This window comes from Micromys minutus (genome assembly GCF_963924665.1).
Source record: "Micromys minutus genome assembly, chromosome: 1".
NCBI lineage: Eukaryota > Metazoa > Chordata > Mammalia > Rodentia > Muridae > Micromys > Micromys minutus.
Window position 1 is genome coordinate 18,274,958 of NC_137969.1, and position 144,179 is coordinate 18,419,136.

At 40.2% G+C, this 144,179-nt stretch overlaps 1 protein-coding gene and 1 pseudogene across 8 annotated transcripts; one reads left to right on the forward strand and one right to left on the reverse strand.

Annotated features, from left to right (window-relative positions):
• Positions 1 to 34,744: 34,744 nt before the first annotated feature.
• On the reverse strand, positions 34,745 to 85,951 carry CPEB2 (cytoplasmic polyadenylation element binding protein 2). Of its 7 annotated transcripts, XM_080932830.1 has the most exons (13): positions 84,098 to 85,951; positions 81,606 to 81,896; positions 80,797 to 80,886; positions 74,079 to 74,169; positions 60,600 to 60,650; positions 54,098 to 54,121; positions 46,098 to 46,268; positions 45,057 to 45,146; positions 42,942 to 43,060; positions 42,686 to 42,800; positions 40,260 to 40,441; positions 38,637 to 38,754; positions 34,745 to 37,007 (listed from the first exon to the last, which is right to left on the reverse strand). In XM_080932830.1, the coding sequence occupies exons 1-13, from the start codon at positions 85,733 to 85,735 to the stop codon at positions 36,973 to 36,975; spliced, it is 3,015 nt and encodes a 1,004-aa protein (XP_080788956.1). In that variant the 5' UTR covers positions 85,736 to 85,951; the 3' UTR covers positions 34,745 to 36,972. The 7 variants fall into 7 exon arrangements, with proteins under 7 accessions (XP_080788956.1, XP_080788953.1, XP_080788952.1 ...); XM_080932827.1 differs by having other exon boundaries at positions 34,745 to 38,754; positions 81,615 to 81,896; XM_080932826.1 differs by having other exon boundaries at positions 34,745 to 38,754.
• A 7,435-nt stretch (positions 85,952 to 93,386) lies between these two features.
• LOC308439680 (large ribosomal subunit protein eL28-like) lies at positions 93,387 to 98,329 on the forward strand (annotated as a pseudogene). Its single transcript has 2 exons — positions 93,387 to 93,599; positions 97,886 to 98,329. The product of its transcript is annotated as a large ribosomal subunit protein eL28-like (transcript).
• The last annotated feature ends 45,850 nt before the right edge of the window (positions 98,330 to 144,179 follow it).

Below are 144,179 nucleotides of genomic sequence, written 5' to 3' on the forward strand. Positions count from 1 at the left end.
GTGTAAGTGCTGGCTTCTTCATGTGGGGAGCCCAAATTATGAGCACATAACCTAGTTTAACAGCTGCTCACGGGTACATAAGAAGCATCTCTAAGGAAGGAGCAGCACAAGCTCCATGACCAGAGTTAACGCAATGAATCTAGACTTTAAACATCCAGGGACTGAGCCCGCACACCACACATTAACATGACGCTTAAGGTAGCCTAAGTGCCTTGAACTGGGTGTTTAGAAGCATATTGTGAAATGAGTTCTCATGTGCTCTAGGGGCTACACTTTATAGGAAGCTTGCCCAAGTGTCCTGATTAACCTGTGCTAGGAGTGAAGGCAATTTGGAAATCATGAAGGAAACCCTGGCGTCAGGGTTATTCTGTAAAGTCTCTTTTAGGAATTCCTAAAGTATTCCTTAACTACTTTTTCTTATTCAATTTTAGCTCCCACTCAAAGCAACACACACTTTAAGGTTTTAAAGATTGAATTTTAACACAGCTGAGACCCCTAAAGAATAATTCAGTCAGATTGGGTTATTTTAGAACTTCCAATACAAATTTCCTGATATTTGAGGTATGTGTTCAACTTTTTCTTAAAATATACTTTGATTTGGAAGACCTCCCTTTTTTTGGTTTGTTTGATTCTTTTCCCCAATTCAGGTTCAAACTGGTTCTGTCACATTAGACTGAATGTAATGCACATATAATTTACATGTAATGCACATATGTGCTTATTATGTACTAGGCAAGGAGGGCTGACATGTAAGACACCGTATCATGACAATAATCCCAACACAGTCAGTTTCTTGGCCAATGGTGTATTTTTGATGTGACAACGATCTGACTTGGCCACTTAAATTTGTGATAAGGAGAATGAAGTGGTAGTTAAATATTAATATCAACCCAACTTTACAACATTTGGATGAGTTTTTCTAGGAACACATGCATGTGTAGACTCCAAGATGAGCTATTTAGGACTTGCCAATCTTTGCAGCTCTTTATCTGCATCAAAAGGAGTTTCAGTTCTGTGCAATAGTAACAAAATTCAAGAGCAGCAACACACCAAAGCCTAAAGAATGATGTCACCTTTGTTTGTGCCCTCAAGTTAATCAGAACTACCTCATTGTGTTTTCAATTATCGTTACTTATATTTCGGTAAATATTAATAGGATGGCTAACCTTTTAGCCTGTGCTTTGCCAGCTCCTACATGGGGCCATCTGTCGCTATGGGAATCTCTAACTCAGCACTCTATGACACCTCTAAGAACTCTGAAGTGGTTCACTCCAGCACCCCTGTTGTTTCTGTTCTGGGTGCTCCTTTCCCTCCACTGCCTGGCACAAACTTGACTCCAAAACCCGATAGCTTATCAAGCAGGTTTATATATTAAATTCTTAATCCACAAACCTTCTACACAATAAGCTTATGACCAATGGACAAAGATACAGACTGCCCTTCTATATGAGATAAAAAGACTATAGAAACCCTTAGAAATAAAAATAACAACCTCATCAAGCTAGAGATGTATGGGGAGAAACATACACATCTGCCTCCATCTCTGTTCCTCCTGGAATCCCTCCTTCTCTCTCTCCTCTTCTGTTTTCCTAGCCTTTCCCCCACCTACTTCTCCACAGTCCAACCATGTGTCACCTAAACCTCAACTCTCAACCTAAATGGCGCAGCTTCAGTGAGTTAATACTTGCATACCAATTATACTTTTAAACATGGTTTGCATATTCTTTCACGACATAAAATTTCACTTGTGAATAATACCTCATGGCCGAACAAAGCAAGCATGATCAGGAAACAGGACAATGGACCTAATACCAATTTTAAAGGTAAAATTGAAACTGTCCCCAGTGTAGTCTGTGTGTCCCATAGAAGTACTTCCTCAGTGCCTGCAAACTGATCATGACTTTTGCATGTCCTTATCTCTGGTAAATCAGGTGCAAAGCTCTCAGTCCCCTGGGATCGTCTAGGTTCCATTTGTTTCAGGAACTGTCTCACATGGAAAGATACAACCCTACAAGTCAATATTCCAGTTGTGCTCAAAGCTCAACATAATTGAGAGCATAAGGAACGGCGACACAATAAGCCCTTGGTACTAGAACTATTGGGTTCTAAGCCCAAGTGGGCAGCTCAACTCTTTGAGGAGTTGTGTCCTCACAAGACGGTGGTGAGACAACGCTGGTCTTATACAAAGACAACTGACCAGACCTTACCTCCTGCCACCTTCAACCCTGCCCTCCCCAAACTTTGGGCACTGCCTGGTAATTGACCAGGGACAAAATAACAAAGGCCAGTCTATTTCTCTCTGCCCTAGAGATGCCATCAGGGGAAACAGTGCATGTTTTCTTCAAAATCCAAAATAGTCAGCTTTCAGCCAGAAGGACGAACTCGCTAAACTGATGAGGGGAGGGGGTAGTTGAGATGGGTGGTTGGCAGGGAGAGAGGGTGTCTATAGATTTTCTGACTTTGGCTGGAGCTTGGGTTCCTGAAGCCAGTAGGAGTGGGGCTTCAGCGGGAGAGGGAAGGGAACGTTGCCAGAGCTGGCTGCCTTACATCAGGCACATTCTTAGCAAGAAAAGCAAAAACCCAAGAGGTTCCAGGAAGAGGGGGGGATGGTTTTTGTCTGTCTATGTATTTGTAAAATGTGAAAGGTAATCACGTGCTTTATTGGATTTTGAGCCAGAATGCTGATGTTCTGCAAGAAAGGAGCTGGCAAGCAAACCCGAACTCTCTGACCCCAGCCATCAGGAGTGTCTACTTGGCTTTAACAATCAAATTTCTTCTTCACATTTCAGTTGTAAACATGACATCTGTCTTGTTGTCATACCAGGGTTAGGCTGAGCCTCACTGACCCCAGGATCATTTTTTGCTGTCTGGTCTGCAAAGAGTGGCCATTTTAGATAGCATTTTTTTTAATGAATTATTTGCTGGATTTAGCTTTCTAATCCCCCATGGATGCAAAATAAGTGTAGGATCTTGATCTTGCATTCCAAATATCTTAAAATGTATTCTTAAACAACTTTCCCAAACTTAATTTTACTGTAATTTTTAGTAGCTTATTCAGATACGGTTTGATTTGTTGCCCTTTCTCATGCTTCCTGCTGTCGAAAGCCAGGTCTCACATCCCGCTAGCCAGTTCTCTCCCAATGGGCATCTTTCTCTTCACCTACCTTCCTTTTCACGTCCAAGATCCATCTGCACAAAAGATTTGCTTTCACTAGATCCTCACTGCAGCGCTGCAAAGGCTTCATAAGCAACATTTACTAGGAAATCTTTCTCTGGACTTGCCTTTCAACCGACTGTAGAACTCTGTGAGCCTCAGGGTGATCAGCCATTAAACACAGTAACACTGGAAAGTTTACTGGGTTCTGTGGAATGCACTTGAGAAAGTCTTATGCAATTGCCTTCATGCCTATTGCATAAGTAGGTCAAATGGCCCTTTCTTCTTCTTATTCCTTTCATTTACTTAGCAGTGCCCCAAATGTACTCATTTCTCTATTACGCCCTTGAAACTTTAGAAAGCCTATGAAAACTTCAAGTTACATCATACACACATACAAACCATCTTATTCTACCTGACTCTGGAAGGATCTGGAAAACTACCTCGAACAATACTATGAAAGTTACGTTTTATTTTTGAATTTCTTTGCAGATCATACTATCGAGTGCTGACATAGATCTTTACAGTTTCCAAACTATCAACCTTATTTGGTGACCACATCACCTAGGATGTTAGGGAGAAAAGATTCATATAGTGGATGAGGAGGGACCACGAGGCTGATGTCATGGTCACTGTAGAAACGATGCAAGTCATGAGGGCCCAGGTTCATAAGAAAAATAGGTTGATAACAGTTGATAAAGATACCCTGTAGGCTAGATAAATAATTCATAAGAAGTTATAAGAGACTAATATTTTCACACAAACCCCTTCAATATTTTTTGGAGGGAGGAGAAAGAACATGCTAATTTTGAGAGAGGTACTACGTACATTTGCAGAGAGAGAGAGAGATGTGCTGTCTTCTATAAATTGGAAGCACAGAGACTGAATTGCAATCTAAGAGGTGATTTAGGGTGCCAGTGAGGTCAGCTGTCCCCCATTCCCTTGCTACTGTCCAACATTTCTCCAAGGCAATCTCCCAATACAAACAGAAAGACAGTGCCAGCTTCCTGATGAAGGTCCCAATGATAACCACTGACAACAGCATAGAACTGAGCAGGGCTTCATCAACAAAGCTTTTGCCACTCTGCCTTAAAGCAGCACTAGAGCCTTTTGGAGAAATATCCAAGTACCTGTGAGCATTCGGTGGTGGCAGAGACCACTGTCCTCTTATTCTAGCTTTACAGTGCCTTGGGACTCTTAGGTAACTCAGATTAAGTACTTAGCAACTGTCAGCCCCCTAGTTAGATCTTTAAACCCATGAATCAGTTCATTAAGTTCCAGAAGCAGCTATGTAACGAGGCTCTTGTTCCTGTAGAACTGCAACTCTAGAAAGTAAACTCTCTCTTCTCTAAGTTACCTTGGGTGTGGTGTTTTATCACAACACCAACAAAAAAAAAAAAAATGTAAACCGATATATTTTTACCAAGTGTTTTAAGATGTTTTGGGGAGAGAGAGTAATATGATGAATCAATAGATAAGCTGTTTGAGTTCCATGCCAAGACACTTGAGAATGCTTATAAATCGGAGGAGGAGGATAGTTCATTGATTGCGTTGAGAAACAAAAGAGCTTCAAGTTTCCACTTGAGAAAGGTGTAGAAAAATCTGCCAGACAGAAAGATAGGCAGTTGCCTTTTCTTTAATGGCCAGGTTAATTTATCTTTAAACCCTCTGTATTGGTTAATTTTTATTAATGCAATCTAGAATCAACTGGAAATAGAAAACCCTAAATTAAAAGATTACCTGCATCAGATGAGTTTATGGCCATGTGAGAGTTTGTCTTGACTGGCAGCTGATATGAGAGGGTCCAGCCCATTGTGGGTGGCACCGTTTCTAGCAAGTATAAGAACTTTAACTGGAATGTGCCAACGAGTGAGCCAGGAAGCAGTATTCTTTCATGATTCCTGCTGCAGTTCCTGCTTGCACTCTTGCCTTTATTTCCCTTAGTGAGGAGCTGTGACCTGGAAATGTAAGATGAAATAAACCTTTTCCTCCGCACGCTGCCTTCAGCCATGGTGTATATCACAGCAGAGAGAAAACTAGGACACCCTCCCAATTTCCTCTTTGCTAATCTTCACAAAGTGGTTGGTGTGAGTGGATTTATTGTCAAAACTGGTTAATGGACCAAGCTTCCTAAGCAGCGAGCCAGCCACTGCAGATGCCACAGCTGCAGAGACTATGCTGACATCTGGTTCATATTCACCTAATCACAGGGTGGTGATGGGTTCCCCAAACATGGCTCCAAAGGCGAAACATGAAAGAAACTAGGACTAAATGGCTGTATCACACAAACTGGGTTCTGAGTGTTGAAAATGATACAGCCAAATTAAAATATCAAAGACAACCTGGAAGCCTTTATTTTTTTCAATTAAAAGAGTCAAAGCCTATCTTTACAAAATAATTTTATATCAGTATAAAAGAAAAGCATGTAACCTCATGGAGGCACATAGAGAGTATAGGCTGGTGATTTTCAAAAGAAAAATATGTGCCCTTGATTTATAAGCATGTTAATATCAGTAATGAAAAACATAGATTACTATGAAGCAATAATGAAATACCTCTGTTTGTTAACTATATTGGGAGAAAAGGGGAAAACAAAGCTTTCTACTCCTTACCAAGTGATGGATAAATGAGCGATCCCACACACTGCTTTGCAACAACATTTTGGAACAATGTCCATATATGTTTGTTGAATAAGAAATATCTAGGCAAGTGTTACTTCTATGGGTACAGAAACATCCAGTCTGGTTTATTCACAAAAGGAAAGAATTGGAAACACCCCCAAATTCAAAGTCCACAGGTTGGTTACAGGAACTATGTTGTAAAATTCTGAGTGGCCACTAAATTTTATGGATCTGAATAGGTATGTATAGAAATGCAAGGGCAAGTTCAGTGAAGGGCCCAGGGAGGTACAACCATGACAGGAAACGAGTCACATGTTATGAGTCTCATTTTAGCAATATACAGATTCATAATGTCTATATAGAAAAAAATTCCCCAGAGAGCATCAGCCAGATGTTTGACAGAGTTAATTTTGGATGGTTGGTTTTCAGGTGCTTCCTAGCTGTTTTCGATACTATAACAGAGGACCACAGACTGGGAACTTTATGGAGTACAGAAATTTATTATTCATAGTTCTGGAGGTAGAAAAGCTCAAGGCTGAAAGTTTGTAAGGAGGTCCGCTTCCTGCCTCTGAAAGGCTGGCTCTCCACAAACCTTATTCACACACTTGAATCTTGGAGAGGAGACTCTCAAACCAGGGCCAGGTGGTTTGATTTTGTTTTGTTTTTACAGTACAACTTCAAATCATAGCCTTTGCAAATATACTTTGACTTTTGGTTTTGTTTTGAGGTGTTTGTCTCAAATTATTTTTGTTCTTTCGGTTTTGAGTTTCATTATTGATTTGGTGTTTGAACTTTCGGAGGAGGGGAGAGAATTAGGTTGTGTGGAGAAGGTGGTGAGGAAGACCTAGGATGTGTTCAGGGTAGGAACTGGCATTATCCAAATATATTGTATGAAAAACAATTTTTTAACGGAAATAATAAAATTAATGATCATACTATGAGTCCTTTTTTAAAAAGTTACGAAGGGAGGAGATGGTGCAATCTGTGGTTTTGTCACACAGACCTGAGGATTTCAGTTTAGATCCCAGTGCCCATGTAATAATACAGCTTCTGACAGCACATATCTGTGATGCCTGGGAGGTAGAGATAGGAGGCCATGGGGGCTTGCTGAGCAACACTGCAATTGAATCAGGGACCTCCACACTGAGAGACACTGTCTCAAAAGATAAAGTGGAGAGCAAGTGAGGAAAACACCCAGTGCTGACCTCTGTCTTCCTCTCCACCACTCCTGTGCACAAACATACTCACATCAGTGGATGCACATAACATTCCAGGTAGATACGTTGAAACAAGCAAACATTTTAACAGAGTAGATTCTGACGCAAAGGAACACTGATGAATTCTGGGCCAGAGCTGCAAGGTTAAGCTAAGGAAAGCTTGTAACAATGTGCTGCTGAATCACAGGGAAACCTCTGCAGAGGAACTCAGTGCTCAGCTCCTCAAGTGCATCGTGAGTCATTCTTTTCTGTTGCCCTTCCTCTAGCCACCCAAGTGTTCTTTTACTGTTGTCTGGCAGCGCTAGACTGGAGTGTCTAGCGCTTCCATCTAACTCTGACTCTAGTGGTCTGGACTTCAGGATTCTTGGGCTGCATCAAAAATTCCCCATCCCCTGGCTCCAGCCTTGGAGGTTTTGTGAACTCCAGTCCTTTGCAACTACGCATACGCTGCTCTATTCAGCAGCAAAAGGATCTTCCATCTAGTCTTTGCCCAGTGGTTGTCTTGGAGATTAAATTAGCCACCGACACTCTCTAGGCAGGCGGACTAAAACAATCTTCCTGAACTCTGGTTTCATTTGCATTCTTGTGTGTCGGATCTCTGCTGGGTGGATACTGTGATTCCCTATTCCTTTGTGGCATAGGGAATGACATGTGGCCTTCTCACACTGGCATTCTGTCCTTTAAGCTGTGGTATGACACTGTGACTTTGCTATTGCACGAGCCCAAACTCAGATAAAATTTTAATCTTCATTGCTCATGAAAATAATCAGTTCAAAGAATGCTTTCCGATTCAGCATTTGGATGAAGCCCAACACTTTGATTAGAACTCCAGGTTCTTCTGCATCTGTCACTGCTTTCTAATTCTGCTAACTTCCTCTACTGCTGCAACTCTGCTTCGAAGATATGGTCACCAAGGAAGACTATGAATTGAATGGGAAAGGAGAATGAGAAAAAACCTGGCTCCAAGTAAGTAGACAGGAGCCTTGTGACTGAGCAATTGTCTATTGTTCAATGCAGCCCTGGTGTGGGGAGATGTGCAAACTGAACTTGACTGGGCTCCTTCACCTCCAACACATAAAAGAAAGAAAGAAAGAAAGAAAGAAAGAAAGAAAGAAAGGAAAGAAAGAAAGAAAGAAAGAAAAAGAAAGAAAAGAAAAGAAAAGAAAAGAAAAGAAAAATAGAAAGCTACTTTTAATGTTTCTAATGGTCAAGTTTATGTACCACAAGGGATTTTTAAAATTCCATTTAGAGAATGTCTTAGCCTATGTAAAACTTTTTCAGGAAATCCCCCCTCCAATCAGAAAGGTATGACGTCATGAAAACTGTTTGTCAGCCAGGCAAATATTTAACAAGAGCTGGCATTAAGGAGATACCTTGGCCCAGGCTGCCCTCGAACTCGTGATCCTCCTGCCTCCGCTTCCTTCTGCAAATCCTACTGGCGTACACCACCACAACGAGGAAATGGAGTACTACTCAGTTATTAAAGCAATGACTTCATGAAATTCTTGGGCAAATGGATGGAACCAGAAAATGTCATCCTGAGTGAGGTAACCCAGTCACAAAAAACACTCATTGTATGTGCGCATTGATAAAGCGGATACTAGACCTAAAGCTCGGAATACTCAACAAACAATTCACAGACCTTATGAAGCTCAAAAAGAAGGAAGGCCAGAATGTGGATGCTTCAGTCCTTCTTAGAAGAGAGAACAAAATACTCACAGGAGGAAATACAGGGACAAATGGTAGAGCAGGGAGATCATCCAGAAACTGCCTCACCAAGCAACCATGCCATATGCAGCCATCAAACCCAGTAATTATTGCTGATGCCAAGTAGTGCTTACTGGCAGGAGCCTGATATGGATGCCTCCTCAGAGGTTCTGCTAGAGCCATACTGATACAGATGAGGATTCTTGCAGCTAACCATCAGACTGAGCATGGGGACCCCAATGGAGGAGCTAGAGAAAGGACTGAAAGAGCAGAAGGGGTTTGTATCCCCATGGGAAGAACAACAATATCAACCAACAAAACCCCAGAGCTTCCAGAGACTAAAACACCAATGAGCACACATGGAGAGACCCATGGCTCCAGCAGCATATGTCGCAGAGGATAACATTGTCTGGCATTAATGGGAGGAGAGGTCTTTGATCCAGTGAAGGCTCCTTTTCCCAGTGTAGGGGAATGCCAAGGCGCTGAGGTGGGAGTAGGTGGTTGGAGTGGGAGCATCTTCATGGAAGCTAGGGGAAGGGGATGGGAATGGGAGGGGGTAATGTGGATAACATCTGAATTGTAAACACAGAGACTATCCAATAAAAATGATTTAAAAATGGAGATCCCTTTGAGTAGATGTGAGAGCAGTCTGGGGGCCTTTATTTCTCTGCAGATCTGGATGATACTAGTAAAAATGAAGAAAGAGAAGTAGATCTACTGCAGGTGCATTTTAGAAGTAAAAGTTACAGGAGTTGATGATATATGTGATACAGTGAATGAAAATTTAAAAAGAAAAAATATAGACTTTTTTGTTTTTGATTTGGTTTTTATACTTGGCTATTGTGTGTAAGTAAGATGGCATATTTGCTAGAAGGTAAGGGATTATAATGTATCAGTAACTGCTGTGAGTTGATTTATAGCATGTGAGGTTAAGAAAAGGAGTATTTTGTTTTCTCACATCATATTTGAGATGGTTGACGGATCAGTGAAGACAGTAATTACGCCCTTGCTTATAGTAGAATACAAGGCCTTTGTTAGAACTAGGAGTCCTTCAGTTACCAATGTTGAAGTGGAATTCAGATCATGTGATTTCATGAGCACAGATAAGGGAGCACACACAGCACTGACAACAACCAGGACGAAGCTACGCCCTGCATGGTTTCCTGAGTCTCCATGTTCATGTAAAATATGGACAAGTGGACAGCTCATAATGACATGCAAATTCCTACTTAATCATCAGGATTGAAGAAGGCAAGTGATAAAAAAATGCACTAACAATTTAGATGCAAAGAAGGGTTTGTGATATCTGATGAAATTGTAGACCACAGAATCCCTTCCAATGGGAGCTGGTACCAATACACAAGTAAGCTTATGTGTAAGTTTGTGTGTACATGCATACAAGTTTGTAAGTATACATGAATGTGTCCTTGTGTTTGTGAGTATTTATTATTCCTGAGGGGCCTGTGTATGTACATGCATATGCACACACACATATGATGTAACAATGTGTGCATAGGTATATTCATGTTTGTTTAGATGTGGTTAATCTTCACAGTCAACTTGCCTGGATTTAAAACTATCTATAGCAGTGGGTGGTTTTCAGCCATCTAATACTGTGGCCCTTTAAAACAGTTCCTCATGATGTATGATAATCTCTAATTATAAAATTATTTCATTGCTATTTTATAACTGCAGCTTTGCTACTGTCATGAATAATAATGTTAATATCCGTGTGTTCCAGTGTTTTTAGGTGACCCATGTGAAAGGGTCATTCAACCCCAAATAAGTTGCAACCCATAGGTTGAGAACTTCTAATCTTTATGATGGGTTGATATACCTCTGAGTGTGTTAAACAAAGGAAAAAAACCTAACCTTAATATGAGTGGCAACATCTTATGATCTGGGGATCCAGAGATAATAAAAGTAGGACAGAAAGGACTAAAAGAAACTCACCACTTACATCTTCTCTGCATCCTAGCTGCCACAACCCAGCCTATTCTGTTCAGACATGCTTCCCCTACTGTCTTAGTAAGGGTTTCCATTGCTGTAAGCAGACCATGACTATGACAAGTCTTAGAAAGGACAACATTTAATTGGGGCTGGTCTACACTTTCAGAGGTTCAGTGGATTATCATGGTGAGAAGCATGGCTGTGTGCAGGCAGGCATAGTGCAGGAGGAACTGAGAGTTCTGAAGGCAAACAGAAGTCTGACCTCAGATAATCAAATAATCCTATTAAAAATGGGGTACAGAGCTAAACAAAAACTTCTCAATTGAGGAATATGAATGGCTGAGAAACATCTAAAGAAATGCTCTACATCCCTAGTCATAAGGAAATGCAAATCAAAACAACCCTGAGATTCTACCTCACACCAGTCAGAATGGCTAAAATCAAAAACTCAGATGACAGCAGATGCTGGCAAGGATGCAGAGAAAGAGAAACACTCCTCCACTGTTGGTGGGGTTGTAAGCTGGTACAATCACTCTGGAAACCAGTCTGGTGGTTCCTCAGAAAATTGTACATAGTCCTACCTGAAGACCCAGTTATTCCACTTCTGGTCATATACCCAGAGATGCTCCAAGATACAATAAGGACACATGCACCGCAATGTTCATAGCAGCCCTATTTATAATAGCCAGAAGCTGGAAAGAACCCAGATGTCCTTCAGTAGATAAATGGATACAAAAATTGTGGTACATTTACACAATGGAGTACTACTCAGCTATCAGAAACAATGACTTTATAAAATTCCTGGGAAAATGGATGCATCTATAGAATATCATCCTGAGTGAGGTAACCCAGTCACAAAAGAACAGACATAATATGCAGTCACTGATAATTGGATACTAGCCGCAGAAAGCTCTGAATACCCCAGAAACAACTCACAGGCCATATGAAGCTCAAAATAACAAAACAAAACAAACAAAAAAACCCCAAAAAACAAAAACAAAGGCAAAAAGTGAATGCCTCAGTCCTTCTTAGAAAAAAAAAAATAAGTGTATAGCACCTTCTCAGAGTGTAGTACACCTAGACCTTAAATCATTAATAATTTAAGAGCTAAGAATATAGCCTTGTGGCAAATTTTGGTATTCAAAAATTATTATGTTTAATCCATACACACCAAGAAAATTTTGACTGTTTCCAGGTTACATTCTGTTCTACATGTACTTTATGCTTATGGTAACTAGTAGAATTTCAATGCATATTATTAAACCTCTAAAAGAATCAAGCACTGACAAAAATATATTCATATATTTTATGCCAAAATGCTTTTAAAGATTTATACATCTCTCTCTCCTTTTTAAATAAAGTTGTAAGGAAAAAAAAAAGAAGTCTGGCGTCTAGACAGCTAGGAGGAAGGTCTCAAGGCCCACCCCCACAGTGACAGCTTCCTCCAACAAGGCCATGTCTTCTAATAATACAATTCCCTGGGCCAAACATGTACAAACCACCACAGCTACTATGAGAGACAAAATTCTCTGAAACCCTGATTCAAGACCAAACCTTGCTCCATTAAGTTGTTTCTCTCAGGTATTTTGTCACAGGAACGAGAAAAGTCACAGGAATGAGAAAGGTCACAGGAATGAGAAAGGTCACAGGAATGAGAAAGGTCACAGGAATGAGAAAGTTCACAGGAATGAGAAAGATCACAGGAATGAGAAAGGTCACGAAAACAGAAAACCAGCTTCCGAGGAGGGAGGCTACTTCTGTATCAGAACTACAACTATTGGTTCATAAGACTTTCACTTTGCATTTTTAAAGGAATTTGAATAAATTTCGAGACATGAACTATAGAAAACCCATAATACTGAAGGTTAAAAATTTAATGGGTGATTCTGATGGACTCTTAGAAGACCAAAATATTTTTTCTTTCATTCATTCATTAATTCATTCAAATATATAACAAAAACATGTAATAAGACAAAGCAAAAAGTATGACATTGGAGTTGGATGAGATAAACTAACAGAAGGAAGAAAGCATGAGAGGAGGCAGGGCAGTCAGAGACTCACCCATTTATACTCAGATTTTAACCTGCTGTGTCATTTCCTGTGTTTATATGAGCTTTGCTCTTGTTGTCTAAGAGGGCCTCATTTTCTTCCTGTCCTCCATCGCCTCTGGCTCTTAGAGTCAGTCTGCGTCCCCTTCCATGAGGAGGAAATTGATGGAGACGTCTGTTGACTTAATAAATAATAAATCCCAGCAGCACTGTTTATTCTACCGACCCCAGTGGTTTGTGTAACCCAAAGGCTGACACCCACACAGCCTTTAATTGTAATATGCCTTATACAGCTCAATAGCTGGGCCACGGTCTAATCTCCGTGAGGTTAATCCAGAGTTATTACTAAGTCAGTGTTCTATCTTGGCTGCTCTGAACACGGAGGGATGCCCAATTGGGCTGTGCTCTGGGCTGTGCTCTTCTGGCTCTTTCATATGGTGGCCTTTCCTCCCTGTCTGTCACTAGTCTTAGGCATTATGTCTCTTCTCTTCTGCCATCAGGATCTTCCTCTCCTCCCAGTCGCAAGCCAGGGAATCCCAAAGTCTCACCTCAGTCTGTCCTGTCCAGCCACTGCAACCAGCAGCTTCACTTACCAATCAGAACCAAATAGGGGCAGGTTCTCAGAAGCTATGTGTAGAGTCTTGTGTCAGCAGTTTTGAGGATCCAAGTTAACATTAGAATACAAGCAGCTTTAGACCAAATTCACCGCATTTACCCCTTCTTGTCTGATTAAAAAGGCTCTTTTCTCTCAGATATAAATTCATCATAACTATAACAATTATGTAAATTATATAAGGTATTATATACATGTATAATGATTAGCCTCTCATATATGTAAATTTAGATAATGTAAGCATCAAGTCACTATCTCCACGTTCACCCAGGTGTGCAAGTGTGGCAGAAAACCAGGACATTGATAAACGTAGAGATGATAAAGGCTGTTGGATCAAGGACTCTATTGGGGCCTGAATAAGAGATTAGTCTTGGTACATTCTGCAAAGATCTTGCTACCATCTTCTCCACATCCTGAAATGTTGTGGAAGGCTGAATGTAACAGGGAGAGACTGATTACATTGATGAAGGACATTTCAAGCCAGCATAGCATGCAGGCTATGCCATGGGCATTTCTACGTAAGTTTAGCAAGATTGACAATACAACTCACAGGCAAGAAGCAAGGCAGAAGAATGTGAGAAACAAGGCTGACAAGGGAAGGAACAGATTGTAGGCAGCAGTCAAAGAGAGTGTGGCATTCAGAGAGCTTAGCACCATCAAAGCCAAACATTTGGCGCTGGAACAGTGAGAAGCAAGGTTGTAAATCATCAAAGCCCACCCCCAGTAACTACTCCATCCACAAGGCTGCATTCCCTAATGGGTTCGTAATCTTCCTAATCAACCCCACCAACTGGAAAAGAAGTATTCAAATGCTCAAGCCTACGGAGGAAAACTTTTCTTTCAAACCACCACACTGACCAAACCCTACCTAGCACAGGTACCAGAGAGTAAAGCTCTGCACTCACTTTAAAGGTTTTTTTTCTTAAAGGCAAGAATACAGCCAGAGTGCTCTGCTTGCACCAAGCCACCAATGGAAGTATTTTTCTGGATGCAGCCACAAAGAAAATGAGAAGCCTTTGCAGACATGGTCTAGAAAACCCATCTATCACTTAGGTTGGTGGCACACTTGGGCATTATACATACGGTTGTGGTTTTACAGCCATACAGAGTACAAGAGTTATGAGGTCATAGAAATGTCCACCAAGATTTTAAAGGGCTGCCTTAGTTGGAAGGAAAATGAAGCATGAGAAGATTCCCTGCAAGAAGCCTCAGAGAGGATGATAAGTCATGAAGCTACAAGGGTAAATCCTAAGCTATAATAGAGACACCAGGATATTAGAGCTGCCGGCAACATAGTCTATGTACTAAAAGACACGAGCCGTAATTGGAGTCAGTCCAAAAGAGACACCATGTAGTCACCAAAGCAAAGGCTGCTCACATTAGTCACAGCTCAGAATCTCCCCCTTTGCAACCTTTAGAGGTAGGGAGGGAAGTGACAAAGCCACACAATGTCACAAGTATAAAAGCTGAAATAGGATTTAAGTTGATTTTATTGAACACACATCAAATGTCTAAGAAAAGTCTTTCAGGGTAACAGCTCAATCACCAAATACTATGATCAGTAGCTCTATGGATTTTGGAGAACTGGTTTTCCAGAACACATTGAAAATAAATGGAACCCTCGAATGAGGTGGACAAATGGCTTTGGGGCTGACAGTTTCTTTGACCCCCTAAATGCCTGAGCTGCCCTTCAACATGAGAGCCTGTGGTTGCTAACCGGGCCCAGCTGTTCAGCAAAGTCAGCAAACTCTGAGTCAAGGTCATCTCCATCCCCATCTCCCAGGTAACATTTCAGGCTCTGCCACGGTAGGCACATTCCAGAGGCTAGGGAACAGAGTGATGGTGTCGAGCTGGCACAGAAAGTAGCTGTTCTCAGAAAGCAGCCCAAAAGACATGCATAAAGGCCACATTTTCCCCTGTCTAATATTTGCAGTTCCAGGATCTCCCTGTCTGCAAACATCAGGGCTGAGCCAACAGCCAAAGACTCGGTCTGAACTGAATGCTAGCTGCTTCCTACTGCGCTGACTTGCTGTGTTTAGACTTCAGGGGTCTTGCCTTTCAAGACTGTTCCCATCCTTCTTGTCCCCTGACTCTCCACCCTGTACATAACCCCAAAAATATCTCCAAGAAGATGCTTGGGGGAGTGTTAATATTTATTGAGCACTCAGAACCTTTTACATAATCCCACTGGGAATATGATAGATTTCATCTGTGTCTCATGCAGTCTCCAGAAAAGGAGGCTAGGACCACAGTGTCCGGCAAGGATCATTAAGTTCAGAATAGCTAAGTCACATGACTGGAGTAGCACTGCAGTTGGACCTTGCATCCAGATGTTCTCAGATCCTACTCTCAAACTTCCCAAAAAAAGATAAAGCAAAAAACAACCACTAGTAAGTATTTTCTCATGGCCAGAACTTGAGGCGAAACCTCATATCCTTAATGCCTGCCTGGGACCCAACTGTGTCACATTACCTCTGTGCAGGACATTTGTTGGGGCAGGTTGGGGCAGGTTGGGGCAGGTTGGGGCAGGTTTGGGCAAGTTGGGGCAAGTTGGGGCAGGTTGGGGCAGAATGATGACTTTCCACTTTACTCATTCCTGAATGCTAACTTTTTTCCTGAGGTCTTAAGGACCACAGAAGGACAAAATACTAAAATCAGAATTAAGAGACATGTAACCTTTATCATTTCTACCAAAGCCAACCATACTACATCCATTATTCTGCTTATGAAAATAAAATGATGAATTAAAGTGAAAGACTTTGTTTTCTTTTCATTTAATTCTAAATGGCCAGTTACTTTCTATTGGTCTGATAGAACAACATAGCCCAAAGTGACTCACTGAAGAAAGAGTGTATCTAGTTTGTATCCCCAGAGATAAAATCTGTAGCATTATACAGTCAGCATGTGCACCATGTAGGAGGAAGAGCAGGAGACACAGAGCAGGTCATTGTCCATGGACTCAACCACTGTCCAGAGCTGTGGAAGCTGGACAGGTCCACTGAGCACTAAATTCTCACCATCAGAGAAAATAGAATGAAATGAATGAGAAAACAGAATAAAACATATCTAACTTCATCAAAGGTAAATTGTAAATTAAAAAAGGTGTTTTATTATTATTTTTGCCTCATATCTTAACAGTGAAGCCAAATGAACCTCTCCAAAATAATACTGGCGAAGAGTTCTAGTATATACACAGAAACTAAATTAGCACATTTGACTTGCATATGCCTTTATAAGTGACATATTCTCCACAGATATTAACTCTGAGCTTTTCTGGTGTGTAACTGGTGTTCCATGTCCAAGGACTCAGCTAACATGTTTCTGATTTGAGTGAATTAACAATCATCAAGTTTGCTGCGAAGGCAGCTGCCACCTCCACCCTCCTACACTGCAGTCATTAGTGATTGCTTAGTATCCACTGTGAGCAGGTACTGTGCCAGGCATGGAGCGCATGTCTTTTAGACGGTGTGATGATTAATTTTAGGTGTCAACTTGACTGTGCTTCATAGGTACCCAGAGGGCCAATAAAAGACTTCTGAGTGTGTCTGTGAAGTGTTTCCCTGAGGTTAGTGCTTGAGTCAGGAGACTGAGCAAATGTGAGATGTTCACACCAAAGTGGGCAGATCTTAACCATCTCAGCGCCCAGACAGTGGGGAGAAAGATGCAATTCAGATTCTCATTGTGAATTTCTTTTGCATTGTCTCTTGCTCTTATACACAAGAGTTCCAGGCCTATGGGCTTCCAGGCGTGGACTGGACAGTAGTGCCTAGTTTCTGAGGGTCTCCAGATTGCAGGCAATCTATGTGATACCTCTTGGGTTCCATAATTATAATATCCATTTTCTATAAGTAATGCTTCAGATGCCCATATTCACAGCGTTCACTGCTCTGGGAAATTGTGGCTCGTGTAGGAGAGCCAAACTCAAACTGATTTCAAATACACAAAATTCTCTACAAGCAGCCACAGCAGGTTTGGGGGAAGGAGAGGGAGGGTGTGTATATTGGGATGAGAGGAGTCCGTTTTTCATTGGATAGCAATAGGTGCTTTACAGGCAAATACATCTTATAATCAAGAAGAATGAATGACAGGTAACTGAGAACCAAGTCGCAAACAATAGGAAAGGAGGATCCTGGGGAGGGGGAAGAGGCAGGAGGGGACTTCAGCGATGGAAGATGGACTTTCCTGTACACAAAAACTTGAGGGGACATTTAGATTGTTGGGCTGATACTCTATTCTTCATTCAGAATTTTAAAATGGAAAGGAATATATTCAGATTACATTTTTTCATGTTACCAGATACAGCTGGGCATTATGCCCTAGCAGCATAGTCTTACTGGCAAGATTTATGAGCTGGAACCACAGACGGGGGGAGGGAGGGGGGGGAAGAATCAAGGCATTTTCTAGTTATCTGCTATTTTGAATAGGTGGTGAAATACTTGCTAAGATAAGGAGAAATATTAAAGATGGAGTATCTTTGTGTTTCTGTGTATTGTATGTGTGTTTAGGTATGTGTATATGTGATAAATGTATTTGCATGTATGTATATATATATGTGAGCATATGTAATATTTGCACATGTGTATAAGTGCACATATGTATATGTACACATGTGTGGGCATATGTGTACATGTGTCTGTGCATGCGTGTATGTGTATGTGAGCATGTACATATGTGAATGTGTGTACATATGTGCACATACATTGTATTGGACCAGAGAAAAATTTTTAAGTAAAATACATTTTTAGAATGACAAGGTCAAAAACATTGCTCCTCCCCTCACAGCCCAACAATGACATGGGAACATTCCTTATCCTTCTTGTTTTTTCTCTTGGTACTTAAGTTTTCACTGAAGAAGGGTATACAGTTATGTACAACATAACTCATTGTGTTCTTATGATTTAGAGAAGCAGAAATTACTTTTTACTGACCCTACTGTGTGGCTTTCATAATATGAACATTGATCTTTTCAATTCTTTCATCTGTAAGATAAAGATAAGACAGATGTATGAATCCAGACCCTACTGCGGGTATTCAAAAGATGCCTTCATCTTAAACCCTGGAACAAGCCAGGTACAGAAACTGATCATCATCATCATCATCATCATCATCATAATTTCTATAGCTATAGGATTTATAAAACATTTTCTCTAGAACAACTTTTAGAAGTGTAATTGCTACTCTCAAGTACTGTGTAACTACCAAAAAAGAATTTAAAAAGAAAATAATTTTCCAAAATGATTTTCTGAACATTTTTTTGAAATTCCCTGAGTTTTTGGTATAGCTCAAAAACATTTAGTGAGTTTTTTTTTAAGGACAATAACACATTTATGTACTAAAAACCATCCCAATCCCAAACCACAAGTTGGTGAAGCAGGCCTGAGGCCTTTGCAGCGGTTGTCCTTCTATGTCCCCACATCACAGTGATGCTTTTAATCACACTTCAGCTACTTGAAGGGCAGACATCCAACCACAGAACAGGTTGCTACTGTCCCAGCCACTGGGCAGGATACAAATGAAACTTTCAGACTGGAACAGTAACTAACTCATACATAAACTCTAGCAAAGCCCTAAAGTGAGCAGTGGAGCCCGCACCACAGACCCAAGTGGCTTCTGGGAAGTCCTCGCTAGGGAAGGACACGGGAAAAGGGATGTGAGACAAAGAACCAGGAAAGTGCTAGCAATGGTTTAGGAACCAATATAACACTAATCTGTCCTCATCCAGGTGAATCAGCTAACCTGGGAGCCAACTCAGCTGCAAAATCCCTCCCTCAGTTTCGCTCTCCCCCAGGTCCACTCCTCCAGTTCTCTTCAGAAAAGAGCTGGCCTCCCTGGGATAGTAACTGAGCATAGCATAAGGATTTATGATAAGACTAAACACAAACCCGCATACCAGGGATGGGCAAAGCAAATCAGTAGGAAGAGACCCAGAGCAGGTTAAAGAAGCTGAGACACAGCCAACTCCTGTAGTTAGGAGTCCCATAAAAACACTAATCTAACGACGGTAGCATATTGCAAAGAACCTAGTGCAGACCCACACAGGCTCTATGACTGCTCCATCAGTCTAAACTGTCTGCAAAGTATGCTGGGGCAATGGAAATGAAGAACTTCTGGAAATGGCCAACCATTGATTGATCTAATTTGAGGCCCACACCACAAAAGGGAGCCTATACCCAGCATTGCTTGGAAAATCAAGAACCAGACAATCTAGAGACCTAGAATAGAAAACAATAATAAAATGGTTTTAAATGGTATTATGGTATACTCTGATCTCTGCCTAGTCCAATCATCATCAGAGAGGAAATGTTTTTAAAGGAGCCAACAGTAAATATTTAATGTGGACCTTTACTATATGGCTTTACTTTGCCATATAGCACAAGAACTCCTGATATTCCATAAACGAATATGCATGCCTGGTTCCAGTAAAATGTAACTCACAAAATCAGGTGGCAAATGGGAGGACTTGGGTTCCCCAGGCCTCAGATTCCCAGTCCCTGATCAACTAACATTTTTAGCTACAAAGCATTTTAGATGTTGGGCATCAAGTCACATCTGTGGATTGTTTACAGACTTTAGGAGCAGCACGCCCTGTTTGTTCTATTTTTCTTACTCCAAGCATCATCACCTTGGCATGAATAGTGAGATAAACCCATAAACACAAGAGGTTACATGAGGAGATGGAAGATGGTTTCAAGTGAGATTTGGTAAGGATGGTGGAATTGTCAGTTACAGATAAGAACTCCAGATTGTGGCTCAGCAGGAGAACCTTAATGTGCCTTGAGTAAAAGAGGCCCTGTGTTCCATTCCCTGCACCCAAAATAGAGAAACAAACAAACAAACAAACAGAAAATGTGAATTAGAGACTGCTCTTAACGTTTCAAAAATGAACAAATGCAAAGAATTAATGGTGTTAACATGAGAATAAATAAGATCAAATTTTATTAATAATAGAAATGCTGATACACACAAGGTCGTGTGTGGTTAGCAGACACAGTCCATACTAAAATAGCTAACATTATTTCATAAACAGAACACCCGAAGCAACTGCATGGAATCTGAGGACAATGCCAAGCTCCTTCCATTGCTTAATTATTTACATGTGTGTACACATGTGCCAAAGTTCAATGCTGCACTTCCTGAGTCTCTTTACTATGTTGTTGATGTTTATTTTGCTTGATTTGGTTTTTGTTGTTTGTTTGTTTGTTTGTTTGAGATAGGGCCTTTCTAGGAGCTGAGCCTGGAGGTCAATGATTCTGCTGGGATCTGGAGTGAGGTTCTCTTGCTCTCATAGCAGAGCCTTCACTGACTGAACTGTCTCCACAGCACCAAAGAATTTTCAACTAAAGAAGTTTGTTTGATTGTGACTTCCCTATAACTTAAAGCTCAAGTAGAAGTTACCCTGCCCCTATGCAGGAGCTAAATATTAATATTAACCATGAGGAAACTGTGGATGTCTTTTATTTTCCCCTATCAGGTATCAGTATCATCAGCTGTATAGCGATCAGAAACTGAACCACGACTGTTTGTGGGTGCTAAGTGATGTAAACCCAAGCAAGGTTGCTGGACACCAGAGAACAGCCTGGTTTTGTCTGTATTCCAAGACACAGACCCCATGTGATTTTCTGCATGTCCTTTGAGCCACATATCAATGAGTTACCACATGATCAGAAGGCTGAGATTCTAAGCCAGTCTGAACTGGGAGTGACTGGAGAGTAAGGTTAAGTTTTTAATGATTCAATCAATTATATGTATTCAATGAAGCCATGATGGAAATGCTAGACACTGAAGTTTGAAGCTTGCTGCACTTTTCCAGCTAACAAACATGTCAAGGCTTGGGGAGAGGTCGCATCCTGACTCCATGGGGTCAAGGTACCCAACAACTCTCCTAGAAATCACCTTCGGAGCTTCTTTTTTGGGTCTTCCTGAGATGGATCATAACAGCGAACAAGCTCTGAAATAAATATAACATCTTCCTGAGTTCTAGAATTCATTCTAGAAATTATTGGACTAGAAAGGTTGCAGACAATTTTTTTAAAATTTTAATCAGTTTATCTGAAGTGGTTGAAATAACCTCATTTTAACTGGTGTCTAAGCGAAGAATAATGGTGTTAAGTGAGGTTGTGGCCTTCAACTTGAAGGTCTACCTTAATACTGGCGATAAATACTAGAATTGATTAGTTGTTTTCAGGCTACATATAAAACAACTTCCTCTGCATAAATAATAAGGTCTATTTGTCTTTTAAACAGGTTTACAGTGCAATGCTCGTCTTTAGTTAATTGTTCACACTCTCTGACACTTTTTTAAATTATAATTTTTACCAGAGTGGACAGTAAAACCTGTAACAACATTAATAGTATCACATAGTCAGTCCCAAATGTATTTTGCTGTAATACATATTTTAAAATAATACTTAGATCAATAATAGACTGGCAACCTCACTTCAATTTAAAGGTTGCATGTAAAAGTAGGCTGTTTGTCTATTGGAAAGTTCTAGAACACAGCCTAAACTTACTAAACCATAGAACCTACCTTTCTTTTTGTTGTTACTATTATTGCTGCTGCTGATGCTGTGTTGTTTGGGGTGCCAGGCCACCTCACCCCCAGGAGTAATTGAGAGAAAACAAAATGTGGAAAGTATTGAGCCAGAGCCAATCTTTGGAGAGACCTGTCCATTTCATCACATACAATTAGCACCACCTCAAAAAAAATTTAATGAATAAACAGGTTACCATGTGACCATCAAAGAAATTCTGCAGACCAGGTCCCTGGGCTCTGAAATGTAAAGAGCAAATGTAGGAGTGAGCAGTAGAAAATTACACAAATGGGTTGGAGTTTATGGAGACCCTTGCAGGCGTCACCCGTAAGTAAAGTCTAGGCAGCAAGGGATGCCTAGGCACACACCCAGGGAGCAGGCCCAGTGACACGGGGTTTTTAAAGGACACAAAAATGAAGGAGGCAGAAGCTGAGTCTCCACAGGACAGGGAAGTGAACGGAACGAAAAGACTCCATTTGCTCCACCACTGCCTTGTCCCTGAACATGGTGGGAACTTGGTAAGTATGCAGCAGAATGGGACTGACAATCTCAACGTGTGCACGGCTGAGCACCAATCACCCCCTGACAAAACACGAGCCAGACAACTTTCTGCACTTCTCGGAACCCCTGTTACAGAACTCCCCGAGTGGAAAGGGAGAGCCTCAAAGCACGAGAGACTTAAGGCTGTGACTGTCAGGCTGAGGGTTCCAGACAGCAGAATTCCTGTACACACACATGGGTGTTGGGTGAGAGCATTGCATGTTGTGTTTCTGTGTGTGTGTGTGTGTGTGTGTGTGTGTGTGTTAGGAAGAGGGAATGTTAAAAAAAATAGAAAAGAAATAGATTACAGATAACATGATGGCAAGGTGGGTGGGGGAGGACTTCTGGAACAAGAGAATCAGCAAGAGGACCAGAGGAATGGGAAGGGGCTGAGAAAAGAAAACAAATGAGAATTTTCATGGAGGACAAGGGTGAAGGAGGGAATATGAACAAAGACATGTAACATAAAGGTTCTTAACCCATGAGTTGCAACATCCTTGAGGCCATATATCAGATATCCTGCATATGAGATATTTAATTATGACTCAAACAGTAGCAAAATTACAGTTTTAAAGTAGCAATGAAATGATTTTATGGTTGGGATCACCACAACATGAGAATCTATATTAAAGGGTTGCAGCATTAGGGAGGCTGAGAACCACTGCATTAAAAGCTATTTAAATAGCTATATAGGAACCCATTACTGTAGATGCTGCCTATTATGTGAAAGAAATTTAAACAAAGTCATCATGTAATGGGGAAGACAATGCTCCAACTGAATATCTTATGCCACCAAGTAAAAGCCCAATGCCAAGGATTGGTCACATCTTATTGAATCATGACTAAAAGAGTCCATGGACACTCCCAAAACATCACAGGCTATTCAAAGGCTATTTGTTATCTTCCACAGCTGACAGTATGGTTCTAATGGATGAGACACCACTTACTTATGTAACCAAACGTGATGAAATTGAGCTTGCACCAAACTAGAAGTTTTACCTTTACCGGCCAACATTCATGGTGATAGAAAGTACTATGTATACTGCCCAAAGAGAAAAGTCGTCATCCATAACTCTCAGCTAAAAATTGTGTGATTGACAGCTGTGACTTGCCTGCAAGATATACTGATATAAAAACCAAGGGGTGTAGGAGGAAGCAACCTATTCTAAAAATAGAGTTAGGGTCAGTTCTGTAACATTGAACCCATGCTTGACATGGCTAAAATGACCCAAAACCTAAGAGTAGATAGACCAAGGGCCTAAGGAAAAACTTACTATGATTATTTTGTTAAAGAAATAGAAGCAATAAAATGACTCCTAAAGACATATTGCTATAAATAGAGATCAATAAATTGCTCAACTCTCATCAGGAAAGCTTCTCTTGAAGTGTCTGGTGATTATCATAAACACCGACAGTTGAACAATGTGTAAAGAGTGAGAAACTTTTTGGAGCATTTAGCTCCAATGGACTGCCTTTATTAAACTCTACCATCCAGGGCTTAGAGATTTATGCAGAAGAGGGGTTAGACAGTTTCTCAGAGTCAGACATGGTGGATGACCTCCAGACACAACAAAGATGACATGACACACATGCTAACTCAGAGGCTATGACAGCATGCACAACACCAGCGCGAGCTCAAACTAAACAAAACACCACACAAATTAGACCAAGGAAGCCATTTACCACTGATGCCTGCTGGAAAAGAGAAATTCAAGTCCTTTGGAGGGGAGGGGTCCCCCCAATGGAATGATACTGGGTACTTCAACTCCATTCCTGGACAGGCACGATGCCTGGGAGGAACTGGCCAACATGAACTGGACGCCATGTTTTATTTGTGTGTACTTTGTTTTTGGTGACTTTGTATTATTAATAGGTTTGGATTTGTTTAGATTTTCTTTGGGGTATTTTGATTGTGACAGAGAAAAAGGATAAAAGCAATATGTTAGGTTGGTATGGAATTGAGAATTTCTGGGAGATACACTTTATTTTAAAAAATTGAAACATTTAAAAACATTGGGTTCTTCAAATAGCACGAGGTCCAGTGACTTTAAAACACAGATGTTTAAGCACTGATAAACTGTGTAACATGAGCTTATTAAAGGGTAACTTGAGACTATCTTAGAGCAGCAACTATTTTTACTCAACTGCCAATGCCCTCTGTATGGCTACCCATGATTCAGGGCTCAGCAAACATGCCCATGCCTCAACCTCTATCTGCTAATTCTGTAAAAGCAATCAGCAGTTCCTTCCCTTGACCACTGATTATGAAGGCATCGTCACATGATACCAATCTGGCCAACCAGATGCGTAGGAAATCCTACTGGATAGCTTCCAGTGAAAGTTTTCCTACTCAATCATCCTCACCTCATCCGCATCATTTGGGGAAGGACTTGACCTCTGGAAACTGTAAAATTGTGATAGGCTAATAGGATCCCATGGTCTTGGCTGAAGCAGGTATCTGCTTGTCTCTCTGAGGATGTATCTTAGACACCGTTTTGACCTAATGGCAGTATCTTTTGCCTTACAGGAGCTTTGTAGTTTTGTGAGGTCACATTTGTGATCTTGGGGCATAAGTAATTGGTGTTCTGTTCAGAAAACCTTCATCCCTGTGCCTCTGTGTCTGAAGCTTTCACCCACTTTTTGTTCTATTAGTTTCAGTGTACCTGGTTTTATGTGGAGGTCCTTTATCCACTTGGACTTGGCCTTTGTATGAGGAGATAAGAAGAGATCGATTTGCAATCTTCTGCATGCTGACTGCCAGTTGAATCAGCACCATTTGTTGAAAATGCTGTCTTCCCCCCCCACTGGATTTTTAAGATTCCTTTGACAAAAATCAAGTGACCATAGGTGTGTGGGTTCATTTCTGGCTCTTCAATTCTATTCCATTGATCTAGCCTGATATAACAGTCTCCTGAGAGGTTCTGCCAGAGCCTGCCAAATACAAAGGCAGATGCTCGCAGCCAACCATTGGACTGAGAACAGGGTCCCGAATGGAGGAATTAGAGTAAGGACTAAAGGAGATGAAGGGGTTTTAAACTTCATAGGATGAACAACAATATCAATCAACCAGAGCCTCCCACTCCCGAGTTCTCAGGGACTAAACTACCATCCAAGGGACACACATGGAGGGACCCATGGCTCCAGCCACTTATGTAGCAGAGGATTGCCTTGTCAGGCATCAGTGGGAGAAGAGATCCTTGGTCCAGTCAAGGCTAGTTGTCCCAGTGTAAGGAAATGCCAGGGTGGTGAGGCAGTAGGGAGTGGGAGGAGGAGCACCCTCATAGAAGCAGTGGGAGAAGGTATAGGATAGGAGATTTCTAGAGGGGAAACCAGGAAAAGGGACAACATTTGAAATGTAAACATAAAAAATATCCAATAAAAGGAAAAAAAGAAAATGGAAGGTTACAATGCCTTTGAAATGCGCCGAAGCCTCTGCAGTAACCACACAAAGGTCCTGCTTCAGAATTTTCTGTTGCCAATGGTGCCAGGCACCACTCTGAGTTATGCTTTATTGGTGGATAGCTTGTGACTCAAAGCAGAAGGTCCTTCTCAAGACTTTCACAAGTGGGAAGCTAATGTACATTGTCATCTTTCCTTTGTCCTAAGTTCCCTGGTCTGAATAGAAAACCTATTATTTACAAACCCATCACAATAATCCTGAGGCTATACTGAAAAGTAAAATCACCGAGACCACGGAAATAATTCTAGCAAAAGCAATGATATATTTTGAAATACTGTGAAGAAAAGTTGTATGGCTATGAAGAACATTATAAAATATTAAGCTAGGCTGGAGAGATGGCTCAGTGGCTAAAATCACTGACTGCTCTTCCAGAGGCCCTGAGTTCAAATCCCAGCAACCACATGGTGACTCACAATCATCTGTAATGAGATCTGATTCTCTTCTCTGTTTTGACTGAAGACAGCTACAGTGCATACACACACACACACACACACACACACACACACACACACACACACACACACACAAATAAAATATTAAGCTACATAATGCTACTAAAGAGATGTCATATATGTTCAAGCATATGTGACAATAATAATATCAAGGGAGAAGAATAACTAAATCCCATTACCTGCTACTGATGGAAGGGGTGCAAATTAAAATAAAATATGTAGTTAATTTTAATTGTGAAATTAAAAATAATTGAATCCATAGTGCTGGTCAGCATATATTCAATGGATGCTCATATTTTGTGTGTGGTATGTAGTTTGGGTGGGCTTTGAAAGACAATTAGACTTTTGTGAGTTTAGATAAACATATACTTTTGATAACATTATTGTGCTCTTTAAAAAAATTCCAAATGGAAATAATCATGTGTTGTAAAATCCTTTATGTGGGTAGATAAATAGTGGAAAAATGAAAACAAATTAAATTTGCCACATAAAAGTTGTGACAAATTTGTTCTTCTCTAATGCAAGAATATAAATGAAAAGTTTGAAGAGTAAATTAGTTTGAGGAATGTCTATAATTCCGTGTGAAATGATGATATGGATCAGATACAGAATAATCATATCCTTGAAAAGTAGAAAATGGTAACAGTAGTGCCCATTAAGCAAATGTTAAAATTTCTGCCCAATGGAAAACCACTGTTGTTGGAGCTGAATATTGATATATTTTCTATTCTAAAAATTTCCAAATACAGCTATATTATAGTGAAAAGTTTTTTTTAAATAATACATTTTTGCTTAAAACTGTAAAAGCCTTCATGTCATATTACTCAATTTTCTTTAAGGTAATAGAATAAAAAAATCAACAATAAGCAAACGGTCATTAATAACAATTTTCTGGAGATAATGAGGTGGCTCCGTGGGTAAAAACTCTTGTTACACAAGCCAAATAACTAGAGTTTGATCCCGCAAATCCACATAAAAGTTGGGAGATTCTAGAATTTACTCCTGTAGAGAGATGGGAGGCTGAGTCAGGAGAAACAGCTGGAGATTTATGTAGTGAGCTACAGAAACAAGAGCCCCCTTGTGCTCTAAGGAATATCTGAACCTGCAGATGTTTTTTAGTGAAGAGCATGAGGAATGGAGTCTGACAGGCACATTTCTTCGGCCCAAATTTGACATATACCAGTTTTCCAACCTTGGGAATGTTACCTGACTGGCTTAAGACTTCTCTGTACAAACTGTGGGACAAGGCTACCAACAGCAGCTGCCTTGTGGTGTTGTTTGACATTCACCTGGCATTTGATGGGCATTGTTTTCTCACAGCTCCCTTGCAACCACAGGAATCTATCACTACCTAATGTAAGGAATGGATCTTTTTTTTTTTTTTTTAATTTCCAGAGTACTTTTGCCTCATAGACACAACATGCTGTACACTGAGTAGCCTCGGGAAGGGAAAGAACAACCCTGGATCTATTTCTCCTCCCCCACTATTCCTTGTTTTTCTTCTAAGACTGGTTTCTCTAAGAGTCTCCTCTGTCCAGAGTGAGCTACTGTTCCCTTAGGAAGCCATGGGCCAAATCCTGAACATACGCTTTGTTGTGGCTTTACTATCAAAAAGCCAAAGCAAAGGGTAATAGGTTTCTGCATCACTTTTCATGTTAATCTGAACTTTTGGAACAGGAAGCACAAAAAAGCTGTTTGGAAGCTCGTGTCTCTGTCACGGTGTGGTAGAGATTCCTTTTAGTTGAGAAGTCTTCTCTGTCAGTGATGCTACCTTTAGTTAGCAGACACATTTCTTATATACTCACTGCTGGCTTTCATGTGACCTCATGAAGGCAAGGGTGACTCTGCTAGCAGAAACTGACTTTCTGACTCAGAATCAGAAGGTTCATTAAAGACCCTCATGTAAATTTCCACAATGCTTCAGTGCTCTTACGAGTACTACAACTAAACTGGTAACCCTGTGTAGTTCTGTGACTATTGCCCATGCTAAAGTCAAATCATTTGATGTTGTTGTTGCTTGAAACTCGAACTCTGACTAGACTTATCACTTCTTTTTCTATCGGGACTCAGTAGGCGACAGAAGACTACGAGAAGGCAAGTGTTTCTTTCTCAAAAGAGTATGTCACACAAACTAGTCCTCAGGCCATGTTTGAAACAAGAGCCTTCCCAAAACAGAGCACAAGCACTCTTGTGCTAGGATCTCAAGTGGTTATCGATTATCTGGAAGGGATGATGGAGGTTTAGGCTTTTGGAGAAATGGAGTTGTGGCGTTTGCAGGAGCATTTTATACCAGGAAGTGAAAGAAATGTGATCAACCATTGCCTCCAGTCCTTTGTGAAGGTCTCTCTAAGGGCCCCCATACTCTGTCTTCCTTAGATGGAGATTGAGTGGTCTGCCATGGGCATCAGAGAGGGTCTGTGGAGGGTAAAGGAGCAAAGAAAGATCACGGATAGTGGCAATACATTTAGTACTAAAGAGGTACATACCTCACAGGATTGTCCATCACACAAGTTAGAAGGACGCTGAATGTCACAGTGTTGGAGATGCTTACGCTATGTGTTGATTCCCTTGTGTTCCTCCTTCTTGCAAGGTCACTGAAGTTTATTTATATCATTCTGCCAGAGGCTACAGCTTGTATCAAGCGGCTTCTAAAACTGGGACTGGAGCCAACTTACTTCTGGCTCTGATAAGGGACTCAGGCACCTAAATAAAATCTGGTCTGGACTGGCAAATTAAATACCACAGTGAGAAGCAACTGGACAGGCATCAGTCTCAGAAGATTAAGCATCCTAGGACTGAGAAATCATGGGACATTTCCACTTAGATGAATGTGAAAGCCAAAACTACAGACAAGGCAACCGTAATAGTCACCAGAAAGAACTGTCTACAAACTATGAAGTGCGCACATCAATTTTAGTCTAAAAAGAATTTTAAGTATCATGTATTAGCATTTTAAAACAAAAAGGGGATATGCAATATACATAAGGAAGGGATAAGGAAAAATAAGTTATTCATTGGAAGCAAGCAACTGAGATCTAAGAACAGAAGCATTGCTAAGGGTAGTTGACTTCCAAGTCAACTATTTATTTTAAAGCAGATTTAAGAAATTATTAGGAAAAAAAGAAATTAACTGGAAAAGAAAAAAAAAAGACATGATTGGGGAGAAAGCACAGATACCTCACGTGCCTTACATTGCTTTTGGGTGTTTCTCACTCTATCACTGTGATTGAAAGTCTTGGTTTAAAAGGTGCCATAGTAGGAGAGGGTAAAAAGCTTCAGGTCAGTGGTTCTCAATCTGTGGGTTGTGAGCCCTCTGAAAGTCACATATCAGATAATCTGCATATCAGATACATTACAGTTCATATCAGTAGCAAAATAAGTTAAAAAGCAGCAACAAAATAATATTGTGGTATGGGGGGGGTCACCACAACATGAAGAACTTCATCAAAGGTTTGCAGCCTGAAGAAGGCTGAAAATCACTGCTTTGGAGGGCATTCCGTCATGGATGTTGTGTGTACCGTGAGGGAACTTTGAGATTCTGGTCTCTCATTTTCCCTCTGCTTCAGTTTGAGACATAACTGTCTACTTCTACACAGGCTCCTGCAAGCCAGTGTGGTCATGTGTGTGTGTGTGTTTGTGTGTGTGTGTGTGTGTGTTTTTCAAGCTTTAAAGCCATGAGCTAAATAGACCCGTTTTCTTTATGAAGCTAGATGCCTTAAAAGTACTTTCACTGTAGTGCAAAGCTAATGAGGGAAGCAAATTAGTGTTGAGGTTGTTCCTGAGAATGCAGAGGGAGCTTTGGAATTGGTTAACAGAAGGAATCCGGGGTAGTTTTGAGGAAGCCGCTTAGTAAAAAGAGAATGCTGAATGTAGAGTGTTCGAGTTATTCTGGTGGGACGATGGGAAGGAAGCTAAGTTGCTGATAAAATGGACACTGGTAAATATCATGCTGAGGTCTCAGATAGAAATGAAGATTTGCTTGGAAGTTAACTGAGTGCCCACCCCAGTTGCATCATAGCAAGAAACCTGCACACATTGTTTCTATGACCTGTTACTCTATGGGTGGCTGAAATAAAGACTTTTTTAAAATTTAAATTAAGATTAATTATTTGGATGAAATAAATTCAAAACCACAAATCATTCAGGCAGTGGCGTATTACAGTATGCTTTCGCTCGCCTTTGTAGTGACTTTTGGTAGCAAGAAGGAACATGGAATGGATTAAAAGGGTCTAAAAGCCAGAAGCAGTGTGGATAGAAGGCCAAATACTTAGCAAGAGGATAAAAGAAATGGACCAGTAGAGTAGTATCTCAGAAGTCTCTGCTTCTCTGTAACTGGTAAGTTTTCAATGCATACTATCAGACCTTAAAAAAAAATCAAGTACTGACAAAAATATATTCATATAGTTTTACGCAAAATTGCTTTTAAAATCTGTACATTTATCTGTTTTTTAAAATAGAGTTGTTTAATTAAAAAAAAGAAGTCTTTCCAGTTTTGCCTTTTACCACAGACACATACATGGATGTATTTCAGTCTGCTACCTGCAGTGAAGAACTGGTTCAGGAAAGAGCCTCAGAATGCCTAACGTGCCCTCCATCCCAAGTCTGAAGTAAACACTAACGCCCACAGCCTCTAGAAAACTCCACTCTGTTCGGTTTCTGCAGAGTTCACTCTCTCGGTACCGTGTACCATGACATAGTTTTGCTCTTGAGCAACCGGTTTATTTTTCTTAATGCAATTTCTTCAAAGTTCATCTGTGTTGTAGAACGTGTCAGAATGTCCTTTTGAGGGGAGTGAAATCCTTGTACATTTGTATCCCTAGTGGCTTGGTGCTTATCCACTGACAGTCACAGGCATCTTCCTTCTATCATGACTAGGCTACTGCTGGCATCATAAACGCACGGCATAGAAAGGTGGCTGCATCTTTTAAGAATCTTCCATTTCCTGACAAGAGATTTAAAATGCAGTGTGAGCTGATACTGAGTGGTATCACACAATTATAAACAAAGGAAGAAGTCTTGAAGTTCTGGAATTTAGTTGCCATGGGAAATCTGAGACATGGGCTGGCAATTCTTATGATAGTGCCCCTCTCTCATGTCTTACCATTGGAGCAAGCATTTGCTTTTTCAATTTCCTTAGAATACATTTCATTAGCTAGCAGACTATAAAACCAGTGGGCAAGTGAGTGGGTAGATACACATTAGGTTATTCACTCGATGAAGTGTCGTTTGTTTGATGTTGTGTTCATGCCTGGTACATCCGAAACGAAAACATGCTTATTTTAGAAAGTCAATAATAGCTGAAGGGCTGGCAAGCTAGCTCAGGTGACCACATAATCCTGATAATCTGTTTGACCTCAAGAACCCACATAAGCAGAAGTACACACACACACACACACACACACACACACACACACACACACACACTCCTAAATTTGAAAATAAGGAACAAAATAAATACTTCTTGGTGGAATTTTCTTCATATAACTTTTCTTTTAAAGCATATTTGTCTATCTGTATGTTATGTGTGTGTAAGAAAGAGAGAGACAGACACAGAGAGAGACACACAGAGAGAGGCAGAGAGAGACATGCAGGCAGGAAGAGGGTGTTATATTATCTTCTGGAGTAGTTGTGACCCACCTGGCATGGGTACAGAGAAATGAACTCTGGTCCTCTGGAAGAGCAGAATGTGTTTTTAACTGCCAAGTCATCTTCCTAGTCTCATGTTCTTTTAGAAAGTATGCTTGTTGTTGTTAAACTTCTCTTGTTCTTCCTTTCTCCCTCCCTTCCTCCCTCCCTCCCTCCCTTCCTCCCCCCTCCCTTCCTCCCCCCCTCCCTTCCTCCCTCCCTCCCTTCCTCTCCCCCTCCCTTCCTCCCCCCCTCCCTTCCTCCCTCCCTCCCTCCCTTCCTCCCTCCCTCCCTCCCTTCCTCCCTCCCTCCCTTCCTCCCTCCCTTTTTCCCTCCCTCCATGTTATATGTTCATGTGGGCATGCTCATGTATGTTTGTAGGCCAGGGGTCAATTTCAGGTGTTTCCTTTAAGAGGTCTCCAGCTAATATTTTGGTAATATCTCCCAATGAGACCAGAGCTCAGACTGAGAGACTAGCCTTTCTGGCCAATAGAATAGCTCCAGTCCATCATGGCTGACTTTCTATGTAGGTTCTAAAGATCCAAGCATATGTCTTGATCCTTATGCAGCAGGTACTTTACCCATGGGCCCATCTAGTCTGCCCCAAACTATATTTCCTAAAATAATGCAGAAATTTAAAACATATATTATCTTCCATATGAAATTCTTAATGAATCCAAGTTGTTTTAAGCAGCAGCTTATCCCCAACAATTCTATTTGCTAGCCTGTTTTAGCTTCTGTAGTATATTGTTTGAACTGGACTGACTTTTCACCTATACAAAGAGCTCTAAAGGGGATTGGTAGCCAAGATCCTGCTTAGTCAGTGTCCAGTGCTTAGGTTATATCCAAAATTTATCTTGTTGGATAATGAGTGTGGTGGCTCATGCTTATGATGGCAGCTCTCTGGGGGTTGATTTCTAGGCTAGCTCGGTTTAGAGGACTGTTGCAAATATATATATATATATATATATATATATATATATATATATATATATATATATATATAACAACAACCACAACAAAAGTCATTTATTCTTTTGTTAAGTGAAAGAGGAACCTGGCAAGTTAAATGATGTGTTAGCACCAGAAAAGCCAAGACAATGTAAGTTTTTGGTTATAATTTAAAATAGGTCAGAATACAGAAGAACATCTTTGGATCTAGTAAAATTTCAAATAAAAAATGAGTACCCTGTGCTAAGATAGAGCTGAGCGCAATCTACAGTTTCTTTGGAAGGTTGTGGGTGATGATGGTGATGATGTAGAGGTCACATGTTGACTAGCCCCATTTAAGGAGTCCTGATCATATTACAGAATATGGGGGAGTTTTATCTCTTACTTCTTAAAATATTTTTTAAAGAAAATTAAAATGTATGGATGTTTTGTAATGCATATACATCTGGGCACCTACTGCAGGCCTACTGCCTTTTGAAAGCAGAAGAGAATGACAACCCCGTAAGCAGGGTTACAAATGACCATGAGCTACCATGCTAGGAATGAAATGTGGGTCTTGGTAGAGCAGCCAAGGGCTCCCAACCACTGAGTCAGTTCTCCAGTCCAAACTTTACTCTTTGAATATAGCACTGATTTTGAATACTTATCCATGTATTCAGTGTATTTTGGATCACATTCACCCTGCATCCTCCCCTCCAACTCATCCTGGATCTCCTTCCATTCCCCTCCCAACTGGCTGGCTTCATCTTGTGCCTGCAACAGCTTCTCCTATAAGTTCCTAAGTACAGCGGTCTGAGTCTGTGCAAAAGAGTTTCTCCTCCGTCCTTTCAAACTCCAGCTTTTACACTCATTTTTAAAAGGCATTTTCATTTTTATCCATGTTTCATCCCCACAATCTGTGTGTGTGTGTGTGTGTGTGTGTGTGTTCCACATGTTTAGTGCAGAGTCACGTAAACAGGATCCCCTAGAATGGTAGTTAGTCAGAGTTGTGAACTGCCCAACACGTTTACTGGAAACCAAACTCAGGTTCTCTGAAAACTCAAGTTCTCTAAGCTGCTGAGTCAACTCTCTGGCCCCTCTCACAGTTTTGCTGTTCCCTCTTTTGTTACTCCTGGGCCTTGGTGGGAGGCATGATGTAGATGTAGATGCCTTGACATAAAATTTTATTTTCAAATACCTATTATTCTCTCTTGGAACCTGTATGTTTCCAGAAAAGCACACATCTTGATTATGTGGATTACTGCTCACACTTAAAAAAAAATTCTTCCTTTCAGTATCCCAGAGTCATATGTTGACTTCATGATGGAACTTTACCCTCAGGATACTACGGGAACCAGGCCTCAGGTTGCTCAGTCTGCGTCTCTTCCTTGTTCCACCAGAACTACCCATGGGATGTGCCGAGAACAAGGAGAACATGTCAAATGGATGCTAGCACTGTGAATCTGAAGCAGCACCACTCCATAAGAGCATGATTAACTTCATTGTTAAAGGGTTATTTATACGGCAGCCCCTGAGGATCATCAGTACTCCCCATGGCACTATCTAGCAATCCTTGACGTACTCAGTAAAGCATCAAGTGAGATAAGGTAACACTTGAGAGGTACTGCGAGAGACTTCTGAGGCGTGTGAGGGCTAGGTGCAGAAAGGGGCATGGAACTAGCATGGGTACAAAGCGGCTCCCAGGCTCTTCTGCAGTGTCTCCCACCCGCACACTACACTGTGGAGTGGCTTGAACGATTGATGCCTCTGAGCAAAGGACAGTTTCACTGCTCCCCAGAGTGGGAATGCTCCCCACAGTGTGAATGGTGTGAACTACAGTTCCACTGCTCTGGACAGTGTAAATGATGTGAGCTGTAGAATAAGATTTCACAGCAATGCCAATAACTTAATAGTTTATTAGTCAGTCAACAATATTACAAATATTTAAAAATTACTTAATATAAATAGTTGGCAGCAAACTATTCCATTACAGAGTTAAATTACCAGTACAACAGACAGACTGGAGATTTAGACACCTGGAAGATAACAATAAAATAAACTAAATTATTTAACAAAAATTTTAAGCTGAAGGCGTTTTACCTAGTGTCCATAAAAGCATGGGTTCTCTTTTTATTTAGAAAAAAATAAAAAACGGCTTTAACACCCCATTAGGAATATAAAATAAAATCAACTGAAAATATTAATTTGCATATCAAAGAACCATTTATAGTTACAATCCAAACACTCCATAAACCACTTGTGCGATTCTATACAGAAACTGGGAATTAGAAACTAGTTGCTTTAATATTACAAAGATTTCAGCTCCAAAAATAATTCAACATAAAATAAACTTTAGCAATTAGTGTCATAAAATTATATATTTTCACATAAAAATACAAAATAATATTAATGACAAGAATATGAAAAATTATTCCAAGTATTTTACTACTATTAAAATAAAATAAAACCCAAAAAAACAAAATAGAAATATGCATGAAAAAAGTCTCTCCTTTTGTTAGCAAAACACTATCCAAAATAACTACAATCATTTACATCAGTACAAAGATTTCTGGGTTTAAAAAATAGTTGCAATGACAAAAGGGGCATCTTTTCTGACAGTAAAAAATGACACTGTGGATAAAGTCTGCAAAATATGCAATGAAAAAAATAAATTTGCATTAAAAAGGTTTACACTGTATCTTTATACAAACATTAGAAACAGTATTGCACATCACAACACAGAATCGAGGTTAGTCAGCCTTCCAAAATGTGTTATATTCAAGTTTTGTGGCATCTTTGAGGAGAGGCTCGTGCAGCCAGATGCAACAGGGATAAAATATCAAGTGTTTTCCATACACAAATATATAAATGCTAAATGTTTCCTTCTTAACAAAAAGTGTGGATTTTTAAAGTACTTTTCCTCCACAGTCATTCATACTTTTGGGCAGCAATATGAACATTTAGGGAACACAAATGAAGAAGCTTTGAAAATACAAAAATACAATCAAAATTAATAATTTTCTACAAAAATAGTAAAATAAATATGATCTGTAAATTAAAAAAAACTCTAATACAGTGTTTACCAGTTAGAAAGTAAGAATGTAGTACATAAAAGGGAAAATAATCCCCAAACAAACAGAAAATGAAACAAATCAGAGGTAGGGGAGAGGTGGGGAGGGACACAGTATTAGACCAATGAGCTTTGTCCTAACAGGAACGAAGGTGACACAAACCAGCGTTTCGGTCACATTCACCCTGGTAGGAGAAGGTGTTTCTCTTGCATTTCCCTTCACTTCAAATATTTACTTCAGTTTAAGAAGGGAAGATGATTTTCGGCATCTCCAATTATTTCATCATATAATTTATTTTAGAGTTCATTATTTAATATATGAAAAGGCTCTTCAATTTTAAACATTAAGCAGAAATTATGAAAATAAAGTGTAAAATCTGCGAAATTAAATATCTAAATAATTAACATTGCAAAACTACTGATTTCTTTTCTAAATTCCAAAATTGAGGTATAGCAAAGGAGATGTCATCAGTCAAAAAAAGTGTGCCATAAAATAGCTGACTGCTGGAAAAATCTCTCACAGAGATATAAAAATAGTGCATAACAAATGTCAAAATGGACCAGGTCTGGCAGGGTGAGGGTAGAAAAGAATGCTCCAGAAACTCTGGATGGAGGGTCTCTGGGAGTCACAGGTTGGGACACAGACAAATAAATTAGTAAAGAGCTCCTCTGAAAACAGCATCAACATCAAACACTAAAAACTTGAGCCACAACCACAATAAAACAGCAGAGTTAGACATGAACCACGCATTTCTACAGTACAAAAAAGCATACCATCAACAACCAATGCTGAGATGAGCGCTTTGCTCACGTGAAGGATTGTCCCAAGGGTTTGCTGCACAGGCCATACCCTTGCAATTTTCTCTCTTTAGAGTCAAAAATCTTAGTTCTGCACTAAAAAAATAAAAAAAAAAAAAAACTAACAACAACAAAAAAACATTTACCATGTGGGGTGCTTTGCTTAGACTGCAGGGTAACTCCTACATTATTAACACAGCGGCTAGCTGCTGTTAGGATGCTCTAAAGAGGAAAACCACCAGGAACGAACGATGTTCTAGGTCAGAACCGTGCATGTTTCCACGCAACTCCCTCAATAAAGAAAAAAGAAAAAAAATGCAAGCAAAGTCATTACTGAATTTCCTTCATCAAAGTCTTTAAAAAGCAATTCTTAACCATCAAGAATAACAATGCTCCATGCAACAGTGACCCCAGTTTAGACAGAAGACCCCAGATACATAGGTCAAACATGTAAGCAAATGTAAGCCAGATTTCACCATTGCCTTAAAGGTAAATTGTATGCAACTAGCCATCTGTTATATTTCCCATCTCCATTTTGACTTCACTAAAGTTCTGTGTTCTTCTATAAAACCCTCTTTTAAAGTATGGGCTTTCCATGGGTCTCACATTCGGTGACTGGTTAGCAGTGTGCTGGCCATCTTTGGTTTTTAAAGGATGTCTTAACCATGAACTATCAAAGGGGCTAAAATCAACTTCTTGAAAATTCCTGTGTTTTTTTTTTTATTCAATCTTTTATCTGTACTCTATCACCGCACATGAATTAGAACCGCACATCACAAAATTGCACAGGGATTACAAATATTACATCCAGTCTGCATAAAATCGAATTCCACTACTGACCAGATCACAAAATGGCTGCACTCTCTAATCTAAAACTAATTTGCATATTGTACACATGTAGGACAACATTTTTAACTTGAAGTCACAAGAATGCATGCAAGTTTGCTTTTTGTAAAGAAACAAATTCTCTAATTTGTTCATGCTACCTAGATTCAAGAGAGCTTTGTGAGCATCTGCAGTACCTCAGCTCACTAGTTAATGTCCGAGGGCATGCATATGGTGGACACAGGAAGTAAACATGCATCGTTTCACACTCTAAACTATGGCAGTCTCGGCCATATTGTGCTGCCTGCATTTCATCCGCAATGCAGTGTGTCTCTAACGTTTTCAATCCCGTATTAATAGGTGACATTTACACATAACACCTATATAGCAGCAAAGCTAATACAGCTTGTGATTAAAAATGTTTAAAAATAGCTAATAAATCAGATTATCTTGAGGTATTATTTCTTGCAAGTCAAAATGGAGAGCAACAAAATCAACCGTAATTTTTAGTTTATGTACACACTGAAAACAGCAACAATAAAAATAAGCATTTGTAGCAGACATATTCCATCTTCACTATTATTTTGCTACCTTTGGTAAAGTACTGGGGCAGATCTTGAAGTTAAAAACCCATGTTAAGAAATAAGTGCACGCTTCACCCACTATATAGCAGCAGACTGTGTTGCCCCTACGCAAAACATTCTCATATCTAATTTTAACTTTACATATAAAAATAACTTGGAGAAAATACAAAAAAACATTTTATTTTAACATGAAAATATCACAAAAATTAGTAAGCCTGAGATGTAGGGTTTTGGTGAGAAACAAGAGGCTTGTAGTGTTTCGGCTGCTGATAACGATGCATGTTCGAGAGCTAGGTGAGAAGCAGAAGAATGCACTTATTTCTTCTGCACGCCAGTGTCTTCAGCACAGTAAGCCACATGCACCCTTCCCTTCCTGTTAGACCGAGGCCAGTTTGCTACACTTAGTTCCAGCGGAAGTGGATCTGACGTGGACGATCAGCACCTTCCTTCACCAATGGCTTATGGAACTCGCGTCCTGCACGAGAGTGGATATTTGCCCAACAAAACTCACAGTAATACTGCAGGCAGGTGACATTGGCACAGAAAAAGGGGGCAAACTTCCCACCGCAGCGCGCACCCTGGCACTCGTCACACATCTGGTCATCCAGCACATATGGCTTCACCTCCACCTGCAACACAAGAAAGACAGCCTCTGTGGAGTCTGCTGCAGAAATAAAATTCAGCATGAGTTTAAATGTTCATACTGCTCTAGAGAAAAAGAAGAGGCAGTGTCTTGTGGAAACAGCTTCCTGAGGCTAAGTGCGAGCCAATTTGCCTGTGTGCTGACGACTTGTGTATCAGGTTTCACATTTATAACTGGCACTGAGCTTGAATGGTTAAACACGAGTTCATTTATTTCAACACGTTTCCTTCAGGGGTGGCTAAGTGCCCTTTGACTCTATTTTCCAAAGAGAAAAGTCATATTAATGATTTGAGACCTTCTTTTACTTTTGTAACATCTTTGAAACACCTGTATGCTAGCATTAATATTTTCAAATTGTGAGCAAAACTCATAAGGGATTATCAGCCCATTATGAAAGACTCATTTCTCCTTATATTTTTCCTTTATTCTAGGATCAACTGCCTAGGACTGCAGCAGCCGCTCCACTGCATGTCAGAGCTGCAGCTTGCTTGCAATAATTGCTGCAAACAAGCCAGAAATGTGGCTAATGTGGCTCAGGGCATGTCCAGACTTCTTTATAAATAAGGACTCACTGTGAAGGGCTGACTCAGCAAATGATGTCTGATCTTAGCTGGCTCTAGACAAGACTCTCTTGACCTGTCTCCCCATCTTCAAACTGAGAATGATAGATAGACTGGTGGGTGGTGTTGAGAGGGTGAAATAGCACATGGAAGAAGTAAGGCCCGGGATGGTTTTGGGAAGCCGTGTCACGCGCAACAGCAGCCTAGCTGACGTGTAACCTTATGAACGAATCCCTGGCTGACGAGATGGTGTCAGTCTTTCAGAATAGTTATGTACAGTTCACAGATTTTAGTGCTAAAGCTTGCTCTCCTGCTTTAGATGGTAACCAGTGTCCGGACTCAGTAGGACAGCCTCTCAGCTCTCCTTCACAGGGCTTCTCAAAGCCGTTTCTCTGGTGACCCAATCTATGCTACCAATGGACTAATGTTTCCAAGTTTAGGTTAAATGATTTACAGAAATAAATTAGTGTCTGGATTTTGGTTTTTAAAAGTGAAAACTAGCTCTTAACTAGCACTTCCTGTCATCAGCCAGTTTCTCTAAGGATCTATGGACACTTGAAGTCCTTACTAACCCAAAGACTGGCTGGCACTCCTTCCCAATGTTTGAGTTTGGAAAACTTGCACAGAGGGAGATGTTTGCCGGAGATTACGGCAGACATGTGGCTTGGCCCCAAGCACTTTGTCCTGGGCACAAGTTTGTATAAACTGCCTCCATAGGCAGCTGGGACTTACTGGCTGATAACAATTCTTGACACAGCTTTAGAATCACATCTATACTTTTATGTAATGCCTTTAAAGTTCACAGAGAAATTTATATTTCACAGATATAATATTAATAGTCAAAGGGAAATAAGTGTTTGAGCCATATTATGGTGAAAGCACCTACTAAGTAATAAGTAAGAAACAGATGACTTGCCGGGGTGTAACTTACACGTTTGTCAATGTCACCATGCTGAAGCTGAACAAAGCGAGCGCTGATGGCAGCAATGTAGCTCTGCTGATTGGAGAACGCAACTCGCCCAGCACCTTTCGGGTATTTTAGTTCTGGATCTGTATCGATTCCTGCGTAACATACACCACCGTACAGCCGGTCCATGATCATAGCAAGTTCCACTTCAAAGAGAAGACATTGACGGTGAGTAAATCTAGAGACCGCTAACACAAAGCAGCCGTTAGGACAGCCTGGGAGCCAGAGCTGTGCACACGTCAGCAGGCATTCTGTCACCGAGAAAAGCAAAACAAGGAACCCCCAAGCCACTTGCTTCCTGCAAAGTTGGACTCATTACCACCATATGCACTGTCTTGTGCTCTGGTGTACAACGTGTCATGGTCTTTTATTAAAGCCTAACTCTTTTATCGGCGTCTCTCTCATTCACTCTTTTTCCAGAAGGGCATGGCTTTGCCTACCCTCCCTTCTGAAATGCAGTGTTTCTCTCACTCGTTCCACCTGCACGGGTCTCCTCTTCTATAGGAAAATCTTGTCCTCTCTGACAGGCCGTGCTGGTGGGAGAACACTCAGCATGGTGTGAGGCCAGACTAGCTCAATCATTCTGGTGACCAATGGGCAGCAGATCGGTAGCCAGACTGTCCTCACATCTGTCTGTACACCTTAACGATTGGCACCCTATGACTCCACTCTAACTGTTCTTGTTAAGATCGACTTGCCCTCTGGGTAAGTCCAGTGCTCAATCTTCCTGCAGGCAGTCCTGCTCACAGCTAATCTATTTCCTAGTCTGGCAATATTTTTCCATTCTGCTGACAATTCACTTCACTAGTAACTTCCTACTCTCACTTTTCAATGTCAGAACACCTTAAGGTTCCATCTTGGTACCTTTGTCTACACCGTTTTAGTGTCTTCATTCTCTGATATGTATTGAAGTACCACCTGTGATTGTACCTTTACGATCCTGAATTTTACATATTTGTGGAATCTGAGTTCCAAACTCACAAAAGCAACTGTCTACCAGAGACCTTGTGATCTCACAACACATAGCATGCTAAAGGACCACACAAAACACTATCTTCCTCTATTTCACGAAACATGTTCCAATGAGTCTTTGCTGACTCAACTGTGAAAGAGACAGAGGCTCAAGTTACTGAGTCAAGATTTCAGACTTCATCACTTCCTCCACCATGCAGGGCGTCCATGGAGCTGCTTTTCAGAGCACAGTGAGGAGCCAACCTGCCCACTTCCCTCAGTCATACTCGGTTTAAAGGTCACCGTCATCTTTCATCTGGTTTACAGAAACAAGCCTATCCCCTATCCGTGTGTCTTTCATCCTTCCTCTCCCATTTATTTCCAAACCACTAGAAATAATTATTTTTTAAGACATCATAGTAGACACCGCATGGTTTAACTGAAATTTCTACTTCAGACTTCTGAATGGGGCCATGAACTTCTGTTGAGAACCCAGACACCATCACCCTTAACCTACCCTCCTCTGCTGTTTCTCACAGCTACCTCCAAGGTAAACAACTATCCTGCACCTTCAGACTGAAGATGGGATTCAGCCTTCTATCTTCTACCCAAATATTCAAGTATCTGTTTACCTGGTTCTCCACTGCCATACAAGAGACCCTTACACACATTTACTAAGACCCTGTTTTCCCTCATACATAATCAGGTCATGTGACCTTTCAAAAATACATGTGATTATGGCTCTCTTTTGCTTAAACACTATTATTCTAGGGATGCATATCAATTAGTCCATTAGACTTGCATGATCTAACTTCGATCGGTGTTTTTTAATGTTTTTCTATCTCTCCTATTGATCTGTTCATCCCCAGGTCAGCCACTCGACTTTCTACAGTCCTTCCATGAATTTACTCTGCTCTGCACTCAGGAAACGCTGCCTGAAGGGTTTGGAACATTTGTCTGCAGCACACTTTTCTTAATGGTCCCGTTGCTAAACTCTAGACAATCATTTTTATTAGCTCATACATCTTTTAGATATCACATCATAGCATATTCTAAACATAAACATACTAAACACACACATACACACATATAGACTTCTATTCCCAATCATCATTCTTTACATCTGCCATCAAATTCTTTAAGCATCTACATGTGTGAATAGTTAATTCATATCTCCCTGACTTAAAGAGGCTGCTTTCAGATGGTGTGATACCACATAGAATGCATATGTAGTAAATTTACACATCTATAACTATATCCTACTGGATGTCCTTCAGATTTTTGGTTCCTGGTTACTGAGAAACAAACCTTTATATAATTCACTCATTTAAAATTCTAATTTAGTTAATAATTCAAATGCATAAAAATACGTACTTCCATAGATTCCAAAGTCAAGAAAATGAGAATCCCAATATTTCTGATTTAGAGATTCTACTTACCAGCCCTTAATGGCCTAGGAACACCTCCAACAAAAATTGTTTTTCGAGGATCCAAAGGCTGAGAACCATCCATGACGAAATCACTATCACTTAAATTCCAAGGACGGATTTGAACCTATGGAGAAAATTACATTTGGTCTCACTCCTCTTACTGTTTAATTTTTTTAAATGCAGTCTTAAATTTTTAAATGGTAATTTAAACATACTGATTTGAAAGCCTGCCTTGGTAGGGCATGGCTCCTGTAGAGGCACTTACAGGCTTGTCTTTGATGGTAGGGCTGGAGACACACAAGTAGAGCTTTCCATCTTCCTCGATGCAAGCGTCAATGAGCGCCTGGACTGAGCTCTCTTCTTGAAAGAGGAGGAACGCATAGCCTGGAATAACCATGAAAAGGATGTACATGTCAAACAAGAGACTTTACCTCAATTAAAGTACTGTTAAAAAATAAATACAGCCCATCAAGTAGGTTTGGATCATTCTGTTTTCCACAGGAGAACACAGACATGGCACACACACAGACTTGGGTGTGGAAGGGGAGGAAGAGGGAGAAAGACTGATAGCTCTGACAGGTCCTATGGCAGTCAGTGTACAGTACCACAGTCCAGTCCGTCAGACAATGGTGATGGTGAGGTCAAGGTGGACTCAGAACTCAAAGCTCTGATGCAGTACAAAAGTGCATCATTTGATACAGTATTTGATTACATTAAAAAAATCTTCAAGTCATTAAACATACCTGCACCAAGAGAGACTTCCATAGATAAGACTATGCAAGATTAAAACTACACTCTATTCATTTATAATTGGTAGAAAAACTATAAATATTCTTGAAAACAAACACTTTAGGGAGCTAATTTTGATATAAACCAAGTTTCAAGGGACTATAACTATTCTATAATAACCAACCTCTAGACCAATATACTAAAAAACTGTTTAAAGTAAAATTTTTAAATTTTGTAAAGTTTAATATTTTAGTATTATTTAATTTTAGAATATCTTCAAGTTTTATATTTTAAGTTTATAATACTTTGCTATCAGGAAAGATATAGCCATCAGAATAATTAAATGATATGTATACACGAACACAAAACAGAACAAAAAGCATTAGGCAATATTCCAGGACAGAGGCACCAGAAGCTCATGACAAGAGACCCCTAGAGAGACGCAGCAGAGCCGAGCACAGGCTTGGAGGAGGACGGTACTCTGCTGCCTGACCTTCCGAGCGGCTGGCTGGGTTTGCTCTGTCCCCACCAGTGAGTGAGTAGGTAGAGAGGGACCTTCTTTCCCTGAATCCCCACAAGCATTTGCTGTCTTTTAAGTTTTCCTGATATTCATTCTTATTAGGATGAGATGGAATCTCACAGTAGTTGTAATTTGCATTTCTCTGACGACTAAACTGTCAAATGCTTTTAAAATGATTTATTGGCCATTCGTAGTTTTATTTGTAGAAATAAATATATTTCTTCAGTTCCTAAGTCCATTTTTGGTTGGGTCATGTGCTTTCTTTCTTGTTGGTCTATTATTTTGAATCTCTGAATATTCTAGGTATTAATCCACGTCACATGTAGAGTTGTGAAGATTTCTCTCCTGTTCAGTAGGCTGCACCTTCACAGGGCTCTTCCCCTCACTGTACAGCTTTTCCATCTCATTAGGGCAGAGCCTATCTGCAGGGTACGTGGGGTCCCACAGTCCTTCCACATGCCCCTGCCTTGGAATGTTTTGCTAATTCTGCTGGCAGATTGTTTTTTTTATAAAACAGGAAGTTTAAAAACAGTATTTGATAGTGAATTAAAAATATCAACCAGTTACTTCCCCAATGCCGTGTCATACTATCATCTGAACGCTTGCACTTAAATAGTTTTATTTGTATAAAATATAAATGAATCATTTCATGTGCATCTTGACTCGACATTGAAAATACTGTTCTGTAAGTGTGAATCCACATTCCTTATAAAATAATGCTTTAGGCAGAGAAATATTGAAATGTATATTCATCCGAACTTATTAGATCATTAGAAAATTGTCCATCTCCTTGACTCTTAAATGGCTGCAAGTAAACTAGAGTAGTTCTTACTCTGCCTCGCTCAGCTCAGGCTGATGGGCTCTACAAAGTATTAGCTTTTTAAAAAGTTCATTTCCTTATCTGTGTATATGCGAATGTCAGAGAACAACTTTTAGGAGTCAGTTCTCCCTTCTATCTTCATGTGGGTGTAGGGAGAACTCAGGCTGTGGCAAGAGCCTTCACTGGGTAGGCCGTGTTCCGGGTCCACAAGTCACTAGCATTTATAGGAAGGTACTTAAGGTCAGTTCTAAATGTAAGCCCCAAATTATTGACATTATTTCCTTTGCAAATATTAATAATACACCTCTTACCTTTTGGTGGAAAATAGGACTTGCTTTCTGCTTTATGGGGCCAATCTACTACCAAAGGTCCAAATCTTCGGAAGCTGGCAGTGATCTCATCTTCGGAGAGGACAGAATGTACATCACAAATTAGTTCCAAAGATTCGCTCCAAGAAATTCCATATTTCTAAGTACTAGGAAAATTTAATGTCTGAAGTATTTTGAACAGCTTAAGTATATTGTCAACAGGAAAAATATCTAATGCTCTTAATTAAAACACCATATAAAATGTAGCCATTTTCATCAAAATAAATTCATTTTAAGCAGCACACAAACTAACATTTCACAGTTCACAGTATTGATGGCTTTGTAGTATACTCCATCATAACTAGCATTAGACTGAAACGTGCCATTATTATCAAGTTAACTAAAACAACCATTGGTGTTCACAAGTAAAACCAGGTTTTTGTTGGGATAAGGTGTACTGAAGCAAGACTAGCTGAACTGTCAGTTACTAAATCAAGACTAGTAGGACTGTTAGTAAAATACACTAAGGTTAACATAAGCCAGATAGTTTCACTGAAATTCAATACCATACGGTCAGTTAACGTTCTACTCTAATATATGTTAGCATATGCAGGATACATTTACACATGTACAAACAATACTAAAAACTAGCTCCCAATTTAGCAGTATCTCTCCGTGGGCTACTAACAAATGGGGAGATTTTCCATAACATTACAAAAATACTTTAAATATTTTTTAACTTTTATCTTAAGTAACTTTTCTTTAATGCATATTTTTACACATTTACTATCATTTTCATAATACTAATTTCCTATCTTATGTTCTGTTTCTACTTCCTTATTGGATTTTATACTGTGTGTCTCTATCTTTAAGTAAACTAATATGACTAGAACATGGTGTAACGTTATATCAAAACAGACCTTAAAGGTACTTGTTCAATTATCTTCATGTTTCATCAGCTCAAAACTACATTTTACTCTGTTGGGTTTTTTGGTTTTGTTTTATTTTTGGTTTCTGCCTGTTTTTAAAACAGGATAAACTTACCTTCATCAATATCTGGAGGAAGCCCACCGACAAAAACTTTTCGAGAGAAGCGTTCTATTCGTTCTCCATTTTGATGAGCTGAGTAACATGTTGGTGAATTTAAAACACCAACTTGATCACTGTGACCATCATCCAACAAGCTATCATCGATCGGAAACAGGGACGATCGACCTAAAATGTAACAATAAATACAAACAATCTCAGATTACAAACTAAGACAGATAGACTGGTGACAGTACCGAGAAGTGACCGCAGTGACTCACAAATAGTCACTGAGCTGCGGAAGTAGATCAGGAGCAGATACTCACCTGATAGATGAGGCCCTAAGTCCAATCCCAACCAAAAGAAAAAAAGAGTCCCAATAACTACAGCACATAAACAATACATCTACTAGCTCATTTCACATTTCTATGGATTGCAGAACGAAGCTAAGGTATAGGAAACACTCAGGCCTGAATGTACAACAGGATTCTTTAGAAACCGGTGATAGAAAGGAAACAGGATTAAGTCAAATAGATAAGAGGACACAGAGCGAAACAACCAAAGCACCAAGAAAGCAAGATGCTGCAGTAAGCTGTAAGCTGCACTTCTCTATATTCTTGAGGTAAGCTGTCATCTGTGACAGTCACATGCACAAGTGCAGAACACTGTCTTAGGATTCTAGTTCCTGTCTAAGCCCACTGCACAGGACATGTCCAGTTCACTTGTGAAGTAATGCTCATGTTAGACGACCCGTATGTTCACACAAAATAAAATGACCTGGTAATATAGTACCTTTATCCTCAAGAAATACACACACACACACACACGCACGCACGCACGCGATATAACCACTTGCAGAAAACTGCCTGCATTCAGGAGCCCAGAAAACAAAAGTAACTTTCTATGACCAAGGAAGACAAAGGGAAGCATAGATTAAGTGAGGATCCAAACTACAAGAAAGGCAGGAAACTGAGGACGGGAAAAGAAAGAGAAACAACAGTGGAAAAAAAAGAGCCAAAGAAAGTCACATGGTGGATGAATTTAAAGGAGCAAATGTCAAACCCAGGTACAAGAGGGCATGTGGTAAAAGTACACAGAAGCTTCAAGTGCTGCTTGGGTGACAAACACGCAGGAAGGTGGGGGCAGTACAGAAGAGTGACCGTCCCAAGAACAGCGTGTTATACAACTGAAGAAAAGCCCAGAGCTGTGAGGAAGACGGCTCCGCAGCACTCGTGCACGGGGCTTCCATCACGGAGCGGAGGACGGGTGAGAGACAACGCAAAACAGCACCAGGAGGGAGGGAGACAAAACAACCACCGAGCAAAAAAAAAACAACAGTTTCGAGAAATGAAAATTGTGTTTGAGGCTATCTGCATATTTGATGGTGGCAGCTTTTACGAAGCTGTTTGGGTGTCACATGCAATCAGATGTTGTCCTGTGCACATTTAGTACAATACAGACATCAAAGGAAGCCTAGTCTTCAGAAATGTATTATAGAAGAAGCAATGTTAATGATGCAGCCAAGCTGTTCACTGAAGATTAAATGAAGGGTATACTTTTAGGGCAAAGAGACAAGCATACATTCTATATAATGTGCACCATATTCTAGAAATACTTAAAAACTACTAACATGTTACCATGGTGATGTGATATAAATAAAGAAAACTAGGAGCATGGCATCCTGTGGAGAACTGGCTGGGGAAGGAGGGATGAGCTACACACCTGCGACAGTGAGCAAGACAGTCTAAAATGGAGTCCCCAGGAAAAATGTCACACCATGCTACAAAGCTGAGAAGCCTCCATGAACCCCTAACCTCGTCCATCAGACAGCATCTGAGAGCTACAGAGACATCTCTCAGTCTGCTGTAACATGCTTACTGACACAGCAATAGTAGCAATCGATTATGGAAAACTCGTTTCTTCTGGTCAAAAAGATGGCATCTCTGGCTTGTGTGGAGATCTAACTCTCCAAGCTATCCAAAACATAGCCAAGGTAGCCTAGTTGTGCCAGTCAATCGTCTGGCCAAAGTCCGCCTCAGAAGGTAGGTGTACTATAGACCAGGCTAAAGAGACTGGTGGAACAACTCTTCAATGACATACTTTTCCTTCCCAGATCCCTTGCCCTCAAGCACAGTCCTTAAGGGATGTCATCAAGTTTGGCTGTGTCTCAGAAAGGTGTAACTCCATTTTCCTTCCTTTTCCAATGCTTACCAGACCCTAAGTATGCCTTCTCTTGTAATTCAGGCTTCCTTGCTCTTTCTTTAAGGCATCTCTCACCACCAAGTGCTTATCCACGGTGTAGTTGACCTTATGCTGCATTAACCAAAGGTCCTGGCTGGTTACTTCCTCTCATCTTCTTCTCTTACTCTGGGCAGTTGATGAGATTATGGCTTGGCTTCTCTGAGGGTTCTCTTTTAAACTCTAATGAAATTTTCCTCTTTGAATAAAATTTGGTTTTGCTTGACTTTAAAATTTTTCTTGCCTTTTAATTCTCTAATCTGCAAAGAAAACATACCTACTCCTGCACCCCTACACGGTACCCCTGCCTGATTATTACCACCAGTTTACTTGACGTTCTTCAGTTCTGTGACTATGAAAGCCACACAAAGTCTGCCACACTGGACCCATCAGTGGAAGCAGTCTGAAGTAGTGTTTCTGGGCTGTGGCCATTCATACTTGATTCCCACATAAACTTTCTCTTCTTCCTTTTTAGGTAGGAACTGTGTTCATTGCTGATGCTATATATGCAAATACATATACTTACACATGTATGCATGTGTGTGTGTGTGTGTGTGTGTGTGTGTGTGTTAGATATAAGTGTGTAAACTTTATGAGCTAAAGTAACAGAAGAAAGATCCTAAAGGAAAACGGAATTACTCAACAATTGTTATGAAAGACACCCATTCTGAGTAACTATATTAATTTGAATTTCTAAATTTCCTTTGCTATAAGAAATAAGGGTCAATGAGACATAAATGTTGATATTTTCTTTGAGAGTAATAGAAAAGAATTCTTCAACTTTAGATTATAGGTCAAATGTCCTGTCTGTAAATCACTTGGTCCAGGGATGGTTCTTGTTTTGCTATTTCTTAGAATTTGTATTTTCAGATTAGGGTACTCAGCCTATCCCTCCTTCCTATCTTCATTCTCTTCTCCCTTTCTTCCTTTTTTTCTTTAATTAAAGCAACACCATCAATATCTATTATTACTATTAACTGTGCATTAATTAATTGCCCAACTTATTTAACTGAATAACTCTACATTTTATAGAAAGTAAGATGACTAGGGAAACAACTGCTTAGATTTAGAGAAATTGAAATGACTAATCCAGATGCTAGACTGAATTTAGACATACTAATAGTGCTAGTATTTTGACCACACAATTTCATTTTCAAGTATTTTATACAAACTTAACAGACAATAAATACAATGTAAAAAGTCTAAACGACTTTTATTTTGATTAAAAAAAGACATAAAAAATATTTAGACTCTAAAGAGAAATAAGAGGTGACCTAAAGCAACTTAAGATTTGTATGAACTACAACCTGGTACCTATACTTCAAAGCAAATGCGTTGTTGCGAACAGTCGATGAGTGACTGAGTACTGTGTTCCCTGTAACTGTACACACTGTGAACTGTGCATCAGCCAACGTTCAGCTGGACAAAGAGTGCAATGAGAACATTTCCCTCACTAGCCACAAACACTAGACTCTCATTTTCTCAAAAACAGTGATAGCTGTATTTCAAAAGGTTGATAAATAAATAAACTGATGAATGTAAATCCTCATTTAAAAGAGGAAGTAACAGAATATATAGGTCACTGACTAAAACGATAATCCAGGTTCATCACTTTGGTCATTAGAAAACTCAAGCTGGGTGCATAATAATGTGGTATTTTGGTTCCTTCTGCCAATCAATAAAAATAAATAATTGGTAGAATCTATAATTAGTAATTTGGATACTTTTAGTAGGAAATTCTTCAGTGTCCTTGCAACAATTATAATTCAGGTTACACATTTCAAACTGCTATTAAAAAGGATTAGAAAATACATAGATGCTGTTGCTGTTGCTATATAATACGATAACAGCACTGGATTCTGAGCTTGGCTGTCTCCCCGCCCCAACCCATGGACCTGTGGACAGTATGTGTGCAGCACATATGTACATGTCAGAGAAGATGATGAGGATGCTTTGCTAACATCCTCAGTCACTGTTGCACTTGATTTTCCAGGGTTTGAACTTATTCTGGAACTTCAGAACAAACATTTCTCAACATGACAGTGTGAGGGTATGGGAAGAAAAATGTTTGCATGAGTTAATCATTTTATAGATTGACTCTAAACAGAATTCTTCAATCTTTATAAATTATTCCATAATCTTATTACTAGAATATTACTGTAAAACGTAAAAAATATGAAAGCACATATATTTAAAGTTAATGGGAATCTGAACATCCTTCCTACTTTCTAGGATGAAAGCTGTAAACGGCCTCCAGTGTGGCGCAAGGACTTACTCTCTAATTATCAAGACAGAAGGGGATAGGTTCAGGACTGGACTCTCTTGAGTACCACCAGTTAGAGCAAGCAGTCCCTTACTTGGTATGTTCTTCCAAAGAAAGGAAAGAACTACAATTTAATGTACAACAATTCTATGAAGAGATTTTTGTCCCAATAATAATTTTCCCCTTTTCTTACAAGATGAAAGATCCAAGAAAATCAATAGTAGGCTAGCAGTTTACATCTTTGAAAATTAATTTCTAGGAATATTTCCATTAAAATTAAATTTATTGAAATTTTATTTTCTTTAAACATTCATATGACAGGACATAGTTTGCATAACCATTTCTTCGGGGCTGTAAATTAAGTTTTACAAGCAGTACATTCTGTGCTGTGACTACTTAACTCTACTGTCCTGTATCTCCAAGGTGACCAGCATGGGAAAGAAGCCAACAGTAGATAATGCCAGTGCAGCTATGGAAGCTCACACTACTTAGAAACAGCAGGCTGTGCCCAGAGGCCATGGCCAACTAACCCTATGTGGAGCTACTCCACTCATGTTATTTCATATTTCAGAGATTTTTGTCCTTTCTCTAATGACTATTAGAATTATCAAAGATGTGGAAGGCAGAACACCAGTATACTCCGCAAGATTATTGGAAGGAAAATGTTGGAAATAAATAATATAGTTTATATTAAACCATTACTAATTCTTTGTATATAGTGGCACGTAAATCTAAATGCGAATATACCAAACATCATCAGCTGAACTTCCAAAGCTGGCTCCCTCTAAAGTTATTTCTCTTATCTTTTCATCCCAATGCAATATACCAACTTTTGGGTTAACTGCTCTCCCTCAAATGATTCCTTAGTACATTAATGAAAATAAGTTCTTATTTCTATTATTCAAATAGTCCTGTATGCATTTTTATTTTTCTAAAAAATAGCTGTTTACTCCTCTATCAGGACAGACTGAGACACAGAAATAGAACATTCTGAGTGACAGGGCTTAAATAATCCTACAGGCCTCCTAGTACAATGCTGACCTTTGTCCAACCCAGAGCAGTGTGTTCATTCTCAGAATGAAGCAACACTAGGCAAACCAGCAACTACAAGAAAAAGGCAATTTCCTGATGCACAGAGCTTCAGTGCGCCCTCCTCTCCTAATGCTGCACAACGGTCCACGGCCCCAGGCTCCTGACATTCAGACAAAGCTATCTCTCGCTCATTACTTTCAGTATAATTACACTTTGATCATCCCAAAAGTACATTTCATAAATCAATACCTACAGCCAGCTTGAGTTAAAGTTCTTGTTAACATTATTAAGGAACTGAAATATATCAAAGTTATTTATTTTGGCAGTTCTTTGATTTAACTACAGCCAAGTGGGAAGTCTTTAAAACAGAAAGTGCTGCTCTTTGCTGCACTGAAAGGTCAGGCAAAGGAGGGAAGGAAGAAAACACGTCTAAAATCTACTGGTCAAGGGCGTCAGGCTGCCTTCTGACATCTGATGCTGTTCCTCCTGCACAGCATCGGAACAGCAGACTTGGGTTTGGCCAGTTGCACCAACTCATTCTGACACATCTCTCATGAACAGAAGTGTTATTCTAACCTAAAAGAATGACCAACAGGGACACACATTTCACCAGCCTATCAAACTCCAGCACAAGTTTATATTGGGGGACTGACTCCTGGTGGTTAGAAGGGCTGGAGACTGCTAAGGTATCCGAGTGAGGGAGAATGAAGAGAAAGCAGGAAGACAGCCAGGCTGCTGTCTCTATTCCTTTTTGAAGCCTTTTTCTAGTGTGCAAGTTTTTCTTATAAAATATTTTTCTTTTACTTACCAAGCTAAGGCACTTCCGAATTCAAATGACATCCCATAGCAGCTAGTTTCAGTGACCTTCCGAAACAGAAGTGCAGCCGTGCCTTTATGTGCTCTCTAAAGGACTACAACTCTATTACAGCCATGGTGTACAAATCTGAGAAAAAGGTGGCCGGAGCGCCCAGTTGTTGTGGAGAAGCTGCTAGTTCAGGACAAGAAAATATGGAGCCTTACACCTTATGCTGAGGCAGCTCTGAAGTGGAGCACCTCTCTTTACAGCTCACGAGGGGAGACACGGCTAGGAAGGCAGCAAGTCCCTCTCTGAGCAGCAAGAAATGAAACATCTACTTTCCTTCCTGTATCACCGTCCGCAGTAACTGAGCTGAGCTAGAGTAAGAAAACCACTGAGTTTGATACCCTGCTCTTAAAATTCTAGCACACTGTATTTATATCCGAGTATGCCCAACTGACTTAACACATACTACTCGAGATAAAACATAGGAAGTATCTGATATGAGAAGAATTCTGAGCTGCTCTATCATTTTAAATTCACCTTAAAAATCACAGATTGGTAAATATTTTCCAGACAATCAAAGTTCAAGTTATCTAGAGCACAGATCTGAAAATGCAGTGTAACCTTCCCACTCTCTTCCAACTCACCAACAGCCTTTAGAAAATTACTTGGCCTCCGTATCCCAGTTTTTAGAAACCTAAAGGACCCAAAGATTCAGTCAAGTATTTGGAGAGTCAAGACCCCAGCAATGAAGTGAAATTGATACATGAAAAGGGAGCTACATAAAATACCAGCATTGGCTGTCAGTGCTGATAACTGGATTTGTCTGTGTGTCTGGAGAATGTATTATCAACAAGAGGATACTACCACCTACGTGTCAAACACAACCAAGGCACAGGGATTACTATCTTCCACGGAAATTCAGAGGGAAGAGCAAACACATGGGATTCAGTGTGCAACACTCTATTTGATCAGGCTTGGCTCACTGTGACACTCATGTGGCTTTGCTTCTTTTCATGCTACCTTCCCTTTCTTTCAGCTTCTGCATGTGGTAAAGGCCAAGCAGAGGTTGCTGCCACAGGTGTCCCTGCTTCTCCAGGGAGTTCAGTAGTAGCCCCATATGACAAAGCCTTGAACCTTAGTAAGAACACTCAAGGAAACCCTGTCATAAGGGAGAGGTGGGAAGGGAAAGGGGTTTGCAGGAGGAGAGAAAGGGGCTGATCAGAATCCCAACTTCACAGAATTAGTGACAGAACATGGGTTCTGTCAATGACGACAGTAATCTACTTATTCAGGAGTCATTTTCAACTGAGTCAAACGAAACCCTGGGTCATTGATAAGACAATTGGTTATAGAGTAGAAAATCACATCACATCTCACTCTGGTTAATACTAACTTATTTCTTTAATATACAACAGCCTTAGCTTAGAAGATACAGACATAATTTTTAATAAGAGTTAAAAATTTGGACAGCTTAAGGAGGACAAATTTTACCAACTATTAGTATAAAAATACACTCTTAGAGGTTAAGAGTTAAAATCTGAAAGTTGGTAGGGGCTTACATCAACATGTGATTCTTTGAGTTTTCAAACATTGTATTAAAAAATTCTGAGATCAGTAATTATGACATTGATCAACACAGCTCAATTAGAAACAGAGGAACTATAGCAAACAGAAAGGAATTACCTCGTCTTCGCCCATAACTCCTTGCTGCATGTAAACAAAGGACAAATTGTAGAATGTTAGAACTAAAAATAAGCCCACACATGCAAGTATCCGTGATATGAAAATCTATGTGGGCATTTACAAAATGTTACTTTAAGACCGTCAGCACTTTAACTGCATATTTTACAAAGCACTTATACATACACATTCATGAAGATATACATATGATATGTCAGATATATTCTTTACAAGTATTTTATACATATGCCATCTGATTCACCTAAAGCTGAAAATTCAGACAGAAACATCAATTTATTTAAAACTCACAAATACTTGTTTCACCTAATCATAATAGAAATATTTAACAACTTATAGTTAAACAGTTCCCAAATTAATTTTCTCAAAGAATGAAACTAATGTGAATTAAATTCCTATTTTTCTTCTTTTGATAAAATAGTATGGTATATATTGTTCACCAACTACGTGGAATCAATCTACGTAGTCACCAATGCTGACAAGGTAGTACCAGAAAATGTAGATAGTCAAAAAATGTTCACTGTTACTGAGTTATGCAACTAAACCCTGTAATCAAAGCTGAGTTCAAAGCCACTTAGGGAAGCAGCCAGGCACTGCAGTTAAATGATATAAAGGACATATTCTAGTCTTCTGACATATAAGAGGTACTAACTAAGGGTCTGCCTCTAGGTAAAAGTATTCTAGTGTAAACTAAAATGACAACTCTCCCCGAATGATAAACGCTAGCAATATCAGGTAGGAAGAAGCGGGCAGCTAACATTGTTCCCAAGGGTAATGTATGAATGTGACTTCTTCACACAAAGTTCACAGTGTTGACAAAATCTTTCCCTCAATCAGCACACGCAATCAGTTTTTTAGCCTGATAATTTATATGACACAAGCAATAAACAAAATGTGAATGCTAGAAGACTAAGGTCTTCATTCATGTTTACAGTTTGGGGAAGCAAGAAAAATTCAATGTTGAATAAATCACTAATCAAATTTGTATTAGAAAAGTCCTCTCTCTAAAGTCTAAAACTTAAAGGTCAAGTGATGTACTTCACATGCTAAGTATGTTCTGCATTATGTAAGGCTTAAAGTGTATCTTGAACTGTACAGTAAGGCTTTCCTCTTAAAAATGCTGCCCTATGCTTATATGGTGCTAACTCTATAATACTGAGTCGGGAAGGGAGACATGTCATCTCTTAGTCATTTCAACTTCCCTGAAATAAGCTGGTGAGCATAAGGCTTCCACCAGTCTTTAAAGAGGACACCAGCTTTATCCCTATCACCATGGTACACGGCCACTCTGTTCTTGAGCACCGACAGAACCAAAGTCTATTTACACCTTACTTGACACGCTTTACTTAGCATGAGGGTAAAAGTAAACCAAACAAATAAAAACTATTTTTAACAAATTTGAAATCAAAACATCAATTGTGATGAGGTTGGAATGTGGAGAATAATTCTTCATCTAATAAGACACCTCCAGCCCTGTGAATTCTCTCAACTGTTGTACTTTTACATGGGACTGCTCAGTACTAAAATAGTGAAAACATATATAAATACTTACAGCATCTTAAGTTTAATGTCATTCCTAGCTTTGAGCATAATTATTTAGAAAATTCTCTTAACTATCTCATACCAGAGGAATTTCAGAAACCTATAAAGACACATTCTACTTATTTTTTGGACAAATTTTAGATTTGAAGTCTCTACATTATCAAAACTAGAAATGTGGCTAGTATATTCTGTGGGTAAAAGTACTTGCCATGCAAGCCAGAAGACTTGAGTTCAATCCCAGGAACCCAACCTGGAAGGAGAGAACAGACTCCTGACAGCCATCCTCTGACTTGCACAGGGGGGCACACATACAGCCACACCTGACACATGAAACATGCTGGGGGAGGTTCTCGAGTAAACTAGAACTGTGCACAGTGAAGCTCCACTATGTGGAACAGCTCCTACTCTTGTCATGGGAACCACCATTTTGGTACCACTGCACTACAAATGATGGGTCTACCACTTGTTTCTATTGATGTTTTTATGTGGAGTTCTGGGGTTTGAACTTTCAAATAAGAATATTATTTCAAATTATTTGTTCTTCAAAATATGTTTTATAAAGAAGTTAACTTTAATTCTTCATGGATTGCTGGTACTCTTGATGTACACAGGAGGCTCTGAGGTAGTTTGAAGACTTTCATACAAAGGCCTATACCATTTGGGGTAGGTTACCAATGACATTATTTAGGCTCTAACCAGACAACAAACAGGAAACAGAAAAGCTGTTTGGAAATGTTGTGTTCTTAACTACTGATTCTTAGCTCAGCCTAGCTAAATTACTTCAGCATAGGAAGAAAAACATGAAATCAGCTAGAAATAGAAGTTAAAATTCTGTGGGTGAGAAGCTAAAGCAAGTGTTTCTCTAACATTAACAGGGCAAAACTAAAAAGAAAAATACCCATGCTCCAAGTGACCGCCCTTTTTAATTCCCACACCACCATTCACTGCATTCACTACGCCTAGTGTGAGCAGCCTCAGTATAAAGGCTTCCCATCTTTTCTCCCCTCATAACTTGATACAGTAGATTTAGAGCATCCACCTTTAGAAGTACAGCATCAGTAATGGGCTTGTTTTCTTAGCACTGAGCCTCATCAAACCAAGCTGGCCTCAAACTCACTATGCTGTTCAGGATTCATGCTTCTACCTCCCACGTGCCAGGATGACAGAGATGCACCATAGCGCCAGCCTTGGGTACATTTCCTGAATTAAAAGATGCCTATGATTCATTTCACCCCCAACATAAGACAAGCTCTTGATCATATAAGTGGTGTATATATGGAAAATAAATGCAAATTTATACTTTAAATTAGGTTGCTAATACCAGGTCCCTCATCTCATACTTAGTTCTGTCTGTTCCCCTTTTGAGTAAACATACTAATAAAAATATTTTCTTTTGGGGAAGAGGGGAGAATGCCATTCAATCTGAATACAGACAAATACTTGACATATATAACATTTTTCCTTATTACTGCAGAAAATACAGATTTCTACCACCAGTGTTATTTTTTTCCTGACATTACATATGTTAGGTTTATACACTCAAAATTATAACCATTCTATCATTCTAAATAATCAAAATTGCTGTTTTTAAACAGACTATTATCTGCATGGAATATGACTTTCTTAAACAGCTGATAAACATTAAATATTGACATGTAACAATGACTTACAATAATAGTAGTCTTTAACCATCCAATCAGCTTTATTTCAAACTAATCTGAGGAACATGGTTCATGAGAAACAGCACACTCTCTGTGATTACATTTATATGGCTTTTTTTTCCTTTTGAGGCAAGGTCTGACTATGTAGTCTTGGCTAGATGCATGAATGATGCTATGTACACCAGCTAGCCTCCAACTGACTTATCAGCTAGCCTCTGACTCCTGAGTGCCATAATTAATGTCTCCAGGCCCCAGGTTATATTGCATTTTAGATTTAAAAATTTGAATCTATACAACTGCATGTGGGTACCAGGCTTTCTCTCATGCTAAGGGACATCTGAGTAGCAGTAGCTAAGAGTTATGAGTTTGGCAGAGGCTCGCCCTGGTGCAGTGCGGTATGACTAGCATTCTGATTAACTTTCTTCCCAGATTTATTTAAAGCCTTGCATGAAAGTTCTAATCACAACACATAATTAACTCCTAAGGAGTTATAAGGCTGTTCTAATTTTCGTATATATAATTTGCATTGTATCACTATTATTTATATTGTATTATGTGTAATTAAAGAATTCAGGCCTGATGCATTGTAATCATTGATTTCTGTTAGCTACATGTATTTTCTCAAAAATACTACTAAATTTCAATAGCCATACATTTGTACCATTGGAATTTATCCCATCTACCCCATGGAACAAGGGTCTCACACTACAGCAAACTTAAGAGACTCAAACTTTTTCCTTACATACAACTTCTAATGCAGCTTCTTCCTATTGGTTTTTCTAAAATAAGAAAAACAAGATTTCTGCTTATCATATACAATACCCTTGGAATAGCTGAAAATAGTAATGTTATCTCTTCCTTATGTGAAGTAACCTCCTAGCTCCTTGCCTGATCACAGAACTCGACTTCCACTCCTCCACGATCTTTTGTACATCATATGTACTCACGGAAGCTGTTCTAAATACGGGCATGAACACCAGTCCCCCGAGGCAAGAAATGGGCTCTGGCTTAGATATTAAGGAATAAAGTCAAGTATGTTGTTCCAGGTTGTACAGAAGGGTGAGCTGGTGTCAGAGTCCGTGGGGCTATCTACACACCTCCACCAAACATGGTCATGCAAAATGTCTTAGGAAATACCTAATCTTTAAAGTGAATAGGGTGAGCTATGCTTACAGTAAGAAGTAATGGCTAAGCAGCTTAGCCAACTTCTCTACAGTGAATTAAATCTAGACAATAAGATGCTATACTTTCTTCACCCATCGGTAATACTTAGTACCTATTTAATACTGAAGGAGCCTTGTGCTAACATAGCTTAATCCCCTGGTTTTCTGGGAACATAGCATGCTAAGAATATAGCTGAACTGCATTTGTTAAAGAGAAACTTCCCTTACTTCTGAGCACTGTTCTTCCCCTTTATTCGCTGACTTTCATTTCTTGTTCTTTAAGACTTCCTTACCCCACGGATGTACCCAATTAAGTGACTCTTGTTTAACCTCTTAACTCTTCATCCCTAAGGAACAAACTGTCTCGTTTCCTGACCTGAATACATATTGATATCCTAAAGTCATTACCTTCTTTTCCTTCCCTAGTCCCTTGCTAAAAAAGCTCAAGTTTCCAGGTTGTCTTTCTCACTGGCCTCAAATGACAGACTACTAAGAGTGCTCATATTTAGAAAATAAAATAAAATAAGCATATTTGTGCTAGATATAACTTGCCTGAAATAAAATAGTCTCATTGATTCTTTATGAGGAATAATAATTTATCCAAGATTCAAAGTGTTTTAAGCAATTTGAAAAAGCAACTGATTAACAGTTTAGTGTAACAACAACAAAACCAAAAACCCAAAAACAAAACAAACTGCAGTACCGTTGTGTCTCCCACGCCCTTGCTTACATGGCTGACTTTGTGCTGTAATCATCTAGGCTACTCTTTAGGCAACAGCCTAAGGTGCTGTGAATAACGCAACGCAGACATCCTCTGACGGCCGCCAGGCCACCTCAAATGTATTCTGACGCATGAACATGGAAATTTTCAGTGGCTTTCTCAGACGTAAAAATAAAGGTGATTTATTCTTCTTATTTTGCACACAGAATATTTAAGGGAAGTGAGTCTATATATAGTTTGTTATTACTGAAGCCTATCATATTTCACAAGCTGAATGGACAGAACATTAATAGCTAATTTGCTTTTTTAAACTCAGTTTCAATAGCACCATACAGACTGAGAAACAAAGACAAAATGGATGGAGAGGGAAGAGAGGAATGTCTCAGGGATCCTCTTCCTACGGAAGTCCTGGCCCTTAGACTAGGCCACACTAGGCTGCTGTGTGTTAGACTCGGCATCACCGTGAGACCGAACATCACTCGTCACTGTGCACGCTTGTCATGTGCACACACTCTGACTCTGAAGTGGCCCCACTTTCACATTTGCTTCCACAACTTCACCATATCTTCACTCAGCAAAGCTTACACTGAGTAGGAGCCAGGCCAACACAGTAACGTGATTCTCAACAAGTGTGACGGTTAGTTCTGCCTCTTCTTTGCCTTTCCTTGCCTGCCTCGAATTCAATGTCACTACTGAACGTCACTCCCCAGTCCCACCCCCATGCTCATGATTAAGCTCCATCCTGTGACTATAAATATATTAATGTGTCCAATATAGAAAAAGAAACTTTAATCAGTTTTTCTTTTCTGACTGGTGAACTTCTAACTTCCAGTTAGAATACATTAAATCAGTGATTACTTCATTTATAAATTCACTAGTATATTCCTTAAAACAAACACAAGAGCTTACACTGGAGTCTAAGCACTTCGAGAACTTTTATCTCACTTAATTCCTATAAGCTACAGGATTCTATCTCCAGTTTACAGAGTGGGAAATAAGCTAAAAACAGTTACTTGTCCTAGGTCATAGCTTGAAGTTGAACCCCACGTTCAAACAGGGATTGCTCCTGAGGTTGGGATGGGTGAATTATATTGCTACAAATATACTTCCCAATGACTTTGGCAGGGGAGGCAAAATACACAAGTGTGTAATTCCCACAGCATTTTTTCATTTTTGTAAGAGTTGAGACTTCATTGTGTTGCCCAGAATGGTGTGCCTCTGATGGGTCACATGACTCTAATTCCAGCAGAGCTGGACACTGAGCAATGCCATGTCTGACCACAGGCATATTCTATAAACTGACTAAACTGTCTGCATGGAGAGTGCTCAGGAGAATATGTACATAACCATATTCATTTGTACGAATCAAATGGAAACATAAAATCTTTGGAGAAACTTACCATTTAACATTAACAGATTGTCGGTTCCTGGATGTGGATAGCTCAAACGACCTTGAAAAAAAGGGGAGGGGGGAGAATTTGAAGATTATGAAGCTCTTTGAAAAGAAAAGGGGAGTGGGGGTAAGTAGGATTAAGGAAAGAATATTAAGCACTGTATATTTTAAGAACTAAAAAGGCAATCTTTAACTCAATGGACATCAACGTTGGAACGTGAGAACACAAGGAGAAAGGCGATCCAGATTTCCAAGCCATAGGATCACAACGTGATGAGACCAAGTGGGACCACAACAGTGCTTATCTCTATCTGAATTACAGAGCAGCGATGGCGCCCGGGCCCTGCAAACATAATGCATTCTTTAAAATGGACCCAAACAGTTTGAAACTTTAATTTTTTTCAAAGCTTCAAGGAAATGTATTTATATTTTAAAATCAATAACTACAATATGAAAAATGAGAACACCTTTTAATTTTTTATTTAACTAAATGTAGCTTTATACTGTCATATATAAATAAAGAAATTCAAAGACAACATCTTAAGCTATTATTACATATAAGTGTATCCCTCATTTAGAGTTTAAAAATTGATGAAGAAAAACAAACAATATTGAGGCTTGTAAGAACAGTAACAAAGTGTCTGCTCTGAGTCCCTCTTGAAGACTCTGTATTTATAACATCTGGAGAGGACAGTTTGCTACAAAGATTACATATAGAAAACTTAGGATAGCTCAGTGAGCATCTGCACAGTGGAATATTCTTTTGGACAATGCCAACACCTAGGATGCCCATTACTGCAGCTTGTTAAAATGCAGGTTTTTTTTCTTGATATCTGATTCTGAAGTTTTTGTTTTTAAGGCTACATTAAAATTTAGTACTAGGACTGCATTCTAGTCACCTCGGCATAGCTGTCCTTTAAAAGGACAGTGACCCTGCATGGAATTCACTACCATCAGAAGAGTGAGTGTAAGCTTTCGAGTTTGAAATACTTATTTAGAGTACTGCATCCATCTTACTCCCCTATCCAAAATGTACTCTTCGAGACAGAGATTATGCTTTGTTGTATTTATGAAGTAAATTGATTAACTACTAATATAAGAATAATTGGTGGGTAATCCAATTTTGACCATAAATCTATGTACACATGCACATATTAATGATGTAGAGATTCACATATAAACATAAATAAAATGATCTCTTGAACATTTTGATTTCTGATTCCATACAGTAAAGGAAACTAAGCAATTTTCCCACCTCTTACTCACTCCCAAGTTCTGTGGTAGAAGACAGTAGTTAACTAAATGAACTGTTAGAGCTTCTGAGCTCTGGAAACATACAATTATGTCTACTGTTCTGAAACTCTGGTATGGATTAAGAATCAGAAAAATTCACAGAGAAAGAACAAAATACAAAGATCTAGAAAATATGGTTTCTTTGGACTAGTTTTAGTAACATGTCACAAAACTTTAATGGACTCAGTTTATTTTGGACATCAAGACTTTAACATTTTGTTGTATTCAATCAAATTTAGAGAAATATTTAAAACTACAGACACTGCTCTTTCCTGACAGGCAATTTAAAATAGTATATTTCTTCAAAAGTGGCAACCTATATGGCTGTTGAGTGCAATTCTGTCCTGACAGAATGTAACACATAAAAGGAAAAAGATAAAACACACCTTTCCTACAGTGTAGTCAAAGAGACAGAAACACAAACATCAGTAACATTTACTCACTGCTACAAGAATCATGCACCTACAGTACATCATAGAACAAAACACAAAGTATTTAACTAAACCCAGGGATGCAGAACTGTGTTACACATATGCTATAATACACTGTTATATTAGGTAAGCAGAGCCTTTTCCCTCAAGTTTCCTTCTACCTTAAGTTGACACAAATTTATTCTCTAATAGATTCACTATCCCTTTTGAATATAAAAACAAATTCAACAGAAAAAAACTATTTGCAAATGTGTATACATTTGTATATATGTTCTAAAATATTAGAGGTCACAATGTAATCACTTCACAAATGAGTAAATGTAGGCTCAAATTATCTAATCACTTATCCTCTACTACAGTGAAAATGGTAATATACATCTTTATGTTAACTTTCATAGTCATTTTTATTTATGAGATCAAAACCACTTGCACAAGTTACCTGCCAATTGAAATAATGACCAACATCTGTGGGCTTATTATATGCATGGATTTTTTATAGTTCTCAACTGCCAATCTAATCATGCTAAGAATCTCTTGGATTTCATACTACTTTCTTTCCATTTTAGTATGACGTCACTTGCCTGGGGTTTCATCACTGGTAAGAATGTTGGGTAGGATGGGAGCCTATCTGGCTTGATTCTCTTATTGACTGGCTTGATACCGACTTCCTAATGATAAAACAATATAGGAAAAGGCATGCAAAAGGGCTGTGGGCCACTCAAGTTTCAGTACAAAAGAATACACAAATGATCCCTCACAATTAGCCTTCAGGGCTGGTGGCACACAAACCGACACTGGTGCTTACCTAGCAACAATTTCCTTTAGGAAAACAAAGGCCCAAAGCACAGAAACTATACTTCTCAGTTTTTGCCACACTGTGTAAGATCTAGACAGAGAATAAAAGATAAAAGTGGGATGTATAGTGCTTTGAACATAGCCTTTAAAAGGGAAAGATGTCCCTTTTGTTCTGTTTGCTGAGATGCCGACAGATAGCTAAACTACGGGAGCCCTAGGCCAGGAGGCAGAAACAAGGTGCTCCAGATAACAGAAGAAGTGAAAACATACACATCTGTTTTAGCCACTATCCTACCCATGTAAAATGACACCATAACCAAGGTACTTGTAATAAAGAAAGCATTTAATTGGGAGCTTGCTTACAGTTACAGGGGGTCAGTTCATTATCATCATGGAGGGAAGCACAGAGAAACGGAAGTATCTAAGAGCCACACCCTGATGGAAAGGAACAGAGAAGTAGGTAGGCACTAGGCAGGGTCGAAGTGACACACCTTCCCAACAAAGCAACATCTCTTCCAATTTCCTAGGCTACCAAGGTATGAGGAAGTATTCAAATACATGAGTCTGAGCGATTGCTCTGCGTGGTCCACTCCACCAGAAGAACCTGCATCTCACTGAATTGATTTAGTTTCCTGGCAACCCAAGGGGTCTAAGCTTAGAAAATCTTGAGGAAAGTCACTTTTTAAAAAATTATAATCAAGATTGTAAAATGATCATTTCACAGGGGTTTAATACATTCATAAATAATGAATATGTGCTACTTCTAAGCAATTTCTTTTAGCAGTAACATAGGTCTGGTGGGGTGGCTTAATGGGCAAAGGTACTTGTTGATTCCTGTGACCAATTTTGTGGAGGGAGGGAACCAACTTCTGCAAGTTGTTCTCTGACTTCAAATGTGTACTAAGCTATGGGTGCATGCCCATGCACATACACAGGAAAACTCTTGCATAGACATGCTCTCGAACACACACACACACACACACACACACACACACAGAGAGAGAGAGAGAGAGAGAGAGAGAGAGACAGACACATACATGCATGCTTTAGCTCATGTTTGCCATTTAAATGTACATTCAGCAAGTGTTGTACTGACAACTAAAAACAAGCTACATCTTGCTTGGACAAAGTAGGAGAATCCATTATAATAAGCAGCTGGCAGCTCAGCCTCTAGAGGGATTATGCTGGCCTTTTTGCTGCTTCTCTAATGTGTCAGGGATCCTCCCATTGGAGGATATTTCTACCTCATTTCTGCCAAGGTTTGCTCCCCTCAGCACATTCAGATCTCTAAATGCCAGGTAGCATCATCTATCATCCTGTTCCCAACAGCAGCTTTTCTTCCTGATCCCCATATTACATTCTAATAAATGATCTAAGTTTTTCACCACAGCTCTTTATAAAACAAAATCTCTACTAAGAGCAGGACTTCCATTTCTGTTACTGTTTTCCCAGCACCTACAACAGAATGACATATAACAAGCTCTCAAAGAGTTGTTGAATGAGTTTATCATTCTATTCTATGATGTGAAATACAAATTTGACTGAAAGCAGTTATCTGAAGACATGCTGTATGTTGATACCAGAAACAAAGTTAATGGGAATAACAAAACACATCAGAGACTAAAAGTCTTTTTAATCTTTGCCAAGGTAATTTTTTTCCATCTTCAGTGCAATATTCTTTAATGAAAGCAGGAGTATTATCTGATTATTGGTTTTCTCTCTGTATTTTCATTTCTAATTAACTATGGCCCTCTTCTAAACAGCATCATGAATTCCCACACAACCACTCTTTCCAGCCCAGGACATGCATTACCTCCTGGTCTATCTGCTATTCAAAACATCCTTTGTAGACATCTAGCAAATCAGACGACTACTCTGTTGATTTAAACTTTGATGCTATTTTTTTTAGCAGTTTCAGGTATCTTCCTCTCTGGATAATGTTAATAACTTTAACTTTTTCCTCACTAATGATGAGAAAATTGCTAAAGTTCAATGTCATGCACTTTGCTAACATTGAGAGAAAACTAAATGACATCCCATCCTATAGTCAAAAAGATCCTAGGTTAGAATTAATATTAGATCAATTAAAAAGAAGGGCATAAAAGCACAGTGGTTAAAAGCACCAACCCAAAACCTACCAGGTTCTAATAATTACTAGCAGTTGATATGGGCAGCTATTAATAATAAGCTACTGCATCCAAATAAAGGATGGCCAGTTGGATGCTAGTTGTAGGACAAGATGTGTTTGACATGTGGCAGTGTAGAGGCATTTAACACCCATACCTATGGATGCTGACCTGAAGACAACTAGCTTCCCTTCTCACTGTTTGGCTCATTAATCCTATGTTGTTTCCACAATCTACACTTCACCTTACTTCTGTGTCTGCACATCTTACATGAAGTTCCAAAGCTCCACTGAGAATGAATGAGTGTAGTCCTTACCAATGCTGTATGATTCCAACTTCTAATCAGTTCTAGTGTGCATGACAATTTCTAACTTCCCTAAAATCTTTATGTGTAACCCATAAGCCTTAGAAAGATTATAAATATGCAAAAGATGCAAAGACCAGACTCCAGGAGAACAAGAGGAACACTCGCACTTCTAGCTAATGAAAACCAATGTCTGCTAGAGTCAAGTGCTCACTCTTAACTCAAGCTCTATGCTAATCCTCTCATCGAGCCTTTGTCCCAGCATCACTCTATACTATACTAGACAAAGAACACCCAGCACTGTGTACAGTAGCTGACCAAGCAGAGTACAGCTAAGAGAGAACAAGAAAGAAAACACTAAACTAAGTCTTTATTTATCTAATAATATAATGGGAAAGTTATTACATTAAAACTAGTACAAAAATAATATTAAGCCAACTTGAGGAAATGGCTATAAACCTTCCACCATGAAAGCACTTGTGAAAATGAAAAGAATACAGACAACTACAAAAAATAACAATTAAAAATAACAGACAAAAAACTACCATGTCATCATCCCAGTTTTTGCTTTCAGTATAGCATTCACCATGAGATACTCAAAGGATAGTTTTCCACCATGCGGGAGATGAGCTCCTGACCTTGGGGATGCTAGGCAACACGGGACTCCTGAGCTACATCCCTAAGCTCTCCATGCTTTACACACGCTGTGCTAAATGCTCTGTGCAAAGTAAAGTAAGCTTGGCTGATATTTGGTAGATTACATATGGTAAATACAGTTTTGACTGACAATATTTTTGACTATAAATCAAAGTGCATATGTATGTGTACATATATATGTGTGTGTGTGTCATAAAATCAAACATATTTAGCATATCCTGTATACGTAAGTACAGATTAAAAACTCATGAGATTTTCATTTAAAAACTGTAAATATATAAAGTTCTAACTGTAATGATACATGCTATTATACATGCATGAATACCATATGTTATGATTTTGGAAGTTCTAAACAAATGTTTGTGAAAAGTAAGATTATAATGGAAAATGTTTACTAATACAAAGTCACTGTGCCTCTATTTGCTTGGCATTTCCATAGATGTGAAGGCAAAATAAAACCAGATACATGGCCAGTGTTCCTGTGACATAGTCTCATTTAAAAGATACTTTAAAACAAACTAAATCTTGTTATAGTTGAAATTAATGAGATACTCTGAAGGAAATCTGTCTCTAAGTCTTTCACACAATATAATCTAACCTATGTAGCGATGCCCACGTTTCCTCGCTAAGGATGTACAAACTGACTCAGAACCACAGCCTTCCCGTTAAACACGGAAGAGCAAGTGCTTTTTATTTGCCTCTTTCGCTTTGTGAATCACCTAAAATGGCTCACCAGGGCAAAGATGAATGGAATGGATCAAAGGAGAACCATGTAAACAATATTTTTGGAAGCTGTAACTTTTAGAAGTATAAATGACTCTATAAACCATAAATCACTGAAAATACAACCCCAAGTGACTCTGTGCATGGGGAATGTCATCAGGAAGAAAGCAGACAACTGGTGAGAATCTATGCTAAGAAACTTTGGCTAACCCTGCAGGCAGAGGAAAAAGCAGGAACACCAGTGATGCCTGTTAACTTTTAAAATCACCAGATACACAGCCACCATTTTGGTTCCTTACAGAGGACTAGAGAGATAGATTTACACCCAGGTCTGCTCCCTAGACCACAGTGAAAGATCTAGATACAGACACTGGTACCAAGGGCTTACTTCAGTTCTTTCTAGTTACACCCAACTGCATGCACAGAGGTTCCCATGTCAACTTTAGTATTTTACTTCCAAGTATGGTTAATAAACAGGCTCAGTAATTTAGGACAGCTTCCAGCATGAGAGTAAACCAAGCAGAAGGAAAAAAAACCATAGAGAAACACTATAAACTTAAACAATAGTCTCCATAAAACATAGTATCCACCAGGCAACTAAGATCAAATAAGGCTAAAAGGTGTATTAGCAAAGTTCTGAAAATTGCTCTAAGAAGATTGGAAAACTGCAGTCATGTAGCATGAGAGCATCTGTTCAAGTGCTTGGTGGTCAGACAGGGGTGGCACACAGCTCTGCACTCTATCCCAGCACCACAGAAAGAAACACAAATCAAAACAATAGCAAAGTAATAAAAAAAAAAAAAAAAACAGCAGATCATGAATATAGGAGGTTTAACATTGAAATTTCAGTAATGCTTATAGTAAAAAGAGAAGGATTGAAATTATAAATGAAATCAAGCCCCAAATTTCTAAGACAACAATTTATGGATCTAAACATATAACTCAAAAAATGTAAGCAGAACAGAGGAAAAAGCATGTGTGCACCACGTGGCCTCGTAACAAGGCGTTATTAGGAAACTCCTGGTCTGCAAGAAAAGTCAGGACAATCGTACAAACAGGCTTCAGATCAGCATCATACTTGACAGGAACCCAGGATAAAGAGTAAATAGTAATTCTGTGACATCCCAAACTGAGAAAGTGTAACTCTATACTGCTCTGTCACCTTCTAAGAAAACCAGCGTGTTTGTGTATATGAAGGTTCAGAATTACATCCTGTCGGTAGGAAGGTACTGTAATGCAGGCCCAGCAAGAAAAGGTCTAGGTATCCTAAGACAAGGACACGAGCTAAACTGCACCACATTCCTTGTGCACTATTTCCTGACACACAGCTCGGCCTGTTTTCCTGGAGGCATGGTGGCATCAGGGACACCAAAAGCCAAATGCAGATTAGGTTAAAAGCTCATGAATAAACTTTTCCCTAAAGCAGCAAGAAGACCAGCTGGCTGAATTCTATGGTTTAATAAAGGCTCTAGACTTTGGAAAGAAGAATAAAGAAGGAGGAGGAGAGGTAGAAGAAGAAGAAAAAGAAGACGATGATAATGATAAAGGCATGGTTTCTGTGAATCTATTATGGCTTCCAGCTTAGTATTTTTAAGAAATTCCAAGTGTATGTGCGACTGGGTCTCTGATTCTTCTGCTTTCTCTTGAGCTCTTTTCCTTTTGTTTGTCTTGTCCAACTCCAATGTGTTAGCTTTTTGTTTTATCAAATAATATTATATTATATTTTATTATATTTCCTTAGGAGCTTGTTTGTTTTCTAATGAGACAGAAATGGGATGGGGATCTGGCTGGGTGGAAAGGTAGGGAGAAACTGGGAGAGGAGAAGGAAGGGAAACTGTATCAGGATATATTTTATGTGAGAAAGGAATCAATATGCAATAAATAGAAAAAAAATTAAAAACTAGGCAAGATTCCAAAACGAAAAGGATAAGGAGATCACAGGACATGGCTTCCCAGATGAAGGAGGTCTCAGAGTTACTAAGGCTCACAGTAACAGCTACACAGGGCAACGGGGACACCGCCAGGCACATACAACAAAATCATGTGCATGCTTACCTGAAGTGTTTGCTTGTTTTCAAAAAGCTGCATAGTTGTACAGATGCATCTTGGGATATATCAGTGATAAATATTTATGTTAAATATTTTATAATAGCCATAAAAACAGATAGTGAAAATGCGAAGGATAGGTAAGCTACATGACATCAAACATAATACTAAAAGTTTTTTTAAAAATACAAAAATTAGGAATCCACTAAAAAATGCAAAAGTCTCCAAGTACATGAAGGGCAGGGGAGTCTATGTTTTTGGCCATATCTGACTTTAACTGTTGCTAAATGCACACCCTAATTTTAAAAAACGAGCTTGGGAGAAAAGATTATTTATTTCTGTGTAAAGCATTGTTTTATATTTTGTAATATTCGGGATTTTGGATTTTTAATCTATCTGATTTCAGTCGAACCCTTTAGGTAACTATAAAAATTTTGGCATCAGGGTTAATCACAGGTGACTGCAGGAAACCAGTCAGTCCTGAGATTGTACTCCTCTGTCAGAGGGAATAATGTAGAACCTTCTAGGAGAAATTCCTAAAACCGTTTCACAAGCTTATCACTGATATGTATCAATTTATTTTGCTTTAATAAATAAATGTACTAAGCATTCCCAGGTTTTCATAATTATTTTTGCCCTTGTTCTCCTATACCAGAGTTTCTGGAAATGTGTTTTTAATAGAATACACAGATGTGGGGAGTGGGCCCTACAGAAGCTTGGGAGCCTCTGTCCACTCAAAAGTCCCCAAGTCTCAGAATATAACTTCACACTCCAGAGACTTCCAAAACATCTAAGTTATTTTCACCTTTGCACTTTACTTGCTTCCATAAAACCATTGGGAAAGAAACAGGCAAAATGGGAAGAGAGAAAGAGTATTCCACAGTCAGTCAGTCACACTGCTCAGGGGAAGGCTCCCTAAAGTCACCAGCGCTTCTTGCTTTCAGCATCATACACACTGGAGTTGATCAGTGAGTAATAAAGTTGATAGTAGGTAGTAAAATCTCAGGTTTTTTTTTTTTCAAATCCTTAGAAAAGCATGTACTTCAAAATATCTGTTGGCATAAAATCACATTTGGAGTCCTTGTTTCTGAATCTTCTAGAGATATTCAGGGAACAGTGGAAAAGTCATGAGTAGCTGAGACGGATCATCTCATGAACTGTTACACAAACTATTTCTCCTATAGTCTTTAAGTCAATTTTTGTGAGCTGAAATTTGATTATTTTTGTTGTTACAGTTTGAGGGAAAGCACTGTGTTTAAATGCTTGAACAGTAAGACCTTTTTTTTTTTTTTTTTTTTTACAAATTGTTGAGGGCAGGAGGAGGAAGGATTGAACAATGACCTGCCTTGTTCTGTTGATTAAAGTGGAATGAACTGACTCACAGACATAAAAAGATCACAGACTATTTTAAGTAAATATGCAAATACAAAATGGTAAAATGATGAAACTCTACTTGGCAAGCATGATTTTCTTTAGCCATTTAAAATTGCACACTTATTCTTCCTTTGGAAAGAAAACAGTTTGCCTACAATCAAGACCGTCATTAGAAATCGTGTGTCAGCGGAGAGAGCACACTGCAGAGGAATAAAGCAGTTGGGTCAGAAGCAGTCAGGCTGAGGAAAGCACATCACAGTGCCTTAGTGTTTCTGACTCCCCAGCAAAGGACAGCACATGCCTGACAACACTGACTGAGCCAACAGTGTCATGTGGCTCTCAACAACAAGCTGAGACTAGTCTTTCAGTTCTTCAAAAGTTACAATCTCATATATGCTTTTTCATGCAATGACAATTCCTCCCAATAATCCTTCCTTGAACTACACTAGCTTTCTCTCAGAATTTCCGTTATTTCACATATAAATTAGAAATAACTCTTCACTTACTATCTCTCTACACATCTTATTTCTCCTCCATGGTATTTCTAACTTCTACAGATTTATGTATATATTCATGGTTTGGTATACAGTCTCTATCTTTCCTCAGAAGGCTATACTTTCCACAGGGGTAGAGAACTTGGCTTTCTTTACGGTGCACATCCTCACAGTGCAGTCAGCAAAGGATTAAATTGGCACAGTCAGTTCCATTTCTGGCTAACACCGTTTACTATCTGTATCTCTTGAACAAGATAACAGAGCTGTCCATTTGCTAGACTACAAATACCTCCATCTTAACTTCTGAAGCAGGTGCTGGGAAAGGAAAGTAGCTGGAGCACAGACTTTTTGATGACAGTGGCTGAGAGGCTGCTTCTGTGGGTGTGGTCACTTAGCTTTAGTGAGATCAGTACTTTGCACTGACTCAAACTATCTGCTCCCTGCTCATAACCACCCTGAATAGTTTATGTTTTCCTTTAAACTTATGGATGAGAGTAAATGAGAATTTATCGATTTGCCTTTGACTCTTCAAGAATTCAGCCTCCACAATGGTTCCCACCAGTCCTTGCCTCTTTACAGAACGTGAGCCATATCTGGTGAGTTGTTAGAATATCACGAAAATGCTGTGTGAACCATCTGAGGCTAGGCTCTAGAACATGGACATTTACACTGATTTGTGCCACTCGCTCTGGGCAGCAAGGGCTAGGGCATAGGACGAGGCAGCAGAGCTGTGCTGTGACCAGGATAAAGCAGGCCTGTGGAGAGGTCCACATAGCAAGGAACTGCAGTTCGTTTTTTCCAGTAGCTTGACACTAACTTCCTAGTCACACAGAAAGGAGTGCTTCAGCCTAACTGAGGGTCTAGACTGTAGGATCAACAAACCTCCTGACTGCTACCTCTTGAGACCCTTAGCCAGATACCATCAAGTTGCTCCCCAGTTTTAACTTTTACAAATTATGTAAGATAAGTGATTACTGTTTATGTTTTGAGTTAATTCTGAGTTGTTTGTGGCATTAGACAAGTAATATAATCTCTTGTTACAACAGAAAGAGAATGAGGAGCTCATTTTAAAATTTGCACTCTACATATCCTGTCTATTAGTATATCTCTTGAGGACGACAAAACAAAAAAGGGTCTCAGGAGACATTGTATGAGAAACACATTTGCAGTTTGTATGTGTCCTAAGCTGGGGAAATGATTTTCTGAAAGGGGGGGGGGAGGAAGGGAGGGAGAGGGAGACGGAGAGAAAGAGAGAAGAAGAGGAGGAGGAGGAGGAGGAGGAGGAGAAGGAGGAAGACAAGGTGCTCCCCTGAATAAGAAGAAAGGAAAGACAGGAAACCATAAACACGTGGGATACCCTGGCTGCTTACTCTACTCATCAGTGCTCTGCTTAGACAGACTGTGGAGACGTCCAGCATCCCCGTCCCCATACAAATGCTGTGGTCCTAATGTGTGGAGAAAAAATATGCTAAATCAGGAACCAGTGGCCTGAGGCAGCAGGTGAGAGAAGAAAACATCAAGTACGACTGTCCAGCTTCCGCTGTTAACAGTCACACAATAACAGCACAGGCAGCCTTGTTTCTTTATACTATGCACGGATGCTTTCCCAAAGCTTTTCCGTTTTTGACATAATACAGATGAACAATAAATATTCCAGTTAGAAACAGAAACTGGCTAACATGATGATCCATAATGCTTGTACAAGGATTATAAGCGTCTTTCTTTTTCGGAGCCTAAGATGATTTTTCTAACAAATTGTATGAATTCCTTGTAATTTTTACGTCATTACTCTCAGCCTCATTCTATTGCTGCATTTCCCTTCTGGTCCTCTCCAGATGCCCTCCTACTTTGTAAGATGCTTAGGCTAGAAAAACATGATGAGCGGTGTGGCAATGAACATTTTCTCTAGTATCTTCCAGAAGCCTTGTCAAGAAAGACCAGGAAAAATAAAGAAAAGCTTATCATCCATGGTAACAGTGAACTATCTTGACTTTGTGCTCGGAGTTTTTATTTCTAGAGAAACTGCAATTTTAATGAAGAAATTCTTAATTGTACACTGTTAACAAGTTTACTCTTTCTTGTATGCATGTGTTTACTTTTGAGACCATCTTGCTACCTAGCTCTGTCTGGCACTGAGCTGGTGATCTTCCAGCCTCAGTCTCCAGAGTGCTAGTGATACAGTCATGTGCCACCACACCCAGTGTGAATTCTACTCTGAAATGGAAGATCCAAGGTAAACGATACTCATTGTGTAAAAGAACAAGACCTCATACAGAGAGCTTAAAAATGTATGAGAGGCAAAGATCAACAGCAAAACCCATAGGAAAACAATGGAAAGAATCCAAAGAGTAACCTTAATAGTGTGAGGAGCTGCCAGGAGTGTAAGTCAGCAAACAGCAGGGTCCTTAAAATGATAGGCATCCGATTGTTGTTATCAACTTACTTGACAACAAAATGCTGTTTGTGGGACAAACGTTTCTAAGAAAATTACCTTTCTAGATTAAAACTGCAGCTTTTCTTAAAATCGTGACTCTGAGTCAATGAGGAGTTCTGAACTAAACAACTTAGTGGTCCAGTCACAGTACCTAGCTCTGCTGGACACTCACTGTTTAGTGGTCCAGTCACAGTACCCTAACTCTGCTGGACACTCACTGACATGTCACCTTGACACAAGCTAGAGTCATTGGGCAATAGGGAATCAACTAAGAAAATGCCTTCATAAATTTGCTGACTGACTGGCTGACTGACTGATTGATTGATTGATTGACTGGAAGGACCCAGCCCATTATTGATGATGTCATCCTTGGGCATAGGTCTGGACTGTATAAGAAAACAAACAATGAGAAGCACGCCGGCAAACAGTGTAACTCCAAAGCCTCTGCTTCTGTTCCTGCGGAGAGGCTCCTGTCTCCAGTTCCTATCCTGATCCCCCTTGTGACTGACTAAAAGTCTCTAAGCTAAAATAAACCTTTTCCTTCCCAAGTTGTTTTGGTTATGATATTTTATCATAGCAGTAGAAAGCCTAGCTAAAACACAGACAACTAATATCTCTCTTTCCTTGATACAATTACAAGATTTTTACCAGTAATATAACACATAATAAGAAGCAGAGAATAACACATATGAAGTAAGAATGTTAATAGAATTCTTCATTTATCAGTTAGTTAATATGTAAGTGCTCGTTTTCTGTAAGCAGATAAACCAATATATGATATAAATTGGATGCTATAAAATGCTACCTACCCTTGAGAGGATCGTGCTCTGCCCTCATGATATCAATGAGGGAATTTTCCAGAGAGTGCATGTTCAGGCTGTCATACATTCTACTGCGGTCCTGGAAGACAGAGAAAGAAAAAATGTCAGATCTATGTAATTTTCTGTAATTTTCAAGGTCAAAACATAACAATCTTTCTCACATAAAACAGGACAATTTATTAATACATTATTATTTAACTTGTATCCCAAGAAAATACTGATACTTAAGGATCTTGTTAACTACCATGTTTCAACACATTCACCTTTAAATACATAAAAATTAATATAAGTTTTGGGCAGTATCACTGAATGCAGTTTAATAATATGATTATTTTTGCAAATATTATACACAAAAAATATTTTCAGTTGCTTTATGTTTTTCTCATATATTTAGGAAGGCAGATATAAGCACTTGGAAAGTAATTATCCTGGAGAAGAATTTAACAATTGCACCACACTTTAAACATCTGTCAGATACTTTTGACTTAGTCATCCAAATTGTAAAAAATGAATGAATAAACATCCTATATACTAAACTCAAATGCAGCATGCTAATATCAGAAAAAGGATAAATGCCTAGAGTATTCACATCCAAATCTCTCTCTGAAGTGCTTCCACGTTTACAATCCTCCCAAATCTGCTGCAAAAGGCAGGCAGGCAGAAGCAGAGAGAGGGAAGGTAGTCTCTGCTCACATTCCCACTTCCCCAACTCTGAGCACTTCCTTCTGTGCTGTCAGTAGCCTTGTTTGCTCAAAGCACAATACCTTTGCTTACTTGATAGAAGGCACTGAGTTCTTTGGTGCCTATATATTTAATACTATATTTGTCCAATACATACTCAACAAGCACGCAATGGAATATGTGGGAAGCTAGCTAAACAAGCTATGGCCTGTAACCTCTGAAGAGTCTGAATCTGAAAGTCTTTTCCCAAAATTTATCAGTGCCATCCCCACCAACCGTATGTTATGTGCATAAATGCACAAATTCATATATACATGGCGGAAGCAGGACAGACCAACCTCAGCTCTCAAAATGATCAGCACAGGAAACAAGAAAAGAATCAGAAAAGCCAGCCTGCACTCTTCACAGAAATAGAAGAACAGCACTGTTTAACCTGGACCCACACGCTTCAAGTGATACTGTAAGTCTCTAGGACCATATGCACCCACAGGTAGATTTATATACACTAGTTTCTTCAAAAAAAAGCTTTCTAGCTTTCATCATTTCCCGAAGGGACCAACAATCCAGAAAATATTCAGAAGTAGGTCTTGAGAGAGCAGAAGGAAAACATAAGGTTTGTTTATTCCCCTTTGATGTTTAACTAGGGCTGATGCTCTTTAAAGCGAGGGAGGCAGAATCAGCCCTGTAGACTAAACAAGGTGCTATCAGGGAATTAGGACGGGTGAGCAGTACCACTGCGTGATGCAAGGATGCTGGGACAGGAGGCTCATGTCCTTCCTTTATCACCACACCCAGTTAGTGACCTCTAATGGGAAGATCGAAACACAGCAAAGCCATCTGTAAAGCTCTTCACTAGAACACGTGGGCTTAGGAAGGGGGACAAAGAGAATAAATTCAGCATTGCTCTCCAAAACTGAACATGTGTCACCACTATACGCAAGGCGGGTTAACACACTCTGGAGCAGTTCTTAGGTGAGAGGGAAGCTACTGGCCAGACCACATTATAAACAGCATTAAGCTTTAAAAGTGATCTTCTATGCCATAGAACCTTGTTACACTCTGGCTCCATCTTCTAGAAAATAACCATGTCAGACTAAATGGTGCCTATAGGCCACTTAAAACCATAAAAAGAAAACAAAAGTATTATAACAATAAAATGACATAAAATGGAAGAGGATGACTTATGTGCAAACAAGACCAACGCAGTTACTAATGTCTCCATTTCCACTGACTCGACTCTACAGTTTGTACGAGGAATGTGTTTGTATTTCTGGATTCTCGCACTGAACTTCTAAAGTAATTAAAGTAATTAGATCCTTCTAATCCTAGCCCTCAAATGTCTGTTCAATACTTCTTTATCTCTGCCATGAAATCGCTATAAAATATGTAAGTTGGGCTGTTTGACTGGAAAGACTACTGTTGAAATAGTAATTATAAAGGACTAAATCCAATCCGCTCTAGAATCTGCTAATTGATTAAACTGGGTCAAGTATCAAATACCAAAATAGCTTTGCTAGCAATGAATGTCTAACTTCTGAATGGAAGACATGTTATAGTTCAGAACTATTTTTTCAAGACAGTAGTTTCAAACAAATCACAGTTAATGAATTATATTCAGCTTAAAACAAAGATGTGTTCTTCTAAGGATACTAGTAAAAAAGTTACTCATCTAAATTGCCATCAGTTTAAAACTATTAAGAGGCAATTTAGAATAAAGGGTGCACACGGAAATGCTGACACACTGACACATACAATCTCACAGCAATGCTGACACACTGACACATACAATCACACAGCAATGCTAACACACTGATACATGCAGACAATCACACAGCAATGCTGACACACTGATACATGCAGACAATCACACAGCAATGCTGACACACTGACACATACAATCTCACAGCAATGCTGACACACTGACACATACAATCACATAGCAATGCTAACACACTGATACATGCAGACAATCACACAGCAATGCTGACACACTGATACATGCAGACAATCACACAGCAATGCTGACACACTGACACATACAATCACACAGCAATGCTGTCACACTGACACATACAGACAATCACACAGCAATGCTGACACACTGACACATACAATCACACAGCAATGCTGACACACTGACACATGCAGACAATCACACAGCAATGCTGACACACTGACACATACAATCACACAGCAATGCTGTCACACTGACACATACAATCACACAGCAATGCTGACACACTGACACATGCAGACAATCACACAGCAATGCTGACACACTGACACATGCAGACAATCACACAGCAATGCTGACACACTGACACATGCAGACAATCACACAGCAATGCTGACACACTGACACATACAATCACACAGCAATGCTGACACACTGACACATGCAGACAATCATGGCAATGCTGACACACTGACACATGCAGACAATCACACAGCAATGCTGACACACTGACACATGCAGACAATCATGGCAATGCATCTTACAGCTATCGTTGCATGGCCATTTGAAAGTTACTAAGACTTTCAGAAAAATGAGACTCTGAGGAAAGTTCCTATAGAACCTGTTCTGCAATATGAACCAGCTGTTGAACTAAGCAGAGTTCTACAGAAATAAGACGAGAGGATGACAGAGCCCTACAGTAACACGAAACATACAGGAAAACTGAAGCCCGCATCATGCTTCTTCAAGTCTACTATTTATGTCACTATCTTTCTGTGCCCATGCATTAGCCACACGCTAATGGGGGTAAAACGGCAGGCAGATTATATTTTAAAGCCAATTAAAGAACTGACGTTAAGACAGCAAACGCCCTGGGAAAGCTCCCACTGCTCGAACAGTTAAGAAAGAGCATTCTTCACTGTGGGCCATGTGTGAGGCTAAAGCTGCCTGTGATCCTCCAGTTCAGGGTCCCTGAAGCAAGGCCACGGTGTCACAGCACGCTGGCCTTGCTCTCCAACCACATGCTGATTCTCAGGAAACCCACAAAAGAGTCCAGTGACATAGTTTCCAAAAACAAGATCTCCAAAATATGATTTATTACTTCATATCAGTTTGGACGTTTGACTAGTAGAAAATATCTCCAGTTAATTCAAGGTTTCCAGCATATCCAAATATCCAGCACTGAAAATTCTGAAAACTGCCCAGCAAGTTTCAGAGCAAAATATTTGAGAGATTTCTTAGGATGTATTCCTGAAGTGGCACATATAAAAAATAAGCAATAAAGCTTAATTAAAACAAAAGGTACTTCGATTTAAAACATATAATGTCTTCACAAATGAACATACTTATTAAAAATCTCACTGAAAATTCGATTTGGAGGAAATTAATAGTAATAGTTTTAAGCATGATTTCTTACTAAATGCTAAAAGCATTCTCAAATTAATGAATTTGACCACATCTGATATAGTTTCAGTTCTCAGGAGAAAGAGGCAGGGACAACTCAAAGTTAAGATCAGCTTGAGCATAGGTGCATCTCATTCTCAAAAACAAAGAGAAAAACAAAAAAGAAAGCTTAGCTTTAGAGAAATCAGTAGAAATATCTCATAAGGGGACCGGGCAAGTAGCTTGGTTGGTAAGGTGCTGGCCTCACAAGCAACCATGCAAAATATGGCTTGGTGGGATGTTCTGGTGATCCTCAGGCTGGGCGGGTGGAGGAAGGATGCCTGGGGCTCACTGGCAGTCATCCTTGCCTAATTCATCAATTCCAAGGGATGACACCTCTTCAGCCTCATGTCCATATGTGCACATACGATATACACATGTATACATACATGCACTAAAAAAACTCATTTTTAAGTCAGGAATGTACATAATTTACGTGTGCTTTAAAATATTCTAAATTTGAAGTTTTTTCCATAAAAAATATTAAAAACAAAAAAATCAACTTGTAAAATTTTACTTGAAACAAATGACATAAAATAACCTGTGAAAATATTTTTCCATTTACTAAATTTAATTACATGTTCAGATCTTGTTGTAAGTCATGGGTGAAGTATCCTGAATGAAGCTATTAGGTCTGCAATTTATATACTGTAGACCTGATTCATTTCAAACCAAAGGAAATAAATTAAATGGTTTAAAATGATGTACTTGTTAATTAAAAAGTGTATGATCACAAAAATAAAAGTCTGCTAAGATATTAAAGTAATTAAGCATTCTGAATATCTTAATCTTTCTGAACACTCCACACTCTATGCTACCAGTGCCCATTTTCCTAGACTCTTGTCTTTTTACGAACTCCAAATTCCATATGCTTTTATGGAAAGATGGAAACAGAACAGAATGTATAACAATGACCTAGTACTTAAGGCAATAAGGTCACATATACTTGCACTGCCTTAATTTAAGGCTTTAGTCTCACAGGTCCTGACCACTGAACTCCCCATCACACCAACCCTCACAGCCCTGACCACTGAACTCCCCATCACACCAACCCTCACAGCCCTGACCACTGAACTCCCCATCACACCAACCATCACAGCCCTGACCACTGAACTCCCCATCACACCAACCCTCACAGCCCTGACCACTGAACTCCCCATCACACTAACCCTCACAGCCCTTCTGTACAAGTAATAACTGCTCAGCAGTTCACCTGAAGGTGTCCTAAAATGCAGGGGTGGGGTGGGCATCTAAAATCCCAAGTTAAAGAGGCAGAGGCACAGTGGCTTCGAAATTGGAAAGGCAAGAGTATTGTCCATCTGTTGGTCCCAGAAGTGAGTCTCCAAATGCCCCTTTCACCATCACCTCTGTCTACTCCAGTGGCAAGAGCTCAACTGAACACTTGGAGCCCTGCCCAGCACCCCACCCCTGTAGGGGCTGCTTATGCTATATACAGAGCCCACTGCCTTTGTGCTTGTACTTCCTCTCTGGACACATTTCCCTTCCCACCTTCAAAATATTTCCAATCGCCCTTCTCTCCAAACCCAACTTCTCTACAGCAACCAGGAATTCCTCCTGAGCAGTGTGACACTGCCACCAGGACAGAGGGGACAGGGGACTGAGTGGAGGGAGAGAAGCAGCAGCAGGAGGTGAGTGGCAAGTTTACATTAACAAGATAACAGACTGAAAAGCACAAGATAACTGCTCTGTTTATGCTGAGGTCCTCGAAGGACAACTTGACAAATAGGCAGAACTAGTCTACAACAGCAGCCAGCCACTGCTGCTCAAGTTACCGCCAGGCCTCCAGGTTGAAAGGCTAGCTATAAAATGCCTTGTTATTAACCTGCCTATACAGTCTTCGTAAAAATCAGCTCACGATGATAAATTACTCGAGGAAGAGCCTTAGCTATGGGTTACACAGCTCCGCTCACTTAACTTACAACACCTCAAACGAAGGTCAAACTTGGGATCTATAAGAAAAGCTCCTCCTATGTAAGAACTGGGGTTTCTATGTCCTCATATAATGATCCTCATCACCCGGGGACAGTATCCATTTAAATTCAGTCTGCAGAAAGACAGGTAGCACTTTGAAATCACTGAAGATAATTTGCAGGATAACAGCAATAAAATGTAGAATAAAATACTGTAAGGTTTTTTTTTTTAAATAAAAGTAAGAAAGCTAAATTTTTAAAAGGAGCTATTCAGAGATAAATCACAAAACAAATGCATCAAGCTTTGTAACAGACATTTACTGAAAGATTTCCTCAAACATGAAATGTAAAGGTAGATTTCAAACATATGAGGCTATGTTTTAATTGAAGATAATTCTGAAAGACAGTATTTGTTTAGTTTGACTGATGTTTAAAGTCAGGTGCTCTTAGATACATAATTAACTCAATATAATAAAAAACAAATCTGTTCTGATTTTAAAATATGACAAATCTTTTAAATCTGAAAATAAATGTATTTAAGAAGTTAAATCAAACAATACTGAAAAACTAAATTGCTTTAATAATCTCTGACATATGTTTAAATGGCAAAAGCGAAATGCAATTGATCACTCCTATTCATAATGGAAATACTAAACTCCTTGTCACGATCCTGAGAAACACACACTGTGCAGCCTACCTGGTCTATTCTGGATGTTCCGGCTGCAGTGCACCAACTATCTTGGAGTGAATCTGAGCCCCAAGCTGGCAACTGCAAACTAGATCTCACCTTCAATAGCATAGAAGTTTGCATCAGAAATGAGCAGTTCTCTTCCCCATCCCACCCAAGAAAAAAAAAAAAAAAATAGAAACGAAAAACAATCAAACTATCTTAAATTTTTGTTTCATCCTCTAACAGTTTTGAGAAAAATTGAAAATTTCTTTTGCAAGAATCACAAAGTATTAACAGGCCTGAAAAAATGATTTTCATTAATATTATTAGGCCATCATTAGTTGGAAAGATCACATGCACATGTCTATATTTAGTCATTGAAGCAGTGAGGTAATTTAAATTAGATTCAGAGTATTAATGTTATTGTGCCACAGTAACAGCTGTATTAAGAACACGCTAACATGTACACAGCTGACCACAGAAAAACCCATGCACAACTGCAGTTACAATTTCATCTTAGCTATATAGCCCAAAAGACAAACGCTGTTTATCTATTTGGAAATAACTACACATTTTTAAGGAACTGCCAGTAAAAAGCTTCAATCTGTATGAAAGCAACATCGATTTTAAAATGCTTGGAAGCTTATTTCAGTTCATTGTGTATTTACAAAGAAATTCTTTTGTTTCTCTGTGTATTTACCCCTTTAATAATTAAATGATATTCTTAAAAATTAGAATGTTAATTTTGTTAATCTTCCTAAACGGCTACCGAGGCCTCCAACCACCCCACTTCCCATTTTGAAAGATAAACATTAGAAATAAGGATATTTACATACCATTCTTACCTGTAAGGGTAAGAGTGTGTTACTATTGTTGTCTGTCCTGAACACATTATCTTCAATCCAAGACTTTGGAGTCAGTGATGGAGTAGAGCGAGTGAATTTCGGTGGTGCTATAACATTACCAGAAAACGGTTTCTTCAGTGGAGAGATCTGATTCATAGTCCCTGGAATCCCCATGTTTCCACTTCTACGATGATCTCTGCTATGCATTGCTCCCCAGGACAGGCTTGCTGTGCCCCAGCCACTGCTCTGATGGTTGCTCCAAGGAGATTGTTTCAGAAGAGGCTGGGGAAAACACATCCATTTGAATGACAGGCCTTAGAGAAGGAACAGTTCTCATTTTCAGAACTACAAACTTAATGAGATCATAAAGAAAGAAACACAAAAGCCAACAGAACATTCCTTAAGGGGCTTACAAAAGAAATCTTCGCTCTTGCTATTTGGGATCCTATTTACTTAGTGTGGGGGAAGTTTTCACTGCTATCTACTGTAAGCAGTGACATCTCAGGACAGTTACAAAAATACACTTTAAAGCTCAAGTTAGAAGATCCTTAAAGCAACCAATATTCTATTAGTTAAATTAATATTCGTTAAATGGTCTTAATGATTTCAGCTATGAAAGCAAAATTTTGAGACCATAGGCTTCCTAAACAGCTTGAGCTACTCTGGGAAAACAAAACAAAAGAAAACAAACAAACAACAACAACAACAACAAAAACAGTGGTAACATCCAGAATGAGCTGAGGATGCCTTTAAGGTACAGATCAGGGCAGGAGAAAAAACTCAAAAAACTTGTTAATTTAACTTTTAAGGCATTTTATTCCAGCTACCCCCCCCCACACACACTTAATTGTCCTTGAACTGCTAAGCAATTATCTGATGCTACCCATAGGTGGATCCACTGAGATATACAATAAACAACCACGGGCTTTGCTTATTTTTAGTAATCTTAATGCAAGTCTCTGTTAAGTTCATTGACATTTAAAAGCAAATTATATTCCAATCAAGAGCCGATGGCAAGAAAAGTTGTCATCAAAACATGGAAAATTCACAATACCTTTTCACAAAGGAACTGGGAATTACTAGTATTTCTATTGTCGATAAGGTAAGCCTAAATTTTTCTGGGTAGATTTAGACAGTGGAAATAACAGACCATGTCTTTTCTAAAACCCAGTAAATATGGTAATCATAAAATTAAACATTTCCTATAAGAAAAATTTAAAGCCCCATCCAGTACCTATGAACGCTACAACAGGGTTTTAAATGCTAATTTAATCACGCAAAAACAGGGCATATTTTTTCCACACAGTTGAAAAGCACAGCCCAGGAGCCAAGGCACAATTACCTCGTGCTCTGGGGCTTTATTTTTGCCTACTAAATGACTCACAGTACAAAGTTCTTTTCCAGTGACCTAAAATTCCATATGAAAGCCATGTGACCTCTTACAATCCGAGGTAAGACCCATTTCTTTCTGTTTATTGGAGCATGGTGCAGTTAAATATGAACCACGGCAGTATGTCCTGCTAACGTTCTATTTTGACTTTGGGAATTCAAAATTACCTTCGATTTCAATGGCAAACTTGCAGTTAAAAAAAAAAGAAGAGCCGGACACACAAAAGACAGTTGCTCATATAAACCATGGGAAATGATGTATTACTTCAAAAGTTGTTATTTCCCCATTCTTGGGCGAGAGCCCAACAAAACTGTTAACATTTACTTGGGTTAATTTCGAGAAACCCTTAACTGTTACTTTGGTTAATCTAATCAGCATTCATCCATGAAAACTTTGGTCAACAGAAAAGTTATGAGAAGAACCAGTTAAGGTCAAATTTTGGTTCCATGGCAATCCATTCTGACATTGGACTTTGAATGCTCACCATAGTAAACGCTATCTCTACTAAACAAGGAAACTCTCAACATCAGCGAACTCAGCGGCCACCCAAAAATCTACCCTGGGCGGGGTTGGGGTCAGGGGCAATAACAGAAAACATCCCGAGTCAGAGAGGGCACAGACTAGCCAAGAGCCTGCTTGATGTCATTTCATAACACCACACACCCCGATTCCGGTACACACCCAGATGGAGACATCTAGGAGGAAACACATTAATCCTAGATTCAAGGGTGCCTTGGCCTTCAACCTTTCAAGATGTGACCAAACATTAAAAAGAGCAGAAGTCCAGAGCACTCCAGCCCGCGGCCGTCAGCCGCGCGCAGCCTGACAGTTCCTCCACGCTGGTGACAGCCCGCGGGTGCGGCTGCAGGTGCCACCTCGGCTTCCCTAGCCCGGTGTAGAACAAACTCCAGAAGGGAACAAGCCCTGCTCTGGTCCCCTCGGGGCACCAAGGGGACCGGCCGCAGCCGGCAGTCACTCTCCGGAGCGCACTGCCACCCACCCCCCCACCGGCCCGGGTCCGCAGCCATGCCCCGAGCAGGGCGTTCGAGGGGGCGGCCGCCTCCTGTCCCCACCGCCACCCGCCCCGCCGTACCTGGTGGTGGTTGTACGAGTTCCTCTGCTGCAGGAAGGCGGCTGCGGCCGCCTGGTGCTGCTGCTGCAGCTGAGGGCTGACGGGTGACCTCCGGCTCTGCGGCTGCTGCGACGCTGCCGGCGGCGGCTGCTGTTGAGGTAAATTCATGGCGGGCGGCGCGGGCACCGCGGGCGCAGAGAACGGGCCGCCGAAGCCGCCGCCACCGCCGCCGCCGCCGGCCGGCACGCTGAGCCCGGCGCAGCCGTGCGGCGACACGGGCGAGAAGCTCGGGAAGAAGGCCGGGTTCATGGACGACGGCAGCCCGGGGTAGAAGCCGTTCTCCGAGTCCGGGCTGGGCGGCGGCATGGCGCTCAGAGAGCCGCCCGCGCCGCCGCCGCCGCTGCCGCCGCCCGGGGTGGCAGCGGAGGAGCCCGGGGGCTGTGGCTGCGGCGGCTGCTGGGGAGGCTGCGGCTGCTGGGGTGGCTGCGGCTGGGGCGCCGACGGAGGCTGGGGCGGCGGCGGCGACGCGGTCTGCACCGACCAGGGGGTGCCGAAGCCGGGCAGCGGCGGCGGAGACGCGGAGCCGCCTCCCCCTCCGCCTCCGGGGGGTCCCCCGCCCCCGCCGCCGCCGGGGTGCGGCAGGTCGGGGCTCTGCAGGCTGCTGAAGGCGCTGGTGCCGAGCGCCGCGCCGGGCAGGAGGGTGCTGGGGCTGTTGAGCAGAGGGTGGTTGGGCGACTCCATGGAGCCCGGCGCGGGGTTCACCGGCGGCGTCGAGGGGGGCAAGCCCGCATTGGGGGTCTCAGCGGCGCTGCCCTCGCCCGCGGCCGGGGTCTGGCGAGGGCTTCCCGCGCCTCCGTGGCGGCGCCGCGGAGCTGCGGGCGGCGAGGGCGAGAGCTTCGGGAGCTGGGGCAGGTCGGCCGGGCGCTGCCGCGGGGCGAAGTCCTGCGGCGGAAGGTGCTGCGTGTGCTGGAGGCTGAACGGCGGCTGCGGGCGCTGGGCGAGCGGCGCCGACTGCAGGAGCGGCCCGGGCGGCGGCGGCGGCGTTAGCGGCGGAGGGCTGAAGCGGCCGGGGCAATGGAGCGGCGGCGGCGGTGGCTTTGCGTCCGGAGGGTGGGGACGGTGTGGCGGGCTCAACTCTTTCCTCTTCTGGCTGCTCAGCTGCTGCTGCTGCCGCTTACTGAAGTCCTGCGGGGAGGAGGTGCGGCAGCAGCAGCAGGAGGAGGCGGAGGAGGAGGAGGGGTGGTGCAGACTCGGTTTGAAGTCCTGGGAGGGGAGGAGGTGGGTCACACCCGCGTTCGTGCCGCCGCCGGGGTGGTGGCTAGGGAGCTGCTCTGCGGCCGCCGCCCCCGAGAGCGGCCTCGCCGGCTGCTGTGTCAGCCCCAGCAGCAGCTCATCCTGCACGGTCTGCTGATGAGCCACGAGCGGGGAGGAAGAGGAAGCTGCGACTGAGCTGGCCGCGCCGCCGCCCGAGGGGATGGCGAAGGGGGAGGCGGCCTCGGAGAAGCCGGTGACAGGCAACGGCGGCGGCGACAGCGGGCCGAAGGGCGTGGCGGACGGCCCGGCGGCGAAGGGCCGGTAGGCGCTGCCGCCGGGCGAGGACCGGGGGCTGCCGCTGCGCAGCAGGGCAGTGTGCAGCACCCCGAACCCGAAGTCCCGCATTTATCAGGCCGGCGGCCACGGCAGGAGACGCACCCCGTCCCCTGCCCCGCCTAGAAAACCCCGGGAGCCGTGGCGGCGCGGCCGTGGTGGAAGGATGGGGGGGGAGGTCAATGGGAAAGGGACACTGTGACTGAGCCGGGGCACCGACTTGGGCCCCGCTGCCCCTCACGGAGGCCACCGCCGCCTCCCGGAACCGGCTCCGGCACCACCGCCGCTGCCGCGGCCGCCGCCGCCCTCGCCGCTTAAGAACCCCGGAACGTGCGTCAGCAGCCACCTCACAATCGCACCGCCCCTTGTCGCGCGCCCCGGCACGCGCGAGCGCGCCGCCGCCGGCCTCGCCCCGCCCCGCCCCTCATTAGCATGCGGTGTGGACCCGGCAAGGCAGCGGGAGCGCGCGGCGCGTCCCCCAAGTCCAGGACCTTGTATGGAGCCGAAGTGGGAGCTGGGGGGGGAAGCCGGTTGAAGTTGGGGGAGACGGCTTATGGGTCTCGAGCACGGCGCGCGTGCGCACGAAGGCGAGCACGCGCGGGCGTTGCGGACGGTTCCTGGGCAACCGCCCCTCCTGTCCCGGTCGCACGCGCCCCCTCCTCAGGCCCCGCCCTTTTCCAGCCCCTGGGGTCACGTGAGGTGCCGCTGTCCCAGACCTGCTCCCAGGACTAGGGCGCTAAGCTGCTGGAGGTCCCATGCATGCTCTGAGTTCCGGTGCGAGCCGGGCATGCTGTCACCACCCTTGCCACCGCAGTTTGTTTGATTTTTTTTTTTTTCCAGAGTAAAACGCGAAACACCGGCCCCTTTTGTAGCAAACGTTTTCACTTCAGCAAGGTCTGGGAAGTGACAAGGCTCGGCGTGGTTATTAGCACAGGCATGCGCTGAGTAGGATCTGAGGCCAGCTCCTCCTAGCCTCGCTGCTGCAAACACTGGGTGAGCTGTCACCGAGACCAGGCGTGCAGGACTCCACCTCTACAAGTTCCTTCTGGCTTCCCTCCCTCCTTCCCCAGGGAGATTCTAATCGGAACATTTCCGAAGCTTTATTAATTTTCAAGGGAGAAAGATTTCTCACACCAGCAGGGGAAAGAAGGTAGTGACTCAGCAGCGGACTTGTTGAGGCTTGCAAAATGGAAGGGAAAAGGCTTTCCATGTAGAGCTCTGAGGAGTGCTGGAAGGGGACTTAATCCCCTGTAATTCCTTCCCACAGGAACATTTTACACAGAGAAAGGCAGACTTAACTGTGTAGTTCAATAATAACTGATCCACACGACATAATAAAGTAAGAAGTGTGTGTGCTTACTTAGGAAAGCGAAACTACTGAATGGATTCCAGAAATGCCAACCGAAATCTCGAGATTTTACAAAAAGTTGACTCGGAGTCAACTAATTATGTTCTAATTTACTATCCTTTCAAAGAAGTAGGTAAATGTATGGTTTTCTGCAGCCTCGTTCTCTGTCAGTTGAACTTGGTTCCTCTTCTTGTTTCTAAAGTATGCAAGTCAAATATGCAGTAAAAAGAGAACAACACTTCGAAAAGAAAATACTTTATTTATAAGGTTTACGTGCGGTACACTAATAAACTGTTTCCCAAAAGCATATCGTGTAGAATTCATAAATCTTTCAGAAATTAGCCTGATAAGCAGGAAGCTGTTTAAAAGTTAATCTCAGGATCATATTTAACAATCAAGGTAAATATTGATCTGGAGAAGTGCTTCCTTTAAATTGAAATATGTAAAAGGCAGCATACATTAGAATAAAAAGTATATCAATAAATGTCAGGGAGATCCGTGTCTGATCCAAGCATTTGAGAGGATGGGGCTGGAGAATCGCTGAGGTCAAGGTAAGTTTCCTGCCTGTCTGTCTTAGCCTTTCCCCAAAAGTCTATTTCTAGCTCATCCACTGAAGGATTTTACATAGTATTCATATATTTTACAGGGACAAAGCATAATAAAGTAAGAAACAAAGGCCAATGAAGTCTTAAGAGCAGATTTTTTTTTCTTAGCTAAGTTATTTGATTGGAAACAAAGTCTTAAAAAGAAACACAAGCATTCCTTAGCTCAGTCTATGATCAGTACAGGGTAGAGACAGAATTTACTTAAAGTCCTGCTCTGTGCCCTTCTGCACCAGTGTTTGAACACAAACTGGGCTGCTTAGTGCTCTAAGTGTAAGGTTTTGTTTCAAAGCATTGGCGGCCCTCTGAACTGGACAAGGGCCGTCACGTTTGTTATTTGTGAGGTCAAACTTCATTTTCAGTACAGCAGATCCTAAGTCCTAGCTGCCGTGTCCTCTCAAAAGTTAAACACCTCAGAGGTTGTTGTGAAGGTCCATTTTTCATAGGAGAGAAAGTTCTTTCCTGGCATCTAAAGCTCTGGAGTTGCTGAACTTCTCATGTGTGAAAATGTCCAGAGAGAAAGGTTTCCTGTATTGCGTAGGTGGTTAGTGGTGGTGGTACTGAAGGGACTGTGGTCTTAACAATCGGCCCTAAACTCAGATTGTAGGAGTCTATATCATGACCGTGTTTTCATCTGAAAATATGTTTACCCTATGACCATTAATCAAGGGGGCTGATTCAGACTAGACTAAGATTAGATGTTATAAGCACCATCCTCTTATACATGCATTCTCTGTTAGCTAAATATGAGTTGCACTTCTTGGTATCTCAAATGTATGTAAATCAAAATAAGCAGTTCATTCATTCACTCCCACCATCCTGGGCAAGCAGTAAAAAGAATATTTTTGCTTCCACTTTATATGCACCCAAACCCACATATGTTCATGCAACTAAAAGACATTATTAAGCAACACTTATTCTTAGTAGGTGCAAAGAATTCTGGTTTTAGTTTAAATTTGTCCACATGATCTCTAATCACAAATCTTAAGAGCCATAAATACATATTGAGACAAGACCCAAAAGCCACAGTCCTAAAAGACCTTATCATACTTTCTGCTCTATCTTAAAACCTCTTATCAGAACTCTCCTAGTCTTACCTCCAGCTGCTGACGTGACTGCTTATTTCACCAAGAAAGAAAGGCAGTCACCTGAGGTCGGCCTCTGTGCAAGGCTGTCCGACGTTCCTACTTGCTACAATAGATACCATTGTTCTTTCCCACTTACCTTTATCATCATCTCTCTCCTCACTTAGAAACACTCCCAGATGCACAAAAAAAAAAAAAAAAATCAATCACCACTTCCCATTTCCCATCTTTGAAAAACAAAACCCAAGCCCCTCGACTTTGGGTTCTTCCTCTTTGATGGCTGTCCTGTTTTCTGCTTTTACTGGTACCTATTTGAAAACCCAAGTGACTATCTCAGAGACACCTTAAATCGTTGTTCCATTTGCTCGGGTTAAAAGCCAGGCTTAATGTCCAAACCTGTACCATGTCTCAGTCATCAGAACATGCTTCTCCAGCTGTTAAGCTGTAGCCAGAGTTCAGTCACCTCTCAACACTCCAACCACAACCAATCTGGTTCAGGCCACCACTCTCCCCTAGGTTGGTATTTGCATCTTCTAAGTCTCCAGCTGAAAGACTGTGCTTGAGTGAGCTGCAGCGTTTGATATTCCCAAAGAGTCATGATGCCCTTTTCAAAATGGAAGACGTCATGTCGGTCCCATTAAATATACTTTCTCAGAAGAAGAGGATGTTCTTAAAAACCAAAGGTTCCTCCTGGTTCTCCTTACCTCCTTCTGACCTAGAATGGGGTTTTAAACAAGCCAGGTCAAGTCAGCTCTTTGCCTTTGCAGTCTCTACTGTCTAGAGTATCAGCCCCCTAACACCAACAGGCCCACTCCGTCTTTTCTAAGCCTCTCTCACACTTATTTTAGGTCTCTGCTCGTGATGATTAATCTTGGCTGTGAACTTGATTGGATCTGAAATCAAGTAAGAGACAGACCTCTGGACAAGCCTAGGAGAGTATTTCCTAGAAGGCTTAAATGAGGGCAAATACCCTTTCCCAGAGTAGGCAGCCCATGTGTACATATAAAGAGTTCTGGAGAAATGCAGGGTGCTTTTCATCTGCCCCATGCTTGTTCGTGTATCTGACTTGCTCCCACCACTGTTCTTTCACAAATCCCAACCCAGCTTCTTCAGCCTTCCCATAAGCACAGGGGACTAGCAACAATCCAGGATTCTCTGCCCTTCAGCACGTAGGTTCTGCCTGCTGAGGCATCATCTCATCTTGTGTACCAAACAACTAACTACTAGGTTCTCAGCACCTCGAGAAAGCAAACAGCCATTACTGAACTACCCATGCCATATCAGGTAAGCCAATCTAATCATCCCCTTCGTAAACTATATTTACTCTGTCTTTCTGTCCCTCAGGATTCTGACTACTGCTCAGCCTCATTACTCAGTACTACCCTCTCTGCCCCCGACCCCAACACACTGTAAAATTATGCCCCCTTTCAGGCTCCCTATTCCTCATAGGCTGTGTGATTTTTTTCCCTATGTCTGCTATGTCTGACAAACTACTTACCAAAATATATTTCTGACCTTTATATTAGATAGACCTGAAACCCACAGGGGAAATGCAGTATCGGGTGTGTTCACTGCGGCATTCTCATTCCCTAAAACAGGGCCTGATACATATATGCAGAAGCTATTGGATGCATGGACTGAATAAAGAATCTCTTGCCCTGATGAAGACCCGTGTAGGAAATAACAACTGTGCGAAGACAGAGAACTATGTACCTGTCAATTACTCATTTGCTTGCAGGAGCTTCCCTAATGCTACTTAGGATCCAAAAGCAACCAAAGATAATTCTAGGCATCAGTAGGATCAAGAACAAATAGATAAGAAATCCGAGGATTTTAAGCAGGGAAAGGATAACCCTGAATCCTAGCAGACTAGAGCTGGAACAGCAGCCTTCCATAGTAGGAATATTGAGAAGCTTGAAGAAAAAGAGTTGAGACCAGCTCCCAGAATAGTGAGCCAGTTCAGGAAGAACAGCACGTGCCTACTTGGTGCTTAGTCTCCCAGACGCTTTTTCTCATTATAAAGGTGTCCAGCAGTAAGGTTGACCCTTTAGATGAGACTGATTATTTCTGCTTTGCGGTTAAGAGAGAAAGGTTAAGTAAGCTTCAGATGATCTCAGACAGCGTCTGCTCTACCGACAGTCTGCAGACTTTGTCTCTCCTACTGTAGTGTCCGATCTCTTCCCTTTCTCTGATTTCTGCTGCCTGCCTTTCTCTCTGTGCATCTTTCCAGGCTGGAAGTCCTTGCCACTTTCCTCTCCTCTCCGTACTCCACCTGATCTCATCAGTTCTGCCGAAAAATACCTACAGGCTAATATTTTCCAAATCAGCTTTGAGATTAAAGACACATCCTCACCTTTCTCTTTTAAATTTATTGTCTTTAGCTTACAGTGACATTTCTGTTCTGGGACATAGAAGTGCAGTGTGTGTTCATGCCTGCACTAACATCTTCCCTCAACCCTGCCTGTCCTCAGCTGGTTTGGGAGATCTGGGAATGTGTCGTCATAACAGCACCAGTTTCCCAAGGTGGAAACATGACTCATGGTCTCCCACCCTCCTCTGTCTCGCCTCGAGGTCGGTTCAGCTACAGACCTGTTTCTCAGTCAAGGCTGTCACAGTTCATCTCCACTCTTTGCCTCCACATTTTTCCTCTGCCCTGCCATCTTAGCGTTTCCTTCCACTTCCTCTCCCCGGCCATTGCCCTTTAGTGCTCTAGAAAAATAGCTCAGTTCCTGCCAGCGTGTCCTTGTCAGAAGCCACCTGTCTAGGGATCAGAACAATTGCTACTTCTTAGACCTTCCTGACTTTTCCCACTATCACATTCAAATTTGTGACCTTAATAACTTATTTCCAATTTGCGTCTTTACCCTAAACACTCGTTCCTGTGCATCCTTTGAGTTAGTCATGTCTTTACACAGCTCTGCTTCTGCACATAGCTGGTACTCACTGAAATATGCCCCTGCTTCATCTACCTAGCTAATGGGACTGGCTCGGGTGCCTTACTACCTCTTGAATCCCTGTCGTAGGGTTGAGCCACTTTCTACGTTCTCATACTGTGATACTTTTTCTAACAGTTGTCACATGGACAGTAATATTAGCTGTGTTTCCCTCACTTGTCACAGTACTTGAATCCCAAGTTCTTGCTGGTTAGTAATTGCCTAATGAAACCTAAAGGAGGAAGGATGAAAGTAGAAAACAAAGGAAGGAAACAAGGTAGGAAGAAAAGAATCCCAAAGCACACTTTCAGAATGATGTACCATTCTGAGAAGCATTACAGCGTTACTGACGTATCTATGATGGAGAAAAACAGAACCTTCAACAGTCCATCCAAGCCAGAAGAACAATCAAAGATTAATAGAATATGTTTTTTTTTTTTACTGAATAAAACAAATGTTTTATCCTAACTGTCCCATTGTCCAAATATAAGCTCATTGACAGAATCATCTAGAACCTTTCTCAGATGAGAACATGTACCTCTCAAACATGATTCAAGATCCTTGAAGGGAGATTTGCCATTTAGCTCTGGTGCTCACTCCCAGGAAATGGGCCTTCAATCCCTGCAGCAATCCTGCCAGATCCTGGCTAGACCCTCCTTCTCTTTTACTAGCTGCTTTCTTACTATAGTCTTCTCTCTTTAAGCAAGGCCTGGTCAACTGGATTAGGTTGTAAATAGTTGAGTTGGTGGCCATGTTTTACCTAGTCCTTTGTTTTCATACTCTTACGGATTCATCTTTGTGTTCAGAAACTAATAGCTTAGTTTAGTCAAGTTATTCTATTCTACAGCAGATGTCCTAGTCCCAGAAGTTACGCTTGGGAATAAAAGTGAAAACACATGCATTATTCTGCTTATACTCAAAGAGGCTGGGCATAAGTGTCATTGAAAGATTCATGACAATTCCCATACCTAATTGTGTATAAAGTCATTAACAGTGAGATCCTACGCTGAAACTGGCCTAATAAACTGGAATAGGCTTGATGCAACACGGTCCTGCTTGGCTGGTCATGGGTGGAGTCTGTGGTGAATGCGGAATACTGAGTAAAGCAGAGTTGCAGGAAGATGGAATGTACCCTGGCACATCTCAGTCCGCACCTAAATGAGATGTGATTTCCATCTTCATTGCCCCTCCCCCTCCATGGTAATATCTTTTGAGTAGATGAAACAAACAACAGTTCTGTCACACAGCACAAGCACCCAAAGCTCTGAAACAAATTTGTTTTGGGAAGTTCTCATAGACCAGTCTTATGCCACCTGCTTCCCCTTTGTCCTGTTCTCTTAAGTGGTTCTTCAGCCAGAACTCAGGTAGAGTCAAGGAAAGGGCTATTTCTTAGCAAGAATGAGCCACAGTGACAGGCCTACCCCTGGAAACAATAGTTAAGATGTTTTGGTTTGGAATTTTTTTTGTGATGCTAGGCATCAAAGTCAGAACCTTGTTGGCACCAGGAAAGCATCCTACCACTAAGCTAAGGAGGTGTATTCCCCACTATCCTAAAGACTTGTACTCTCAAGGAGATAGCCACACTCTTATCATTCATTACAGCTTTATTTACAATGCTAAGTCAGGGAATCATCCTAAGAATCCATCAATGAACAAATGGAGGAAGAGAAAAAATAGTTATCTATTCACAGTAGCATGCTCTCGAGCCTATAAAAGAGATGGTGAAACAAGCAGGACATATAAAAATTAGACACCATGTGTCCTCAGCTGTACATGGCATCTCGATCAGGTGAACTCATAAAAGCAGAGAACAGAGTGTGGGTGCAAGAGGAAAGACGGCGAGCTAATGGGCAAAGGATAAAAGGTGCAGGTGAACTTGAAATGATTAGCAGTCAAGGGGACTGCCGTGCTATCCTGATTGATTCACTCTATTGTGTATACATTATTGAGTTTGATAGTCTCCTTAGTGTAATGAAAACACCTGATATATAAGGGAGGAAGGCCTTATTTTGGCTCATGTTTGCAGCTAGTTCAGGACATAGTCACGTGGCCCCATGCGCTTGGCCGAGAATATGAGAATGGCATGAGCATGTGGTGAGGAACCCTTTCAGTTCTCAGTGGATAAGAAGTGGGGACAGGGATGCAGTCATTCAGCTTTCTCTTCTTGTTCTGGGTTCCCAGCTTGTGGGAGGGCACCATCTGCATTCAGAGTGAGTCTCTTCACCCTCGATTAATCTTTCCTGGAAATGACCACATAGACGGACCCAAAGGTATATTTCTCCCAGATAAATCTAAACCTAGTCAACTTGGCAATGATTAACTAATGCAATAACATCACCGCGTGCCTATAAATATTACATGAGTATAATTGTAAAGTAGCGAATGCTTTCAAAACCTTGAAAGAAGAAAATAAAATAAGTTATTTCTACAATAAAGTAAGGATAGAAAGAATAATACTTCAAGCCTTCACAGTGACAACTGACTGAGTAACAGTTGGCTCTAGTGACTTTAGAGAGAAAACATTTTATTTTCAAAATATGCATCCCACTACAACTCAGAGATATTCATCAAATGTGCCTCTCTATTTCTCTCTTGTCTTATTAGAAGAATGAGCCCTGGCAGTACGTATTAGATAAATTTCATTTCGCCCTCATATCTCCCTATAATTTGTGAAGTGTTCTCCTTCAATTGTTAAATTATTCTAAGCAGAGAAAAATCGAGGTTCATTTTTACTAAGTACTCAAGAGTTAGACTCTATATGCATGAAAGTATTGTATCTATTAGATTTGATCTTCATATCTGAGGAAACCCAGATGATGGAAATTTCTGTTTATTTTGGAAGCTATGAGTATTTCATAAAAAAGATGCGCATACCATTGAGCAGAGGGCATCGCTGCCTGGCATTTGTACAGAGATTGATTAGACACCGTAGAGAGAAAACATTCTGAGCAAAGAGTGATTTTGGACCTTGTCCTGGTGATTGTGTGTCCTCATTGCTGGCCACTCCATTTTACTCTCCACTTGTGTGGAGTCCTAGAAGGGCCTTCAGGAAGGTACCTCTGCGGCATCGAAAGTTCCTTTATACTTGTGAATCATTCTAAATCTGAGAACATAACCTACAACCATAAGATATTATTTTCAAAAAAAAGGATAATAGCAAGCTTATGTGGAGAAAACATTTAAAATATTTTCAGAATGACATAAATTGTATATAGGAGCATTCCGATATTCTGAAGTCCATATTTAGCCTATATCCGAAGCGGTGTTGTGGTATGTCCAGTAGAATGTAGAGCCAACAGTACAACTCTAGTGTCACATGCTCTATTACTTGTACCTTTGGTTGTAAATGGCAAATCTTGGGGTTGTTATCATGTGGGTAGTTACAATCTCAACTGTATTTATGAATATTTGTGAATGTTTAAGTAAAGAATGGTCTATAGTATCTGATAATTCTAAATGTTTACATGAATGTACACTCACAAGGACACTGAATTGTAGAAGTTTCTTTTTTGTGTTTTTGTTTGATTGTAGTATTAGGCTACGTAATACTGACCTCAAAGATTGAGAAGTATTACCTTTTTGCAATTTATAATATTTGACAGATTAATAAACAGCCTTAAAGTTTGAAATACCTTGGTGTGACTCTAACTAAGGAAGTGAAGGACCTGTATGACAAGAACTTCAAACCTCTGAAGAAAGAAATTGAGGAGGATCTCAGAAAATGGAAAGATCTCCCATGCTCATGGATTGGAAAGATCAACATCTTAAAAATGGCCATCCTACCAAAAGCAATCTACAGATTCAATGCAATCCCCATCAAAATTCCAACCCAGTTCTTCATGGAATTGGAAAGATCAATGTGCAATTTCATCTGGAATAACAAAAGACCTAGAATAGCAAAAACCATCCTCAACAACAAAAAAACATCAGCGGGAATCACTATCCCTGACCTCAAGCTATATTACAAGGCAATTGTGCTGAAAACTGCATGGTACTGGTACAGAAATAGGCAAGTGGATCAATGGAATAGAATAGAAGATTCAGAAATGAGCCCTCATGTATATGGTCACCTGATTTTTGACAAAGGAGCAGTAAACATTCAATGGAAAAAGGACAGCCTATTCAACAAATGGTGCTGGTCCAACTGGCACTCAACATGCAAAAGAATGAAAATAGACCCGTTCTTATCTCCTTGTACAAAGCTCAAGTGTAAGTGGATTAAAGATCTCCACATTAAACCTGATACACTGGAATTATTAGATGAGAAAGTAGGGAAAACCTTAGAACACATAGGCTCAGGAGAAAATTTCCTAAACAAAACACCAATGGCTCAAGCTCTAAGGTCAAAGATTAACAAATGGGACTTAATGAGATTGCAAAGTTTTTGTAAGGCTAAGGACATCGTCAAGAAAACAAAACGGCAACCAACAGAATGGGAAAAGATCTTTACCAACACCACATCAGATAGAGGCCTAATATCTAAGGTGTACAAGGAACTCAAAAAGCTCGACACCAGAGAATCAAATAACCCTATTAAAAAATGGGGTACAGAGCTAAACAAATCTTTTTCAGTTGAGGAACTCCGAATGGCCGAAAAACATCTGAGGAAGTGCTCGACATCCTTAGCCATCAGGGAAATGCAAATCAAAACAACCCTAAGATTCCACCTCACTCCAGTCAGATTGGCCAAGATCCAAAACTCAGATGACAGCAGATGCTGGCGAGGCTGCGGAGAAATAGGAACACTTCTCCACTGTTGGTGGGGTTGCAAGCTAATACAACCACTCTGGAAATCGGTCTGGCGATACCTCAGAAAATTGGATATAGTACTACCTGAAGACCCAGCTATTCCACTTCTGGGCATATACCCCAGAGACACTTTAATACACAACAAAGATATATGCACCACAATGTTCATAGCGGCTCTATTTATAATAGCCAGAAGCTGGAAGGAACCCAGATGTCCTTCAGAAGACGAATGGATACAAAAATTGTGGTACATATACACAGTGGAATACTACTCAGCCACCAGAAACAATGACTTAACCAAATTCTTAAGAAAATGGCTGCATCTAGCGAAGATCATCCTGAGTGAGATAACCCAGTCACAAAAGAACAGACATAATATGCAGTCACTGATAGTGGGATGCTAACCCCAGAGGCTTGCACTCCCCCAGAAACAACTCACAGACTGTATGAAGTCCAAGAAATAAAGAAAACAAAAACTATACATATATTCACAAAACAAGAAGACTTTGACTATTTCCATGTTGCGTTTTGTTTTGCATGTACTTTACGCTTATTGCAACTAGTACGTTTTCAATGCATACTGTCAAGCCCTTGAAAAAAATCAAGTACCGACTAAAAAACATATTCACATGGTTTTATGTAAAATTTATTTTAATGTCTGAAAAAACAGTACTGACAAAAATGTATAATTTTAAGCAAAAAATGTTTAAAATCTTTACATCTATCTTCGTTTTGAAAAATAAAATCGTTTAAAAAAAAAAGTTTGTAGTAAGATTCAGTGGTTAAGATACATAAGACAGGGCTCATCTCAGAAAAACATTTTAATTGCTTTATTTTATTTCCTTGTTTGTCTTTTTCTTGGACTCATTGTGGAAAATGAAGCAGCGATGTTCACCAATATTGTTCAGTAACTATATGTACCTTAAATTATGAATTTCAGTTTATATTTTTGAAGATTTCTGTGAAGTCCACAGAAGCCATTGGTTTGGCTTCTCAGTGTACTGACCAATTTGTTCTTAGCTCTTTTGTCTGTAGTAACAAAATTGTCTTAAAATATATTTTATTCAATACTAATAGAACCAGTTTAACGCTTTCAGATTCTATTTCATATGGGTTCTGTTTTCTGTTCCTTAATTCCCCGCTTAGATCTTTGAGGCTGAAGTGTCCATTGAAGTTGTCATATAGGAGAAGCATCATTGCTCTTCTTCAGCATTTTCTACCTTCTGAACAAAAAGGATCAGTTTTTTTCTATGAGAGAAATGATAATAGCCATCATTTCATAGATTACACATACGTTATTATTCTCAAATTAGTTAATGGGAACTGCCACAATACCATCCTACTTTCTTTATATAATCAGTAAAATGGAGCATTTCATCAAATCTGTATTATTTTAATTTTTGTCACTCCTGGGGAGGTGATCTCCTCCAAGTTACTTTGATTATGGTGTTTATCCCAAAGATAAAAATCCCTAACATACACAGTGTTTAAGAAATACACTCCAGCTTCTTTCCGTCTCCGGCCGCCATAGAGGAGCTGCTGCTGTGCCCGCGCATCTGCAATGGATGGTCGTTCGGAACCGCTCCAGTTTTTTGATCAAGAGGAATAAGTGGACGTATAGCTCAGAACCCAATAATCTCAAGACCCGAAACTCCTTCCGCTACAACAGCTAATTCACCGCAAGATCGTCGGAGTGGAGCCCATGGTCGATGGCAAAGGGGTCGTGGTGGTTATGAAACGCAGATCTGGTCAGCGAAAACCTGTCCCTTCTAACGTGAGGACCACCATCAACAAGAATGCTCGGCCACCCTCAGCAGCATCAGGCACAAGATCCGGAAGAACAAGTACCGCCCTGATCTGTGCATGGCGGCCATCCGCAGGGCCAGTGCCATCCTTCGAAGCCTGTGGTAGTGAAGAGGAAACAGACCCGCCCCACCAAGAGCTCCTGAGCCCCACACCCCAGAAGCAATAAAGAGTTCACTGACTCATTCAACCGCAAAAATAAATAAATAAATAAATAAATAAATAAATAAATAAATAAATAAATAAATAACTAAAACAACTTCAAAAAGTATCAAAAAGTGAAGTAGAAGGAACATATTTTACAGAGGTTAAATTATTTGAAATTGCTACATTTTTTTTATTTTGATTTTGGTTTACTTTGTTTTGATTTTTGATACTTTCTCTCTACATAGCCCCGACTGTCTGGAAGTCACTAGTTCAGCAGGCTGCCCCCAAACTCAGAGTTGTCTCTGCCTCCAGAGTACAGGGATTGAGGGTGTGTGCCACCACATCCGGCTATTTGCTCATTTTGACCTAACCAAAAAACAACAACAAAATACCCTATTCACATGGCTTTACCTAAGTAAATGCTAATACAGGTACGAGATAGTCATTCTGGAGAGATTAATTAACCAATGAAAATGACGAAGAGCCAGCAATCATTGAGCCCAGTGGGAAAGAACGAGGCAGGGTGAGTGGTCAGAGGGCTATAAGGACTGGATAAGTAACTGATATCAATCAACAAGAGTGAGAACAGGGAGAAAGGCACGTGGAAAGAAACATTTAGCCTTTTTGTGAGGATGTCTAGGAAGTGTGGATGAGTATAGGAAGGGGCCTGAGGCTCCTGTGAAACATTCTGTGAGATCAAAAAGGCATAGCTAAGCAGGCAGGGTGGGCTGCTAGTGGGGAACGTTCCACCGAAGAAATGATTCTGTTTAGACAAAGGACCACATCTGAGGAGTTAGTGGGAAAGCACACAGGTTAGACAGGAGAAAAGAGTGCTGGCTGTGTGGATGTGCCCCAGAATTGAAGAGTTCTGGTCCACGGGCCGTAGCTCTTATCTCTGTGGACTTGATAACTGAAGCCCTGGACGTGCATGTGACTATCAGGGAAAGGCCACAGAACGGACGATCAACAGGGTAAGGTGAAAGTACAAAGGAAGGGGTTGGATGAGCACTTTGTATGCTTGTCTCATAGCATTTGATTGTCTGTACCTCCCGTCCACCCAACTGAGCTCCAAAGGCAGGAACTTAGAATGTATTCTTTAGCGTCCTCAGTGGTCCACGCTGCATCACACCCCAGATTTCAGGGAGCGTTTCTGAGGTTCTAAGCCTCACGCTCAGTGCCACACTCACAGGTGAATCTCCGCCCCGTCCATCGCAATAGCTCAAAATGTGGGTGCTATTGTTATCTCGATCCTGAACCTGTTCAAAGTCAGAACCGAACCTAAATCTAAGTGTAGCTCATAGGATACCGAAGACGACCAGGCAACTATGCAATAAATAAGTTTAATGCACTGGATGAGTCAGAGTGACTTCCACTTGGCATTCTGCAGCATAGCATTACTTTCATAAAGACGCTGATGTCTTAAAAGTGACTTCATTAGCTCAAACAAGAGGCAACCGTACTACCCATATTTGGTTAATGACAGCTGAAATAAAATAAACTCATAAAAACACATGGTTTATAAGTGGCCAATTCACCATCTTTGGTGTTAGAGATCTATGGCCCTGTGACTTTTCAGCCTTGTTCCCTCTGTTGGGTCTTGTTTGGGCCATGGCTAGGGAGAAACTCCTGAAAGCTCTGGCCCAGCAAACATGCATCTTCATTTCTTACCTTTATTCTGGTGAGACTCCAAGTGCCCTGTCAAACACACTTGTGAATTCTAACATGGTCTCTTTTATTAATAATCAAGAGCACTCAAAATCCAGGCCTAACCTACATGGACAAAAGAATTGTTTTTGTTTGTTTGTTTGTTCGTTTTGGTTTTTGTTGTTGTTTGTTTTATTGTGCAAGTAAACAGAAGATAGTGTATTAGCTGGCTATTCATTCATTCTTTCTTGGGACATAGCATGGAATGCCTCTCCAGACACAATTGCAGGGCTCAGTCTGCAGGTTGCAGGCCGGAGCCTGAAACCCTCTGTAGGTCACTTACTGGAATGGATATGCTGTGGCATCTGAATAGGCAAATGGAAATTAGAAGGACAGGTTCTGCACTTCTGTAAAAATGTAACCCAACCCACAATGACTCACAGGCTTTTCTTTGATAGAGCTTCACAAAAGATTTTAAAGGAACCCCAAGTGAGATTGATAATAATTCCTACCCTTCCTTGTGTTCACCTAATCCTGGAGTAGAAAAAAAAAAAATAAGTAGATATAGCATTGGTTGAAATGTACGCATCTTAGGAAGGTCTGTTTTGAAGATGTCTCTGACATTATGCAAGGTTGGCTTGTTTGTCAAGTTTCTCCACTGCTGATCTAGAGCACGAAGCAGCCGAGATTGTGGAGGATTCAAGGAAGGGGAAGGTCCAGTTCTGTAAGTTTAGATTTATTTGTTTATGTAGAAGGATTAATTATACACCTCATGTGGCCAGTGTACTTTGTCCTTTCGCTTCTATTGTAAGGTAGGGTTGCTGGAACTAAGGCACATTCTTAGTCCTGGGGGGTGAAGGGAAAGAAAAGGGAAATTCAGCAAATTTTGCCAGTCCTGCTAAATTTTAACATTCATTATGCTAATAGTTTGTACAAGAAAAGGTTGACTTTCTTTGTTCTGTCTTCAAGGCATTTAACCCTCTTTGCAAATAAAATCACTGTGACCAATTCTGTGCCTGTCCTCACGTCACAGGGGCAGTTTGCCAGGGGCATAAAACTCCCAATGGGGTTGGGTCATCTGAGCTCCAGCCCCCACTCCCTGGAACCTCAAACTGTGACAGCTATTATCTGGAATGAACTACAATCTAGGAATGGAGGGCACACCTGTGATCCAGATCTTGAGTCTGGAAGTCACACGCTTTTGATCCAGATCTTGACATGGGATGATACATGCTTTTGATTTGGATCTTGACATGGGATGATACATGCTTTTGATCTGGATCTTGAGGCATAGTGATCCTGAAAAGCTTAGGCCCAGGCAAGGCGGCACAAGTCTTTAACCCCAAGAGACAGAGACAAGCAGATCCTCCATGTCAATGAAGTTAAACTCGCCAACTCCATAAAAGGCTCTGATGATGAGTGGCAGAGCTGTTGCCTAGCAAGTGAAAGCTGTGACTTTGACCCCAGCACTGTGAAAAGAAGAGTAAATAAATAAAACAAGAGGTCCCTGGGCAGAGGTCAGACTGACTTTATTCCAGCCTTCAGGGGCAGACAGGAGGACGTGGTGGGGAGTGAGAGGAGAACAGCTTGAAGGGAGCACAGGTATGAGGAAGGCCATTTAAGAAGGCTGGAGACATGAAGGTATGGCCAGAGAAGAAGAGAGGGATTCGTCCCCGAAAACCACCTCCAGGAAAAGAAATTCAGCATAGCAACTATTTCTTCATGCTCATCATGATTTTAAGTTTTCCTTTAGCCTGTCATATAGCACCCAACACGGAGGATTTCAAAAATACTAGATACCTCTCCTAACACAGCATCACCCATACTGTCATATATATATTTATACACACACACACACACACACACACACACACACACACACACACACATATATATATATATATATATATATATATATATATATATATGGAAAAAAATCAGCGTATCACCCTATATTACAAGAGAGGGAGATACATTTTTGAAAGTTTGTTGACTACTTGTTTAATTGGCATCATATTACATGTGTATAATTTATAATATACAATACTATATGCCTATATATTATTATGTGCACTATTTATTATGCATCAGCTCTACTTGCTGGCTATACATTAGAATCCCATTGGATGCTTAAAGAGTTTGTTATCAAGGCCCACTTTAAAAATTTTTGATTTAGCTTCTTTGGGTGGAGCTTTAATACCAGTTTTTCAAAAGCAGCGTAAAAGATTATAATATTTATTGAGACTGAGAAATAAATACACACACATATATACATATATATGTATAATGTATTAGTTGCTTAATGTATTAAGCTACAAATTCTTCAAATAATTTTGTCTGACAGTGGCCTTAGATAGGTTAAAATAATTTATGTTTTATATGTGACTTTCAATATACACTATTGTTTTACCAGTGAGAATGGTAAGAAAGCCAAAGACTAAAGAAGTCCAGAAATGAAAATAGTATGATGTATTTAAACAAAGCCAGGGACCATGGAGAGAACACCAAAAAGTAGCCTGAAGAACTCTGGTATGTGTGGTTGAAAGTCTTATGTACAAGAACACTGGGATTTTTATCACAGGGTAGGAACATCTAGAGACTAAAGGGGCCCTTAGCAGAAAAATGACAGGGTATACTTTGCATTTAAAATTTGTTTTGTGACCAGTGTGGTGCACAGTTTGATGAGGGTGCAGCATAAATTAAGAACACCAATTAGAAGGGTGTGGCAATGAGCTAAGAGCACACAGGATGGTAGTGGACTTGGGATGAGGGATCGAGTGAGAACAGGGCTGACACAGTTCTATTCTGTTAGTTCTTCCTGACATGAGGCTGACAGGCTGCTACTGTCGATCTCTCGGTTTGGGCTTGCATGTCTACTTATGGGCCTTAGAATGACTGTCCATATTATCATGGGCCTTGTATCTGTGTTTTTAAGGAATACATATAATTTTAAAGAAACCCACTAAACTATAGAGTCTTTACTATGCGGCATAAAGGAGGAATTGGATATAAAAACACTTGGCAAAGTGTTATAAATGGAAGCTATTTTTATTTCAAGGAAGTCAATTTAGTTCACAAAGAGAAAATTCATTTTCTAGTGCATGAGCTCCCATAAGCAAACTCCCTAGGAAGAATGAATCACTCTCAGGACCATAGCACTTCCTGCACTCCTATCAGAACACTTCCATTAATTACGAAATGTTTATGCATCAGCTTTCCTTCATGGCGTATAAATCCTCCAGCGGCAGAGACAAAGTCTGATGAATCTTTTGCAACTTGGTTTTTGGTAGACAGCAAGTACTCTGAAAATGTTAATTGCATTCATAAGTGAATGATTAGTTAACCGGAGAGGGAAAAGGCAGGCAGTAGGGAGCTGGTGCGGACTTCTAGGCTAGAGTATAATAATGGGAACAACATATGAAAGTGCTAAGATTGAGTGTGATTGGAGACCACATATTTTATTTTAGCAGAGAAGATCTGTACAGAGATTTCTGTGTCATCCAAAGACTGTCCTAGTTCAGTTTTAAGTAAATATTGGAGCAGAGGGACTTTTATTAACTTAGCTAATATTACTGAGTTTGGAAGGGATTGAGTCAAGCCAGTCAAGCCTTGTTTAAAACAATTTTAAACAAGGAAGAGCATCATAGTCACTCTATATATTTTTAGAATCTGAATCTTGCCATAGTCATTCAAAAATATAAACAGTAAAGAAAAGACAGCATTGGCAGATCCACGAAGTGATAACGAACTATAGGAATATGATCCTGTACTTGTGGAGTTTTTGGCTTCATAGTATTTCGAAAACTGTACGGAATGTACACATAGCCATGGTACTTAACACATCTGTGCATATCTGCACAAAGTCAGAACAAAACGGGGCCATTTAACATCCCATCTTATATGGGGTAGGAGGCCTTAAGGCCTCACCCTCCCCTAGGGGACAATTGGCAGTTGACAGTTGTTGGAGGAGGGGTGCCATTTTTTTTTTCAATAGTGTAGTCACTGATGAATTGCTCTTGTTCCAGTAAATAATCTCCCTCACACTTGGACAAAAGATTCTAGTGAAACTCGGTGAATCACACGCTACAAGAAGATATGAAAGGAGACGGACATGTTGAGGTGGGATTTGATGATTAATGAGTAGGAGGAGCTTTAGAATGGAGAATTGGAGCTGGGCATGGTGGCACACCCTTTTAATCCCAGCACTCAGAGGCAGAAGCAGGTGAGTCTCTGAGGAATTCCAGGATAGCCAGGACAGTGAGGGCTACACAGAGAAACCCTGTCTTGAGAAGCAACAAAAAAACAAGACAAAACAAAAAAAAAAAAAAAAAAAAAAAAAAAAAGAGTGAGGAATGGCAAATGAAAATTATTTAAATGTGTGAAACTATCAATAAAATATTTTAAAATTGAATAGTATGGGAAGCAGTTTCTAAAATTTATAGGCGTAATACTAAGAAGCTTTAATATATATTAAATAATATAATGTTTATATATAGTATATAATATTATATTACTTTTCCTGTTGCTGTGACAAAATGTATTATAGAAGGACTTAAGGAAGACATTTATTCTGGGTCCTTGCCTCAGAAGGCAAGTCTACTGTGGTTGTTTGAATCAAAATGGCTCCCGTACGCTCAGATATTTGTATACTTAAATGATAAAGGAATAGAAGGTGAAGTCTTGTTGAAAGAGGTGTGTTACCAGGAATGAGCTTTGAGGTTTCAAAGATCCATACCAGGTCCAGTAATCCTCCTTCCTCCATCCCTCCCTCTCTCCCTCCCTCTTCCCTCTCCTCCAACCACCCCCCCCCCCACAAAACTTGTGGAGCAAGCTGTGGCGCTCAGCTCCTTGCCCAGCCTCATGACTGCCTGTCACAGTATCTCCTGTAAAGATTATAATGGACTGACCTTTTCAGCTGTAAGCAAGCCTTCAATTTTAAATGTCTTCATCATAAGTTGCCTTGGTCATGGTGTCTTTTCACAGCAGTGGGGAGTTGCTATGTTTGCCTTGGTCAAACAAGCTGTTCTTTGAAGGAATATGGAGGACTTTGGGATGATTTGGATTGTTTTGGTCTGGCTCAGTTGGTTTCAGAGGAAAATAATATTAGCAAGTAGCTCAGAGCCGTTCTTGCGATATTTAGGTAAAGAGCATGCCTGCTTTTTGCCCTCATCCTAAAAACCAGACTGAATCTAATTTGAAGAGTTTTGGATTAATGTTATTGGCTAGGGAGATTTCAAGACAGACTAATGTGGCGATTTTGTATGTGGTTATTAGTGACCAGTCTTTATGCAGATCTACAATGAAAAGGAGCAAACATCTCAAGAAAAAGTATGAAATGCACAATTGAGGAGAAAGTGAGCTCCAGGAAATGTTATGGTAGAGTCAAGTCCGGTGACCTGAAGATAAAATGTTTAAGGAAAGGGCAAATTCAAAATGCAGTAGAGGGAATGGTGACCTCAGGGCCAGACCCCACCCATCTCATTTTGCAACTTGTAAGAGGGAGTTAAAGGAAAGCTGAAGGCTCAGAGACAACCACCAATAAGGAAAAGCTTAAGGGAATGCAAATCAAGGAGGCAGAAGAACTTGGCAGGTTCAGCCAAGTGGCTCTGGCTCTAGAGACTAGGATGCAGGAAAGAGAGGTATAGAATCTTCTTCAGTTAAGGAAAGCTGCTGAAACCATATTTGTCAGGACAGTCCCTGCATGGGGGTCTAAAGAAGCTGGAGACTTTAGGATGAGAGGTATCCCAGCTGTAGAGCAGGTATAGAACCAGCCCAAGACAAGTGTGCCTTACACTGTGTATTATTCAGGGTTCTCTAGAGTCACAGAACTTATGGGTAGTCTCTATATAGCAAGGAATTTATTGGTGATTTACAGTCTGTAGTCCAGTTCCCTAACAATTGTTGGCAGCAGCTGTGAAGTCCAAGGATCTAGCAGAGGCTCAGTCCCACAAGGCAAACAGGCGAAGAGAGACAACCTTTTTAGTTCCAGTGACCTTATATAGGTCTCCAACTAAAGGTGTGTCCCAGATTAAAGGTGTGTACCACCATACCTGGATATTGGACTTGCTTTGTCCCAGATGACCTTGAGCTCAGCCATCTCCATGCCTTAGTTTCCTAATATTTATAACCCCTGTGCCTTAAGATCAGGATCAAAGGTGAGCTTCCCAATTCTGGATTGTGGTTCATTCCAGATATAGTCAAGTTGACAACCAGAAATAGGCACTACACACAGTCAACAAAGCTGAAAGAGTTGAAGATCTAAAGAGTGCTTTGACATCAGACATGAAGATACAGAATCTGGACTTTGTTCTGTTGGGGTTTGGTATTTCTTTGGTCCAGTATTTCCTCAGAATGCTCTCTTTCCTCCTTTGTAGCATGTTAATATATATTCTGTGCTATTGTATGTTAAGGGAATGTGATCTGATTTTGATTTTGATTTTACAGGGCTTAAGAGGCAAGAGATTGCCTTGAGTCTTAGAAGAGATGCTGGACTTTTAAACAGCGTTGAGACTGTGAAAGACTATGGGGGACTAGGTATATTTTGCACTATGATATTGGCACAAGTCTGTGGGGGTCAGGGAGTAGAATGTGATAGTCTGAATGAAAATGGCTCTTATTGGCTTATATATTTGGATGCTTTGTCCCTACTTGATGAACTGTTTGGGAAAGGATTAAAAAGTGTTCCCTTGAGGTATGTCACTGGAGGTGGGACTTGAGATTTGAAAAGTCCATGGCAAGTACAGTCTATCTCTGTCTGTAAGTCTGTCTGTCTGTCTGTTTTTTCTATTCATCCATCCATCCATCCATCCAACCACCCACCCACCCACCCACCCACCCACCCATCCATCCATCCATCCATCCATTTATCCATCCATCCATCCATCCATCCATCCATCCATCCATCCATCCATCCATCCATCCATCCATCCATCCATCCATCTATCTATCTATCTATCTATCTATCTATCTATCTATCTATCTATCTATCTATCTATTCTTCTATCTATCTATCTATTCATCTAACTCTGGATCAGAATGTTGCTATCAGCTACTTCTTCAGCACCATGCCTACCTGACTGTTGCCATGCTCCCTGTCATGATGATGGTAGACCAACCCTCTGAAACTGGAAGTGAGCCCCCAATTTAATGTTTTGTGTTTTGTTTTTTTTAATAAAATTCTCTTTGTCAAGGTGTTTCTTCCCAGCACTAGAATGGCAACTAAGAGATTCTTCTTTGCAGAGAAGGCATGGCTGGGAATGGCCAAAGTTTATGGCTTAGGCATTTGTTAATGCATTTGAGTCTCAGAGTAGTTATTCCCAGAACCTGGGGCCTGGAGGAAAAACTTGGTTTTGCATTCCTTGGGCAGCTATTTATTTTCTCACCAATAGTCTTTAACTTTCATAATTGTGTGGTTGTTTGAATGAGAATGGCACCCCAAGGTTTACAGATTTGAGTACTTGGTCACCAGGGAGTGGAAGTGTTTGAAAGGATTACCAGGATTAGGAGCTATGCCCTTGTTGGAGTAGATGTGGCCTTGTTGGAGAAACTGTGTCACTGTGTGTGGGCTTTGAAGTTTCAAAAGCCTATTCCAGGACTCCCCAACCCCTGCCTCTGTCTCAGTCTTTGTCTCTCTTGGCCTGTGACTCAGAATGGAGCTGTCAGCTGCCTGCCACCTTCTTGCCCACCATGATGAAATGCATTAGATCTCTGAAACTGTAAGCAAGCCCCCATTAAATGCTTTCTTTTATAAGAGTTACCTTGATCATCATGTCTCTTAATCTCAAAGAACAGTGACTAAGATAATTGGTCATATATCTATACACAGTGTTGCTAGTGGTATCACCAGGAATCCTGTACATCTTAATCTTGCATGTGAATACAATGATAGCATTAATCAACATCACAGGAATGCAATGGCTTTAGCAGTTTATTCCGTGGTAACTGAGCATACTTTTTATAAGAAAATGTTACTATAATAATTGTTTAGATTTTCTGTTTCCTGAAAGATGGAGGTGATGTTTGATGCCTTTTCCCAAGTGTGGACAACTGACACATGAAACATAAATTGACATTAAGGTTCTGAAATTTTTTTCAGCACCTGAAAACCCAACGGACGGTAACATGAATAAGTCATTGGGCTTCCCTTTTGCCTTATATGTCTCAGAATTGTATCTGCCAAAACTGAAGCCTTTATTGCTAACCAGTTATAGACAACCTCAACAAAAACATGTTTTCTATAGTCAAAGCACAGGCAAAGAATAGAATAGTGTCATAGAAAACTAGGTAATGATCATTCAACTGTACTACAGACAAATCCTACCCCATCCTTACCCATCAACAGAAAATTAATGGGCAGCCTAGTGCTTCATTCTTTCCCTGCTCTTATAATGTGTTTCCTCCACGACATTCCCAGCCCTGAGTAAGGTCAGAGAAGGCCGAGAAGAGAGGCAGAACTATTGCTACTAAGAAGCAACGAAGCCCTCACCTTACAAGAAACAACGTAAGAGGGGAAATGGCTCATTTTAGCTCATTATTTAGGGGAGTATAGTTCTTCGGGGTGCAGAAATCATGGCAACAAAAGCTTGCAGGATGACCTGTCCCATCTAAATGTATCAGGTAGTAGAGAGATGCGGAAAAGGGAGTATTAGGGCTTAGGCAGGACTATTAACCTCAAGGCTTGCCATTCCTACCTTTTCTTCCCTGTTTAAGTAACCTGCATTTTCTAGTTAAGTCCCATCTCTTAAGGGTTCTACAACCCTCTGAAACAGCATCAGTAGCAGAGCACCAAGTGTTTAAATAGCTGAGCTTGTTAGGAACATTTTAATTTCAATGTATAACACATCTGCCCCATCTACAGTGTCTTAGATTTCCACCATAACCAAAACAGGGTCTACCCTCTCCTCAACTGCCTCATGTCAGAGGATAGTCAATGGAGCCTCCAGCCTTCTATTACGCCGAATAAGGGTGTGGTTGGATAACTACTAAAATTAAAAGTGTCAAGTCAGTCTTCCAGCTCTCACTGGGTCATTAGCAGAGAGGCTGATTGAAAAGTTGGAAGTGTCACTTTCGGTGAAGAGATCTGTTCAACCAGAGGGAAACAACAAGGGGCCAGAGAGTCGGCAACATTATTTATTCTGTGACAAAATATTACAGAAAGCCAGGTGGCACAGAACATTCACATCAAATCACTAATTTCTTAACAAAACACCTAAAACATTCAGTTCCATTCAAGATACTAGGTCCCAAGAAAATATCACATAAATGGACAAAGACAATGAATACTCACATCAAGACTGTGGTGATGTTGTTAATCTTCAGAAAGCTTTCAGCCACTAGAGTTTTAGTTTTGGCAACTTTTTGTCTGTATTCTGTATAAATAAATGGTGGAGCTTTTATTTATTCATCAAGCCCCCTGCCCCCATGTTTCTTTCTCATATCCTATTTTCTGTCTGTTTTGTGGCAATTTTTTATTTCTTTTTCTTTCAGTGTACTGACAATATTTTTCCATCCTCTCCATTCAAATGAGAATCCTAAAAATGTTATTGTAAAAAATGTTTCACTGAGTCATTGTAACATGCAATGGAAAATGGAAATAATAAAAATTCTCACAAAACAATTTTTAGAACTGAAAGATGCAATAATCTCAAACTCTTAACAAAATAATACCAACAGCAACAAAAGTCCTCAACAGAAAGATTCAGTTGCTGAATGGAAAACAAAAAGGAAAGAATCAGTAAACTGTAAAGAGAAACTATCTAATCTGAATAATAAAAAGTAGTCAGAAAGATAAAAAGTTACTGCTGATGTGCCTGGCAACCACTAAAGGCCAACATTTATACTCTATAGTTCTGAAGGAGGAGAAAGACATCTAGCTGGGAAATTATTTGAAAAAAATGGTAGCTGCATTTATATCATATTTGGTAAAATACATGAATCTGAAGGTTCAAGAAAAATAAACTTAAGAGGATACCTTAAAAAGATACATTCATGATATGTACTCACACTTCCAAATATTCAAAGCACAGAAAAACCCTGAAGACAATGAGTGAAACAGAACCGACATGACCTATAGAAGAAAAGCAATAGACACGTCTTGTCCGAAATCAGGGAGGCCTAAGGAAGTATAGTGTAAGACCTGAAGGAAGAGAGCTTTCAGCTTGAGATTCCGTGGCCTTTGAAAGCATCCCGTAGTATTGACGGGGGGAAATCCAGACATTCCAGATGATGGAAAGCTAAGACAGTCTGTTCCCAGATAAAAATTCCCTCACATAGTGATCGCAGGAAGTTCTCGAAATAAACATAACGTAAAGAAAGAACTGGAACATTGCAGAGAAAGATGAATCATGGGAAGCAAAGCTGTCTTTAAGGAGGGCACATCTCTACATGCCTTTGACATTTCTAAGTTATGATTGATTGTTCAAGAGGGACATTTAGCACTATCTGATATGGTGGGGAAAGAATGTAGATGGAATATTTGAATAAATTCAAGAACATGTAAGAGGATAAAAAAGACAAAAATTGAATAAACTTTCTACACCAGCTAAACTGATAACATGTCAAGTAGATTTGTGATAATTGTGTTATGTAGACACACACACGCACAGGTATTTGTACAAAATTCCATGGGAAGACATCATAGATGAATCAAGGAATTCAAAACAGATCCCAGCATGAAGGAGCAAAAAAAGGCAAAAAGTAGAAAACAAAACAAAACAAAAACAGGAGATAGAGCTTAATACTAAGATATTTCTCACTACCTTATATATAAGTGGCCAACTGATATCAAGAAAAAGAGATTTGGAACTGGCTTTAAACACGATTTAACTACAGGACTTCCACAGGAAGCTCAGGTCAAATATAACAAATGTTTTCAAAGGACTTTGCCAAAAAAGAACAAACCAATATCTTAGGATGCACTAAGAACAATCAAAGCTTATAAAGAAATCTTTTAAAAATAAAAATAACCAACACGATCAGGAAAAAACATGGGGAAAATGCTTGAACAGACATTTGTCCTAATAGGATGTAAATAGAGAAGATAAACATATGAAATATGTTCAATCTCACAAGTCATTAGAAAAAAAATCAATTTAAACTGCACCGAGCTGTTAGCACGCCCATTGGAATAGCTCAAACAAAACAGACTGTGATGCTCAAAGCTGTTGCAAATGTGGAAAAATGATCTATGTGTTGTTGAGACTCTATGAAAATATGGTACAGACTGGATGCTGGAAATTCTTTTATAAACTGAAACATGCAACTTTCAGTAAACCACCAGTTTCATTCCGGGAAATTTATCTCAGGGAAATTTAAAAAAAAACAATCTTTTCTCAAAGACAAGTATAAAATAGTCAAAGGTGTTTATTTTAATAGAAAAACTTATAAACCACCCACATGTGTTTTTGTGGGTGATTGGTTCAACAAATTTTCATACGTCCATGTTTTCATTCACATTTATTTGAGGTTGGGAGTCTACATAGTGCTTAAATATGTACTGCCACTAAAATCATGTAAATATTATTTTACTTTTTAAATGTAGACATGTAGAAGCTCAGATAATTTAAGTGAATTATTTATGGTCATTCAGGACAAAGGCTAACATGCTCAAGTGGGGTTTATTTGCCCATTTTCTTTAACCAGCTATTAGAAACATATAGGAAGTGACTGGATACTATATGAGGATCTACATGTTATGCTTTGGGATCTAGACTGATATCAGTAAAACATTATGCCCTAGCTAAAAATTGCTTCTTCTCAGCAGACCTTTAGTACAGACAATTTCCCAAGAGCCAACCTTCCTCTTCTGCTGTGTACGCCAACCGATTTCACCTTACACATCTGTAAAATTGTATCATTGTGATTAGTGAGTCTTCCTTCTTCAAGGAGAGTGGATTCAAGCTTACCTCTTCCATTTGCTTATATGTTAATTACCCTTTCATGTATGTGACTAGCATATTCTATTTTAATAGCACTTTTATGTGAATAGCATTTCTTCATTCTAAAAATTCTGCTCTCTCATTCTTCATCTGGAAGGTACCATGTGACATGAATTCATCTTGTGGGGTAGTGGCTTGGGTTAGGTATAGCTCCAGACTCAAACTGAGAACCATGACTCTTTGGTTATCAATGATTGGTTCAGAGATATTCATTGGATATTCATGTTCAAAACTTCCGTCTTTGAGATTTTGGAATCTGGGGAGTCTTAGAGCTGCTTTAGTACCTTTTTGTTGGTGAAAGCCTCTTGACATAAAACTCAGAGTGATTTCAGTTCAATGTATTTTCTACAGGTGGAGAAAGCTGTTCAACATTAAGAAGTGTAAAGCCAATGAACAGAGGAGGACTCCCAGATTATGTCCTAATTCAATGTGAGTACCTGCTTTCCAGTGTTTTTGTAAAGACTTGGGAGATGTTCCGATGCCCTTCAAAGCCCTTATAAGGATATTAGTAAGTAGGGATTTTTTCCTATTATTGTCTAAGAATTTCACTACGCTTATTTGTGTGTGAGTTGCTTCAAGTCAGCTTCTACCCATATTTGGTGCTATAATAGTGAAATTTAAGCCACCACCATGGACCTTGGTTCAGTACTGTTACCTCTACACCTTGCTCTCTCCACTCCATTAGCAGGTTCCATTTGCCCATTTGTCACTGAATGACAGATGTAGCTTAAGAATTACATAGTTGGGCTTTCCATTATCTGATCACCAGGCTATTTTCACAAGCTTCCATGCTGCAGCTCCTGTGCACACAAACACTGTAATAACTCCTGGGCTCACTCCCCCTTACGCAGGCCATCTCTACTGAAAGTATGTGGTGAGTGTAACTGGATTTGCCTGGTAAAGAGAAAGACATTCATCCATGTTTAAAGTATTCTGTCCGTGTGTAAGTTGAAAACAATAACTGGCATTACCTTCCTGGTTATCTCTGTGTTTTTTAACAAGCAAGCTAGGAACACCCTCTCTGTCTGTCTGTCTCTATCTATATATGTCTATCCATCTATATCCATAGATAAAGAGATAAAGATAGATATAAATCTAACCACAAATAGAAGGAGCTACTTTGTGAGGACTGGAAGGACAGGCAGTGGGCTAGGAGCAGGTAAGGGATGCTGAATATAGTCAAAGAACATGACATACTTGAGTGAAAACACGAAACCCACTGCTTAGTACAACAAATATAATCACTCATTTTGAAAACACTGGCTAAATAGAAAATGTTTTATTGGTTACTTAAATTTTTTAAATTTCTGATGCATAACATTTAAATATTTTTAGTGGGTAGTAGTTTTTCTATTAATATGTGATATTTAATCTGTTATGTTCCTTAAAAGTATTTTAGGGCAGAATAGTTGCATTTTTAATATTTTGTTCATACCCCCCCCCCCTTGTTTTTGGTCTGCAAAATAAGCCAATCACAAAGGAGAATCACATAGTTTCATTTATATGAAATTCTAAAACAGACTAATAACCTATATTGATAAAAAATAGAACTGTCGTTGTCTGAACTAAAAAAAAATGTAGTAAAATTAGGAGATCAATATATTCTGTATCTCCATTGGGTGTATATTGCATATAAATTTTACCTTGATTCAGCTGATACAAATGGGAAGAATTCTTTTGCGCTGTATTTTATAACAGTTAATAGTTCTTATAATGGTTAATACTTAAATCTATTGATCTGTTATGTTACATCTGTACACTTTTACCTTTTTTGAAGGAATTGTCATACTGTTGAATTTCTTTGAAATTTTTCTTTCTTTTCCACATGTCTGTGTATATTTTCTACATTCCCCTTGATGCTGCACCAATCTCTGCACTTTACCCTTTGCCAATGCAAAACAATACATATTCTGTAAGGTGTTACTGTCACACATTTTCAGATTATGACGAGGAAAATGAAGTCTGTAATTTCCAAATCACACCCATGGGGAGTGTTCACATCCTGAATGTACCCGGCATGAAATCTCAGCCCTTCAGTGCTGACCAGAAGCACGGTAGCTTGTAATTACTGGATTTTATAATTTTCTATCATTTCATTTAGTTTTGAATTTTTTTACATCACTTTCTTTTGAAAAGTAGTGTAACAAAATACACACACACAAAACACACACGCACACACACACACACAATGTGCAAACACAGTGTTCCTGAGCTGTTTTGTGAAAATTTTCTCAACCTTAAAATCTAGTCATCAGTCCCTAGACACATTTAACCATCAATGTGCCTTCTTCTCCAGGGAGTTTTTCTCATCACAGTATGGCCACTGGTCCCAGAGGCTAACTCCTGGCTAGTCTCCAAGAACACAAAGTTCTGTAGTAATGTCTACCATATACCCAGTTCAATGTGTACCCCTAAATGGACATAACATTACACGTGTCTCCATCCACTTAAATGCAATAACAGAACAGTTTCTGCTAAGAGTATAGACTTCCCAGCTCTGTTTCTAAGGAACCCACTGTGGGCAGGTCAGCAGACAACAGCCACTGAGCTTTCATTCACATCTGAAGCACCAAGACGGTGCTACTCCTGGGCTCCTCCTGCAAACCTTTGGGTCCAGGAAAATCATTTCAAAACTTGTCTTTACCTTTACTCACTGGAGTCCTCCCTCAGGAAGTGTGTTGTCTGTTAGTCAACTCCTCATTGGGCCAGCTGAGGCTGCCTTAGGGAAGCACTTTTCTCTGAGGTAGTTAGTGGCAGCTCCTCCTGCCTGCCTGTTCTCCTTGCAAGGGTATCTCAGAAACATCACAGCTTCAGGGCTTTTCCTGGTCTCTTTCCGGTTTTCATCTTTTATGAGGGTTACCTACAGTGAATCACCAGTGTCTCTAACTACTTTCTTTGTGTATGGCTCTCAGAGAATTTAAATTAACAAAGGAACTTTTTTTTTTCTTTTTGTAAGTATGAGGTAATATAGATGTCCTCCTTGAAGACCTGAAGTTAGGAGGGAGACTAGTTGGGACAAAGAAGGGGGCTGGGGATTGAGGGGTTGAGAGGCAATAGAATGGTGGTAGTGGAGGATTAGTGTAGCCACAAGTAATTGTGTACTGGTAAAGTATTAACTGAATGTTTAAAAATGACAGCTTTATATAACAAAAGATCCACCCCAAAGTATAAGAAAAGAAAATGTTACCAAAGTATAAGAAAGGAAAATGAAGAAGAACCAGAAAAAAACAAAACAAAACAAAAAACAAACAAACAAAAAACAAAACAAAACAAAAAACCCAACAGCAACAACAAAAAAACTAGTAAGGTGTCACCAGCAAAGGAGAAGAGTGACGTCAGCTCATTATCCATGAAAAAGGAGCATGCACAAAATGAGCAGAAGTGGAATGGCCATCCCTGCAGCCAGGCTCCCTTTGCTTCTCAAAGTCCTCATTTCTATTCACAAGCGATTTGGTAGCCTTTGCAGTGCAGACCAGCGATCGTTCTCAATTTACACTTGTGCTGGGTCATTTGAGACTCACTTTGGCGCCGTGATGAGAACACGGAAGCACAGTGAGAGGAAAATGCTCGGCGTCACAGGACTGCGTAGGGACGCATGCCCACTGTAAAACGCTGCTCTTATGCTACGAGTGGTTCATTGTGTTAATATGCCGTGTCTTCGGTCACGTTATGCAATACCCAGGTAAAGAAATAAGGTTGTTCTGTTTTGTTCCCTTTTGTTTCATCTGGTGGGAAGAATGGGCTATTAAATGGGCTAAAAGATTAAGTTCTCAGGTTTTATTTAAATAGCCATATTTAGATATGTTGAGATCTGATGGGCCGACCTTCCTTGTCATTTTTAGTGTAATCTCACATGGTCTTCCTGGTTTTCTGGCTCTTCCAATCTTCTGCCCACACTTCTGTGACATTCCCTGAGCCTTGGCTGCAAGAGACATGGAGCTGAGATGCCCTTATCAGCTGATTCCCCAGTTATGACCAGTTTTTCTGTAGTGGTCTCTGTCTACCTCAGAACGTTTATTTGACGTGGGTCGAGCACCACACTTAACGTGGTGTTATAAGGACGCCCTTTAGAATGTAGTTAGGATTTTGTTTATCGACTGAAGTGGAAGCTTCTGTTGCAGTAACATCTATGAACTCACTAGGCCCAATTAGTTGAATAGCTGCCTAGTAGCAGACATGGTTTCTTCCACGTTGAGAGGTCCTGAAGTCCAATTAGTCAGTGAGTAACCATTGACCACTACTGCCTTTAGGTATATCCTTGCCACAAGCAACTAATGACTGCTAGATGAAGAGAAATTAGTCTCTATAGAAGATTAGCCTTCTAACTGATTACCCAATACAAAATGGTCACCCCTGATGTCATTTGTACATAAGATATAAAATAAAAAAAAGAATCGATTTAAGAGCAAGTGAGGGAGCATGGGAAGGATTATAAGAAAAGGAAGGAAGAAGAAAGTGAAGCAATAATTTGGTTAAAAAATTTAAAAAATAATAAAAATAAATCTTTTTCTTTAATCAAGTTTTTAATATGTCAACTTTCTAGGGAATACCCAAGGAGTGTATTGATCACCATGTAACTGTTGGGTGATGTTTCAATGTAAGGCCAACTCTTCTTTCCTTCCTTAGTCCATAGATCTATTGGAAAACCTTACTTGGATCATGCAAATAAGGGAACCAGCATCCTAAATAGTTGACTTCTGAAGACTGACCGGACACAGTTATCAAGACCAAGTAGCATGTTACAGGTAATGCTTAAGATAATATGTGTGCACCTAGATTTGAAACCTCACAACCCCTGTGCAGAACTTACACAGTTTGAGGAGAAAACAATGATAATTATTAAGTTGCTCAAATAAGAGCCAATAAATTAGCAGACAAAACAAATAAAATCCAATAATTAACTCTTTGTGGTGTTTCTGGTATTATTATTTCATCAATTCCAACGGTCTTCATCAGTAGCTAGAGTTTAATGCATTTTGTTGCTAAGAGATATTTATTTTTTTCCTCTTTATTGTACTGCTTTTATCTTTTATTCTTTCTGTTTATCAGTGTCATGATTTGAATGTATCATCAAGTTTCATATGGAGACTTTACTACCAATGCAACAGTCTCGAATATGGGGCCTAGTGAAAGCTGGCTGAGTCATTAGGGTAAGATAAATTAATGAACAGATCAGTGAATGAATTAGTCACTATCTCGGAAGCACATTCATTACAGCAGGAGTATATTTATTATGAAAGCAAATTCGGAATAAGATTAGACTCTGATGAAAATACTAGATGTCATAGATATTTTGTTGCTGTCTTGTGTTTGTTTGTTTTTCAGCCTTTAAAAAACCTAGGCATACTCGGGAAAAGGGATCTCTGTTAAGGAATTGCTTCCATCAGATTGGCCTGTGTGAGTGTCTGCGGGGGCATTTTTTTTTTTTTTTGGTAGCTATGGGAAGGCCCAGCACACTGTGTGCAGCATCATTTCTGAGAGATAGGACGGGACTGTATGCAAAAAGTAGCTGAACAGTCCAGAGAGTGAGCACCAAGCATTGTCCCTCCATGGTTTCTACCTTAGTTCCTGCCTCCCGCTTCCAGCCTTGAGTTCCTGCTAAGACTTCCTTTAATGATGGCTTGTAACCTGAAGCTCAAACCACAGTGAGCCAAGTTCCTTGCAGAAGACTCTACTTCCTAACAGTTTAACCACCTCCCAATAGTTCTACGGGCTGGTGACAAAAATCTTTAACACATGGTCATTTGGGGGAACACTCTAGCTCCAAAGTATTGTGGGTAATCTGACAGAATCATTACGATCATTTAAAAAGAAGAGTGGCTCTGGGAGATAAACAGTGTTTCTAAGTAGACCTGGAAAAGAGCTCTTCAGAGTACCTCGCTTTGGTTTCCCAGCTTTCTGCAGGATGGGTGCAGGGACTTTTGTCTTTTCCTGTTGGGTTATATTATAGAATAGCCTGATACTGTGTTGTACTTAATACTCTGCAAGAGAACCTTACTGGGTTACATATGCTTATGATTATTTTCTATGGTTTTCCTGCTTCTTTGTCTGATATTAGAATGGCAGCTATCAGTTCTCCTTAGCGTTAGTGCCCCTGCTTGGAGAGAACTACCAGCCCTTGATTTTAAATTCATCAAACATGTTAGGATTCAAACCTGAATTCCATCTGAGTGGTGGGAATTCTTTATAAATGATTGTCTGTGTTCATTGGGACTTTTAACTTGTATACCACACGGGGCCCTGTATAGTAGTTGAAATGGAGTCATTTTATGTAATGCTTTGTTGACCTAGGTCTGAATTTTCTTGTAAAAGTATTGAGGGCTTTGAAAAAAGAAAAGTGCTGATTTCCCCCAATCCAGTCATCGGAAGTGGACCTGTGCCAACACAATCTCTCAAGCTAGTCCTGGCTCAAGTGGTAGCTTTACACTTTAGAAAGCAATCACTGGAATCTATCAGCCTCACATTTATCATTGAGACACCACTCCTCCTACCCCCACCCCCTCGTTTGGTTTTCCTTCCTTGGCTTGGTAAAGAACACATTGTTACTGAAAAGCAATGCTGAAAAAAAAAAAAAAAAAAAAACTATACAATGGAAATTAGAACAAAGGAGCATGAAAAAATACACTTGAAAGATATGAAGTTTGAGTTTATACTTAGTATAATTTGGTGGTATGCAGTGGAATTAAACACATTTGTTTAAGTGTAAACCTTAGCCAGAGTTTATAAGTAAAATAAATGAACCAGAATTGTTTTTTTAAATGAGAAATTTAAAATGCCAGTTTGGATGTGTGGTACATGCGAGCGTGCATGCACACACACACACACACACACACACACACACACACACACATACACACAATATATATTTCTCCTAAACTGAAATGACATCTATTTATCACCCTTTTTTCTTTTTTTAAAAACTATCTTCTTGACCTTCTGAATAATGTAGAAGGTTGTTAAAATATAATATTAAAGGAAAATGCCTTAACATTATATAGTATTTAATAGCCTATTCACTCTCTTGGAGAGGAAATCCATAGTTCATTACAGAAGAACAAGAAACAAGGGTGTACACTGACAGTTTTTGAACTCTTTAATATGCATTAGGGGTCAGATGAAAAGTTTCATATCTAATGTCTTCATTTAGACTTTAATAGATTCTTCCATTTTTGTCTTAGAATGGTAATGCAGGGAGTCTAGTCAACTGCTTAAAATCATAAGTGAGTTAGTATCAGAGTGTTGTGCTTTAACATGGATGTGTGTGCCTGAGTTTGTTACACACAAACCTGGGAAATGGAGAGAAAGGAGTCATCTTCACTGGAACAGATGTCAGCCTCCACATAGGCCTTTTTCATCACAGCACGGTTGCTGAATAAGGCATTGTAGCCATCTCTGTCCTTATAAAGACTAGTGGGAAGAAACATATTTGTAAAAGGTGGGCCACTGAAAGGATCTGAAGTTCAGTGTAGTGACTAGATTAAGGCCATGTCATAAAAAGAACTAAGATCTGAACCAACAGGAACTTCCTCTCTGGCTGTGTGGAGGATTCAAGTATGACATCACACTCTTCCCATGGTCCCTCCTGAAGGCTAGGAAGGAAGTTGCCTCTTTCAGGAATGTCTTCATACCTGATTCTTCACATCTTGGTTTCTCTATATGTGTTTCTATGTCTAAATCCTCTCTGTGTAGAAGGGTAATAGTCAGTTGGACTTGGATTATCTGGGCAATCTCATATTTCTCAACTACTCTAAAAACAAACCCTTACCATAGGTCTTGGTTAGGATTTAGACATTTTGAGAGTGTATAATACAGTCCCAAATATCCAGACATCTGTAGTGAATTAGCCTATTGATTATTTTTCCATACTAGACCATATACCATACTAAGAATTGAGAAGTCAAAGCAGCCAGTTTTTCATCTTTCTAGCAGGAAAGTCAGACATTAAACAATTACAGTAAAATGTGCTATGTTGTTTATTTTTCCCCAAAGATGAGGGAGAGAGACAAAAAAGGGGGAGTTACTTACGGAGAGAGGTACCTAGTGTCAGAGGGTTCATTTGATATTCCGATTGTGTGGCTCAGTGCACTTGGGCAGAACAATATGATGGTAAGAACAAGTGGCCCAGGCTGAATTGGAAACACAGAAAACGGGGCACAGGAAGAGACCGGCACAAGAAATAACCACCAGACGCATACCACCAGTGACCTACTTCTTCTAGTTAGCCCTGCCCCCTTTCTTTCACAACTTTCCACAATACAGTGTTATTTTGAATCTATCAAGGGAGTAATCCATTCATCAGGTCATAGAACTTCTCATCTAGTCTCTGGAGAGCACCTTGATATACAAACCCAGAGGTGTATTTACTAACTCCTTAAATGTGTTTCAACCCAATCAAGCTGAGAGACAAATATCACTGCCTTGGGCACACACACACACACAAACACACACACACACACACACACACACACACACACACATCAGGTTAACCATCATGTGCAAACGTGCGGCACTTAGCAAAATGATTCAAATAGAGGTTTGTTCCGTGAGAAATAATAGTTTCTCACAGGAGAAATATTGATAGAACAACATGCAAGTGGGGTTCCTGGGGTTAATTTATAATTAAGTTGATTAATATGACTGGTATATCCTTTCATGGAGGTTCTCTGCTGTCTCTTTCAAAGCATTATTAATTCTGTTCTCTTGTATTATTTTTGTTCAAAAATAAAAATAACCTTTCAATGACCAAGACAAAGTAACTTTGAACTCCTCTTTCTTATATTCTTTAGGATTCTCATTTTATATATAATTTTAGAATTTCTACTTAAATCAATTCAGAGTGTCTGAATTGCTTTGGTTTAATGCCAATGTCTTAGATCAATCCATGTGTTTTTATTGACAAGCTTGTTGTTACATTGTTACATTTAGCTCAAGGATACCATTGATGGCCCCATGCTATCATACACTGAACACTTTGGAAAAATGTGGAAATACATTTTTTTGGAAATTATGGTCCAGGATTATCATTAATCATCTAAGATACATTACAATCTTTTTAAATGATCATATTTTTGTCGTTTTGTGTTTTGGCTGTCAGAAAGCTTAAAAGTAAGTTAATGGCTATCCCATTTCATCTTTGCTGTTGGGAATCTACCTAGTAACACATTGTTCTCATCTCACTAATGCCTTAGTTTGGCTTTCTTCTGCTCTGACAAACACTATGACCAGAGGTAACTTGGGAAGGCAAGGTTTTATTTCACCTCACAGTTTATAGTCCATTTTGAAGGAAATCAGGATAGGAACTTGAGGCAGGAACCAAAGGCAGGCACCGGAGCAGAGAATACAAAAGAACATTGTTCATTAGCTTGCTCTGTACAGCTTGCTCAGCCTACTTTCTTTTCCTTTGCAGAACATCAGGCCAGAGCTGGCTCCACTCATTTCCTATATCAACCATTAATCAAGCAAATACCCTAAAGACAGTCTCGTGGAGGCATTTTCTCAAGTGAGGTTCCCTCTTCTCAGACAAGGCTAGCTTTGTCAAGCTGACAAAAAATGGTAACCCAGACAACAATTTTGTCTTTGTTATACAATCACCTTTACTATAGTAGTACTGCATAGTATTATATAGAATATTGGATTATACTTTCTATCAGAAGTATTGAGAGATTATTATATGAATTACAGTGTATCACTTTTTATTGTATTGTAAATACTGTAGTGTATTGTACTAAATACTGTTTTCTTTACTCTCCATGCAATGCTCCAATGTTCCTTGAGCAAGGTACTTACTATCACAGTTCTTGGTCAGGGAGGCTTGGACCATCTTCAGCATTCAATGTGGTATAGTCTAGAGATGACCTCTGCTCTCATAATGCTCCAAGAGCCCAGACCCAATATTGTGAGCATTTGTAGGATTTTTACTTAGAGGCTCATTTGAGGACAGCTATGTGGCCCAGCTTAGAACAGAGAGAGAAGTAGGGAAGTTTATTTGGGCAGTGAGTCAGACGTTCCCTATATCTGAAGAAGAAACCATTGGATGTTGGAGTGAAATTGTAAGAAAAGGTTCGTCGTGGAATATAGACAAAGCAGGTTGGAAGCTATTTATTGATAAAATCTAAAGTCTAGTTGATCTCCAGGATTCTCCTTTCCTGACCTAAACTATTTAAGCCAGTCAGAATTTGTATTATTTTGTTGTTATTATTCTCATTTCAGTGAACTGCCTAAAATATTTTTGGGAGCAATGTAGAATTCAAATAAAAGTGATAGCAAATTTGTAATAACACTCCAGTGGTGATTGGGTTCCCTTCTATTTCATCTTCTTGATTTGTGTCTTGTGTCTTGTCTAGTGTCTTGTTCCTAGCCCAAACATCCCTCTCTAATAAAGGTGATTTAAAGTTGCTGACTCAATTAACCAATCAGTTAATGCTTTCTCTGTGCTTCTGTCATTCCCCTGCACTTTTACAGCCAGAACAGAGTTGTGTTGATGGCCTTATGCCTCTCTGGGGACAGTGTATTCCTTGAGGTCAGGCACTAAGCTCAGTGGCCTTTCTTTCCTAGTATAGTTTCTGCTTGGAGCATCTATCAGTGTGACCCATAGTAGTTCATTGTTATTCAAAGTGAGAAACTGAAACCTGAGAAGGAAGGCTGATTTGGGATCTTTGGTGACAAAAATTTAATCCCAGAGTGAAGTTTATTTTTGTGTTTTTGGGGAAGGGAGCAAGGGAGGGAGGGAGGGAAGGAAGGAGGGAGGTAGGGAAGGAAGGAGGGAGGGAGGAAAGGAGGGAGAGAGGGAGGGAGGGAGGGAGAGAGGGGGGGTTGTTTTTGTGGGAAAATTTGGATGTATTTCTGAGCTTTAATACTAGAAGCAGAATGGCCCTTGAGTTGATCTTCTAATTTCTTAAGCTAAACAAAACAACACAAAACAAAACAAAACAAAACAACCCTGAAACCCATAGAGAAAAGGTGACTTGCCCAAAGCCACATGGATTAAATTTATAACCAGGAAGGGAAGTCAGGAAGGGAACTCTCCCAACTCCTACTCCCCACCACTTCCCTACTCACCTCTGCTGCTCTGATTCTTGTGTGCCCCTGACTTTGGCATGACCCCTTTAGAGTGGTGTTTTTGAATCCTTACTTTTCCATTGCAAGAACAGAATGATTCTCACTGGGTTTTTGGCTAGAAGCACATACTATAAACACTCACCAGCACTGAGTAAAATGGGACATTTCACTTTCAGCCCCTTTCCAAGCCGAGGCACAATGCAGAAAAAAGTTACCCACTTCCTTCGGTGGCAGGAAGACATTATAGAAGTGCACACTGGCAAGTCTACAAAGAGTACAGCTCTAGGCCCTGTAGAGAGCATCTTTCCCCCATTTGTGTCAGCACCATTGTTTCATTTTAATAATCTGAGACAAGATGTCTAGCTAACAAGAAACACCTGGTAGGCCCATCATATATATAGAGATGCGGTTAGCACATCAAGGCTCCCCTGAAACCCTTTGTTATCTACCTCTTCAATTTATTTGTTTACTTTTAAATTGTGTACGTGCATGCATCACATAGTGAGCCCATTTGTTCTATTCCCCACACCCCTCCTCTTAGTCATCTTCGTCCTCCTGGACAGTTTTACTTCTTGTTTTGTACCCTGTGTACAAACTTGCTTGTGTGTATCTATATGAAGTATAGAAACCACAAATGAGATAAAACACATATTTGTCTTTGTGAGGCTGACTTAAGTCACTTAATATAATTATCTCCTTTTATCTTAATGTAAGATACGAGACTGTTAGAGGGAAACGGTTGGGAAAACACTTTAAGATACAGGCCGAAGCTGTCCACCCTTATGTCAATGAAAGAGTGATACCCTTGTCTCAGTTGGTATTACATGGAAGCTTTTCTAGGCATAGAAATAGATGGTTATTTGCTTCAGTACGCTTAGTTTATGCATAATAAATTTATAGACGTATAGACAGACTGTAATTTAGGAATGGTTGTTTAATCTCAGTACTTTGGAGGCTAAGAAAGAAAAACATGAACTGGAGACCCGCCTAAGCTAATAAAGAGATGTGTCTCAAAGAAGACATAGAGAGGGTGGGGGTAGGGGTAGGGAACGGGTAGAGGGATGGGGAAGGAGAGGGAGAGGGAGCGGCTAGAATGCAGATCAATTTGGGCTCTTTAGGTATCTGAATTAAGTGAAAAAACATAGAAAGCTAGCTATTTTCTCTTCTTTCATATTGGGCTAGTGCTAAAAAAATAATTATTTAAGGAAATTGTATTTATTATCAAATTATTGTGTGTTAGGTATAGTACTCAGCACTGGGGCAGAGGAGAACCACAGAGCTGGGGTCTTCAGAGAAAAGAAGAGATGATATGTGTGTAACTGGACATATGAAGGTAAGTCCCAGGCTCTGCAGACTAATGTACTGTGGTCTCACTAGCACCAGGGCTTGACTGAAATCTCAGAACACACATCTTGGCTAGTCTTAGAATCAATAGCTACTCTCCAACTTCCTGCTTCAATCTTTCAACGGGCTTTTTACTCTATCTCATCATGGTTTATAGTGACAATAGGTAACTCAATAGTTGCCATGTATTGGGTACCAAGAGTCAGCTTCAGGCAGTATCTTATACAGATGATCATTCTTAGTCCTTTAGACAATGCTAGGATCTCTTGGAAAAGCAAACTATTTTTCTTCCTTCCTTCCTTCTTTCCTTCCTTCCTTCCTTCCTTCCTTCCTTCCCTCTATCCTTCCCTCCCTCCCTCCTTTTTTTCTCTCTCTCTTCTTTTCCCTCTTCCTTTCTCTCTCTCTCTCTCTTTCTCTTTCCACTATCACCACCACCTCCTCTTCCTTCTCCTTTGTATTTCTTCTTTTTCAATACCGGATCTTATTATTTGGCTTTGTCTGTCCTGGAACTCACTACGTAGAGCAGAGTGGCCTCAGACTCACAGAGCACTTGTCCCTGCTGCGACTAAAGGCACACTACATCACTGAATCTGATTTAAAGCTGATTCTTTATTTGCTGTTTGGCTTTGCTCCTTTTGTTTATTTTAGCAGTTTCTTAAAGTTGAAATTTCCCTATTAATGCATATTTTATACTTAAGAAGTAATGCTGATGTTCAGTTTTGGTCACTGTTTTGCTAGACACGGAGCTAGTTCTTCAAAAATCGCCAGTGACTCTGTACTTTACAGATGAGGAAGCAGAGCTCAGAGAGTGCGTATTTCTGAAGAATAAGGTCAGTATCTTTCTCTCTTGTGCTCATCAACTGAGCACTATGCTACTTTCAGATGGCTTCAAGGAACCTGAGAATTCTATACTTGGGGATTTTTCCATGCTTATGACTCTTAGGAAATTTGCCTGGAATCCCCATTCTCTTTATTCTTATGTATTTAACTTCATTGGTTCTTTTAAATTGACCTTGGGTTTCTAGCTAATAACAATGTGCTGTCAACTTTGACCAATCTCTTCTCCTCCTCTCTAGCCTTTTACAAACAATTCCAACAGAGTACAAGTTGCAATCTACAGGGACAAAGCTAAGAGTAGCAGAGTAGAAAGTGAAAAGAAGAGCCCAAGCCCTTTTCTGAGAAGAAACTGACTCAGGCATGACTAATAGCAGAGTAGAGAAGGTGCCCATTCAGTTGCCTGCAAAGAATGTGCCTGTGGCACCCTTGAGAGGGTCCTCAAGGAAACACTAGGAACAGTGGACAGTCAGAGGCACTAACTAGCACAGGGTGCTTGGCAGACTTCTGGATACACTAGGAGCAGTGGACAGTCAGAGGCACTAGCTAGCACAGAGTGATTGGCAGACTTCTGAATACATTAGTGTCTTAGTTAGGGTTTTATTGCTGTGAACAGACACCATGACCAAGGCAAGTATTATAAATAAAAACATTCAATTGAGGCTGACTTACAGGTTCAGAGGTTCAGTCCAGTATCAAGGCAGAAACATGGCAGCATCCAGGTAGGCATGGTGCAGGAGGAGCTAAGAGTTATACATCTTTATCCAAAGGAAGCCAGGAACAGACTGAGCATCCTCAGGCAGCTAGAAGGAGTGTATCCAAGCCCATCCCCAGAGTGACACACTTTCTCCAACAAGGCCACACCTTCTACTAGTGCCACTCCCTGGGCCAAGCATATGCCAACCATCACAACTAGGAAGAGTGGACTGTCAGAGGCACTATCTATCACAGGGTGATTGGCAGACTTCTGGATACACTAGGAGCAGTGGACAGTCAGAGGCACTAGCTAGCACGGAGTGATTGGCAGACTTCTGGCTCAGGTCTGTCTCCAACCTTCCAGAAACAGAAGTTTCTCATTTATTCTTGAAGAATAGAATAAAAAGTATTTGGGGGAATTAAATTTGTGAGATTTTGATCTTTGGGACACCACCATCTGGGGAAAGCCAAGTCATGTGACATGAGATCAAAACTAGGGATCGAATAACATTTATATAAAATATTATGACATATGAGTAGCTTTCTACTGCTTAAGATGACCAGCAACTAGGGATCCACCCCTTCCTACGTGTGTGCATAACTAAACAGGGCCATGTGTCTATGGGTGGGTGTGTATGAGCATGTATGTTCATCTGTGTGCAGGCCAGAGATCAACCTCAGTTGTTCTTCAGGTACTAGGCTTCTTTTTGATTTGAGGCAAAGTTTTCTACTGGCCTATAACTTATCAAGTAGGACACATTGCCTGGCCAGTGATTCCCGAGGGATCTGCCCCTTTCCACTGCACCAGCATTGAAATTATATGTGTGCACTGCAGCACCCGCATCCCTCCACCTGTATTTAGGAAATTGGACTCGTGTTCTCGTTCTTATAAGGCAGACTCTTTACAGATTGAGCTATCTTCCCAATCCACCCATTTCTATTTCTCGCAGTAGATTGGAAGGCCATTTCTTTGAAAAAATAATATATCTCTAGAGATCTTCATCAACCAGAATCACACACTCTTCCACTACCACTAGCAAAACCCAGCAGTTAAATCAAAGCCTGGACTCATATCACTTCTAATAAAACATCTGATGCTTTACTCTTTAAAAAGTTGTATCAACAACTCAGTGTAACTAGTTTGTTCATGGAAGCCTTTCACATAAAAGTTCGGAGCACACAAAAGTTCAACCAACCAATAAAAATAAAACCCTAAAACGATTATGAAAAGGACTGTGCTTGAATGAGTAACCGGGAAAACGGGATGCTTTGAAAAACCTGTTACCGATACACAAGGAAATTGTTTTTTACCATGTAATACCAAGATGTTTTCCATAAGGGAACATTAGGGCAATTAAAAGCCTCAAGGGGAAATGTGTCTTTATTTTGATTTCTCTCTCAAAAAATTTAAAATCGCATATAAAATTTAGGAACTAACTATTGAAGGACACAAATAAAGATGGGGGACAAAGAAGGAAGGAAAGAAAGCTAGAGGCTCAAGCCAGGCACCCCTGCAGCTAAACATTAGGAGATTCAGAAAGAGAAGACAGAAAAGTACACCGTAAGCTGAGAGGTAGACCAGCGATCAGTGCTTGCTGCACAAGGATGAACCTGAGTTCAAATGGGAGAGCTCACTGGAATGTATAGTGCTAACACTGTGAGGCCATGGCAGCTGTAGGAACTGATGACCACTGGTGCTTGCTGGCCACTAACCTAGTGCCGGGTACAGTTAGAAACCCTCTCTCAAAGGAGTAAGGCATACCGTGATAGACTAGGACATCAGACATCCTCCTTTGGATATTTTCATGCCCCACACAAAGATGCATAACACACACGCACACACACACACACACACACACACACTACATACACATACACTACACACACACATACTACATACACACACTACATATATACACACTCTACATACACATTACATACACACTACATACATACACACACTACATACACACTATGTACACACACACTATACATACACACATACTACATACACATACACACACACCCTACATACACACACTACATACACATACACTATACACACACACTACATATATACACACACTACATAAACACTACATACACACTACACACACACTACATACATACACACACTACATACACATTACATACACACACACTATACACACACACATACACACTTCGTACACATACACACTACATAGACACACACTACATACACACACACCCTACACAACACACTACATACACATACACTATACACACACTACATATATACACACACTACATACACACTACATATACACTACATACACACTACATACACACTACACACACACTACATACATACACACACTACATACACACTACATACACACACTATACACACACACACATACACACTTCGTACACATACCCACTGCATAGACACACACTATATACACACACATTATATACGTAGTCATATACTAAAATATTAGATAATAGACAATGAAAAGGATGAAATGTAAAAAAAAATAACATAGGCATGACTTGCTCATTCATGTATGTGAGATTGTATACTGACAGACCCAGGTTTATTTACACTGTTATATAGTATTTTATGTCAAGGCATATAAGTTGTCAGCTTCAGGATGTTGAGAATAAAGGTAAAGAGAGAGAGAATTTCAAATGACTTCAGCCAACACAGCAACATTGGACGGTAAAGCAGGGCAACATATGCAAATTTTGAGGTATAGTAATCACCTATATGTACTCAGACAATCAATCATTAAGTATATAAAGTAGCATATAGGCATTTTTGATATAAAAGGGTCGAGCACCTCATTCATTAGAAATTGTAGGACGCCTATGAAAAACAAGCTTTATAAAGTGGAGTTTAGCTAGACATGGTGGTTCACAGCTTTACTCCCAGCATTTAGGAGGCAAAGGCAGGTGGATCTCCATGAGTTTAAGGCCAGCCTGGTCTACATGGTGAGACCAGGCTAGCAAGAGCTACACAGTGAGACCCTGTCTCAAAAATCTCAAATGAAGTGGTTACTTAATTATAAAAATAAGGCTTGTATGGCAGGCGGGGCATCACTATACAAATGAGCATGCTGGTAGCTACAAGGCGGACGATACGGAATGGGAAAGGAATGAAGGCAGCATCCGATCCAGGATTTTAAACTGTAGTGGAGCATTCGAAAAATTAGCCTATAGATCTGAAGAGACCCAAGAGAAAAAATTAATGCTAAAGACATTGAAAAAATAGGGAAATAAAAAGGATTTATGAACAACTGTAGGAAAAACAGAAAACAGCAAGTTCTATGAGGAAAGATGTGTAAACCCAGTTTGCTTCTCGCTGAGGAATAAACAGTATTTATGCGGTCAGAGTAATGCAAACACCTACTATTGATTATCTTCACATTTTATGCACAATTAAATTCAGAGATGAGGGATATTGATGGTGATTGATAGCTAAGTTCATACCGTGTGTAACAGGAAGAAAAATATATAAGGTCTATGATTCATACAATGAGATATGCTACTGTAAGGGTCCTATTTGCAACATATACTAGTGTAAGAATCTCATTTACACGATATACTCATGTAAGGGTCCTATTTGCAAGATATAGTAGTGTAAGGGTCCTATTTGCAAGATGTACTCATGTAAGGGTCCTATGTTTAGACAGGAGATAATCACAAAGAGAAGTAAGATGGTTGGCTGAGGGGCTGCATATCATGATCTTTGAGCATACAACAATTTACTTTTTTTAAAATAACATTTTTAATTTAGATATAACATTTCAAGTTTAGATAAAGTACCACATTCAGCTTTAAAAAAAAATCATGCTTCCTGGTAGCTTTGAATCTAAGTACTTGTAAAGATTAATCATCACTGCCAGCTTAACCAGCTTTAGAATCAGCCAGGAGATGCACCCTGGCAATGACTCTGAGAATGTTTAACTGAGGGAAGGATGGCAGCATCCCATGGGCTGGAGTCGAGGAACATTCTGTATAAAAAGAGGAAGAGGGAAGGCCAGCTAAGGTAAGGTTTAACCTTCCCACCTTCTCGGCTTCATGGTGCACCCACATGTGAGCAGCTCCCACCATCTGTGAGGCGCTCCTACTGTCATGAAGGAGCGCCAGGGGCTTATCATACATAGAGTTCTCACTGGAAAGGCTATGGTTTGTGTCTGTCATGGAGAAATTAGTTCTCTTCATCCCAAAAGACATCAGTGAAACAGCTAACCACAGGAACAATGGGGCCGAAATGTTAAAAGGAACAATGCCAATCAAGAGCTCTGTTCCCCAGCATCCCACCTCTTTTCATTTTCTTGCTCCTATCTGGCCGCCCTCTATGTGCAGACATGATAGGCTCTCTGTCATTGGTGAAGAAGTGGTTTTCTGTAATGATTCACTCATTCACGCTGCACTCTGACACCTTTCCCTTTGTGGACACACGGTCTTAAGAATGGTCTTCATAAACAGCAGTGTACTATTTCACAAGCTCGGTCTTCCTTCATCCTTTAAACGGCCGATCGATCAGATCCTTCTTACTAAACAGTAGTATGATCGTGCGAATTTCTTCATTATTCTTTTGGATCATTTATCTAAACTATTTCCCAGTAGGTTCTAAATTGCTTATTGTAGTGGTTTAAATAAAAGTTGTCCCCAGTAGAGTCACATACTTGAATCTGCGCTCCTTGGTTAGTGGTTCTGTTGGGGAAGGTCATGGAACCTTTAGGATATGGAGGCATTTCTGGAGGAAGTATGTCACTGAGGCACACGTTTTGCATGTTTATACCTTGTACTTCCAGTCTGCTCTGTGCTTCTTGCGTGTCAGGATGTGACTACACATCCCTTTGCTTTAGCTGTCTGCTGTGCCACACCTCCCGTACCATGGTGGGCTCCCTCTCGGAAGCCATAAGCCCAAGTAAATGTTCTCTTCTATAAGTTACCTTGGTCATAACATTTTATTGCAGCAGCAAGGCATTGATTTTTTTTTTTTTTTTTTTTTTGAGATTTGAAAACAGTTAAGGCTAAAATAACCGCTCGCACGTGCATGTGTGCATGTGTCCATATATATATACTCCTGTCGCTTTTTTACATGGAAGCCCATCCATCTGGCTGCTAACCAAAGTTTCTCAAATCCTTTTGGACTGGATACTTGGTTACATTTCTTATCACTATGTCCAAATACTGGCAAGGTTCACAGGCTGAAAGCCTGTAAGTCCATCAGGGTAGGGAAGGCTTGGTGGTAGAGCCAGCTCATCTGTGGCAGGAAGAGCAAGAAGCTACTTACTCTTATCTTGAACAACCAGGAAGCAAGTCCCACTCCCGGGGACTCACTTCACTGAGGCTCTCCTCCTAAAGGTTCTACAACCTTCTACAACAGCATCACAAAGTGGGAAGCAAATGTTCAAACACATGTGTTTATAGGTGACATTTCACATTTTAATTGTACCACCTGTATTTTGAGCCTCATATGCATTATTTACTTCCCTTTATTGGTCCTTGCTCTGCCTTGCAGTACTGTGCAAAACAAATGTGTTTTCTTCTTCCACATGACAGCTTTTTAAATATTTGAGGATGATAATCACAGACAAGTTGACCTTTGAACAGTCTTTGAACTGAAATATCCCAATGGTGAGTCCTCCTACCCTCTCACCTTTGCTGTTTTCTGCCCCCGTTACCCAGCTGTCTTCTGCGCGTGCACAGCATCCACAGTTCTCTAGACTCCCTGGACTCGGTCCCTGCCTCTGCATTCTGCTAAATTAAAGATCCCATCACTTAGAAGAGGCACCATGTTGTCTATGCCTCACTAAGAAAAGTAGACGGAGCAGCGCTGACAATTCATTTCTGACATGATGTCAACTACTGAGGCACACTTCATTTTAGGAAATGGTAGAGTGTGAAAGAAGTAAGAGTGTGGTAGCATCAGTGAAGTACAAGAAGGCAGTTGTTTCCTTTTCAGTTAACTTCAGTATGTCAGGGCATGTCTTACAATGTGACCCCTGAAGCTGGATGGGGACTTCCTGACTGTTCCTGTGTGTGTGTGTGTGTGTGTGTGTGTGTGTGTGTGTGTGTGTGTGTGTTCCATGACCAAGCCTTACCTATCCATCCTAAAGATAACAATACAGTTTTGGTCCAGTAATCACTGATGAGAAGGATAGTAGGACAATAATATCTAGCCACTTCATTACATAGCACCAATTCAGGAATGAGAATAAAGAAATTGCAGACAAAGTGTTGGTAATGGGTTTTATGTGCAATCAGCTTAAAAATACACCAAGTCAGAAGAACTCTTAACTATCTGTGGTCACAGACCCAAATGTCAGTGACATAGATCAACATTGGCAAAAGAGTGATTTAGCACGTTCAGCATGAGAGGTGGTAGGAAGATGTATAGATCTAGGGGTTTAAATATTCTCACGATCACATTAGAACATCTGTGAATAGTGTATAAGTTTGAAGCATGGTTTAAAGACACAATAACCTTAGCTTTTTATAAGTTCACAATCATCTTCATCCATTCAAGTTCAGCAATTTAGGCAGATTGTCTATTTGGTGTATTTTGTTCAGAAGACAACTGAGTAATTTTTGGTAATTCCTTTGACATATACTATTTATTCAAGTAAAAAGAAATGTAGCACTTTTAATAGCAAACTTCATACTGTGGTCCATTCAAAATCTTCTTTCTAAATGTTAGAGAACACAATCAGTTGTGCAATTCCTAGTAATTTAGTTCCATACAATTCTGAGGGAAATTAACCTAGCAGATACTAAATGGTTGTGCACGATTTGTAAGGCTCAATTCCTGCGAACTTTTGCAGGCAGCATTTTCACCCACATGTCAATATATGATAGTAAGTAATGGGAGTATTTGTGTAAAAATCCCTTATTTAATAAATGTTGCTGCCTCACTGACCTTGAGCCCTATATTCCATTGAACACTGCAATTCATACCTCAATAAATGACGAGTACTTTTCATTTTTCACCATACTTACACGTGCTTGCAAGAACTAAATAGAACTTCAGCACTGCTCCTGGGGGCCATTCCATAAAGCAAACCATCTGGCCAATAGTGCCAAAGTGTGCACCATGTGGCACTAAATACACCGCAGGAAAGGCTTCCACTGAAAGTATAAGCCATAAAATGGGGTTAAAATGTTGCTGAGTTATAGGTTGGCTGATAACGTGAGGGATGGTGACACAAATTCTGGCCTAATGGCATCAAAAACTTTACAAACACCAGATTTGAGACAAGACATACATTTTTGCATGAGGCACATTTGAAAATACAGAATCAACAAGCAATGAGGCTCCGCTGTGTGCTGTACAGACCCTAGTACTGAGACCTTCCAATGTGCTTCCCACCGCTCCTCTGAACGACTCACATCTGTAGGAACTTGGCATCAACATAATAAGCGTATGATGGCACTATAGACAATTCTATCTTATCATTTGAATCAGGAATATATATGTATATATTACATGCACACATATTTTTGCATATATTTATGGTTCTATATATAGTTTATTAATCCAATGTTCCTGATCTCTAAAATATTCCAGGCATTGCCCTAGACAATGATGGCACATCAATCACACAGTAAATCACCTATGCTCATGAATCTTCCCTTGTCCTGTGGAGACACAGACAGTAGGCACAGTGTGTGTATTTAGCACAGACCGTGATGATAAATGCCTTGAGTTAACTCAGAAGCGGAACCCAGATTTCCAATGTGGGATCATTCTCTATTTTGGGGATTTTAGTGTTAAGAAATGTGATTAAATTTTTCTAAAACGAAGCCAAAAGAGTAGAATATAAATGGAAAATTTAAACATTAAGCTGGAGATTTTTTTTTAAATACTAAATGGAGACATCAAATAGACACATTATGAGTTTGAAGATTAGGTAAAAGTCAGGTCTGAAGCTGATTTGGAAGCCACTATCGTACCAATGATACTTAGAGTCACAAAATTATATGCTGTTGCCTAGAGAGGGCATGATCTGATGTATGTCCATGTTGAGAGCGAAAGGGGGAATGTGGTGGCACCAAAAGGGACCAAAATGCAATAACAGTGTGGAAAGAAACCCAGCAAGGATGGGGAAAAAGGTGTCTACTACGGAAGCACAAGAAAAATTTATAGTTCTGACCCCCTAGTGCTGTTTCCTTCTCTGCTCCTGAAGGTGCTAACTGATGATCTTTTTTTTTTCAAGCTCAGGACTCTTTCTGTTTCCCAAAGTGTAGTTTATATAATAATGGAAGGGTTGGGTTTGCCAGATGCTAATTGCGAAGATGGCTTTTGTTACTCTGTAAGTCTCTGGGCAGCCTTCCAGTATTTCTGTAACCTTCAAGCATACATGTAGATAGTTCGATGACTTCATTAGGTAACTCCCTGAACAGCAAAGCCTGGAATCACCCAGACTCCATCTCTTTTTCTCATGAAATGAAGCAATAAGCCATTTACCCTAAAGTAGGAGGTCTAGTTACTTGCTGAGTTCTCCAGATTGTGGGCTTTGTTGCTTTTTCATAATTTTACTTTTCCTTAGAGGGAAAACATTAATATAAACAATTAAATAAGTTTAAACTCAATAAAAATTTCAATCCCTTTTTTATGCCCATTTTCCCAGATCAAGGCAAAATTTTTCAATTCGAGATGCTACTTCCATATCCACTATACCAGCATCTGTCCCTTCTGTGTACCATTGTCCACATTATATCCCTCATTGATTTCTTAATTCAGTTAGTATCACACTGACAAAAATAATATTAGCAATGTGCTTCAGCTCAACATGATCAGATGTTACCTCATGGTCCACAGATTTTTAAAAAATATTAAAATTGAATTACATCAATTCAGTTTCGATTTGTTCTTTCTAATCCCAGCCATGTAACTTCTCTTGTTCTCTTTCAAAACTATAGCTTCTTTCCCTTTGTTATTGTTACACAGACACACACACATACACACACACACACACACACACGCCTAAATATAGAAATGTGACCTACTCACTCTGTAAGTTATTTAAAGTAACTTATGTGTTTATAACTTTAGGACTGACCACTTGGAACTGGTGATCACTAATTAGGTGATCTTCCCTGAAGAAGACTGTTTCTCCTTTCTCATCAGCCTTCCTTTGCTTATGACTCTTTACCTAGGTGTGGGGCCCTGTGAGGTTCTCTTGTTCATATTAGCCTGTCTATTGATGGTGTACTTCTCCAGATGTTGTTTAGGAATCCATGATGTTGAATTATCATGGGTGTGGTTTCTTTGTCATTCCTAAAATACACAATCTCACATCAGATGTTCTGGCTCTTCTAATTTTGTTCTCTTTATTTTGACCAGTGTGGTTTTCTGCACTTGTCTGAAGTTTTCATTGATATTACTTACCTGTCCTGGAACTCAATTTTCAAAAATAATGGAATTAAATGCTGTTTTGTACTGTGTTCCTAGCTTTACTTTTGTGCTATAGAATATCTGAGAGAAACATCCATGTTGTTGCAGGTAGTAAAGGATAAATTGCCTTTATAATCTGTAGTATTCATTTACACAGACTTCAGATTATGTGTTCATTCTACTGATGAACGGCTTTTAGGGCTGTTCATGTGTTTGAATGTTACAAATAAAAGTACCATTGTGGACCTGTACTTATTTCCCTTGGTCATTTATATAGGTATGACTTAGTGGTTGTATACATACATATAGGAGTGGAATTGCTAGGTTATAGCATGAGCAAGGTAGGGCTGAAATATCTCATCACTAGTGGCTTCATATGCAGTTTTTGGAGCAAGATTTACTGGGCCACTTTGAAGGCAGGGCCCTTACTACCCAGGTGGCTATCCATGTGCTTACTTTGTCAAGGTCTTGGGACAGGTAGGAGAGCATGGTGGGGACAATAGAATCTTATGACTGGCATACATCCGTGCTTATTCTTTTATAACATGAGTTCTAGAGATTAAACTTGGTTCTTATGTTATTAAGGCAAACACCTGACTCACTGAGCTACCTCTCCTTCTCTCTAATATGTGTTTTTATTTTTGTTTCTTTTTCTCTTTCATACATCCCAGTGTTAAAGTGATTTATCATGTTTTTCTATTAACCTCTTAACATGTTCATCAAAAATGGTATGATGATCAGTTTTGGTGTTTTAAAACTCAATGGCATATGAGCCTTTGGGGAATCTCAAAACAAAATGCAACAGATGGGTTCTTTAAAACAGATGACAGGATAGAAGTTTAGCATTTCACAGATGTGGGGGCTAAAAGTCAAACTTCAAGGTATTATCTGGCCGTGTTTCCTGTAAAAGGGCATATGCGAGGGTACTTCCTTTCTTCTCCTAGCTCCTGCTGGCTCTGAGGGTTTTGAGCTTGTACCACCTGATTCTGTCCCAAATTCATGTTCCTATATAATCTTGCCTCTTCCTTCTATAGATCTGAAAGATCCTATTTACAAATCAATTCCTGTTCTGATGTTCTTGGTTGTCAAGAAATTCAGGGGGCATCATTCAATCTTCTACACTTGTCTTGAAACATTTTAAGACCTCAAGGTAACTTATAACTTTATAGTTTTGAATATATACATTTAAACATATATATAATCAGGTTATATATAAAATATAGACAGACCCCCAGTTATTTATAGTTTCATTTCGAGAAGTGTGTCTGGAAAAGGTTAAAGAGTCATCTACTCTAAGATGTTTCAGCCTCTGATCTGTAAATCGTCAGAAAATATCATCTATTTTCAAGAACTGAGCTCAGTGCACATTAAAGGTTGTGTCTAATTTGAATTTACTGGAAAGCAGGAGATGGAAGAAGCTTCTGCACACTGGGAGGAAATTTTGTTCTGGGTGTCACTTCCGTTAGTTTTGTAAGGTTTCTGACAATACATTAGTCATTCCTGCCCCTCTTTTGTCTAGTGTTGACTGCTATGTCTTGTGATTTCTGCTGGTTGTAGGAATAGATTTCATAGAAATTGGAACCTCTGAATTCTGATGTCACTGAGGAGGGACATTCCAAATGCACTTACTGTCAAATAACACACATGGGTTACATTCTGTTTGATTTTCTCTTTTCTTTCTTTCTTTTTTTTTTGCAGCATTTTATAATTTTTTAAATCAGATGTTATTCTGGTTAGTTTTGTTGTCAAATTAACACACACAGGAAGAGGAAAATTCAATAGAAGAATTCACTTCTTCAGACTTGCCTGTGGGTGTATCTGTGAGGACATCTTGATTTTTAGTTAATGCAAATTAGTCCAGCTTATACAGAGACCCACAGCCAGACGTTACGCTGAGGGAGGGTCTAAATTAGATTGCTCTATTGGCTCTCTTCCCTAGCAGCTCAGGGAATCCCATGGAAGAGGGAAGAAAGGCTATAGGATTCAGAGGGTATAGAAGATAGCAGAAAAATGTGACCCACTACATCTACTAAGCAGAGTACATAGGGTCTCACAGAGACTAGAGTGGCAGGGACAGGACTTGCAGGGGTCTGCACCAGGCTGTCTTGCATATGCTGTGGCTATTAGCTTGATGTTTCTGTCAGATTTCTCATTGTGGGAACATGTATGTCTATGTCTTGTCTGTTTGCTCTTAAGATTCTTTTCTCTTGGTCTGAGGCCTTTTGCCTTGTCTTACTGTATATACCCTTTGGTCATATTTGGTTCTCTCTTGGAGGCTTGCTACTTTCTGAAGGGTTGCATAGGGTGAGTGGATCTGGGGGAGAGGAGAGGTGTGGGGGAGAATGTGGGAGGAGTGGAGGGAGAGGAAACTGTGTTTGACAAGTATTGTATAAAAGAATCTATTCTCTGTTTTTATTTTTTGTTTTATTTTGTTTGTTTGTTTGTTTTTAGCAGAAAACAAAGAAATGAGGATGAGGGCAAAAAGGCAGCTCACCTCATGAGGGTAGTGGCATCCTTGAGCAGATTGGCCAGACTGAGGTGTGTAAGAAAGGTAGATAAACACGTGAACATGGACCTAGGTACAAGACAGTAACCTGTACTTTCTGTCTCCAGGTTCCTGCTCTGTTGCCTGTGACCTGGACATCTTACTGCCTAAGCCTTCCTGCCCTTGGGGGTTGCAGGTGAGGTGGCATAAGTCATCAACACAGACTCTGGAAACAGGTGAAAAATGCTACAGCAAGCTCTCTGAACACTGCAGCAGGCTCCTTTAATGCCCTCCACTTGCGCCCCATAGGTCCCAAGAAAGCATCTCTTCTAAACAGCAGTTCCTGGTTGGCTGGTATTGTGTGCACCAGCAATCCTTCATCTCTCTAGCATTCTTCAGTTAGGTCCTCCTGCAGAAGATGCTTTTGTGGCCATGCATCCCCACCCCAGGCATTTACATAGAGACAGCCTGGGTTCCAGAGATGATAGACTGAAACCTGTAAGCCAAAGGTATCCTGTCCTTTCCCAAGTTGTTTTTGGTTAATGCTTATTACAGCAACAGAGAAGCTAACTGGAGAAGATATAGTGAGGGAAACCTTTGCAACATAACGATCCTTACTCTATTCTGGCCACACAACAGTGCCAGTGGCTAGCACAATGCCAAGGGACAGATACTGACTTTTATTTATCATTTCTTAGAATACAGTTTTAAGCTCTTACTTTATATGATGTGCTGAGCAATATGTTTGCAAAATTACCTAATTAAAGCCACGCCACCATCCTTCTGGGAGATCACACTCTTGAGGCAGAGAAACAAGAACAAATAAACAACCGTATAGGATGGAAATGGAGGTGGAATGGAGAGAGACTGGGGAGAAATTTTCAAATGCAATTGAGTTGGGGCCTGAGAGAGACTCAGCTGCAGAGACTGCCTAATGCTCTTGCAGCGGACCGGAGTTTAGTTCCTAGCATCCACATCAGGTGGTTCACAGTTTCCCACAAGACCAACTCTAGAGACATAAATTGCCTCGGGCCTCCTTAGTCACTCCTACATACCCCACAACACACACACACACACACACACACACCACAGAGTTAATAATAATAACAATAACCCTCCTTTGAAAGACAAGCAAACATAGACTACCACAGAAACCTTAGACAAGCAGTTCCTCGTTTCATCTAAACATAGCGGTGGTGACCATAAGAATAGTCATGGCACAAATGTTGATGAGGCAGAGATCTGTGGAGCCGGTATAGTCAGTGATGCTCATTCAATAAACAGATCCTGCCAAACAAGGAAGTCAACGAATGCTCCTATGGCCTCCTGTGCATACGAAGAGAGAGCACTTTTAGTTCATTTAACTGCTGTGTGACTCAGTAGAACACAGTAGCCTTCATACAGCGAATCAAAACTTATGGAGTCTTCCAGGACTCACAGGCTCAAACAATAACCAGTAAATCGTGTTTAAAACACACTTTATAATAACTTGTTTAGGATAAAGCTTTGCGATCAATCATCGTTACATAGTTTACCTAATGGCAGTTATTAGTAACATACTTTTTTTTCTTTTTTAACTTAAACAACTTTATTTTGAAAACCAGAGACACATGTACAGATTTTAAAAGCATTAACGTACTTTTTTCTTAAGTGAGCAAAAGTGTAGCTTTTGACAACCTGTCTAGGGAAGCAGGCTAACTGTCAGTGTCCCCCAGCTCCTCAGAATCTAAGTCTTATCCCCAGTTCTGTAGCAAACCACCTGCTGCACCTCTTTCCTCCTCTTTACCCCATTTCCTCCTTCCATCTACCCATTGCTATATCAGTCCCAACCCCAGCAGGCATTCCCCAGTCACCCACAGGCCACTCCATCCAGAAAAACAGCTAGGTTAATGTTATTATTATTATTATTATTATTATTATTAGAGAGAGAGAGATAGACAGAAAGGAGAGAGAGAGAGAGAGAGAGAGAGAGAGAGAGAGAGAGAGAGAGAGAGAGAGACAGACAGACAGACAGACAGACAGACAGACAGACAGACACAGAGAGAGAGAGATATCCAAACTAGAAGTCAGGGCGTATTTGAATCCACACATCATGGGACTGACTACTGCTACTGCTTATTTTTGATAACAGAACTCTGGCAATACATTTATTTATTACTGCGAGTTTATTGCCAAATCATCCTTATTTGTAAAGAGCAAGATGCCAAGGAGAGATTTAATTGAAACGAGGCCTGGCTGTGATGCATTCCCTACATTCTGAAGACATGGAAGGGACAGATGTGTGCTGGAGAGAAGGCTGCCTAGCACTATCGCTGCTTCCTTTGGAGGGCTGTCTGAGCATCAGCATACCTGTCAGTCCTTTAGTATCAGAAATGTCCTATGCGATTCTGTTTGAGATAGAAGAAATCACTGAATAAAATGTAATCTTGCCTTTATTTCGCACATGCTCCTCTTGGATGACAAAGCAAGAAAACCTATTATTGCAAGAAATACTATGGATAAGAAAATGTTTCTCAGGGCTTTAAAAGAACAATTCTTTTGAGGTAATAATTATATTGTTGATTTTTATGCAAATTGATCCCCCATTTTTAAAGTTTTTGTTTTGTTTTGTTTTTTTTTTTGGTGGTTCTGCAAGTTTAAAGTTTATTATAAAGATTCAAAAATACATTGTCAGATAGGAAACAGTGGGGATTGAAGCTTTTAATATATGAGTTTAGGCAACAGTTTTGTATTAATTAAAGAAAAATTGTGCAAGAGCTGGCACTTTGAAAACAAACTATCCTAGAACTCAGGAAGCTAAAACAAGAACCTTGCTATGAGTTCAAGGTCACTCTGCTTTACAATATGCTTGAGCTACTCTTGGTTACCTGGAATAAAGCTATTAAAAGGAAAAAGGAAAGAAAAAGAAAGTAATCCAGTTATTAATTATGTAAAATATTTTAAATGAAGAGAAAACCAAAACAAATGCTACAATAAGTTTCTACAGATGGCCCATTTAGCTTTGCCAAGTCTTATCATTTTTAACATCCTACACAACCTGTGTTAGCATTTCAGTCAATAATAGGTTGTATATAATGACAATACATAGGATATCGTCCAGACCACAGCCTTGAGATCTATTCAAGTGTCTTCTGTGACGCCTGTGCAAGTATGAAATGGCCTTACAACTCTTTCTCAGAATGCAGTTCTATTCTTAACTAACATGTGACTACCATTGTTTACAAAGTCGGGCTGAAGGATCTTAGGATACAATGCTCCTTAGTCCATTTTAGGCTCATAGTTCTCAAAATCCTACTGATAGCAATACAAGATGTTTACTTTTACAAAGGAGATGATGAACTACATTCATGTGTCCATCTTCCTATTTATCAGATGTAATATGTTTAAACAAATGTGTGGCTCTTTTATTTCAAATCGTGTTTCTTAAAGAACCTCCTTCTATGCCATGGATTTACCTTGTTTCCTTCTGCTGTCATCAATCCTAATTGATCAGCGCCATGAGAAAGCCATTGTAAACTGGGCATCCATATCACATAACTGGTCTCCTCCCTTAGAGCTCATAGGTCTGACGGTCTTCAGTATTGCTTGTATGTCTATAATTCATGGGCTGATCACTCAGATTTTTGGATACCCAATTAGGGGACTCCTCCCTGGAGAAAACTAACTCTGCCTCTCTTAGCAGCTAGCATCATTCTTTGTCTTGCTGTGGGGCCTTCTGAGGTTTCCTTCTTCCACATTAGCTTCTTCTTGGTGTTGTGGATGTTCCGTCCTTGCCTAATCAGCCATATTGTCCCCTGTGATTTTTAGGAGTCATAGTTTCACAGGAGAGTGTCTATCTGATCTTCTGTCTCTTACAATCTTTCTGCTCCCTCTTCCCAAATGTTCCCTGAGCCTTAGGTTGTGTTACACAAGTGTCAGTTGTGGCTAGGTATCCATGAGCAGTCGTCTCTGCATTATGGCCAGTTTTGGTTTTCTGTAATGGTGTCTGCTGCAAAGTGAAGCTTCTTTGAGGAGGGAAGAGAGCAATACTTATATCTGAAGATCTGAAGTTGGATTTTATGGACAAGAATAGATAGGCCTAGGTGTCCATGAAACAAGTATGCTCTCGGCATGAAGATTTGGTCATTAAAATTAAGAGCAGTAGTACTATGTCTAATGACTAAGAAAAAAGTTTCTAAAAATAAGGACAAAGGACGAGAGAGTGGCTTGATGGTCTGGACTGCATACTGCTCTTTGGGAGGAGACACAGTCAGAAACTGTATCAGGTGTCTCACAGCTACTTGTCTTTCCAGCCCCATAGGATCTGTGCAGTGTGTTCTTGACTCAGTGGGCACATTTGCACATGTAGCACAGAGAAACTCTTGGAAGCACAAAGGTACACATCAACAAATAATAAAGAATTTTACAAAGAAAACATTTAAAATCTTTACCTCTTTTCTGTCTGCTAACAAATCTAGGATGTGATATTTGGTGTTATAAAGATAGCATACTGGGACCTAGGTTAAACCTTGTTCTCTAGAAGGGCAGAAAGAAGTCTAGATGAATCTTAGTACCTTGACTATTAGTAGATAAACCTTAGAGGATCAGTCTATCTGCAAAAATCTTCGAATGAGAAAAATATAGGGAGGGCCTGTGTGTGCTGACCAAATGCTCAGGCCATTCATTTGCCATCGGAAACAGCAGAGATCCAGGGACACAGGCCTGTTGAGAATGAGCTGCAAGTATCCAGAGTGCAGAGAGGTCTGGGCCAAACACGCAGAAAGCACGGCCCCCACCCCATTGATTCAGTGGGGCAGAAACTCTGCCATAGTGGCTGTGTTTCCACCAGGAGGACCTGTGCATGCAGACAAAATTCTCAGGCCATTTTCCACCAAGAACAGTGGAGATCCAAAAACAGAGTTCAGGTACACGAGAGAGAGGGGAACCAATCACTGAAAACAAGACCATGTATAATCACAGACAACAAGATGGCAAGAGGAAAGGGAAAGAACTTACCCAATGGAAACTAAAACAACCTGGCAACATCAGAACCCAGCTCTCCCATTATAGCAAACAGCGGAATGCCAAACACTCCAGAAAAAGAAGACTCAGACCTGAAATCATACCTCAAGATGATGACGGAGGTGTTTAAAGAAGAACGGGAAGAAAAAGATAAAGAAATAGAAGCTTTTTAAAGAGGAAACATGAAAGACACTCAAAGAAATCAAAGAATTAGAGGAAAACAGAATCAAAGAGATAAAAAAAAATTTGAGAAGGAAATGAAAATGGAAATGGAAACAATAAAGAAAACACTAAAAGAGACAACCCTGGAGGTGGAAAACTAAGAAAAGATGTCATGCGTCACAGATGCAAGCATATCCAACAGACTACAAGAGATGGAAGAGAGAATCTCAGGGGCTGAAGACAACATTGAAAACATAGACAAAACAGTCAGAGAAGATGCAAAAGCCAAAAAGCCCCTAACCGAAAATGTCCAGGAGATCCAGGACACAATGAGAAGACCAAACCTAAGGATAATAAGAATAGAAGAGGGTGAAGAATATCAACTAAGAGGCACAGTAAATATCTTCAACAAAATCGTAAGAGAAAACTTCCCTACCCTTAAGATTGAGATGACCATGAGGGTAAAAGAAGCCTACAGAACTCTAAATAGGTTGGACCAGAAAAGAAATTCCTCCCGACACATAATAATCAAAACGCAAGTGACCAAAGCAAAGAAAGAATATTAAAAGCAGTAAGAGAAAAAGGTCATGTAACATATAAAGGCAGACCAATCAGAATCACACCCAACTTCTCAACAGAGAATATGAAAGCTAGAAGAGCCTGGACAGACATCATGCAGACCCTAAGAGAACACAAGTGTCAGCCCAAGCTGCTATACCCAGCAAAATTCTCAATCACCACAGATAGAGAGATATTCCAGGACAAAACTAAACTTACACAATATCTGACCACAAACCCAGCACTACAACAAATTATAGGTGGAAAACCCAATACAAGGAAACTACATCCTAGCAAAAAGAAGAAAATAACTAAGCAAGAAAACCAAAAGAAGAAAGAAACACAGACACAATTCTACCTCTAAAAGCAAAAATAGCGGAAAAAGCAACCACTATTCCTTAATATCTGTTAACATAAATTGACTCAATTTCCCAATAAAAAGACATAGGCTATCACACTGGATATATAAACAGAATCCAGCATTTTGCTGCATACAAGAAACTCATCTCAGAGACAAAGACAGGCACTATCTCAGAGGAAAAGGTTGGAAAAACAACCTTCCAAGCAAATGGAGCCCAAGAAACAAGCTGGAGTAGCCATTCTAATATCGAATAAAGTAGATTTTCAACCAAAAGTTGTCAAAAAGATAAGGAAGGACACATTTTACTCATTACAGGGGAAATCTGTCAGGAGGACCTCTCAATCCTTAACTTATTTGCTCCAAATACAAGAGCACA

Coding starts and splice junctions, on each gene's coding strand:
- CPEB2 (XM_080932826.1), bottom strand. CDS start 85,735: ATGCGGGACTTCGGGTTCGGGGTGCTGCACACTGCCCTGCTGCGCAGC. Junction 46,269..54,097: donor GAGTTATGGGCGAAGACGAG/GTAATTCCTTTC, acceptor GTTACATTTTAG/GTCGATCGTCCCTGTTTCCG. Junction 38,755..40,259: donor ATGGTGACATTGACAAACGT/GTAAGTTACACC, acceptor CTTGTGTTGCAG/GTGGAGGTGAAGCCATATGT.